The sequence below is a fragment of the Falco cherrug genome, chromosome 14 (assembly GCF_023634085.1).
Source record: "Falco cherrug isolate bFalChe1 chromosome 14, bFalChe1.pri, whole genome shotgun sequence".
Taxonomy (NCBI): Eukaryota; Metazoa; Chordata; class Aves; order Falconiformes; family Falconidae; genus Falco; species Falco cherrug.
The window spans coordinates 7838825-7983003 of NC_073710.1; the positions used below are offsets into that span (position 1 = coordinate 7838825).

The 144179-nt window shown below is 40.2% G+C and overlaps 2 protein-coding genes and 1 long non-coding RNA gene across 3 annotated transcripts; 2 read left to right on the top strand and 1 right to left on the bottom strand.

Annotated features, from left to right (window-relative positions):
- Positions 1–28907: 28907 nt before the first annotated feature.
- CBLN1 (cerebellin 1 precursor) lies at positions 28908–31936 on the top strand. The gene is made up of 3 exons (XM_055726968.1): positions 28908–29543; positions 29752–29871; positions 30988–31936. The coding sequence occupies exons 1-3, from the start codon at positions 29277–29279 to the stop codon at positions 31183–31185; spliced, it is 585 nt and encodes a 194-aa protein (XP_055582943.1). The 5' UTR covers positions 28908–29276; the 3' UTR covers positions 31186–31936.
- Positions 31937–33904: 1968 nt separating this feature from the next.
- LOC129737375 (nascent polypeptide-associated complex subunit alpha, muscle-specific form-like) lies at positions 33905–34792 on the bottom strand. The gene has a single exon (XM_055726942.1). It carries the CDS (start codon positions 34790–34792, stop codon positions 33905–33907), a length of 888 nt encoding a protein of 295 aa, XP_055582917.1.
- Positions 34793–35341: 549 nt separating this feature from the next.
- On the top strand, positions 35342–66396 carry LOC114017387 (uncharacterized). Its single transcript, XR_003562426.2, has 3 exons — positions 35342–35637; positions 58363–58461; positions 64156–66396. It is a non-coding gene; the product is annotated as an uncharacterized LOC114017387 (long non-coding RNA).
- The last annotated feature ends 77783 nt before the right edge of the window (positions 66397–144179 follow it).

Consider the following 144179-nt stretch of genomic DNA (forward strand, 5'->3'; position numbering starts at 1 on the left):
ACATTTGGCTACTTTGTAGACTGATTGGGGTTATAGAATCATTAGACTTTGCTAATTTAGGGAAATTAGGTTCATTTATTTACAAGAGGCCTGTTAAAAAAATGACATGCTGTTCCAGTGTGGTCTTCCCTATAGATTAGCCACAGTAGAGTATGTGTATTGGGGCAGCCAAAATACAAGTAGACAATTAGCTTTTCTACCAGAGACTAGTTTTGTTAACATTCCCTTGATTTGACAGCTGGAATAGATGAATGTCATTACTGACCTTTTCAATTTTACAGCTTCTTCACTTTCATAATTCCGATTCCTGCAGCTGCAGCATGGAAATGAACTTTAATAATGTTCCCCAACTCTTGAAAATGCATTACTTAACAGTTACATTTTACAATACTCTAAACAATATGAATGTTTCATATCACTGCTTTTAAATGCAATTAGCATTAGCAATTATGTGGTGGACATTTCTTGACTGCTTTTGTGGAGCAGATCTGAATAATCAGACATTAGGTATCCACATTTCATTGTGATTTATGACAATGGCAAAAATTATTCTGCCCTGAGTTTTAATTATTGCTGGAAGATATTCTCTAGGTTCTGCTATTAATGCCTTTCATTTAATGTTATAGGGTCACATACTGTTCACTATATTGATGTGAATAAGTCTACTGAAGCTAATGTAAGTAAATGTAAAGAGCAGGAACCAGTTATACAATGTAAATTCCAGAGGTATGATTGTTTAAGCTGTGGTATTCCACTGAAGTCAAAGTAATGACATGATGTTCTAGTGGGGACACTGCTGCTGTTCTTAATTTAGTTAATCACAGTCTACATTTATGGTAATTAAATTCAAGGTAAAAAAAGAAAGGGTTAGAGAGTACACCATCGCTATGGAGAATGTGAGGTTAAGTAACTTGAATTTAAAACTATTATTTATGGTGGGGGTTTTGTCTTATATACAAAGTAGGACTAATCCAGGTCAGGTAAAGCAATAGGATTCAAAATTGGGGACCACGGTGAAATTGCACAGAATAGCAAAGCTAACCTTAGAAATAGGAGGAATCCAAACTGTTAGTGGTGTTACTCCATGAGCCCTAAGGCTGACTGGGGCCCTTTAGCTGCCACAGCTGCAGGGCTTGTGGAGAATCTCACCAGCAGTGACCTCTTGCTCCTCCTCCTGCCAGACAGCCTGGTAAAGTCCACAGTGTATTAACCACTCTTTAATATATTCTTATAGTCCTTTTGAAAGGCTCATTTCGAAGCTCTCATGTAGCTAATGGGTTGAGCCTCTTCTGAGAGTTCAAAAATCCTAATGAGATTAACTTATTAAATAACTGCCCATCACATAGTTGTTGATACTCTGATTCGTTTGTGGCACTAGAAGAGAGAGCTGCCTGTGAAAATGTTAGCTCTGCTTGGAGATGATTTCTCTTTGAATATTTTTAGATTATTACATTTTACACCCTAGATAAGTCAAGTATCATTTCCCCTGTCACACAAATGGATTGGACTGTGCAGTTACAGGCTTTCTCCCTTCAGGTTGGTCAGGCAGAGGTGACATGTTTTGCCACCATGACATTACCTCCTTCCTTAGGAGCGAGACTTAAGCTTCCCTGTGACTAATTAGTTATCTCTCGGGGGATGGATTTGTCGGTGCTCACGCAAGCAGAATGGCACAGGTGCCCTCCAGAGAGCCAAGGAAGGAAAAAGTAAAATAACTTCACCTCAAATTTTACAAATTAACCAAAAATCACAAATAAAATACACATATAAATATTTATGAAAGAGCAAAAACCATGGCAGAAAACACGGGGTAGTGCTAAACCTGCATACTGGAGTCAAGTGAGAGGAGATGTTACCTCCCTTTAACAGAGGTGGGCTGAGCGTCACTTCTGCTGCCTTATTTGTGTTCTGGTGGTCAGGGAAAGCTTAGGAGTCAGTGGCTCTTTGGGGAAAGGCCAGGAAGGAGTTTGTTTTTAGAAAACCTCGTGCAGGGAGCAGTTGAGCCTTGGCATGGAGGTGGGTGGCAGAGGTGCCAGGACAAAGTCCAGCCAGCGCAACCTGGTTTGACTGCTGAGTTATGCTGGTTGCTCCAGTTTCAAGAAACAAATGTTCTGTCCCTGGACAATGGATACAAGTAATGCCAAGCCTGGGAGATTCCTTTGAAGAGCTGGCTGCCCACTTGGGTTGCTGGCATGCTTTATCTTCCAGGGGCCTAGGAGTTTCCAAGCGAGCTTGCTCACAGAAGCACTCAAAAGAAACAAGTAGCTGTTTCTGTGACCTGGCATGCATACATGGGTAGTGGCTTACAGAAGCAACCTTTGGAAAAGAACAAGGAGCCCCATATGCAAAGATCTAATTTGAGAAGTCCCCACATACGCAACCAGCACATAGCCATGTCGCTTTAAGGCACAATTTGAACGGTCTGGACAAGTTGGGATCCTCCTGTTTGGTTAGTGAAGCCACACTTGAAAGTTAGACACACACTGTTACGATGACTGATTAAGACCATGCTGGTATTGTGATGATACTAGTGTATAATCAGCAACTTCATTTATAGCTCTTAAGGATATAAAACAGTATTAGATGTAGTGCTTAAGAGATATGAGATGTTATTTTTCTTATAGGCAATGCTTCTCAAGTGCTTGTCTACACACAGTTTTCTTCTAAAGAGAGCTCTGGTTTCTTTATAGTCAGCTGTCCAAGAAACTTGAAGTGTGCTCTTTAGCACTTCTAAGTGGCATGAGTCTGTCCTGCTTTTCAGTATTTTTTGGTGAGAAAAGCTTAATTTAAATTAAACAAAATTTAAAAATTTTGGTTTAGAAAATGTGCAAGTTTCGACTGTTGGTGGAGAAAAAAATATAAACAGTATCTCCATTACATTTTTTTTCCCTTGCTTTTAAACAATTCCAATATTGGTTAAACTATAACATTTGATTTTTGAATGTTGACTTAGGATAGAAGGTAAGAAAAAAGAGAAAGGCTTTGATTTTGTGTTTTTGGAGCCCTGGTCTCTGATTAACCATCAGCAATAGAGGGACGCAGAAAATTCCTTAATTATCTGCACAAGGACCCAGTACATGTTCATCTCTAAGGTGAGAAACATTCAAACCATTGAACCTACCAAAATAAATCCTTGTTAGGTTTGGGGGTTTGGTGGCTTTTTTGTTGTTGGGTTTGGGTTTTTTCAGTTAGTTGAATATCTAATTTGAAAACAAATAGAGCAATGCATTTTGGGCCTAGCCCTATGGTTTGCTTAGTCAAATTGCTAGGCACGCTGTCTGCTATTCAATGAATTACTGAACAGCCTAGACTGTGACCCTAAGCACCAAATGTTGGAGCCTAAATTACACATATTTTTACTTTTTTTTTGCATTGTAGGCTAATGTGTTGTACTCCAGAACTCTCCTCCACATTCTTAGAATGTAGTGATTGCAATGCAAAAATTGGAAATGTCTCAGTTTCCTAAGGGTGGACCCTGATTGGGCCCATTCAGATGAAACTGCAGTCAATGTGTGTCCAGATGCAGAAGCACTAGTAAATAAAACAAAATAGAGAGCAGCAATATTTCATTGCTCATTTTTGCTGTAGACTTGCTTCAAAGACAGCAGAAGGAAATGAGAAAGGAGGGAAACTGCCAAAGTCACATCTGTACCTAACTGTGTCTAACATTATCTTTTATGTCAAATCATTATCATACCCAGGAAAAACCACTGGTGTTTAGTGCCAGCTGTCTGCTTATTACAGCAAAGGCACTGGGAGAAAACACCAGGAACAATACAATCATTAAAGAGATATGGTACCTCTGTATTATTGACACTTTTTGGTATTAGTAGTGTTGCTCTGGGATAGTGGGTGGGAGGCAGCATGGTGGGGAGCTAGGAAGCACAATGTAACGACTTGGCCACGCAGCAGAATTGTGACAGCAGAACTTGCTGCCAGTCCACTTTTCGGGAAGGAAAGGGCGGCAGCAGGAGCGCTTTGGAAGAGCGTCCAGCACAGTTGCTCAGGACTGGCCCTGACAGTGGGCATCCCAGTACTGCCTTCTGTTTGCTTCAGTGATGAAATTTGTTGACTCAGAGGTTTGATCAATATTTAATGTGAGGGACAGCTTGTTGATGCTGATTTGAAAAAGAAGTGAATGTATGCTGTTATCTCTGTGCTTTGTAAAGGTACAAATGATGGCAGTACATTCAGAGTTACTCTGGGAAAGGATGAGTTCAGCCCAGGATGTGGCCCATGGTGTAAGGTGTGCTCTGGAAATGCAAAATAATAACAGCTTACATTAACAGCATAAACCATTGATTATATGTGCTTTGATATGGAGAACCACACTGCCGATTGAACTTGTAGCTGTAGTCTGGGACTGATTCACCACAAGATCATTTTTAGCCAAACAGCTTCTGAATCATGTGCGTATAATTGCTTCAGATTCCTGTTATTGATCTCTTATGTCAAAATAATTGAACTTTATGGCTGACTTCTGCTGCTTATTGAGAAATGATATTATTACTTCCAACCAGCTGTGAGTCAATAGAGGTTGAGTACATACCACTACTTAGAATGCTTGATATATAAATTTCCTTCCAAATAAACACAAGACCTAAAATATATTAATAAATCTAGGAATCTGGATGCCTGGTCCTAGGTTACATATATAATTACAACACCTCATATTTGTAATACCTGGAATATCTGTTATGCATTTATATATAAAATATACACGCTTCAATCCCAACCCTACAAGCTGTGGAGACTGCTGTGCCTGCAGAGAGCCACAGCAGGGTCTGCACTGATGCAGCAGTCTGACAGCTAGAAAAGGGATCAAGGTCTTGTTGGCCAAGCAAATGCTATGAAGTGCTGGGAGCCAGCATGTTTTATTGTGCTGAGGCTGACTGGGATGTGTCCTATAAAACACCAAAACCTGTTTCCATTTGAAGTTCGCACCAGTCTAGAAAATCCAGTCCTGTATATCACTTTCTTTTTTTAGCTTTGCCTTTATTCTTTTGTTTATACCAGTGAACTGTCTGGAGCCTTACTTACAAAACTCTATCCAGGACACAGACATCCTTGTTCTCCTTCAGAGAGGGTCTTCAGAGTAGACATACACATGTAGCCTCTTCCTAAAAAGCTCATACTTCTGTTGATTCCACAAAACCCTAACTTTTTTGTAGACTACAGGATGGTGACAAACGGTTGCAATCCTTTTGAACAAGCAGGTTAAGAAAGCTCCCTGATAAGCTGAAACTTTTTTCTAGAATGACTTGTCGAGAATTTTCATACCTCACTACTGATGGGGAGTAGACTATACAGCGTATATACAGAAACACACAGCTGGCAAGGTACTTAAGTGATAAAAAGATGTTTATGTGAAGGTAATGAAGACTTTGTGTTGCCTAGTTGAATAGCTTTAGCTATCAATTTCTAGATCAAATCCCATCTGAAAAAGCACATTAGCTTTACTGTGCCTTGTTTCCCCTGTAATCACTGTGCTGCTAGTACTGGCTTTATTCACTCCTGCATTTCTTTAAATATTGTTTTAGTAATTCTGTTTCCTTAAGGGGAAGGAAACATTAATCAGCCAAAGCATTTAGTACATTAATATCTAGACAATGCAATGATTTAGAATTCTTTACACCTTTTTGCAGGTTTTTCATTATTTTTCTTAGTGTCTTGAGGATGCCTTTCCTTGTGACACTTTACAATAAACCTTTGCAAAATGAATAGCTTTCATTATGAAATCGATGATATTCCCTCTAAACTTCAGGGGCAATGTCAAAGAAAAGCTACTATAATTGCTAATGCTGAGCGGTTTTTTATGACCAAACTCTACTTCCCAGATGTCACAGCGATACAGTCATCACCTTCCTCCGCACTTTTGCCCTCCCTTGTCACTGTGGTTCTCTTTCTCAAGAAAGTGATTGTCAGCCATGTCTTTTCCTGTTCTTATGCCTTTACTCTGTTTTCTGTTCAAATTCAACCTTAAAACTACCTGTTTCAGCAGAAATGGTCTAAAGTTTACACTTGTGACTCTGCATAGCAGGAACCCCTGACCACTGCCTCTCCTAAAGCATGATTGTAAGGATGAATTTTAATTCTGATGCACAAAAAGTAGCTATTAAGAACTTGATGTGTAGATTTTAATTCCAATTTTGGTGGGGTTTTTTCAGGAAGATCTACCATGCAGACACAGAATACTGCCTGTGACCAGCCCAGTCTACACTCTAGTCTTCTGAGTACTATCTTAGATATTTTAATTTGAAGTAGGCATTTTTAAGAAGCCAAATCCAGTGTGCTTACTAGGACTAGCCCCTGGGGTGCTTGCTTCTTGCGCTGATTGAGCCCAGATGTGAGTGTACTGCTCAGTTCGATCCTGGCTGACACTGGAGCCCAGAGAGTTACGTACCTCTGGGTTGCAGAGGAAATGGCCGGACAGAGGACTTCCCAGGACTGCTGCGTTGGCTGTGGACATGCAAGTTCCTCAGAGATTAATTAGAGATTAAATTAGGCCCATTCGTTGATTCTGAATGTGGATCTTCGTTCTCAAGTGTCTCAGCAACAGAAGTCAGTGTGGACTAATAGGCTCGGTAAAAGGCTTGTAAACTAACAGGTAGAAGTAGTCAGCAGCTGTTCATTAAATGCAGATAGTGTGGCTGTTCCTGTTTTCAAGGTCTTACCAAGGTGCAAAACTGCATCAGCCTGTCTCTGTCTCGTAGACAGTTTCTTCCACTTCCATTTTTCAAGGTAGTATTTACATTAAGCTCTGGTTCACAGGAAAATGCAAATGAAATCCTAAAAGTTTGTCAGCATCTTGATCTTCTCTTGCTTAAAACCAGTTTAACTTGTTCTTCCCTTTTTTAGTACAGAAATAAGCATCTAAGTCACTAATTTGTTTGCCCTCATTTGAGGTTGTTGAAATGTAAAAGAGATGTTAGCAGCCCCTGGCAGTGGGGGCTATAATGGAGATGCTGACAGACTTATTTATAGTGTGGTCATGCTACCAGGCATTACAATTACATTTCACTCAGGGAAGTTACTTTGACTTCTTTAAGTAATAGCTGTAGTTAAACAGCTCTTTAAAGCTCATCTTAACACCGTACATGTTTAGAGGATTGAATTTTTTTCATAACCAGGGCACCATACCAGTGGTGATCCTGATGCTCTGTTTTACTTCAAAGACATGCAATTGTTTTATCTCATTCCCTGCCTTGATTACTTCAAATGTACTGACAAGCACAACTGACCAATTAATAGTACTTTTTCTCATCTTATCTCATTTGTTATCCATGATGCTCTTCCATGTTGTAATTACTTTTCAATTTTTCATGACTCAGAATAGGAGATGTACATAATGAATACAAATAGCAAATTGATTAAATGTAACATGCATTGTAGCACCAGTGAGATTGTCATTTGTTATTAATGAGAGAGATTTGTCAGGTTCTTGTGAAAAGGCTCGTGACGCACAGCAGTCCAAACCTAATAGCTGTAAGACTGTAGCTGACCTTCAGCTGTTTAATTGTCATGCAACACAAATAGGAAGGTACACATGATTTTCAAGGTAATTTCATTTTCCTCTGCTTTGGTGCCATCTTAACATTTTGAGGCTTATCAGCAAAACATGCAAGTCAGGTTAACTGGCAGTATTCCAATAAATGGTGTGTCATTGTAAGGGACCAAATTTCAAAGCCAAAGTTGTTTTGTAGGAGCCAAAATACTGATTTTTATAAGATTGAAACTAAGCAAGGCCTTTGCCTGCGCCGGTGTGGCCAGCAGCTCAGTAGTGAGGGAGCTCATGCAAGAAATGCAGGAACCTGCTGTTCGGATTTCTCCACCAGATTTAACCTAACACACAAATATATACCTTTTACATCTTTACTAAGTTACCAGCCGTCAGGCAATGGACTACTCCAGAGCCTTGTTCAATTGCTTCTGATCAAACTGGTCCATTTCACATAAATAAAGTATCCATTGAAAGCTGGTGGTCTATGTACTGGAGGGAAGTATTTGCTATCACAGTTGGCGGGTTTGAGAGCTCTATTCTATGCCAATGTCTGACAAGAAGTTTATTTGATATACAAAAACATTTGTGGAATGAGGAAAATCTTATTCATTGTGTTGCAGAGAAACAGCCAGGGAAGGCTTAAAAATGAAAACGACGATGCAGGAAATTATTTCTCAACCTTGAGCCCTGAGCCTAAAAACCCAAACAGATGAATCCTTGTCTCCTACATGCAGCTCCCTCAATTGCAGTGTGGATCAACAAAGAGTTTTCTTCCAGAATCAGAGCCTTGATAATCCTTTAGTCCTTTGTTGATGCACATTGCTTTTGCTGCATTATCTTCAAAAATACTTTGCACCAGGTGAAGGTCTACCTCCTGGTCAGTTTGGTCTAGCCATGGACCATACTCAATTAAAAACTACAAAACTCAGTTTTCCTTTCAAATTACATGTTACAGTGTGAACATCTGTATTATGTACCTGAGTTTAACAAATTAACTGAAGATTAAACTTTGTTGTTTAAATCTTCCAGCTTCTGCCTTCATAAGTGAATGTAGGGATTTTATGGGCATTATTTAAAACAAAAATTTTGATCATGAAGTCTTTGAAGAACTACATAAAAATGTTATACCGTTGTTGCGCATCTCAAGGTGAGGAAAATCTTTGAAATTTACTCTGAAATTAGATACCTTAATCTGCATAATTTATACACTGAGTATTCATAAAAAGGACTACAATTGAAACTCACCTGTCATCAAAAGTAAAAGGATGGAAACAATGGCTAAGACTGAGGCAGGGAAATGGTGTTATGGATGTTATTTCCTAAATATTTTCTGAGGAACACTTTCTACCAGTTACTGAGGAAATTAAGGAAAATGGACAAAGCAACAATCATTTTCAAATAATAGTTCTTTTTTCTTTTCATTATCTGTGCTGTCTGCCCTCAGATCTCCTGCATTGTTCAGATTTCAAAACATTTCCTGCTGTAACAGACAAGCAAGAGACTTTCTGCCCGGGCAAGGAGAAGAGCTTGGCTCCTGCAGTGCAGCTCTCACCTGGAGCAGTGCTGGGTCTGCTGCTACAAGCTGGTACCGAACAGCCAGCTCAGACATGCTCATTAATGATGGGTAATTTTACTAGGCTCAGAACCTGATTTGAATTGGGCTATAATTTCAAATAATAAGCTGGACTTGCCCCATTCTGCTTATTTTCCTGCCTCCTAACCTTCCTGGAGGGTCAGAATAGCTATTTCTCACCTTTGGAAACACTTTTGGCTCATCAGGGTTTTCCCTCTTCGCCCTGCTACTGGCAGAGGTTGTCTCAGGAGTGCCTGTTTTATCTCCAGAAGGGATCTCATTGCCAAACAAGAATCCTGGGCAGCACTTACACCGTCCCTCTGGAAACACAGGAAGCTTGTGTCAGTTCCTGCTCATTCAGACTCATGTCAGCTTGTCAGGGACTGTCATTCATTAAAAATTTAACAGAGGAAACCTGACAGGATTGGTCTCTGGGTGCTACAGTAATATAAATATTTAATAATGACACAATGATACATTTCTATTAACACAGCTGGCATTCTGCACTTAAGCACAACGGGATAATCGTTCTCTTTATGACTATGCATCCAGTAAAATACTTATGTAATAGGTGGATGGACCAAAGCTAGAGTGAACAGTGTAGGAGAGGCAGCGTCTTAGATCAAAGTGGCAGAAATCCCTAGTGATTTTCCCATAAAATATGGCTATTTGTGGACTGAAAGAATTTCAGAATTTTGGAGTCTTGAGCCGGAATTTCTGTCTATATTTGCCCACATCCATTGTGCATGAAAAGGTGCACCACAGACTGGCTGGAACAGTGATGCTGTGTCCACAGACCTTGCAGAGATTTCAGGTGCTTGTTCCAGATGTATTACAAACAGATGAAAGACTGCTGTAGCTATGCTCTTTAATAAATTATCCTTTCATGAAGAATTTGGCCAAGTTTTGAAATGTTATGCTGTTAACACCTAAGTCCGTGAGTTGTTCTACTGACTACTGTGGGAGACTTTGTGGAGCACAGTATAGATTACTTATAATCAAGGAATCATCATCTACTCTAGAAATTACTGGAGAAAGCAAAATATAAAGCTTTATCGCTCTCTCTCTCTGCCATTTATTCACTTTTTCTCATTCGTAAAGTCATGTGGTTGGGGACAGTTTGACCTGAGGGAGGAACAACGCATTTTTTACCTTTTAAAAATGTACCTGTTTGATTTACCTATCAAATCTAGTTTTCTTCAGTCTTCCAAAGTATTTCTTGAGCATAAACATTTGAAACTGCACTTAGTTCATAACTGGAAAATTGTTTAAAGATACTTTTCTTCTCTCAGCCCTTTACTCTGTATTTTAATTCATGTAAATAATGAAAGCAAGCCAACAGTCTGATCAAAAGTACTGCTTCTTTCTTCAGTAACGGCTGACACCACACAGACCATCCAATTGGAGGTAGGTTAGAGCAGAATTACTTATTTGTCCAATTTAAAAACTCCACACCCATGACTAAAGAATCTGTCAATCAGCCCCTCAGTCAGGTGGGGTGACCACTGGGCAGTGTGCAGCAAGGACAGAACTGTTCTTAGTCATGCGCTCGGTGGCACTGGACTGGTTCAACGTGAAAAAGCAGCTGGTACAGTGTATAGGTAGGTTGATACACCTGATACAAGACCTGTTATATACTCCCTCTGAGCTGTTTTCAAATCTGGGGCCCACAGGCTGAGTCTTAATCTAGCAGTGCTTCTAATATATGTGGAAACATAAAAGGAATCTTTCCCTGCCTTTCTTCTCAACTTACAGAAATATTCTAATTATTTATTTCAGGTGGGAAAAGAAGGGGAAGAAATTTGGAGCAGGGGAAACGTGTGACTATTGACTTTGCAGTAGCTCTGTCAAAAAAATGTATTCTGCTTTTAATACACACCATTTGGAAAGCAAAGCCCCTTTTAAAATGCTTCAGAACTCATGTCCTTTTTAATTGCCTGGAATTCATGGTGGCTGTGTGAGAAAGCCATAAACATATACAATCATAAAAACACATTTAGACAACCCAAACAGAATCAGCGCCATATTATTTTAGTTTATTATTCCTAGTGGAGTACAGATTGGTCTTCCTACTTTGATATTTATTTATACCAAGGAACTACAAGAACATAAATGCCACTCTTGGGATAATTCAAATGCTGGGGCCGAACAGAATACACATTGCATCTGTCTCATTTGCAGTAAAATGAAGAAGAGTTTAGGTGTAATCCTGCTAATGAAGGACAAAGTTGAAGGTCAGATGCAGTCTTCAGAATGGACATGTCGCTGTGAAGCTGTGAGAACTGTAATTCTGCATTAAAAAGTTTTCTTAAAATATCAAATAACTAAGATGGGAAAAAGGAAAATGTAGCTCTTTGGTTTTATTACTCCTTTTTCTTTGAAGCCACTCAAGGATTCTGTTGAAGACTTTAGTGCTCATATGAAAAATTAATGATAGGGTTTTGCTAGACAGAAAGCCTTCTTATTTTGCACATGATTAACAAAGAAAACTCAGTGCAGAAGTGAGAAACTCAGCAGGGGATGGTTCTCTCAGAGGCCAGCTCACAGCTTCACACCAGAACATTTATTGACATGGGAAAATACCCACTTTTATCCAAAGACGGTTAAACAGATAGGATGTGTGCAGGGCTGTACGTACTGAATAACAAGGAACAGATTCTGGACAAAGGAAAATGTCAACCAAAATAAACAAACAGCCTAGCAGCAGGCTGACCCTGCACCGTGCCTGTGGCTGTTTGCAGTCTGCTGCATAGCCAAGTGCAATGTTAGTCTTTTGCTAGTTATTGTTGGGAAGTAGATTATCAGCTGAAAGGCTAGAGGGTGACTTCAGACAGTCTGCCTGTAGCAGAAGAAAAGCCAAGGACATGTAGGCAGTATATAATACATACAAGCCAGATCTGCACTCTGCTCACATGCTATTTTGATTTGATGGTCCTCACCTACAAAGATCTCGCTTTTGGGGGCCTGGGTACTTTTTCCCACAGGTAAAATCACAGAGTACGCTCACATGAGTTTGTCCAGCTGAAGGCGTCCTGGTTTAACCCTGTCGTTCCTGAGTACACCCCTCAATCCTGAGTACACCTTCTTGTTTTGTTCTGGTCAGCCAACTCCATGCATTTTCTGGGATTCAGAAGGGCCATCTGCTACTCATAGATGGAAGAGGAAAGCCAGCAAAAAAAGGTATAATTTTTACAAGTTACAATGGAAGTAGAATGAGTTTTACTTATTTTAAGATTAAGAAAAAACAAACATCTGTTTCTAGTGTATATTTCTGGTTTGTCCCCAGGTACAGGAGGCTTTTGTTAAATATCTCTTAAATACAGCACTGCCCTACAAAATGCTGAGGGGGGGTTATAAATCTTGGGTCAGTCTTGGGGTTTCATGTGTCAAATAAGAATGAAACATATCACCCTGGACAAACCGGACCAAAAGACTTTCTTGCCTTGCCTTGTTATACTGGTAAATGGAGAATGATTCCCCCCGCCCCCAACATTGCCATTATGAACTACAAGATCTATTTGCCTGTAGGTTCAAAAAGGAGTTATGTTAGTTTTGAAAGTATTATGCATAAGTATGCATGAAAGGTGCAGAATTAATCTAGTCTCAAATAAATCTTCCATGTAGAAACTTGATTTCCTTAAAACTTCATTCCCATAGACACCAAGGATGAAGGTTTCCCACGCATCTGGAGTGCCTCTTGCTTTTGAGATAAGGAAATCTGGGGAATGTTAAGGTTGATAACAATTGGTCTTTTGCAGGACGCAAGGTAGGGGTTATAAGTTATCATTTCTAAATTATAGGGAATCAGTTGTGCTAGATATAAAAAGACATGAAGCCCCAAACAGAGCACCTGATAAAAGCACTTACGAGCTTTTCTAAAAAGTTTCATATTTTGTCTGATTTGGTTATAGTTTGTTTGCTTGAGCAATTATTTTGAAGTTATCTGCAGTGGTGGCACTGAAATGCAGTGACTAACGTAAAATTATAGAACCAGGTTGGCAGAATGATTGAACTGGCTAACTGCCATTTTCACAGCAATTATTTTTTTTTCTTGTTGATTTTTAGATCAGATCCCTGCAGGAACAGATTGAGTGGAGTTTTTATATTGTTATTATGAATGTTTTGATATTGCAGTAATGATTTTTTGATATTTGATAATAAAGCCTTGAGATGATAGCAGTGGAAGCCTCAGAGTAGCCTTCATAATCTATTGATTTTGTGTTTTTTTCATGGTGAATTTTTTTCTTTGCTGCCATAGGTTGTTTGGCTTTTTAATTATTTTTGTGGGGATTTCTGTCACTGCTTTTGCCTACCACACAGTGCTGCTACATATGAAGTATATACAAAAAAATGTGTTTACATTATCCTGTCAAGTGCTGCTAACCAAATACAAAGGAGCACAGCCCAAGTTTTGTCCTGCATCACTAAACTTAGTGAGAGCTTTGCTTTGGCTACGTTAAAAAAAGGAGCAGGCCCTGTCTGAGAACAGCTGGATGGTTTTGATAGAGTAAGATATCCAGCCTGTAACTCAAAATTTAGACAGACAGTAGGGTTTAGGAATTTATATACCTAAATTGGAATCTCTCTAGAACAAGAATGGTATTGCCATGTGTAATCTGCAAAGCACCCTGACTGTTCTGGCAGGGAAGGCAGAATTTGATGACAGAATTGTAACTACAGCTGTGAAGCACCGAACTACAGACATGCCTGCGAGGGAGAGCTGCGTGTGCCTCTGGGAGCCTCCCACTCAAAGGGGCAGCTGGGTCTCACTGTTGCACCCTCACCAGCCAAGAAGCTGTTTCTACCTTGGCTTGTCCAAACTTAGCCTCGTGCTGATGAGTGGCCAGTCTTGGTGTGCCCATCAGCTGCTGCAAGCAGATGGCACTGGCTGTATTTTCCTCACCTTTGCTCAGTGTGAGCTCTAATTTGTGTTTCCTTCTGCTCCCCAACCAAAAGTGTCCATGAAGTCTTACAGGCATGTATTTACTCTTCGACTTAAACTGCTTTTTTATTTTGGCTGAAATTGATTGACAGGCTCAAAAGTTCCTGTAAGGCAATATGAGAAGAAAAATAAGGATGGACAGACAGATAGCAATGGCGTGACCCTCATTTCCTTAGGAAACTGAGCTAAAAATGAAAACGTAACCTCAGACCCTTTGCTGAGGGGCTTCTTTGAAAGCCAGGATAAGAACAGATATATCCCAGATCAGAAGAGACAAGTGGAGATTACTATGTTCTTGTGGCTATATTAAAGGAGTCATGAAAAGAAACTAATTGTGAATAGCTTGTAAGTCCTCTTAAATCACCATTATTATTATTATTACAATTATTAATAATGATTTTATTGTATTTACTTTCCAAAGGAAAAAACTGTCCCATGGTACAGTTAAAACCAGAGAGGGATACCTGGGGGACAGAATGCAGAGGTGCTGCCCTGCCCCTGCTTTCCACTCGAGGGGCAGACTGAGGAGTGGGCTGCTGTCATGGACTGCACTGGGCTGCAACAATCCAGGCAGGTAAAAATAACTGAGAAGGGAGGCTGGCATCAGCCTGCCTTCCCTAGGTAAGGTATACATACCCCAGAGAGAGCAGAGAGGGTTTTGATTTTTGTCTCATGTAACAGAAGGGAGGTGAGGTGTGTGGAGCAAGCTCACAAGAGGAAAGCCGCATGTCCTCCCCAGGCTGTGCTCACCTATGTGCTGTAGCTGCTCACAGGCAATTTGTAACCGTTTAGGTGGGCGCTCTGTATCTGTGTGACTTGACGTTAAAGCTTTATTGAAGCTCTTCAGTCAATTCACTAGTGACCTTGAGAGATCCTATCACGTGTGCTGGCAGTTGTGTAGTTGATGCATTTTCATACGAGGCACTAAAACCTTACATATTGGAAAAGTAATTTGGTCTGTTAGAATTTGCATGGAAAAATACAAATATTTCATAAGGACAAGTGGGCAGATTGTTCTCAGGATATTGATCCCACATTTTGGTCTGCTGAAAACCCGCTGCTAAATAGACCTCCCTACTGGAGAGACGAAGCAAAATGGCCATTACAGGGAGAGGCTCTGGGGATTTATTGTTTGGACATGAGAACACTAATCATGAAATAGCAAATGTTGAGCATGTTGTTGCAACTACTATTTGCATAAAAAGGTAACAGTGTTGGGAAGCCAGGGGTTTTTTTTTCAGAACATTCACAGGAGCTGTCCCAGATCAAGTCATATCCCTTGCCACATCCACCAGGGAAGCCAGTTCCTTGGGCTTCTCATTTTCCAGCGTCTAGAGAACTGGGACAACAAACAGAATGTGTCTGCAACAAGTAAGTTAGCAAATACATTTACTACACTAGATAGCAGTTTCATTTTCAGTATCTATCTCCAGCAAGCCTACAGAATAACGTTTTCTTCAAAACAGCATCAGTTTGGGATTTTAAAATGGCTAGTTGATCTTCTATTTGATTCTGCTAATCAAGAAGTTAATTCAATTAATTTCAATCAAGTCTTGTCATTAAATTCCTGTAAGCTTTCCTTCTTCCTGACATGCTAGTTTTGTCGACTTCAAGTATTAATTACTCAGAAATGAGGAGGCCCTTAAAATTTTGAGCAAGACTAAACTGTTATGCAGTTTACTCTTTCACAACAGTGTTTGGTTCTTCCCCCCTTTACCTTTCTGGTTTGTGGTTTTTTGTGTTTTTTTAATGTTACTCATCAAAGATAAAGACTAGAAATGTGAGTAGAAACTTCGTATACTTTTTCTAAACGAAAGCTAAATGTTGTACAAATTTATATAGCTCCAAGCTTTTGACTGTAAGAAAATGCATATGAAATTACAACATTAATTATCAGACTAGAAAAAACTTAAGAAGCTGTAAATATTTGCCATAGAATTTATCTTGATGAGATACTTTGCAATTTCCACATAACATCCTTTTCTAGCTTTGCCACTACGCAGGTAGAGTTACTCATGAAAAACACCCACAGGTGCATTCGTTGAGGGTTTCACCTGAAGAACAATGTATACAGCCAGAAACCAAAACATGGTAACAGAGAATCTATGAGCCCCAAACAAAAGCTCACCATATATACAGTATTTAGGTAACCAGCTTCCAGCACCTCTGCACAGCATTCTCTGGCCCTTCGAGTGCTGCCTGGGACTTGCAGTCCAGACTGCCAGTTGTCCTCTTCCCTCACCTTTCCTCAGTCCTGTTTCTTTTGGCTGAGGACAGGGAACTGGTTCAGGGGGGTGGGCCTGGCCTGCAAGCCCCCCAAAATCTGGGGACAATAGTTACTGGGCTCTGAATTGGTCAAAAGCATATAAGGTGTTTGTCAGAGGCAGGGGAAAGTTGGTCAGAGAAAGAAACAGATGGAAGACGATAGTTCCAAATCACGTGTGGTCAGTCTTGGAGAGACTGTGTGTGTCTCCTTAGGCACCTGCTGCTTTGTCAGCATCTCCCGGGCATCTCCACTGGCAACCCTAACCGGAAGGTTGAAGGTGTCTGTAGAGGGCAGGCAGTTACACAGCTCTGAATGGGCTTGGAGGACTGAGGGCCATGCATTTAATCTTCACTGGGGCCTTTCTCCCTCGTTTTGCCACTCTTTGGCCACACCAGCCACCTTATGAATATGGGAGTCTGAGATTTAGAAAATGGGTACCCAGCTTGAAGCCTAGACCCCACAACAAAACATTTTCTACCTTTTCAGAAGCATATAGAAGGCTGAGACAAATAATAATTTAGTTTGTTTGTGCTAAGGGCTAGGCCAAATGAAAGATCTAACCCATGCTTCCACACCTTAAGTGGGTGCAAACTGCACCAATTCAATGCAGAACACAGGATTGCTGGAGTTTCCTGTGCTCCTGTACACTTACCCATATCAGAAGTGACTAGTTCTGCGTGAACGTACGAAGAGACTGCACATTACGTAGCTCCTGAAGTGCAGTATGATTTTGTTTATTAAGGTAGAATTCAGAATGGCCCAGACTGAGCTCTTCTGCCTTAGGTGCAACTCCCTCTGATTACGGGCTGGTGGTAGAGTGTACCTAGTGCCTGCAGTTCTCAGTTCCTCACAAGTGCGATTCAACGAGGTATCTGAAGCACCACTAGCTCCATGAAGTACTTTACCAAATAGGGTCCTGAAAGACATCAGTTCCTTAAATGCCAGTTTGGCCTGCTGAGGGAGCAGTGGTTTCAATCCGCATCTGATGAGAGGATTCAAATTGTCGGTTCAGTGGGAGATTCTTTCTGTTGTAGGGATGCAGAGCTCGGAGGACCTCACTCATGCTCAGTGGTCTTGTAATTCAATGTTACACACTTGATAAGCACTGCTTTGCAAGCCTCAAGGCTAATTTACATGTTACCACCAAGATATCTGATTTTTATTTTGCTCGTAAAAATACTGTACAGGCATCATTGCATGTCATTGCAAATGGTTTGTATCAGTGATGCTTGGGTGACTCTCAACATTACTAAAAGCTGTACATAATTACTGCTAAAAAGCCCCATACAGAACCAATAATACTTCCTCTACAATAGCTATTTTATGACTAAGATGGCTTTCCTGATGTGACTGACAATGCTAGGATCACAAATGAGCAGCCTGCCAGCAAATAAAGAATAGCTTTTTGGGGAAACAAAGTAGTTTGATTCAATTATGGCATTACATGTGTAATTAAAGTGTATGTCACTTTTCCAAGAGCTGCCCGTAATTCAAAAGTGTAAGACAGGGTGGGAGGAAGGAGAGAATAATGAAAGTAGATAGGAGCTCGTTCTAAGAATGGTGATAGGTATGATGCCAATATAAGGTATTTACTTGTGCATTTAAATGCTTTATGTTGTAAAAGTTGCTTTTATTGATTTGGGCCACATAACTCATGTTAGTTTTCATATGATGCATGAGTGAAAAGAGAAGAAACTTCTCAAGGGTCTGGGATCCATTTAGCACATAGACCATTATCAGTTTCTCGTTCTAAGGAGGTCATTCCACAGGTAACATTTCAGTGCAGGCATATCAGATGGACTGAACTGCCTTTTCTTACAATTCACTGTTTCTTTAATACCTATTTGACTGACTTCAAAGCAATGCTAAAGCACTGCACCATTTATTGGAATATATTAATAATAATACATTAGAGTTTCATTCACTAGATTCCAGCTCTTAGAAGAATAAACAACCTTGTGCAGATGCAGAAAAAAGAAATATTAGATGACTTACCCACAGTCTGCAGCAGGTGAGTGGAAGAATTAGAAATAGAACCTCTGGCCTCTGGCCTTTCCTCCAAATCATCTCTTCTGTGTTTGTGCCACAGTAAAATGATTTTGCATATGTCCTGTCTCAGAAATATGAAAAATATATGCAATATGCAAAGCAGCCAATTGGGCTGCCTTTTGGAATATATCATCATTTATGAAAGGTGCATCCTTAAGTCTAAACAGATTGTGTGCAATTAATTGCAAACTGTCAAAGAGACTACAGCACTTTACTGCCAATTTGTAAGTAAAACCTAGTATGCAAAAGGGCTTAGGCAAGTGAGGTGAGTTTCTGTGGATAAAGGAAAGGCAATGCGCAAATGCAGTGCAACATAATTTTTACACTCCAGCCTTTAAGAATTTTGCTGACCCTATAAGAAAGCAGTGTGGTGCAGAGTCATTGAATGCAGCCAGGCTCTTCCATAGGTAATATTTTACATAGCCCAAATGAAGAAATCCCAGCTTACTTGAAAAGCTAAAAGAATAAAGAGAGTCATCAAGTGCAAAAAGAAAAACATATTTTTAATTGAAATCTTGCTAAAACACATTAGCACTTTTGTACCCTAAAGATGTGCCGAATGATGGTGGTAACGTGTGGATTGTTCCAAATACAGGGGACTGCAAACAAAGCAGATTCCCTCTAAGTCCTGATTCTGACCCTCAAATGATCTTTGTTATAAATATGCTCATCCTGGTGGCTGGCCAATACCTGACTCGATTCCTTATCCAGTGCTGTCTAGCTCCCTTTGTATCACTGCTGTTACCAACCTATATCTCATTGTTCCCCTCCATAATATTCAATAAATACAATATGTTTGGTGCCACGGCTGATCTGCTGAAGCACTCAGTGACCGGCCCAGTGACTCAGGCTTAGTCTCAGCTTCAAAAGAAAAATGATGATGCCTGTCTTTCTAGGTTTGAACCCCTCTGGTGAAGAGCATTCTCAAATGTAATACAGACCTTCAGTAATTACTGAAACAGCAGTTTGTCACAAGCTGCTGGCGGCACTGACAGACAATCTGCTTGTGGGTATAGTTAGAGAAAGGAATATGTAAGAAAATATTTGTGACAGGCTTAACTTGGAAAATTTTGTGTGTGTATGTGGAGGCAGCGTAGATGGAGAATTAGGTACCCATATTCATCAACAGTTCGTTCCACCTCTCTGATATTTAATATATATGCAAAAATTACTCCAGTATAAATGGGAATTTGGCCCAAGTAGTAGTCACAACTACATGAAGTGCAATTTGTATCTCCGCTGAAGTTCACGCACAGCAGTTCCCAGAACAAGTAGATTTGGCCCTTGGGAAAGAGTAGAACTGCCTATACATCGCAGTCACCCTCTACACTGGTGCCACTGAGGGGGTCCTTGCGATGCTCAGTAAATAAAAAAATCCCTTCTCCATTCCCCTGAGCCTTGTAGCAGGCACAGAGCTTACTGCAACATACAGGCGCTTCCCTGTGCTCCGTGAACCTGAAAAAAATGGAAATCTGTAAGTCCACTCTTCGTGTGAAGCAGCTCTCTTTATTCTTTTTCTCCCCTTATCTTGTAGTGCAAATGCAAGTCCCAGAAATGGCATAAAACATCTGAATCCCGGGATGGTGAGGGAAATTCAAGGTTGAGAGAAGATGAAAGAAAAAAATGGACTCTCTGCCTGATAGGCTTTGGATGGAGCTTTGCAGGGAATCGGGACTCCAAAGGATGCTGTGGCAGGGGGGGACCTGCCCACACAGGGGGAATGCAGACCCAGCTTGCTGCAAAACCAGAGATCTGGCAGTGAGAGGAGGGAATGTGCTGCTTGACCCAAGCCAAAATAATAATGATGACACTTTGTTTCACAGCTTAGTACTGAAACAATTTTGCTCCAATTAGTAAACTGAAGACATTTTGTTTTCTCTGAGATACATTGTCTTCTCCCCAAACTAAATTATTATACTTCCTTTCAGGATTGTTGTTGAACTAGATTGCACTTGGCTCTAGGTACAGAAGGTTTCCTTCGGAAATCATTACCGAGTTTATGGCACAAACAGCTATGTCCTTCCAGCCTTTATAAATCCATGTGTCCACAGCCCCTCGTTTGTTATTTTGTTTGTTGCAGTGCTGGAGCCTGCTCACATTTCACCAGCAAAGGCTCTCGTCTCCAGCTATCATCCTTTCCCTCTCGTGTCACTCAAGCCCCGTGCCTTGCAGCCTGCCTGCCGCCGAGGTCAGAGCAGAGCCGCTGGCGCTGGCTCCTGCCAGGGGCCCGACACACCAGGCACCCGCTCGGCCCCCCAGGACCTACTGGTGCCAGCACAAACTGGGCTCCCCAGCGCTGCCGGCAGCCAAAGGGGATTTTGCCTGGATGAGTACTGGAGGATGGGGCTCTCATTGAGCCACAAACAACTCTAGATACCGGTAGCATTCAGAAGATGGAAATTAGCTATATTACAATTTCAGTAAGCAGCAGATGAACACCATATGTAGGGACCCCCCCTTTCTGAACAGCTAACCCATACATGGTGAGAATGTGGTGAGCCTCGGAACAGTCCAGCTTTAGCCCTTGATCATGTTCATTAGTTATTTTGATGTGATGAATGCAAGAGATGACTATATATAAAAAGTAGAGTTCAATAAGCTGTATGGAACAGTGCTTGTATGTTGGCTTACAGGTTTATCCTACAGTTACTAGGCTCATCGTTTCTAGCTGTAAGTCATGAGAATTTGGTTGGTACTCAGGGTTTTGCCCTCCCTTTCCCCTCTCTCTGCCACTGAAGTCATCATTTTCAGCTGAAAATTTTTAAGCATTATCTTTACCTGTAGTTGCCAGTGTCTGTAAGAGCTCGACTCCATTCCTCTTACCGCTGCCTCTGCAGGTGCTCCTGGAAGGCGAGGAGGAGACCTCCACCGCCTGTGCCTCTTGCCATGTGACGCTGCAATTCCCTGGCTCTGGTGAGGTACCAGCGTGCCGAGCTGAGCAGCACTGACACTATCCTGTGATACTAACATGTACGTCATGTAATGCTTGTTTGTCACAAATGTTTTGGAGGGCAGAATAGGGAGTGAGAACGGGGAGAGCCTATTGTCTTCTTTGGAGACAGCCTTCCTCCTCTGTCGTCCCTTGACATCTACCCCTCACAACAGGCTTGTGCGCTTCTCTCCCCTGCAAAGGCCCTACTCCTTTTAGAAAAGGCTTCCAGAAGGATACCAACAGCACTGAAATCCCACTCGGTCTGCTTGGTTTTTACCAGCCCTCCTCTATTGCCCTGCAAGAACAGAGAAGAATATTTTCCCTGCTCTCTGGAGTGAAGTCCTCCATTACCTTGTCATGAAAGAAGACAGGCTGTTTGGTAGCTAAGGAAAAATGCTGACTTTAAACCTGAGATAAGGCTCTATCATTTACACTAATGAGCTCACTGGTGGGGAATTTGTAAAATTTTATGATAAAAAGTAGCTGTAGTCAGTGTTTGATGGAATTTAGTATTTTACTTTTTTGCTGAAAATACACATAACTACTAATAATTTTCCCATCTAAACCTAGAGAGAAATAAATACAGCGAGAATTGTCCCAGTAGAAGTTCAAAGATCTTGTAAGTAATCCATTATTTTAAAGATTTATTCTTTAACCACAGGTTGGTCTAAATTCTGCTATAGACACATTTAACTGGTTGAATAACAAATTAGTTACTCAGAAGGAAGAGCCCTTAATGAAATATTAATATCAGGATTTTAATTGCTGGCAACTTATGGTTAAAAGTTAACCCCCTAGATCCGATATTCATCACTGCCCTGTCAGATTTTGATTTCCGATGGAAGCACGCTCTGGGATGCACGCTGGGGTGCCCTGTAATAGTTTCTGTGCCAGGTACCACATATGTCCAATATGTGGAATGAAAAAGGGGAGGTATCTGATAGCCTTTGTTATCATACAGTGTCAGAGCAGTAAATGACAAGTGTTAAGAAAATCTCCCAGGTACTGTAGATTACAAGGACCTAGACCGTTCTCTTCAGAACCAGAATAAATGAGTGTGGCTGGAAAGGGTAACCCTGCTACTATAAAACTAGAAAAAATGGAAAAAAGCAAAGGGGTGAGAGTAAGCAGAGAGGAATAGAGATGTCTCCATCTGAAAAGCTGGAAAACACTCAAGTTTGGCATCCATGCGAGACATGAATGAAATTCCAACTTGTTTTCTCTCCCACTCTGTTATTTTTGCAGCCTACCCACTCCATTTGAGGTGTTTAAACTCCACAGAGTCCCTAGTCCAATGCCTGGAAAAGCTGGCCAGAGATGCAATACAATGCATGGACTTCATTGTGTGTGACCACTCACTGCTGTGTGCAGACAAGAAATAAGCCCTTCCGAGATATTCCATGTGCTGGTCGCACGCCTGCAGCCTTGTTTTCTACCCAGGGGCAGGTGTGTTTCTGCAGGTGCCTCAGCCACCTCATCCTCCTAACAGTCATGGTTTTGACTCATCACTTTGATAGCAATTTGGGAAGGGGTGCTGGGCTGTATGGTAGGCGCAAATCCCAGAGCAGGAATAGCAGAACAGTAAGCAATGAACATGGAGACTGGGATGTGGGTTTACTGCTGCTGAAAAGAAAAGGACAGACAAAAGTAAGAAAGTCTGTAGCAGGTAGGAGAAAAATGTATGGAAGGGATACAAGAGGGACAGCTGGTTTATGGGCTGTTACTGATGTAGTTTCTAACTGCAGGCACTGGGAATACGGGAAAAAAAGACAGACCAACAAAGAGGATCAGTGTGGAAGACTGCAGAGTGGCTGGGAAACTGGTCTTGCATGCGAGTGATCACAATTACTATCATCTTTCAAGAACAAATTATATTTTTCACAAAAAATATTGTCAAATCCATAGCTCTTCTATCTTTGTCTTGATATGGCTCATCACAAGAGCTAATTTTCCTGGTACCTAAAAGTTTGTGTCTGCTCGTCTCCTTCCTGGCTAGCATCCCTCCATTCTATACCCATCGTTTCGTACCTAATACAGAAGTGCTGAAGTGTTGCTACTTCTTTTTGAGAAGAGCAGCCGCTAGAGGGAAGGATGAACACGGAGAAGTTCCCCACAGCACCTCTGGTGCTTCCTCCGTAAGTAAAAAAATTTCAGAATTTTACCTAGCATTTGTAAGGGGCCTGGTTTATCCTTTCAGAGAAAATATATTGAATGACATTATTTTTAGTATTGCAGTTTCACCGTATCTCCTGAAACACAGCCAAAATTACGGGCCAGGAAAAAAAAAATCATTGGCTAAATTACTCAGAGAAGATTGGATTACCTGTTCAAACAGAGCTCTTAATTCTGCACATAAATAGAATCCACAAATACATGAGTACTGCAGTAGAAGATAAAGCCAGCCAACAGCCCCTAATAAGCCCTAATTATTAGGAGTTTCAGTTAACATTTGGACAGCTTTGGTCTTAATTCTTTTAAGTCTGAAGAGGCAGTGTGACCGAGGTGGCCACATTTACAATTACAGCGAGCACACACGCTGTTCCAACCCATGCTGGCTTTAGCTGAGTTCTCTGGCAGCTTGGGTTGGGATTTTGCCCTGTTAAAATATAATTACCTATCTGAATGGTGACTAATTTCCAATTTGAGTTATTTATTTGTAAGAAAGCACTTGTTTTGATAAAAGTCTATAACAAGAAAACCAAATGAGGCTCCTGACCTTGGCATCATCACTCACTTAGAAATTTTTTGTATCTGAAAGAAAACCTGCTAATATCCCATCCAAGTAATGAACTAACTTGCATGTTACCAGTAAATACAACAACAGAGATCTATCTGTAAAGCAGACAGCTTTTAAGATGAGACTGAAATTCAATGTTACTTCAAAAAAAAATGAAAAAGAAAAAGAAAAAAGAAAAGCTTGACAGCACTATACTACATATGGACAATTATGGTTCTGTACACCAGAATGTTTAGTAGTTGTCTTAAGGATGGTTTTCAAATATCCTTAGCAGTGAGCTAATATTCTTTCCCAGTGTAAAAGTTACCTTATTTTATATATATATATATATATGGGAGATTAGAAGTCAAATACTGTATTGCAGGCACTCAATAAAAAGCAGCAGTCGTCATCCACATTATCTTAATAAAATGTGTTGTTCTTCAAAATACACAAACCCCAATTTCTGTGCAGCCCAATGAACCTTCAAGGTAGACAATTTTATATTCATGTACTGCTGCAATCCCCACTTTGGTTAAGATTGTGTAACAGTTTCCCCTTTGATCTTCTGTTTGCAGCTACCCATATCCATCAAAAATGCCCACTTCTAAGACTGAGATTTGCCACGACTGCAAACTGGAAAAGGTGAGGTTTTATTTCAACATTTTATCACAATCTTCTTTTTGAACAATTCAAAACACATGAAGGTACAGAGAAAACCCTAAGCTTATTTTGTTTGATATTCTCTGGCTAGAAGTGAGATTGAAAGTAAAAATCAGAACTATTTTTCTGTAGGAAGGAGTGTGTGATTAATTTTGGGAAGCAATCTGGTTTCGTTTGATCAAATAAAATTACAGAACATTTGGACGTGAACATACACAAATAATCACCTGGCAGTTATTCTCAGGTGCCCACCTTGGAGTGCATATGCACTCTTTGGGTGCCCATGCTCCTGATGAGTTTTACCCTCAGTGATGCCATCTTTCTCCTGCAAGCACAAGTGATCACAAGATCTCTTTGGATCCCTGGTGGTGTCCTCCCCTGGCACCTGAACCAGCCTGCCTGTACCATTCTCTGTCCTTTCTCTGCTGTGTATGACCTGCGCTGACAAGACTGTGGCACGAAAGTCTCTGCGGCCTTTCTTATTCTACAGGGTGTGGAACGTTACAGATAATTTCGGCTGGATGGCACCTTAACAGTTCATCTGCTCCTGCTGTGCACACTCTCACTGAACTCAGTCTGCTCTTTGAGATACCTTAATTGCTTGCTGTGGAAGCTGAAGGTGACACCATAAGCAAATCACCATAAATACATGCAAACCTCTCTTACAACAGCAAATCAGATGGTTGTAGATAGTGCACAGTGTGAATCAGCAAGAGCAGTTTTGCTCTAAATCTCATTCTCGCACATCTTCAGACTTTGTACAGAATCCCAGCAGATGCTTGGGAAGACAAGTATCTTAAGTTTATATGGGCATATATAAATCCCTGAATTGCTTTTTGCTGTTTATACTTTATAAACTAATACAGCAGTGAACAAACTGCATTTTCAGAACTGTGAACAAACTGCATTTCATATAAGTTATCCAGTTAAGGGCCAGACCTTGCATTTCTTACTCAAGAAGGATTAAATCAAAAGGCAAGTAGTCTGTGAAAAGGTGGTTTTATACACAGCTAGCTAACCTCTTGATAAATTATTCTCTCAAAGGAAAAATAAAGGTTTCCAGTAGATTTCTCAGTACTTGTTTTCAGAGCAACTTACACTGGCCCCTCTTAGAGGCTTTCTTCCTAAGTGAAGCTAAAGTTAAATGTCTAGTGAGACTGAGTTTCTAAGGATAATTTTCCTAAAATAGGATTAAGGCTCACCAACAGTGTAATGCAGGGCAGGTAATGTTGCTGCTGCTCGTGATTTAAACTGCTCTGTGGCTAAACTGTATTTTGGTTTCTACAGATAACAGTTCAATACCTCCGAGCTTCAAACTTGCTTCTGTAAGAGGTAAAAACCAGGTTATTTTGGTCTCTCCATATTTTTTTTTCTGGAACAAAATAAACAACCCTCTCATCATCTGAGCAGAATAGTAACCAGTCCTGAAGCAGTTCTTCAGAGACTTGTGAGGATCATTCCATTACATTTTTTCCCTCCAGATTATTTCCAGGTTGTTTGTTATGGTTGGGTTTTGGTTTTTTTTTTTTTTTTTTTGCTTTAAGCATGGGTGAAACATTAGGGGAGTCCTAGAAACTAATAGTCTGTGTGGTTGATCTGTCAACATCAACATCATGGCTAGTTACTGTGCAATGGACATTTTCTCCATATCCACAAAAGTATTTCTTAAAAGCAAATGTCAAACAAATGAAGAGCTCTGCTTGACAAATAACATTAATTTCAGTCTAGTATCTATGACATCTATTGCAGTTTGTTAATACCTTGAAAGCGTTCCCCTTGTATCTGAATAACAATTGCCCTGCTGTATCTCAATGACATTGATTAACAAGGCAGTTTGTAATTAGACCGGGTAATGTAATTCCTGGCCCTCTGTAAACATCTGGATTTGCAAATCTGCACTCCTAGCTTGGGAGCTTTCTGCCACACATCACTAATTATGCTGCGTTCTTATATATCAGTGCCTACATCCTCCTGCTGAGCATCTCTTCTTTGTTCCCAGTACGAGTCAGAGGCTGTTGTCAATACAGAGAAAATCAACATAACTGCCTAACGCTGCATGTGATATTTAATGAAAATGAAGTAATGTCTAATTTGCATGGCTGGTGTTAGTTCATTAAAGCCAGAACTGCTGAAGCTGAGTGCTACAGTGCTAGTCAAGTGCGCAAGACTGATTGTCCATGGCAACGATAGTGTCTGGCACAGAAAACTTTGCATCCCTCCCTGCCTGCCTGCCCGCCTCCTGTGTGAGGAAGAGGGCTTCTGGTAAAAGTGGGAGACTTGTTCGTTTTTTCAGGCCCATCTGTTCTTGTTCTTTCTGTGAGCTCTGTCCATCAGAGCCTGCGAAGCGGTCAAGGCAGCTGGGGGAGGAAGGCCCACCCTGCCTCCTCGCAGGGGGGCCACCACACAGCATCCAGGACAACTTCCAGCTCGGAAAGGAAACCCCTCCTGGATTCAAAGCTACAAATAACAAGCTCCGTAGCACAAGAGGATTGACTCCTTGTCATGCACAAGAAGTGTCTTAAAAGAGAAATATATGAGTAGTTTTTACATAAACAAGAGCCCTGTATGTTGAAGGACTACACAGTCAAGCACAGAACATACAAGGGCAGAGCTGTGCTCCTTCAGCTCCCATCTCCCCATGTCACTTCACCAATGCTGACGAGGATGCAAAATGCTCATTTTTGCCGATTTTTATTTGTTTAGCCTTACGAGCACCCCTTAGAAATACTTAGGAATATTTATTCTATTTTTTAAATAGTTTCTGATTCTGACCTTGGACCCAGTTAAGAAGGCCAGCAGTGATAATACATAATACATCATAAGCGTAAGTCTTAAAAGTAAAACCTAACACGCCTTCTAGTTGTGGCTCCACCCACTCAGTTTATCTTATTTTCTACTTCTCAGAAGTGCTGTTTTTTCTATTTTATTATCACTCCAGCTCCTTTCTGACCACTTTCCTTCCCCTTTACCCAATTTGCCACTGCACTGTTTTCCAGTCTGCTTCACTGCTGAATGTCTAAAATAAAGTGTGTGGGGGGGTGGGTGGTCCTTGCCATGTCCTGTCCCCTCACAACCAGCCAGAGCCAAGCCACTGGCAACCGCCGATCCTTCACCTGCTGCTGCCCCAGCAACTTAACAGACACGCATTTAACTTAGCGGGGCAGTAACAGGAATAAAGTTTTATTTGTAGAAGAGAGCAGTTTGCCAGGTAAAGTCTTACGAATCACACAATCAGAACAGCACAGTAACATAAAGCCTTTACCAAAATTCATAATTATTTGCACCGGAGCCCAGTTTTGGATGGTAGTCAATTTTCCAGAGAAGATGCTACAAACTCCGTATAAGTTTTTCTCTCTGAATATAAGTTTAGTTTTGCAAACAAGAGCTGCCAGTTAGAGAAGTATTTTGCTCCAGTGCTTTGTTTCTAACGGTTTATCGGTAAAGCTCTTCTCTTGCAATCCCGGGTTATGATTTTTTGATAGCACATCCAGAAGGAACACGGGTCCGATGTCCACCAAGAGAAAGCCATCAGCACCCTGGGAAGTGCCAGCGGCCTTAGAATTCTAAGCGCGCTGCGGGCCGCAGCCACCGGGGCAGGGCGCGGAGCACCGGCCGGGCAGACGCCGGGGGCGTGACCGGCCGCACCGGCCGCGGGCCCCGGGGAAGGCTCGCTGCGCTTTGAAAGTTTCCTGCCCCGTGAGCCCGGCCGGAGCCGCAGCGCTCGGTTCCTCCCCCGGGGCGCGAGCGAGGCGGCGGAGGAGACTCGGCCACGCCGGCAAGGGAGCGACCTGCGGCGGGGAGGGCCGGGGCCGGGCCCGCCCCTGCTCGGAGCGCACCCGGTGGCGCCCCTCCCGCCCGCGGCCGGCGGCCGGTCCCCGTCGCGCCGCGCGGCCGCCCGCGCCCTTCCAGCCTTCCCCGCCCAGGCGCGAAGCGGGGCCGCAGCGGCGGGCCGCCCCCCGGGCCCCCGGCCGGGTTTCGCCGCTCCCGGCCGCCCGGCCTGCCGCGGGCCTCGCCGCTCCGCTCCCCGTCCCCGCCGCGCCGTCCCGGCCCCGCGCGGTGCCGCCGCGCCCCGGCGCTCCTACCTGCGCGGTGCGGTGCGGTGCGGGCGGCTGTTCGGCACCTGCTCCCGCGCCCGCGCCCGCGCCGCCTAACAAAAGCGGCGGCGTCAGGTGGCGGCGGGCGGACTGCGCGGCCATTGGCGGCGGCGGCGCGCGGCGGGCGCCGGTTGGGCCGGGCGCGGCGGAGGCGGGCGCGGGGCGCTGACGCCAGCGCGGGGCCGGTGGGGAGGCGGGGCCGCGCCCCGCGCCGTCTTTGTGCTCGCCGGCAGCCCCGGCAGCGCCGCCGCCTCCCGCCGCCTTCGTCAGCCCCGCGCGGCGCGGCGGGCGGCTCCGCACCGCACCGCACCGCACCGCTCCACAGCGCTCCGCTCGGCCCCGCACCGCCCTGCCCCGCCCCGCCGCGCTCCGCGCCGCGCTATGAGTGCCGGCGCTCCCGTGCCTCCTCGCCGCCGCTTCCCACCCGGCGGGGCGCTCTCGGCCCCGCTCTGAAAGCGCGGCCGGGCAGGGAGCGAGCGGAGCGGAGCCCAGACGTGCCGCCCGGCGCGGAGCGGCGCGGAGCGAAGGGAGCGCGGCGCCATGCGGGGCCCGGGGCTGGGGCTGGGGCTGGGGCTGCTGCTGGGCGCGGCGTGGCTGGCGTGCGGGCAGAACGAGACGGAGCCCATCGTGCTGGAGGGGAAGTGCCTCGTGGTGTGCGACTCCAACCCCACCTCCGACCCCACCGGCACGGCGCTCGGCATCTCCGTGCGCTCCGGCAGCGCCAAGGTCGCCTTCTCCGCCATCCGCAGCACCAACCACGAGCCCTCCGAGATGAGCAACCGCACCATGATCATCTACTTCGACCAGGTGGGGCGGGCGCAGCGGGGCTCCGGGCGCGCCGCCGCGGGAGAAGTTGCCGGGGACAGTGGCGGGGCCGGGCCGGGGACGCGCCGCCCCGCGGGGCCCGGCACGGGGGACGGGGGTGGGCGCTGGGGACCGGGGGCGGCCGCGGGGCAGCGGGGCTGGGCGGCGGCGGGGGCCCCGCCGAGGTGCTGACGGTGCCCTTCCCTTCCAGGTACTAGTGAATATCGGCAGCAACTTCGACTCGGAGCGGAGCACTTTCATCTCGCCCAGGAAAGGCATTTACAGTTTCAATTTTCACGTGGTGAAAGTGTACAACAGGCAAACCATCCAGGTCAGCCGCCAGCGCCGCGCTCCGCGGGCACGGCGGGAGGGAGCGGCCCGGGTCCGCGGCCCGGCGGGGGCGGGCGGCGGGGCGGGCACCTGCCCCCCGGCCGCCGCCGGGAGCACCGACCTCCCGGCGCTTCCCCGCCCGAGGGGACGGAGCCCAGAGGGCCGCGCAGCCCCCTGGGCCTCCGCCCGGCCCCGGCCCGCCTAAGCCGTCCCGGGACGGGAGGGCAGGGCCCGCGGGCTGCCCCGAGCCGAGCGGCGCGTCCCTGCGCGGAGCCCTGGGTGCCGCGGCCCCCGTGGGCTGGACGCCCACGCCCGGGTGGCAGAAGCCTTCCGATGGATCTGGGGGACAGGGAGGCGGCCACGGCACGGATACTGTAATGAATATAGCTCCGTGGGTATGCGGCTGCCCTATACGCGCCATTTGTCTGTGGTTCAGTGCATACGCGCCTCCAGGTAGGGACGATAAATTACCGGCCCGAAGCCAGGTAGCACGACCTAGATGGGAAATGTGTCTGCGCAGCGATGCACGTTGCAAAGGTGAATGCACAGCTGTATAGCACCCTTCTGGTGTAAGCGGCTTCACACACCTGGGTTGGGCAGGTAGTGCATTATTAATGTGGGGTATGCAGTCCCGGGATCATTAATGTGAGCCAAGCGGAGCTTATTGACTGTACCGTGGCATATTGTCTTTGCCGCCTAACAAAGGAAAACTACCTCTTGAATACACTTCAAACGCTCTGACTCTGGCGGCTGTGGCTCTGCTCCTCGCTGTCTCTGAGGTTTCGCATAAAGCCATCTTTCAATAAGTACGAGCAGACCTCTTTTCATAGCCTGAAAACACAGGCACCCTATTGAAATCTTCAAAATAGGATCAATGTCCTGTTTTATATGCACCGGGTGTTTTGATGTGTTTGTCTAAAACAGCAGTGAAAGGCTTCTTCCTTTGGAGTACATACCTTAGCTGGGTTCAGATTGATACTTCATTTTTATGGGGCTGGAGTTTCAGCTGTCAAAAGAGGCCTTTTCTTAACTAAGCGTTTCGCCTGCCAGGCGAGCCCCAGCGGTGTCGTTTTCTGACTCTAATTGACGGAGAGCTTTGTTTTATCTTGCTCTTTAGGTGAGTTTGATGCTAAATGGGTGGCCAGTGATTTCTGCCTTTGCAGGGGACCAAGATGTGACCCGAGAAGCTGCTAGCAATGGAGTCCTGATTCAGATGGAAAAAGGAGACAGAGCTTATCTAAAACTGGAGAGAGGAAACTTGATGGGTGGCTGGAAGTATTCAACATTCTCTGGATTTCTAGTGTTCCCGCTTTAAATCACTTCTCGTCCAAGGAAAGGGAGAGATCTCGTACAAATTCCTGAGTCCTAGCTGGGTTTAAAGAGTCGTGGACAGCAGACTTTTTACATTCAAATATTAAAGAAGCTAAATCCTGCTTAGGTTTGTGTACACCTGCTTTGAAGAATTACTACTTATTTTTCTTGTGTTGCAGCCAACAGGCGGGAGACACTATAATTGATCAAATCCCCATTTATATTCTTCTCTCTCCTCCCACAAAATTAGTTCCCATCTCCGTGTCACTGGTGTAATCTGCCATTGTTCCCCCATGGTTTCTGCCACAGACGAGTAGACTTTAGATATTTCCATTGTCCTTTACAGCATATTTTGTAGTTTTGTTTTTAAAACATGTTAATCTTGACTCTTTCTCTGAGTTTAACTTTTAAAAACAACAAAAAACAAAAAGCAAAGTATTTTTGAATACATGGATGCCATGATGGAAGGGAAAATGCAATTCTTGCTGTGTACTGGCTGGCAAAAGGAAAAATTTCTACATGAAGAACTATTCACAGCCAAGGCTGACCAGAGTATTTCAATATTTCTATGTAATTCTGAGTGATTGTGAAATTTAAGGCTGCTAAATGTTTTGATGCTTGTTTTGCTCTTGTACAATGTGGCCCAACTAAACGCCAGGAAGTATATTGAACTTTTACTATTACTCTGTAATATATGTGTGAATATCGAAAATTAATTTTTGCTTTAATTCAATAAAGTTTAAATGGGACTTTTATTTTTCTTAACCGGAAATAAGGTTTCTCAATAGAGGGAGGCAGGGGGAGAAGGCTCGGCGTGGCCCCGGGGCTGCGGCAGTGGGGAAGGACCGTGGCGGGGGGTCCCGGGGGCGGCCGCAGGGCCCCGCGCAGCCCCCGCCTGCCCTGCGCGGGGCCCCGCCGGTCAGCGCGGGCGCGCAACCCCCGCGGGCGGTGCCGGCAGCCCGAGCGGATCGTCGCTAGGAGGTTTCCCGCCGCCTCTTCTATCCGCTTCTTTATAGCATTTATCTGTATTATATTCTATAAACCAGATCGCATTTTATACGGCCGTCTAAAAATACCTGACAATGTATACTTTGATGCTAGTATTATTTATTTGCTAGTATTATTTTGTTTACGGTCTTTTAAAGATGTAAATGCTATAATTTTGCAGTACTCAAAAGAGATTACTACTTTTATTAAAAGGTGCGTACGAGGATTTCGATTGTATCTAAACTTTAATGTCAAACAAACCGGTGAAACGACCCCCCGGGCTGCGCGCGGCCGCCCCGCGCCCTGGCTGCGGCACCGGCCGAGTCGCACGAGCCCCCGGCTCCGGGAGGGATTTAATGAGCCCCGAGGGGGGAGGGGAGGGTTAACACGAGCACAATAAGCAGCGCTCCTCGCTTTATTCACAGGTTGTGCCCTGGGAAGGGGCCGGCAGGGCCGCCTCACGGGCCCGGCCCTCCGCGCCGCGTTGCGCGGGGGCGGCCGGCGGGGAGCGGAGCGGGGCCGGCCCGGGCTCTGCCTACGCCGGGGGCGGCCGCGGCACCGCCGGTCCAGGCGAGAGGCACCAGCCGCGCGTCAGCACCTGCCCCTCAGTCGCCTGCGGGGCCAGAACGCCCTGTCCCCCCCGCGGCTGCCGACTGGCGCACGTCGCGATTCGTGGCCGCGCAGCAGCGGGGAAGGCGCGGGCCGGCCCCGCCAGCCGCCCGCCGGGAGCCCGGCACCTGCGGCCGCGGGCCAGGAGCCGGGCGGGGAAACGGCTGAGATTCACGAAGAAGGGTTTAATAACGGGCTGCCTTCACCTGGAGTTATAACCTGCTCGAGACAGCCCGCACCTCGGGTCCTCCGGGCTGCAGGCTCCCCTCTCAGTACCAGGCACTTTAATGCGACTTTCCCCTGCAGCCTGCCCGGGCTGCCGCCCCCCGCCCGGCCCCGCCGCCCCGGCAGCGCTCCCCACGGGCCGCGGGCATGGGGAAGCCGCTCCCGCCCCCCGTGACCACGGCGAGGGGGCAAAGTGAGCCAAAAAAACCCCAAAAAACAAAACCCACCAACAAACAAACAAACAAACGCAAGGGGAAACAAAAACTACCGGGCTGCAGGAGAAACGACGGCTGCCCTGTGCCCTCAGCCGCCCCGAGCGCCGGGCTGCGGCCCCGGCCGGCCCACCGCGGGGATGCCCCGGCAAGCGCCGCAGGTGCAGGGCTGAGGGTGCTGATGCATGTCCTTGTTTGTTTTTTTCCCCCTCCCTTAACGCGAAGCAAATAAACCCCCCACCTTTCGCTTAAAGTTTTCCCCTGGTTGTGAGTGTCTCATTAATATTGTGCAGCTGGAAATGGTATTATCCTCAGTCGCAGCAAATCGCTGCTCTGCGGCTGTTAAAAAACGCCGCCGCGGCTGCCCGAAGAAACGCCGTCTGTTCCGCGCCCGCGCAGCCAGCCCCTTCAGCCCTGCGCACCGCGCTGCTCTCGGGCGGAGCCGGGCCGCGGCCAGGGGATACCGGCCCCGCGGCCGCCTCGGGGAGGTAAAGCCGCCACAGCGCGCTCGGCCGGGCCCGGGAGTCCCCGCCCCGGCCCCGCAGCTCGCTCCCGCCCCGGCTGCCCGGGGGGGAGGGCGCGTCCCGCTGCCTGCCCGCACCGCCCGGAGCTGGCGTGGCGGCGGGGAGCGCGTCCGGGCTGCCGCCGGGTGACGGGCTTCAGCGACGGGCTGTGACTGACCCAACTCCCTCAGCCCCGTCCCTGCGCCCCGCGGCCAGAGGCGTGGGGCCGGCCCTGGGAGCGGAGGGCCGCGACGCACCCTGGCGTCCGGCGGCGGGGAGCCGTTACCGCGGCGCCTCCCGGGGGTCGGGGGAGCAGCACCGGGCCGTGCCCCCGGGCACAGAGGGAGCGCTGCCCGTGCTCGTAGCCATCTCCACGCGTGGCCGGTGCTTTCGCCCCGTGTTTAAGGTGGGAAACCGTGACACGAGCGTTTCGTTTTGGCGGGCTCGGCGATCGCCGAGGGACGGGGCCGCCCGGCGGCCGGGGCTCACGTGCTGCCGCCAGGCGAGGCGCCGCCATTTTGCTCGGCGGCTGCCGCCGGGCCTCGGGAGCCGTGGGCACCTCGGGGGTTTTGCAGGAGGAGAATGGCCTCCGAGGGGACGGGCACGCCGAAGGAAACGGGACCCGGGTGCAAGCAGCCGCCGGCGTGGTGTGGGTAAGCGTGCCAGGCCGGTTCTGCCAGCCCGCCCGTGGATGCACTCGCTTGGCTGCTGAGGCGGCCCCGCAGGCCGGGCCGCCATTTTGAGTAGGCAAAGCCAGCCACGGCCTCTGGGCCCGCAGCGGCTCTGGGCACTGCCAGCTGGGTGCTGTGGGGGCAGGAGAAGGTGAGGGACCGGCAGGGCCACGGCTGCCCTTGGCTTTGCTTGGCAGTCTCACCGTGACTGGTGAGCTGTGGGCAGTAGCCACTACAGGCGGTGGCGTGGGCCCGGTGGCCTGTCCCGCCTGCAGCACAGCGGCTCCTGCCAGGCTCCCTGCCACCGAGGGGTCCCTCGTGGGGGGACCATGTGCCCTCAGGGCTCTGGCGGCCCCGTACCCAGCCCCCGCAGCTGCGGTACTGCTGAGCCCGCTCCTGGGCATGCGCCCGAGCTTCCCCCAGATGTGAGCAGCTACTGCTCTGTATGCAGCTTTAATGTGTTTTTCAGTTGATGTAGGTAATGTCTGATTGAATTTATTGCTGATTAGCGTTGAGCATCGGTTTACACAACAAGAAATTATGTTTCGTTCAGTTCATTAGCATGACTAGTGTTTGGTTTATGAGCATATCACTAATGGTAATGACCAGAGTTGATTGATTTCTAATGTGAATATAATTACACAATGTAGGGGAATTAGAGGAAAAAAATCCACATTTTTAATTGTTGGGTTTTTAGGGAGTGCGTGTGGGGGTGATGGGGTAGGAAGGGAGAGAAGCAAGCCAACTAACTCGCTTCTGCACAAGCAATGTGAATGTAAAGATTAATAACTCCAGCAGGAGACAGCGAGTTTGGCCCTAAAGAAGGGAAAGTCAAATGCACTTAATTCTGGGAATAGCTAATGCACACTCTGCAGAACATAATTTCCCCTCTTCTAGCCCCCCGGTACGGCTCGAAGCCCAGTAAGTTCGCTTGGAAGAGCCGCTCCCGAGGAGCCAGCAGAGGCAGGGCTTCGTGCATGGCCGGGCAGCCGGCTCCCTCCAGCCCCCGGCTGCGCGGCGGGCTCGGCGCGGCGGCAGAGCCGCTGCCGGGCGGAGGGGAGGGCTGCGCGGCTGCCGGGGTCACAGCGAGCCGCTCGCTCTGCTGCGGGATCTTGGGCGGCAGCGGCTGTGCCGCCCCTGGCGGGGAGCGCCTCGCCTGACCCGCTGCCGCGATCCGTTTTGGGAGGGGGAGATGGACGCCGCAAATGCTGGCCGAGCCTGGCTGGAGCAGGGTGAAGGGCTGCGACAGGTAAGGGGGGCGAAGGGCGCGGCGTGGGCCGGCCACCTGGTGGGGTTTTAGGGGCTGGGAGAGGGGACGGTACTGTGGGGGCTGGAGGAGAGCAAGTCGGAAGCAGTTTGTGTGCATCATCTGTGTTCTGTATCCCTGAGGGCGACCTCTGGAACTGTCCTTTCTGCTTAAATGAAAAGGTGGCCTGAAGGGGAACGATCAGCGTTTTGCTGGAGGCACCTTCAGTGGCTTGTGCAGGGGGAGAGGGGGAAGGCTGAGGTTCTGTGGGAACCCCTGTAGTGCAGAAATCCCAGCAGTGGGGCTGAGCTCACAGAACTGGTTTTCTTGCCTCCCCTTGGGCAGGGTCAGTGGGGTAAGCACAGAGTGTACTCTGGCAGCTAAGGGTTGCCAAAAGGCCTCTCTTGTTGCTTGCCCGGAATAAAAAGAGGCCTTGCATTTTTTGTGGAGAGGGAAATAAGCTGTGTGCCTTGCTGTGGGAGAAGAGGGCTCAGTAAGGCTAGCAATAATCAGTCTCTGTGTCTTAGGGCATTGCTTCTCTCTGTGCTCTCAACACTCTTGCTGGAAACCCAGCATGGACTTGAGGCTGTGTTGCCTGCACCCGGGGTTATCTGAATCAGGTGCGTTTCCCCTGCCTTCCACTATCACCTCCAAGCTTCCTAGGATACAAGGCAACGGGGTCCCTCTGGTCCAGTGGTCCTGGGTCAGTGGCAATGTTCATCCCTGTGTAAACAGCTGTGCGCATCTGGGTGCAGAGCTTGCTCCATCTCCCCCATTGCAACTTTGAGCCTTCAGCTGGACAAGTGAGGAAGATGATGCCGTTTGCCCTTCTGCAGCTTTATACCTGTGTTGGTGGGAAGATGTAGTATGTTTCTCCAGTTGCATTTCGTTTCTTACAGTATGGGATTCCTAAAATGAATCTTGCTGTTCTGAGCTTAGGGCACGTCTGGGATGCTGGGAAGTCCTGTTTGGGGAATTCTCCTTTAGGAGAGAGCTGTGGAGCTATTGGAGAATGGTTCTAGCATTGTATGGGCACCTAGGCTTGTAAAAAAGTTTCCAAGGGTCTCCTGCCTCTTGTGCCTAGATTCACTAACGAAAGTGGGTTCAGTGTCATGAGTTTTCCTTGCAGAATGTTACTTGTAGCACTGTTGTTATTAGTGACCTCTTAATTTTCATTCTGATGTAGTGTAGCAAGTCATACATATTTGTATCTTATCCTCATCCTTCTCTTGTGCCTCCTTGCTGTATTTTGGAGAGTAGTTCTAGTTGGGCGAGACTGAAATTCTGCAAAGCTGTCAGAAGAAAGAAGACCTTGAGGAAGAGATGTTGGCGGAGTCTGAGGAAAATGAAGACAGTTGTGAATAATTGTCATTCATATTAGTAATTTGTTGTGTACAGTATGCTAGGAGAAATACCAGTGCATCAATTTCAGTTATATTTCTAATCGGAAGTGTTGAAGATTTCTTGCCAGATATCCAGCAGCAGTGCCGTTTTAATATTTTTTTTCCTTGTCTGTACAACACTTATTCAAGGACTAGAGGATCACAGGAGGGCTCCTGCTTTGTTTGCAATTAATAGTCATTCAGCTTGTAGTGGCAATTCTCATTTCATTGTTGCACTTCATGCTAATAAATTTTAATGTTCTTTCAATGTTGTGGGCTTCAGGGTCATTCAAGTCAGGGCCATCTTCTATGAGCTGCTTCTGTACTGACAGTGTTTCCCAATTTTGTCAGTACTAAACAACCCTTTTTAAAAGATAAATATTGTAGTGGAAAATAAACATAATTGCAACTTTTTCTGTTACAAAAAACCCCAAGCCACTAATTGCATGATAGTTGTTCTTGTTGGTGCTGTCACAAAAATGCTGAATCTTTAAAAAAAATAAAAATCTGAACATGTTATATTGCTCACCCTAACACATGTAAAACACTGCAGGATATGGGTCACACTGCCTTATCTGCTACCCTGGTAAATACTCTTTCCACTGAAAGAATGGAGAAGCATTTTATTTTTTCCCATGCGTGTGGTATTGTTCCTGATTTCATAATTGTTAAAATCTGGTCTACAGGACTTGAATTGTCAAGGGTCAGTTCTCCTTCCTAGTTTGATTCTCCTCAGATTCTTGGACATACATTGAGTCATCTTTTAAAATTATTGATCGGCATGGATCCATAACTCCATTCTAAATGTTTTTATAATTTCTTTACCTGGTTTTGTATTTCCCAGCTGTCAACACAGCTGAATTTCCCTATGATTCTGTCTGTTGAGGTGTGGGGAAAGAGAAGCTTCTGATGTCTTTTTTTTTTTTTTTTTTTTTTTAAATCTGGTTTTATTTTTCTTTCCCTGTGTCCTTTGAGTGATTAATCTCATTATTTTGGTCTTCGAAGAGCCTTTCCAAAGGCTTGATTGTGCTTACAACCCAGAGGATTGCAGCCTCTAGTTTTGAAATGGCAGGACTGGTTCTATCCAGAATAGTGAGATGAAGCTCAGCAGTTATTGCATACATAACAGAAATACTAATACAGGTAGCCACGCAGTTTATCATGTGGTCAACCTCTTGCAGTGATATGCTGAGCAGAGAGATATTCACTGGGTTTCCTGTAATATTCCCTGGTCCCTAATGTGGCTTGATTAACCTAATTGAGAGCCCTGCTAGGAATTCAGCACCATTAATATACATAAACTTACTAGCTTTGCATTTAGCTTATTGCATACATGAAAAATTGCACAGCTCTGACCAAACTCAGAATTAAATTGTTTTCCCAGACTGAGCTGGGACAGCACTGAGTCTTGAAGCACTGGTTTAACATAACATTTTGACCTGTGAAAGTCATATTTATTTTCCTAATGTACATAGTGGAAAGACTTCATTGGCTAGAAAGGGCTTTAGAACAGATACATTGATAGAAAAATCAGCTTCTCTCTATAATGGGAAGAGGAGGATCTTTCATTATTAAAGTAGAGGTGCCAGGGCTCAGTTTTCAAGATAGGGTTTTAAATTCCAGTGGGTAGTTAAATGAGATTTTTCTGCTGACATAAATTTGCATAGCTGTGTTGCAGTGCAGATTCCTGCAACTTATTTTTCCTGTGGGATCTTACGGCAGAAACCAGGGAACAGTGTTGTTACAGAAATACGTCCCAGTCTTTTACCTCAGTTGTTCCAGGCAGCAGGTAGACTTGCACGAGACAAGGTTTCTTTGGACAACTAGAACTTTGCAAGCAGTGTATCCATATTTTTTCTCCCATTTTATTTTCATTTGCCCTGTGGCCTTACGTAACACAACCAAATTCTTCTGGCTGTGTTTTCAAGATCATGTAAAACTTCTGGATAACTGTGGAGGCATTTAATAGTTTCAGTGGCAAACACATGGTAGAAAGATGCCATTGTCCCAAAGTTAGGATGACTAGGATAGCTTTTTGAAAATAACTGGAATGTCACAGGGCCATAGCTGTCCAGTGTTATCTGGTGATGGCCATGCTAACTTCCATCAGTCTAAGGCTTTGGGTGCATAACCTGTTTTAGTCCTGTGACAAACTTTGCATACTTAAAATATTTATATTTTATTAAAGATGCAGAAGAAGGAGAAAAACAATTGAAAGCATTGGAACTTAAGATACCAAGTAAGGTATTAGCGTGAATAACATCTGTTACTATTTTCTCTTGAAATGTTAGATGGTTTTATAAAGAAGCCATGTCCCCTCTGTCTACCAGGGGTCTTCTAGATGGTACTGTTGATTTGAATACTTGTCTTGTGTGGGAAAGGAAACAGTTGAAATGTTCTGGAGCTGTTTTTAAGACAAAACAAGTGGAGTGCATACAAAACCATGGAGAACACGGTATCAAGGACAGAAGTACAGTTTTTGTTTCAGACACGTTTGTGTCTTGATGGCTGAGATGGTCATAGTATAAAGTTGTGCTGGCTCCTCTCTGAAACCAGGCAAACTGATGCTCGGGTTTGCTAGGCCAACTAGTCAGTACCTGCAGGTTTGGTCATGACTGCTTTATGCTAATAAAGGTGGTAATGCAGCCATGTCCCTTTGGTTACACTTCAGCAGCTGGGAGGATGAATGAGTCCTGTATGACCACAGATCAACTGCAGAATGATGATTTTAGTGTAATGTTTAAGCATGTTTTTAATGGTTGCCCGTTTTGTAATGTGTTTTGGGCAAAGCTGGAAGATGTTGCAAATCCAGTGTTGGGGTGTTGTTTCCAAATTGATGCAATTAGGAGCTGGTCTCATTAATGTTGTTAATGTCAGCATGTTCCAAAGAAGGGAGGGGTGTTTATTCAGGTTGGTTTCACATATATTCACTTAATTTGAAGTTGTGTGAGTGTATTTTATATTTTCTGAATATATCTGTCACATCTTACCTTGATGGTGACAGCATATCATACCGCACTGCGTTTCTCTTAGTGTATCTACAGTAGTGTCTAATGAACACTCCTGCACAAAGGCTGTTGTACATAGTGCAGCTGAGTGAGTTCCTGTCTGACTCTGTTGCTTTTCACTCAGCCCTTTACCTTTGCAGTTTGTGGAAATTTCCCTCCTGTTACACTGTGGCCAGGTTACAGCTAACCCTATGTCTATTCTTGGGACCAGAGGAGGAATGCAAGACACTTCTTTCTGCGTCAGTACAGCAGGAAAGCATTTTTGCAAGCTTGAAGCAAAGAGACTGTTACATGGTGGGAAGCACTAAGCACTTCAGAGCAAGCAAGGTAAGGTCTGGCCGCACATGACCATTTGCAGGAGAGTTTTAAACCCTTTGCCACAGCAATTTACATTTTTGCCTGTGACATTGGTAATGTGCTGTAGAAGTACAGTCCTTTATATCTTGAGATATTTTTTGTACATTCCTTCTGATGCAGTTGCTCATCTGCTGAGTTTCCTCTGTAAGTTGTGCAGCTTTTCAGTTCTAATTGGTTTAGCCATCTTTCTTCTCATAAATCCCAATACTTCGGCCTTGCCAACCAGGAGGCGACCCTCTTGGCTGTGTTAACTCGGTTTGTGCCTGCCTCTTTGTTTATCTACTTCCTGTCGTCTCTGAGATTAACTTAAAATAATTCTTTCCTTTAGTAGCCCTTTCCAGTTTTCTGCACTACCTTTATAGGTTGTTCATGCTGTGCTTTTCCTTTTCTAACTTAATTTTTTTTCTTGTTTAGAAGAACCCTGTTGGTATACGGTATTAGGATCTCTGCTGGAAACCAGTAATATGTTAATTCTGGCTGAAGTATTGGCTCCCTACATCTCTTATTGGTTTCTCAGGAAATGATGGCGATAGATACCCATATATATAGTTACTCTGTTGAGAAACCTACATTTTTGCAAAACACTTAAGAATGTGCTTGATGTGAAAAATATGTTCACCCAGTTGAAAGCAACAAGGTGCTTCATGTTCTTAAAGTTAAAGCACTTAAGCATAAGCTTACCAGCCGTGCGTGCCTTCAGGCTAGATAATAGAAGTATGAGGGTTGTTTTGTATTTAAATCAGCAGATAAAAGTGGCCTTTTAAACATCATTTTAGAAGGAATCACAGGCAAGAGTCGGCTACTTTTAAGGTGGATCTTGACAAGATGGCAAATGTGTGTTTGTGAAGACAAGACAAATGTGGGGCTTGTTCTGTGTTTACATTTAAGCCCAAGTTAGTAAGTTTGTTTCTTTGACTAATAAGTTATTTTATTAAACATTACTTTATCGACCCTGGTTGACATACTGCTATGTTGTGAAGGGCAGTAACAAAACTGATGAAGAGAAGTTTGATCTACGTTGGAAACTTAGGCAAATAGGCGAGGTTTGGTTTCTGTGTCTGTTTTACCAAGGAGGTAAATTGTACCTGTCTTTGGCTGGCATGGTTTACTTTGTTATCTGTACAGGATAGGACAGTAACTCTCCCCATTTATGCATGGCGTAACAGCTCAAAAGAATTACCCAATTGGTAGCTCCTTAAATAAGCATCCATCCAGGTTCATGACTGACCATGAAGTTTCTCATGGTTCAGAGTTTAATGTTACAAGGGAATAAAATACCTTTCACTAAATGATAGTGAAAGCACAGTAGGAGGTATTTTGTTCAGGGAATACAAGCTATTGTCCTACCCTCGTCCAGAAGGCAACATACATCACGCAGAAGATGTCTTCCTTACATTCTAGCTAAATCAATGTTATTTCTTCCAGAATACTGCTGCTTCCGTTCCTAGAGATAAAAAAAACATAGCTCACTGTCAGTAGATAATTCTTCCTCTTGGGCTTTCTGTCCTTGACCAGTAGAAGTGTTTATGTTTCTTAGACAAGGAAGACTTTCTTTATCCCTGGAAGATTAAATTGCCTTGCTGGCAAATCTGGCTCACTAAAGAAACAGAGGAGGAAGAGCAGATAGGGAAGAAATAGAAAAGAAAATAATTTCAGTCTATCTTTACAGTGTGCTATTGTTAGGATATCAATTACTATCATATATCACTTATATCGCAAACTTGTCATAGCTTGGGATATTTCTTTTTTTTTTTTTTTTTTTTCCTCTTCAAGTAGTAGAAAATATATCAATTATCCATAGGAAGGCTTTTTATTGCTGGACTCATCATTAAGGTATAGCCATGATGCACAAAGGGATTTACTTTTTAACATCCAATTCAGAAGGATAAGTATTAAAAGATCATATTTTTTTTTTTAATCCATTTGTGCATTCCATGGGAATAATTGCAGAAAATAGTGCCCTTTTCAACTTTCTCAGTTGGCACTGCTCTGTTTTAAGTGCTGTGACCTTGCACTACAGAATGGCTAAGAGTGGTAGGTTAAGCAGTGTATTTTATAACTGTGGGCTCTGATTTAACACTGTAACACTCCTTCTGATGAGTGCAGAGTGCATTCAGTTACTGTAAACATGAGTTTTCCAGAATGGTGTGTAGAAGTAGAAAGAAGGTTAATGAACTGGGAAAAAAAATACTGCTTCTCTAATTGACAGAAAGGTCTGCAGGGAGTCAGCCGGGCTGCACACAGGTGAGGCAAGCAGGCTGTGGTCTGTGATCCTGGGTGGTGGTTAGTTATTGATGGCTGATTACCAAGAGACAGCTGCAGTGTGTTTAGCTCTTAGCAGTGTTTTTTTTGCTTCCACTGCAATCAGACATCAACTTGCAAACTTTAGATATGGATCTTCCCTTTTCTCAGTGATGCGGGAACAAGAGCTGACTTAACTTATGTTCCTTGGAGCCCAGGTATTCATCCCACCCTTAGAAGGACAATGCAGGTCCATCACTACAGTGCTTGCAGGACCTTCTGAGAGCAGCTCCTGTCCCAGAGGCTTTGCTTTCAAGCTTCAGCATTGACTGTGGCCAAAGCAAGTTTGTCAGAAGGGCTCCCAGCTCTCACTGGGAGCAGAAGACAGAGGGTGGATAATGAATAGAGCTAAAAGGTGAGAGGTGTCTTTTACTTCAGCTCTCCTTTGGTCAAGTTCTCCCTCCTTGATCTACCTAGTTCTTAACCTAGAGTCACTTCCCTATTTCCTTTCAATTAGAGCTCAGTCCTACTTTTCTGTCCCTTCCAGTTTGTGGAGTTTAATCCTCTCAATTCTTTTTCACTTGTATTTCTTCTTTTCTTTCATGACTCAGGATTTTTTTTCCCCCCTTTTCCTTCATGCTATGTCATTTCTTCTGGCTGGAACAGTGTCCTCCTTTTCTGAAAGGAAAAAATCAGTCCAGCAGGAGGATTAAAGGAGATTTTAAAATAAATTCATAGGGAGTCTCAACCCCGTGCAAAAACCGGAAGAAAATGGCAGTGAGTTTCAAATAAAGTGAGCTTTATTTTTGTACAGTGTAATCTAATTCATAATGTTATCAATATGTATAAAAGCGTAAAGAAAAGACGGCAGTAGGGGTTACAAAAAACATAATAAAATCAAAAGCCTTATAAAAGGTATAAAATTAAACTTCAAAATACTGTGGAAAAGGAGAAAGGGCCAGGGCCAGAACCATACATTGCAGGCTATTCCTGAAGAAAAAAACAGCTTTGGAAGGATCTAAAAGTGAAGCCAAAAGATGGAGGCTTGTCAAACTGGCAAAAGAGAAGCCCGTCTAAGCCAGTTCTAGCTGAATAGTTTAGGAACTGAGGAGGAAAGGAATGTTAAGCAATTTTTGTTTATGTTGTATGCGGAAAGAAAATAATCACAAACTTTCTTCTAGGTGAAGGGGATCAGAGAAGTGCTGTCAATTTGACTTTAGTGTTGAGACTTTAAAAAATAAAAAAACCCAACCTCTCGGCTTTCTCTTCAAACTTCCTCTCTGTCTTTAAATAACACCACCCCCACCACCTGCCAAATTAAAGATTTCAATAACGATCAGTCAAAAGGACAGATTCTTCTTTAAGCTTACTGTGTTAGAGGTTAGACCACAGGTTCTCTTCCCCCGTGATGAACATGATTAAAAGCATTGGGATTCCTTTTCATACCAGAGTGGAAAGCAAATAATGCAATGGAGAACCACATCAGTAATGCTCTACTCTTAACACTGCATTTCATACCAGCTGCAGCTGCTATTAGCAGGGTAAAGATCTGGATAACCTCTATCCATTTTCCCCAAAGTGGAACTGGTTCTGCCACCCGTTCAGGCCTACAACTTGTGGCATGGGCACAATGCCTTGAAGGCTTACGACCTTTTGCTTGAAATAAAAGCAGAACTGAATGAGATTTTGATGAGAGAACATCAATAAGATAATGACAAGTTGCATCAAGAGATACACCGTTTATTTTCTCTGTCATAGGCATGGTTACCATTATTTTGCCCTGAAGACTGTTTTCAGGTTATTGGACTCTACGTAAGTTGCTTTGCGAGTGTATTTTATAAAGGCAGATGATGATTTGCATCGGTTCTTGTGTAGGAATCTGCTTCGTTACATAATACAGCTGTTACCTGAACTGTTCTGCCTAGGGCCTGTGCAGCAGTATGGATCATTACATTTGAAATGAGGAATGCTTTTTTCAGTTACACGACTAAGCAAGTGGTGGAGTGGGTGAATCTTTCCTTATGACTTGTAAGGGAAAGGTTGCTGTTCCCAGTTAGCTAAACTGTTCTGACTCCAGAATGGACTCAGTTTGGGAAGTGACGAAGAAACCTTAGACAAAACCAATGGATTTATAATTTTATTAATACCTTGGGTTGTTCCCGAGTCAGAGCTGTTACTTCTACTTGGGCCTAACAATGCTTACTTTTTTCTGATGCTAGAAAAATGTTAGGCACCTAAGACTAACGCATGTTACTAGTATTAGGCTATTCAAGACTTGTCAAATAAGCAAATTCCTAGTTTGGCTTTTCATAACTCAGATGTTTAATTTTACTGTTGTGTTTTCAGAATACCATCTTAGTAAGCTGGTTCGTTTGTGTTTGAGTTACTTCTAAATCTTCTTCTGCTGAAACAAGGGAATGGAGATATCTATCCCAGGCTAGGGAAGTAAAGAACAGAATCTGTGACCATTCCCTGGCAGGCCCTGGTCAGGCCTGTGTGTCAGGCGTGGTTTTCAACCCCCCCAGACCCCCTGATGTAATTTTCAGCTCTTGTGTGATACCACCTGCTAATAGGAACTGCTCTTGCAGAGTTCTTCTAGCCATAATAACATGCACATTGTGTAAGAATAAAAACAGCTCAGCTTTATTACGTGGCTTGCATGCCTGGTAATGAATAGAAGGAAGGTGCACTCCTTCACGAACAGCAAAATTTAATATAGTCTCTTCCTGGAGTTGCACCAGTGGGACTGAAAGTTTATCTCAGCATTCCAAGGGCAATAAAAATCTAAATTTAAACTGAAACCTCTTACTGGGGCAGGAGTACCCAGAGGCTATGTACTGTTCAAACTTTGTTTAGGTCATAACTGCTTATGTAAAGTTAGTTTATACCAGCTAGTTAGGTTTTATGGTTTTGAGCAGTACCTCTGTTACTCGGAGAGACACAGCAAGTGGAGAGGATGCATCTGAAAGTTCAGCTCTGCTTTACTATTGCATTTAATTTAGCGTCTTACTGTTTATGCACAGCTATGTGAAGAAATCCATAGCTCTTAACATTCATTCTGCAGACATCTTTAAATGTACTCTAATTCATTCCCATACTTAAACATCTCAGATAGTTGGGATTTAAGGTCAGTATGAAAGGAGGAGGTGCAGAAGATACCAGGTGAAGGCTGGCTATGGCAGGTAAACTCTTTGTTAGCTATGAACACAGATTGGAAAGACTGAGTATGAAAAGTAACCAGATGCTGGCCAGTGGGCTCTCGGTTCAGAGTTTTTCTGGTCCGCTGGTGGCTTGTTCTCTTTGCATGTAGTTTTAAAGCTGGGGATAGGAAGAGGAGAAACTCAAATTCTATTTCTGTAACATGAATATGAGTAAGACAGGGTAAGGGAATCTGTTGGAGGTTTTCCTGAGGTCACATGAACAATCTGGTGGCAGGGACATCTGTGAAACACCATATGAGATTATAAATTGCCACAGCCAGTATTCCCAAACCCTTACTAGCTCTCTTCCTTCTGGAAAGGGTGTGACTCTTGGATTTAGCCACTGTGAAGGAGAAGTGGGTGTTGGAGTGCCATAGGAGGGGGGGTAGTTTTGGCGAGAAAGCTTGAGGGGAAGCATTATTCTTGCTTAGTGGCATTTTCTAGCCATTTCCCAGCCATTTTCCATCTCTGCATCTCACTTACATACATAGGAATGCAACCATGCTTCTGCAGAGCATGCAGGGAGGAAGGGATGGAGAGCAGGTTTCAGCACAGTTGAGCTTTAGGACACAAATGCTTTCTCCATTGTGGCTTGCAAAATCTGTCAGCCTGACTTAGCAGAATTGAACATTTCAACTTTTCTTGGAGCGGATATTGATGTGAGCAGCCATGGGATGTGAAAAGTGCTGGAGCTCTGACTTCTGCGAGAGAAACTGCAAATTTCCAAGCGTTTAAAATGCAGTTTCTGGGTGACTTGGCTAATGATTAAAGTTAGCAGCACATGTTTATTTACTCTCAGTTTGTTCATTCTTTGAAATAGTTGTGCTATGGGAAGCATGCCCAGTATCTTTAAGGTATTTGATATGATAATGAAGATTAGGAATTACAGTGAATCAGACTAAATTACATAAAAATACCTATTGTTATTCAAGAAAGGTGAAAAAAAAATGTTTCAGCATGTTGGAAGACTAATATGCATGTGATATAATCTCCAAAACTGACAGTCTCTAAACTTATGGATAAGTACACAAAGAAAATAGTTGAAGAGAAGTCCTTGCCTTTTATAAATGTCAAGATATATTTACAAATCACCTTATGTAGTCTCCTGATAAATGTGCCAACTTCTTTTTGTTTCTTCTGCATCTTAACTGCCAGTCCCTCTTTTCCATCAGCTCCTGTTTTATGTACCATTTGTCAGTTTTACCTGCCTTCCCAGATCTACTTAGATTTCCTTTCATCTTTTGATAATCTGCTTCACCATGACTACTGCATCCTTCTGATTTCCTACACTTTTTGCATTCACTGGCTTCCAGCCATTAGCATTGCAAATTTCTTTTCAGTCCCATAAAAGTGTTTTAATACAGTTATAGGGTCTAGTCCTTTGTTGTTTGTGCACTGAAATTCCCACTAGTCAGGTTTCTTTTGGTGGGCAGGCATGCAGGGTTTCCCCTGATGGTCTGTTGTTGTCCAGGCTAACAGAGCCACAGCTGACTCAGCTTTCCTGAAAACTGAGAATTGCAACATACTTTCTTCTTTTCCTTGTCTATCCCACCTTACACATACTACATTCAAAGTTTTCTTGTTAGTTTTATTACAGCATTTTTATAAGATCGTTTGTCCTCACCGAGGCAGCTTTCCAGGCATGAGCAAATGTTAAGCTATTCCTAAGATGCATGCATGCATGTTTCGGCAGTACTTACCACCGTGATCTTAAAAGATAAATATTGTTACTTTTAACCATGGACATGCTAGAGCCTTTTGAACGAAATGTTGCTGGATTGGATTGTGTTAAGATCGGACAAACACCTAGATGTTTCTAATCTTCCCCAAATTTATGGGGGTATTTATAAGAAAAAAGGTTTTTGCTTCTGTTAAGTATCTTCTACATGAGTAACTTTTGCTCTGACCCTAACTTTCTGGGAGCTGTAGAAAATACAAATTTTCAAAGCAAATGAAACGCAAGTTACAGCCTTATAAGCTTCTCTGGGACATGGCTGTTTCTCTTAACTCACTGGAGACATTGCTTCGGGGAAAAAAAATGTATTTGTTCTCTGTGGCACTTGTTTTTTTTGGCTTCCTTGAAACAGCCGGTTAAGGAGCTAGTTGGTTCTGATGGCAATAGCAGTTGCATTTTTGTACTTTGTTGCAACGAAGTATCTGACTGTGGTTTTAAAAAATGTGAGAGAGAAATCACAGCATGGGTAACATTTCTGTTGTATGTTAAACAACTTCTTCACTCCTTTGCTTCACAAAGGCACCTAAACAATTCCATACTGATAATTTAAAGCTGTTGGTATCATAATCAAGTACTCTTCTGTTCTTACTTGCATGGCTTGCAATAACTTTTTGGATTTCTTCATAATTATTCCATAGTCTTCATATTGCATGTTCTTCTCCATAGTCTCATGGACTGATTTTTACTCACAGGACCAACAGTTTCAGCTCCTTATCTTTTTGAAAGATTTATTACGCAAGAGAAAACACAAAGAAGAGAATTTACAAATGGGACTGTGCGCACAGGAATACATAGTGAGATTTGCAAAGGCCTAGTTAAATGTTCTAGTAGCCACATGAACATGTTACAAAGATTTTGTAATGCCTGTTGATTTTATGTGATCATGGTGCAATGTGTGCTACAAATATATTCCTCAGGGAACATGTAGAGAAGGTGCAGTTAGTTACTACTTGCTGTTAAAAATCACAGAGCTACTAGAAAAAGAAAAATAATCAGCTTTAGTATCTTTTATGTTCTCTTAAATGATATTATAGTAATTATATTTTAATACACAAGTTCTTGGTAGGTCATTAGTGGTATAACTGTGCATATATGTGCCTGCTTCAGAAAACAATTCAGTCTATAATCTCATAATGTTGAATTCTACCTAGCAGTTTTGTTTGAACTTAATTTCTTTTTCTTCTAATGCTGTTACCCTGAGAGTTATGAGACAGGCATCAGCTGACAGCACCAGAGGAAGGATAGGTATTGGCAATGGCATAAAAGCAGAAGGGGAGGAAAAAGAATAGCTATTGTAGCATTTATCAGTATTCTATTAATAGTCTGCTCAGACACAACTCTGGAATAAAATAGACATTCATACTGCAATTTCTTTCAAAGGTTGAAGCTATTCATCTGCTTGGTTACAAGACAAAAGCCTAAACCTTCCAGATATTATAGCGGTTTTATTGTATCATTATATTAAGCAGATACACCTTAAAAAAACATTGCCTTAGGTGCATATATTCGACCCCATTCCCTCTGGAGGGAATGCAGATATGGACACCCATCCCTTCTAGAGTGCTTTTTAAAATAGTGTCTTTACATGTGAAAACAAAATGGTCTATAGCCAGATATTCCAAGCAGGTAACAGGGGCAAGAAGCTTTTAGTTTAGGGCTTGTTTGACCACCCGTTGAAGTGTACAGAAGGACTGTTGTTTTTTCCAAGGAGTTTTTATTGTTTTGGTGAAGGAACGTGGTTTTGCTGTGTGTAACCATGTAGGGATATGCTCCACAAGAGCTTACTCTTTTTACTGTACAAGAGACTTGAGCAACAGGGTGGGAAAGGTGTCCAGAGACAGCAGTGAAGCCTGTGAGTTCAGAAACCCACTGGACGTACTGCTGTGTGAATGTACGTAAAATATCCATGGAGGCCTTTGTGATCCTGATTCTGGGTGGCAGCTGTGCTGTTATCCGTGCTCTCTTTCAGTGCCCTTAGTGAACATACACTTTTTAGGCTGAAATAGAAATCCTTATTCACAAAAGTGATGCACTCGGGGTTTCTAGGGGAGGATAGTCTAGATCCTGGTCTGGATTCAGACCATCTGACTTGGGTATCTAAGACATCTGGATTAGGAGCTTGGGAGCACTCTCATGTGGAGACCATCTGACTTGGCCTCTGCAGATGTCTCACTGTTTCACCTTGACATTACATTTCTAGGGCTGCTGCTTTCCTAAATTAGGGACCTCACCAACGTGCTGTCTGTTAGGGGAATGACATTGGGCTTTGTTGTGTAGTGGGTTATACTGGCAAGCTTGTCAACCCCAGGTCAGGGGGGATAAGAGAGGGGAAAAAAACCCCAACCCCCCAAAATGGGTCAGGTACTTGTTGGCTTTGCATTAGCAGACCTGTGACCTATTGCTAGTTTTCTATTGGAAGCATTGCACTTACAAACTTAAAAGTCAACATTTTCTTTGAGGTTGATGGGCTTCGGATTTTGTCCAAGGTCTTACTTAAAATAGCTCATTTCCTCCTTTGGTACAATGTGATTGTTAAGTGGGGAGAAAGGATTTTGGTGAACGATATAGGTTGTCAGAGATGGCGTTTCAGAGTATCCAAAAATGCTCCTCAAAATGTGTTACAGTTACCCAACATTTTCCTCAGGAAAAGCAGGGGATTCATTAAAAACTTAAATGCTTTTCATGTACTCTAATATTTCACTTTTCTGTTAGTGAAGTCAGTCAGTCTGGTTTGTTTCAAGTTTTAAGATGTGTAGGGAAGTTTAAAAATTAAAAAACCCCAACATTTTGGATTGCAAAAACAAGCTATTATTTTAAATTATGGTTGAGAAAATAAGCTAGAATATTTAACTCATTTAGAAAAGCTGTATTTTCTTACAAATATTTAAACTAATAAATTTGCTCTTTTGAGAAATTGTGTATTCTGAAACGAAACTGCCATTTAATTTTCAGTTGGAATAGTTTATTGTTACAGTTGTTGACCAGAGACAGTTAACTGGGATCCTTGATAAAACCTATTTAGTCAAAATATTAGAACACTGAAGTGGGTTCAGATTACATTAGAAAGCACTTGTCATGTTCAAGATTATTGACAGAGAAAGAAAGATGAAAAAATAAGTAATACCATATCAGTATTCCCATTTGTGTAGTCTGCAGTCAGTCATGTGTGTTTAGATTTATGCAAGCTAAGTGAGAACATTTAAAGAAAACACTGCTTTCAGGTGGAGTGATTTTCAACGCTTAAATTTAAGGGTGATAATTGCATTGTTTTTTTTTTAAGGACAAGCAGTATTTAGTGACTGTAATAATTACAGTAAGGTCTTCTAGTTTTTTGCTGTTCTCACTAGCCAGGCCTTGAAGGGAAATATTTTGTGTGCACGTTTCTGTTGTCTGCCTTGTGTCAGAAAATGCATGTAAAATGCTACCGAGTCTGACACCTACTTTGTCTCCAGTGTTTTCCGTGTGTAAATGACTACCCAGCTGCATGGAAATAGAAGAAATGTCTCCCGTTTCAAACAAAACTTCCAGCCTTCTGGGGGTTACTCTCCATTGAAGTTAATGGAAGGGAATGTAACTGGGCTTGTTTTGTATGAGATAAACTGGCATGAGAAAATCTGAGAGATGAACTTGGCTCTCCTTTTTTGGTGTAAGTTTCTTGCAAGTGAAATGCATAGATGCAATTAAATTAACCCCACTGCCAACCGATTCATGTATGAGGGGTTTTGCCATACAATTTTTTGGATCCAGTTTTATGGACAGCATTGAGCTTTGTACTGTCTCAAAGTCCTGAGAGCAAGCTTTTTGTCTTAGATAGCTGAAGTAAAGAGAGACACAGTTCTAACTATGAATGAAGATTTTAAGATTTAACATTAAAAAGGTAAAACAGAAACCCAGTTCCAAGAGAGTAAGCTTTGCTGGATGCACTTTTGTATTGCAATATTGTAGAAAAATCGCTCACTAGAATTTTTTTAACACAGAAGCATAAGAAGATAATTTCCTTTTTTGACATGCTTTACCTTTGGAAAGTTACTGGGCTGTTGACAGGTACAACAAGACATGTGCTATGCTTACATGCTATTAGTGCTTTAGGCTTTGAAAAATGTCTAATGCATTGGCATATCTGACAATTTAGGGTATTAGTTAACAGTAAGACTCTGTAAATAGAGTGAATTTTAGCTACAACTGCTGACTTGAGCATTCAGTCAACATTTGCAATACAGAACTGAACTATATACAACAAATAATGCCATTTTATGCTATAGAGATGGAAGTTGGCGTTACAGTATGTATGGTTCAGTCTGAGAGCAATGGTAATTGCAATATATTGAAGTTTTGCATTGTAATAAAAATAGAGACCATTAGTGGATACCATTTATGTCATTAGTATTTAGTGGCTGTGTGTTGCAGCTTTTTTAGTGCTCATAAAACTGTCTCTGCTTGCAGATATGTGACAGCAGTGGTATAAATTTAAATGTTTAGAAATCCATAAGACATAAAATATAGATAGTAAATAGGGGCATAACATTATAGACAGAACCTTAATAATTTGGCACACAAATGTTTATATATTTGCATGTCTAGTGTGGAGATTAGCATAATGGTGATCATGTTTATACTACGGAAGAACTTGATTACACAGAGAATAACAAATAAGGTAAAAGCAGCAGAGAATTCTTCCAGGTCCCCAGGAGGGAATTGGTGATATTGGAAGGTACATCCTCTACAGACATCTGGTGGGATATTGATTTTTCTCTTTATAGACTTTTTACTAGTTACAACACCTGTTCCACTAACTAGTATTACAGTTGTTCTTAAGAAGTGATTATGTTAATTAACCAATAAAGAAAAGAAAATAAGGTTGTTAGGGAACCCTAAGATAGAGATTCGCCTGCGCTTCTTTAACAGTAACGGAGCCAGCCAGCGTAGGGAAGGTCATGGAAATGTCTAGACCGAAAGAGCTACCTCTTGTCAGGAATGTGGAGGCTGTTGTGAGGTCAGTGAAGGAGCTGGCTGAGGGAAGATGTCTTTGGAGGATGGGGTGGGAAGGAGTCCAGGAATATAGCACAGGAGGATTTCCTGTGTTCCACGTGAGCCAAGCGTGCAAGCCACATTGGGCTTCCCAGTGTAAGATTGTTCAAGAAATTCAAGAAATTGGGAAGCCTATTTGATTTCTGTGTAGAAGATCTCTGGGTAAGCCGTCGTCTTCCTTTGATCTGAGGAATGTCACTTGGATTCTGCTGGCAGTTACTCTAGGATCTTCGAGGTTCCCACCAGGGCTGATTTGTCCTTAGGAAGTTCCCACCAGGGTTGATCTTCCATTAAGAGACTACCCATTGTGCTTTACTGTCCCTGGTTTCTGTGTCAGTGACAGACTTGAAGCAAGAGATTCTGAGACTTGTCTTCTGCACACCCCATCCCCATCTTCTTCAGCTCTGACCTTTACATCCTGGAAACACCCCGGAGGTTTGTCACAGAGCTCTCGGGGGATTTGGAAATCAAATTACACAACACTAAGGGAGAACACAGAAAACTATAAAAACACTTCAGTCATTATGAGTTAAGTGACGGGAAGCAGTGCTAGAGACTGAATGTTTCCAATTAATTTTCCTTTCAGAGCCCCTTTTCTCAACATTTTTAAGTCTCAGTGTGTACAAATGCTTTGGCAACGTTAGTTGTGTCTTTCAGAAGAAAAGAAAACCTTTGATAAACCTTCTGAATCTCTTGACTAAATAATGATAGTGCCCTGACTTTTTTGGATCTTTGTGGTTGGGTGGGAAAGATGATTGTGGGAATGTACATTTGCAGAAAGCTTATGGCTTACATGGGTAGTTTTTCAGGAGCTCAAGTAATAAGCAGAAGTGAAACATAAGCTTTCTGTACAGTGAATATAAATAATTCTTTCTGTGCCTCCTAGTATTTCTTACAATCTTAACGTTGAGAAGTGTTAAACTGGAAATGTTACTGTTCTTTACAAAACATATTTTTGTCTGTTTATCCATTCAAAACAGACTAAAATGTAAATCTGTAAAATGCTTTCCATCTTCAAAGCAGCTATTTATATTCATCTAAATTCTGAAATCTTTTTGAAACTTTCATTTTTATTTCTGATTGTGGGATTCAGTGTCACTTCTTAGCACTCTGAATACTGATGGCTTTGAACATTATGGTATGGCACAAAGCGATAACTTGGCAGTGCGTGCCACCCTGCTGAGAGACAATTCTGAAGAAAAGTGATTTTTATGCTGGGGTTTGGGCTGATTTTAGAATTAGGGGAAATATTAAAAGAGCATTGAAAAAACCTTTTAATTCCTCTGTATGCTAATAAATTGCTTTTGCTACCTCAGTTATCCAAGTAACAGCTACGTGAGAGCAGAAGCTGCTTTCTGAGGCCATTGTCTACATAGAACTGTACTAAAGCCACTAAGGGGTTGAAATCATAATACAGGTGAACAGATGAGTTTTGTGGTAGAGTGTTATGTTTGACTGGGTCTGTGCACACTTATCAAAAGCATATGTAAAGGAAGAAGAGTATTAGAAAGAGAAGTGGGCTTTCTGAAACCTATTGTGTCGTAAGGTAGAGGGCAGAAGACTGGGTCTCTGGCAAAACCTGGGTGAATCTGAAAAAATGCCATACTTCATGGTAGTTGTATTGGAATAATTGTAGTAACTGTAGTTACCGTAAAGCCTGATACTAAATCTGAGTGTAGCATATTCCTTTAAGGAGGACAAGCAGATGTAATGTTTTGAGTTGGAAATGAATATTGAAATTGTGGTACTTTAAAGTACCTGTAAAGCAGATTTTCTTATTCTTGATGATGTGTTTTCTCTTCCTGTATTTTCTTACCTGTGTTTTTTAAGTTCACTTTTTTTTCTGACTGCTAGGTGATACTTGCTATCTAGTCGCGCTCTTGGACTTCCTTATATCTTGCAGGTCAACAGTATATTATCCCAGATTCTTACAGGGCATTCAGCCTTATTAGGTTACCCAAATTACTACAGGTCACAGCTGAGATGCATTAGTGGAATTTAATAGGAAAGCTTGCCCAGTAGAGGCTCTGCTGTTCTTACTGCTTGTTATTGCTTTCATAAGAAGCACAGGAGATTATTGAAAGATATGTTTATAAAATATACAGTGCGGTACAGCTACACACCAGGTTTATGCCAAATTAGGTCTTGAACCTGAATGGATTTGGGTGTTTGCTGCAGTGTAGATTACAGTTCATGGTGTGACCTCACACATGTAGGTTGGCCTCCTCCTGGTTTATTTAATCCGTCTGCAAAATTGAGAAAAACAAGTAAAACAAGTAACTCCATGAAAAAAACAGGTATGCATCTGGGCTCAACTGTCCTGGGTAAATAAATGACAGAGAAGGCAGTTCCTCAACTGAAAGGATAATAAAGAGGAAACATAAGTCCTTCTGTCTCCTACACACATTTATCATTAACTTAGTGGGTACTGTGTTTACATTTATTGGGTATGTTTAGTCTCACTGGACTTCCAGCAGAACAGATGTGGGATCATTGTCTTTTCCTGCAGTTCGGTACATGAGAAGCACTATGTGGTTAGTCTTATTGGAACGAACATAGGCAGCAGGCTTTAGTGACTTGTGAATGAATCAATAAAGCATGTTCCTGTAGGTTTCCGAATTGTCTCTTTCATTAAGAATGGAATTGGACAGCAAAAGATCAATTTTTGTGGCGAATCAGAGGGTTCATTTAGACTGTTGATCTTTGGAGTCATAAGGCTTCATGAAAAATATTATACAGGATTTAAACTGCAACAAGAATCATAAATAGTTTAAATGTCCTTTTTCAGAGCACTTTTGTGAACTCCGAATCATGAGACCTGATCTTTAGCAATCCCTACCGTTGACTAAATCAGTGGAAAGCTGTTAAGCTCCCACAGCTGAGGAACATGGCTCATGGAGTGGCTGACGTGTCTGGTAAGAGACAGTTGGGAAAGGAAGTGTTCACAACATGTTACTGTTGTCTGAGGATGTGACTGAGACTCAGGTCTTTGTATATTGTAATTGCTTACAACAGCTCTTGACGTTTGAGATGTATGATGTAATTAAACTCTGCTTGAAATGCAGTCATGCTTTCGAATCACCTAAAGTAGTGATTACAGGTATGGAACAGGCTTAAGTTTTGGCAGAGAGATGTTTTAAATCTACATATTTTTGCGTTGTCACCATGTGGCTCTGAAGTTCTGAAGAAACTTACCTTCACAGATGTTGTTCATCTGAAAATTCTTTCCCTGCGTGGCATATACAGACTTAATTGAGTGTGGTAGTACACCTTGACAGTATGCTTTTAGGATGGTATAACTTGCTTACGGATAATGCAATGTTCATCTTGGAACCTCTGCTTTTGGGACACACATGTGCCTTTCTAGTGTTTTGAACCAAAGTTAGTCTCATGGGCAGACTCGGGGCAGACAAGGGCAGTGCTGCATTTGCAGTTCTTGTTCAGTAGGAATTTGTATTTCTAAATTCTGAGGGAGCTGGGGAAACATGGATGAGCTGCAGTGCTGAGCCTAGGTAAAAGTCAGCTGAATCAAAATCAAGAGCAGCATCAACAGTAATACTTAGAAGCACAGAGTTTTATTAGGAGTTGGTAAATTGCCAGGCATTACTTTCCACAGTGTTGTAAGACGTTGGCCATTAATAAGTTGCTACATATTCCAAAGCAAGGCTAAACCAAATACATTATCATTATACAGATCACCACCTGTTATGTATACATAGCTTTAGCTTGCATCTGTGTACCTGCAGAAAGTAACAGTGTTCTCCAGGAATTCTCTTGAGAGGCAGTTACATTAATTTTCTAGTAATTACAATGTAAGAATTGATTCATATTGCCTGTGTACAAAGAGTTTATGAATCATTCATTGCTTGGTGGAAACCTGAATCTTGATTCTGCCCTGTTGTTCCCTCCTTGGGGCACCTGTATTGGCACCCTTCTTGGCTGCAGAAGCATGTAGCGTTAGGTTAATCCTTGGAGGATGCTCATAAGTGCAAGACATACAAAATTAAAATGTTACAGCGCTGCTTGTGGTGCAGTAGTAGTTGCTGGTGGTGCAGTGCCTTAGTGGGTGGGTTTCTCGTTCAGTTTTCTGTTAAACAGTCATGATTTGTAATACTTTATTGTTGCATCGCAAGCCTCAGTGGTCAGGAACTTATTAAGGATGGGTGAACTTTGCAGGATCTAGAGGTGTGGCTAAGGTAGCAGAAAGCTGAATAGTTTTTTAGAGTGTAATGAGAGGTGTACTTCTCTCTCTTGTGTTTTCAGGGGTAAATATTTCACTTTTCAGTTTTTGCAGGATACCTTATCATCCAGGAGTTAGGAGGCAGTGAGCCGAAGCTATGTGCTTTCTGCCTAGAACAGAGCATTCCTTAGCTGGGACGAACATCAGCAGATGTTTCTGAGGAGCTTTCCTAAGCAGGGCTTTAATACTGTCTTTGATGTCCAGAGGAGAATGCAGCTTCAGCAGTGTAGAAATCTCTGAAGCAATTAATAATCTAATGGCCATGATTAAGGGTCTGTCACACAGGAGAGTAAGGGAGGAGTAAGAGACTGATCATTATTCATTGTCATGTTTACAGAAGAAGTTATACAGCTCTCACTGGAGACAAACTGATAGCTGTCACTCTGGAGGACAATTTTTGCACTTGGCCAAGGTGAATTGGTGTACATTATTTGTTTTGGTTTTCACAGGTTCCTTTGCAAAGGCGGCCCAGAAACTGAAGACTTTATTCTTTCTCACTCAAGAAAAAATACCTATTCAAGTCAGCAAGTAGTTTCATTGAATGAGGGCAGTGAAGCTAGCCCGTAGTGGAATGTTTTTTTAAAAGAGAGGCGAGTGGTATTTTGATTTCAGAACTTGAGTGTGGTTAAATGAAGGGAAATGGAAAATGTGGTAAGTGGGTTGCCCTAAAATGAAAACCACCCCTCAGAGGTGTGGGCAAGTGCAGTCTGTGCTAAACTAGTCATCATCTCCCTGTGAGAGTGCCCCAGAAAGGACTCTGTTTGCATCTGTTCAGGACAAACATCGGGGATGGCTTTGATTCTGGACTTTGATGAGTCCTTCAGGGTAAAAAGACATGCCAAGGATGGGAGTGAACACATGCAATTGCCCGCGTGTTTCTGAATGGTGGAATTGCTCATCCCTCCGAGTTCAGCTCACCCAGGTTGTGGTGTGCCAGCACCTCCCTGGGACCAAAGCAGGGACTGCCAGAGCACCGTGCCGCAGGGCAGGCAGCTTGGGGAGTGACAGCCTGACAAGCTCAACTGAGAAGGCATTGCTTTTAAGTGTGGGGTAATAAATGCTAGTGTAAACTGATGAGAGGGGATGATGGATTTTCCATTTACAGATTAAGTCTCAAATTATTTGAGGAAGATGTGTTTTAGTCAGATAGGAGTTGTGGGGATTGATGCAGAAGTAACTGAGTAAAAACTGAATAGGAGGTCAGACCAGAATGGCTGATGGCCCCTTTAGGTGTTAACATTTTTTAAACTGTTAAACTGAAACCTCTCTACATTAGGGTTTGGATAGCACATCTCAGTGGACTTGTAAACATCCCAGGTGGCATTACAGTTTCAAATGGGATTGTACTGTTTGCGTGAAGCCATGTTGCATGCCTGAGGACAGTTGGCCTTATAGTCCTTGCTTGTGTAAACACAGATATTCAAACTGGACACGAGCAGTTAAAAAGACAGATGTGTTGTGGATGAATAGAAAAAGTCAGTGAATATTAAAAAATACCAGACTCTCATAGAAGGATAATAATGTTTTTTGGCTTCAGTTCCACAGATGGGCATTTAAAGCTCTGATGTAAATCCTACTGAAGCGAGGGGCTGAGGCAGTTCTGCTGACTTCAGGGGGATCATTTTGAAGAATGGGGGTAAGTGATTCTTAGTGGACTGTGACAGAGAATTGTGCTACTGACAACACAGTCATCTTTTCTATCTAAGGCTCTTTTTCAAGCCCTGGTAAAAATTGAACCATAAATGAAAGTACATGGTAAGAACTTGGTGAAATGAAAAAATCCAGAATGAATGTTTTGACTCTTCTGGTTCCCCTTCCTCCATTAAATCTTGTGCGAGCTTTGTACGAGCCTAGGAAATACACATGGAAGCGGTTCGCCGTTAGTGATGAGCAGTGCTGTGGAGCTGTAGGGTGATTAGGGCCTTGACTGAAATTCGCCAGAGTGAAATGATGCCACTGTCTGGATACAAATGTTTTCTAAAGCTTGTCCTTTGGGTTGATACTTTGGTAAAACAGAACACCCTGCCAGCAATGTTGAACTATGCTGTTTCAATGTTCTTAGGCTGAAGTTCATCAGTTAGAGAGGCGTATTTTAACTTTATGTATAGAAAAATAAAGTGTTTCAATTTAAGAGATCATGTTAAAGTAAAAAAAAAAAAAAAAAACAACCAAAAAAAACCCCCAAAGCATTTACCCAAACTAAAATTCTTTTGCCACTTCATTTCGTGGAACCATGGAGCCCCTCAGGCATTTACAGTGTTTTGAGGTGGCCTTCTTACTTAAACAGAACACTTGGTGACTTCCCAGCTCTGCCTTACAGGTTCATGGGCTGGCGTGCTTCACAGTTACCACAAGAATTAGTTGGAGACCATGGCAATTAAATATGATTATGGATTATTATCATATTCTAAATACTAAATGATTCTGACAAATATTCTCAGAGAGATTTGAAAACTGACCTGCACACTATGCACTGCATTTGCTTACATATTTAGGCTACTGGTATTTCTGGGAAGCTATAGTTTATTAATTCATTATTATTTTATTGATGTTCAATTGATGTCTTATTAAATGTAAATTAGATATTTGGGAATAATAATTTAGTGGGATGAGGCAGGTGAGATTCCCCCAGGATAGGTTGTAATGAAGCTTCAGATTGTTAATAATCCTACACTCATAAATAAATTATTAAGGGTGAAACGAATGCAAGAATACTGAAATAAGCTATGAAAATGTTAAGTGGTGGTGAACAGACACATAATTTGCTGGGAGATCTGTGTGATAATGTACATTTGGCACTAAGTCACGTAAGTCAGTCATGTCAGTGCTCCCCACTCCTTCCAACCATTTAATATTTTGCCATGTCTCTACTCGTCCTACCCCATTATTATGCCATGCCATTCTGTTCACAGGCATTTTGCTTTGCATGGGAACAGTGTTAATTTAATACACTCAGCTGACCTCGGTGGCACTGAAGTGACACAGCAGCAGCAGTCCAGAGTGCTGCAGTATATCCTGCTGTTAGCAGAACTCTTGGGGAGACCATGTACTTTTCTGGACAGTTGTCTGCGAACTCTTTTGGGAAAAGCTGGGGGGAGCTGGCTCTTCGACCACACTGTAAGTGTCAAGAAGGACACATCCTCTCACTTAGCTCTCATCTTTTCCATGGAAGACATATTTTTCTTGAAGAGTTAAGAAAAGACAGAATAGAGAACCTACTGTTACATAAGAAAAGAAGGGATGTATAGAAGGAGAGGATTCTGTTAGTGTAAGTATTGGTTGGTGCTTTGGTTTTTTGGATGCCCAGCATCCTGCAAAAGTCTTAAGAAATCCAAAACCCCCATTTCTTCAGTAAAAACGTCACCGCTATCCCAGCCTTCAAAGACAGAGCTAAATCGCAAGGGAATACTCTGTGTCTGTCTTTTGCACTCGCTGCAGCGGGAACTGCAAAAACTCAGCACTTTGTAAAATGCTGCTGGTAATTTGAAGAGTTAAGTGATGTCGCAGGTTAGTGAATGTAAAGAAGCTTAGTGCCTAAAACTAATTTCCTGGTATTTCTGTCAGTGGAAGTAAGAGATACACAGAATTCTGAAAATCTGGCCCTATGGCTCTAGTGTTACATGTAAGTAGCGGTGACGGAGGAATTCAGATAGGGATTCGGTTGTACCCAATACGGAATTTTGTCCCAAATTCATTTTGGGTAGCTTGATGTCGCTTCTGTAACGTTAAAGCTGAGGGCACTCTTGCTACTCATGGTGGTTTTGATAAAAAGCTCAATTAAATTTTTTTAGAAAATTAACAAAGGGGTGGCTTAGTCACCGGCTTAGACTTTCACCTAAAATTCTGTTCCAGGAATTTGATGGTTATTGAATGGCCTGAAGGGTTGCAAACTAGAATTTTGGCATAATACAAGGTACAGAAAAAAGACAAATATGCTGCTTTTCTGATGAAAGACCTTGGTTGCTAGGAAGAGAGTATTCAAGTGTTTGCTTATGTTTTGCTGGGGTTTTAACAGTCTGGAATAAATAGGTAACACTGTGCCTTTTAAATAATGTTTTCTTGAATAGTCAAGCTATAACCTAATGAAATTAAGTAATCACATTTCCTTAAAAATTGAGAATTACAGTATCTCTGTAATTAAAGTGCTGTATATGTCAAACAGAAATCTGCTGGCTAATACATTTTTATATGCTTTTGTAATTGGAGGTTTTTAAATCATCTTGCATGATTTATTATCTTTTTTATATATATATAAAATCGTTATAACATATATATAACAAATATATGTTAATATAATTAATCATTATATTAACAGCTTGAATGTTGAAAACCAGAAAATTCTGATGCCTCGCCCTAGCAGGGTAAGGACAGAGAGGTTATTTGTGTGATTTTGCAGCATCCATAGCAGAATAATGTTCTTTTTGTGAACGGTTGTTCCTGTGCATCTGCCAGGAGACCCATGGATATGGAAAACAAATCCAGCTTGAATCATTTGCCACTTTTTCCCTGATGTGCCAGTGTGATCTGGTGGCACTGTTGGCAAGTTCCTGTACCTACAGTCACTGTCGCTTTTCTGGGGAGCCGCGTTAAGCAATTGCTTTGGTCACCAGGTGCTTGTCCCTCCTCCACTTGCCTGCACAGGCTGGTCTTGGAAGAAGGTCCTGCCCTGCTCTTGATGTTGTTTGCACAGTCCCCACATTTCTTGTGGCTCGATGTCAGCACGACAAAAAACCCTTCCCAGGCTCTGCTTGCCGCCACGGATGTAGGAGCGCTGTGAGAGATGAATAAATGGTTTGTAAGATCCCTTCCACTTTCTCATTTAGGAATTAGAGAAGTCTTGAGGCTAGTTCCACGCTTGGGGCTGTTTTCTTGTCCTGCAAGAAAATAAGAAATAAATTACTTCAAACACAGCACCACGTTCTGCAGCTTTTATGCAGACAGAGGTGCTGTTGTAATTGCAGTTTATCTGCCTGTGTAAGAACTGCAAGATTAAATAGGCATTAAGTAGGCATTTAAGCTGTTTGGGGCCCGACATCCATCCCTCTGGTGTGTGTACATAAAGCTCGGCTGAGGGAACGCGGCAAACATCCTGCAGCCTCCAGACACACCTAAAAATCGGTGCTTCTGCATTTGCCCTTGTCTCCCTTTAAACTGCTACTGCTGTTGCTGCACATCTTTATTCAGAGTTACATCTAGCGAGGTGGGAGTAGAGGGTAACATTTGTAGTAATTGGTAATCAAAATGAAAGAGGAAACAACGAAAAGGCCTATAATGCAAGATGATCATGAAGTGCCAAATAAAATTTGCGAAAGGTGTTCCTTCTAAATTAGACGGAGGCAGCATTTTGTCAGATTGATATCGCCTCAGTGACTCCAGTACAGCCTTGGTAGCTTTTGGCTAACAAATGAGAAGGGTTGTGGTATGCCCTGTGATTAAAACAATAAGACCAAAGAACACAGGGAATTAGTAACCCTTGACTGTGGTCAGGAATCCCTGTAAAACTAGGATTGGCAATGTCCAAGAGTTGGAGCTGATACAAATCACATATATGGCCTGATGAGCTATGAAGCCAGCCTCATAGATCAGTCACAGCCAGAAGTGCACAGCTTAACAGCAAACTGAGCTCAGCAGTAAATATTACAGCTCAAGGAGTACATGCCCTGGTGCTCGGGGATGGTAATGGAAAAGCATCTATTGACTTCATTTGGAGTTCGAGCTGCCTGTTAGAGGAAGTGCACTAAGTGTCTAACCCAGCTGTTGCCCATCTTTATCTGCACATTTTACCCAGTCAGATTCATTTAATTACCAATATAATAATGTGTTCTCGCTGCAACTTAACACTACAATATATTTTAACTCGATGTTACTGCGGTGCAGCTGTAAGTCAAATACTGTGTTTTATTTCAAAATACAAGGTGGGAATAGAGAAAGCAGGTGTCATACAACAGAGGGGCAACCTCGTAATAGCAAATGGCATTTCAGTTAAATTTTCAGAGGGGGAATGATATTCTAGGTGTTTTCTGTATTAAAATATTGTAGTAGCTTGTTGACAGAAGCAAACAGCTCATGGCTTCTTACCTGCTTTTTGTTAGACTTCACTGTGCAATAGCAGTCCTTGACTCCGGCAGAACGCTTCTTCGTCTGCGGAGATGAAGGCCTCGTAGAGTAAGCAAACCTTAAAAACATACCCCAAGCCCAAAGAAACAGTCTTTGGACTGGGATCCAGGTATCCTGGTTCATAGCCAGAACAACTTACACTCAAGACCAGACTAGATGTGCCTGTAGTAGCTCCTAGAAGGGAAGAGTCATACATATGCATGCGTATGAACCTGTGAGCTGGTAACCTCACACCTTGCTGAAGACAGCTCTGCAGCAGGAAGGTGCATCACGGCTGCATTTTTCATCAGGAGACTATGTTATTTTTTGCTGCAACAACTGTATATAACCCGACAATTTTTCTCTCCAGTCTCTTGGGTTAACTTTTATCAGTGGTTGAGTTTAGAATCCCCAAATGATTATGTAATAGGTACAAAACACCTGATAATATAACAGGCCTCTTCTAATTTTTTTTAAAGCTGCATTAATGTAGCTCCTTAGGTGCCATTGTGTCTTTTTCAGCATCACTCCATTGTGAATCATGCACAGACAGCAGCGAGAGAACAGAACCTACCGCAGCCTGTGAGCAGCAAGGAATTTCAGCTGGATGACTGCATAAGGGTTTTGCAAGGCCGCCAGTAATTTTTTATATTCAGAGTTAAATAGAGCAATAAGATGGAATTTAAGCTTTAGTGCAATGGATTGCGGCTCTTCAGTCAATCAAATTATAGTTCAATCAGTTCATTTTAATCACTTCTCTGGAGAGAAGTAAACCCCTATGTTGAAGAATATGCAGCAATTTTATTGATGGAAAGTTTAATTGTTTCATTTTTCCTTACCGTCTGTAACACACTAGACTTTTAATCAGTGGGAACTGAAGTTATAATGAAGTAAAGTCCACTTTCCACAGTTCACAACTAGCTGAAAATAATTGGGTTGAGACTCCCATCCAGACAGTGTAATGCCTCTGGCATTTTCCTGAAAACTACACTTAATTGCTTTGCTGATGTTGTTAAGTGGTCCTGAGGGGGATGAAGTAGTAAAGCTGCCCACATATGCAGGGAAACAATACACAAAAAATGTCTTACAAGGTCCTTAAAGGAGGACCAACTAGTGACTAAAAGCAATATATGGCTTTTTTTCTTTCCTTTTCTATACTAGAGAGAGCACACAGGAGAGACTGATAAAATAAACTGTGGAAATTCTATGAACACTAACAGTATTTTTATTTAAGGACAGAAGGCTTGGGACTAGAAGTACAGAAGACATCAAGGAAGACCTCTTGCAATCAAACCTGCAACTTAAGGCTAGCCCAGCTCAATTGGCATCTTTATGCTGAACGCCGGTTCGCACTGCCTGCTTGCAGCACTTTGGGCTGAGGAACAGATGTACTCTTGTCCCCGGGGAGGGCGGACAGCTTGCGCTCTGCGCTCTGCAGTGGCAGGATGCGAGCCAGCTAGGAGCTGAAAGCCTTGTCCGGGCATCAGTGGGACCAGCGATCGCACCCCGTTAGGCTCTAAATGTAAGCAGAGAAGGAACAACATTTTGGAATTTCTCTTTAGTGCATTTGTGGGAAACCCTCCTCAGCTGAATGGTGTTGGTTTAAAATTATGAATTAACTGCTAGACTTAAGGATATTCTGATGCAGAAATGTGTTAGTTATTTAATATAGAAAAATATTTATTCAGGACACATGAATTAGGTAGTGACCATGAACTTGAATTCAGGGTTGGAGCTGTTTTGAGGAAGGCAAGGACAATAGGGCTAATTTAGCTTAAAGCGATTGTTGGGGTTTTTTCTCCTTGTTTACTTACATATGCAGATGCAGTAAAGTGTCTCTCAGCAGCCTGACCTTCCTTAGCTGGTATCTGTGTAAACTTCCGTATGGCCTTTGCTTATTTTATTCTTGCTTTCCCAGGCTCTGAGCTGAACAACTTTTTAGAAAGGGAAGTGGGCAAAATTTAGGCATTGAATTCTAAAGCTGAAATCTTAACCCCGTGTCTGTCCCTGGGAGCACCTCAAGAGCCTCCAAGTTGGTACCTTAAATTTTGGCCGACAGAGCTCTCCCACCACCTGAAATGATGCTTTTTCTGCCGAAACATGCTTAAGTCTAGACAGGACTTGAGTGCCTTGGCATGTAGCCCCATGTTAGCCTGACCAATCCCCATAATATTAATGAGCTTTAATGCCTGTTCTCCTGTGGCAGAATAGTCGCCTCCCATGTGCTGGAACTGCCAACCATATGCCAAGGAGATCAAGCCGTCAGTTTTGAGACTAGCGCTGGGAGTAGCCTGCTGTGTCTCATTTACTCTGCTGGCCTGGTGCTGGGAGAGTGGCTCTGCAGCAGCAGTAGCTGCGCTCTACTGTTCCTGGGGTCCCTTTCTGAGAGGTGTAACAGAGTATGGAATGGTTCTAGCAAATGCAGCAACTTAAGAACTGCACTGTGACAACTGGTGGGAGACTGCTTGGGCTTTGTACACTTACTGATGCTGAAGGACTGCAGGAACCAGGGCAGATCTTCACTGCAGAGGGGAAAAAAACCAACCTGATGTGGCCGGCTGAAATTTGCCACTACGCGTGGTCTGGCTGTTTTAGAGGGTATTTTTTCCTGACCCTTCTTTTTGGTCAGGGTCGCTATCCCAGAAGGAGGATAGAAGGTGCTCCCTGGAACTGGATGCCATTTCTCAGCAGAGCTACTTGCTGGGTCTCACATGCCTTTAAAGTCTACTGTGGGCCTGAATGGAAACAAGAGCGAGCGGATGATTTGACACACATTCTCCTGATTGGACATACTGTATGCTTACAACACGGTATGTCCCCCAGAAGTCCAAAATACATGTTCCTGAACAGGCACAAATCTGACTGTTCCCCTGATAAATTGTACGTGTGGAAAGATATAATTTGTGTGGTTGTCATCAAACCCAACGTATGTATTCATTTGTGGAAGCATGTCAGACACCATATGTCAGTAATAGCCTTTGATATGTTGGTGTCTGAATCATTTTTTTAACAGCTGAATGGCTGTAAATGTAAACATCTGTCCTATGTTTGTACTGTCTGTATTTATATTTTTCTCTTGACTAAGACTTCGAATCAAACCGAGGAAAAGTGTGGGATTCATCCTATTTTTAAAGAAATCCAGTATTTGTAGTATTTCAGCATGTGACCAATTTTTTTTTTTTTATATCTAGATGAGAAGGGGATTCAAAAGAAGTTTTTTTCCCTTTTGGTAACTGGAACAAACTCATTTTTCAGGTAAAATAAAAATTTGGTGTTACTAGAAGTTTGTTAAATGAGAAGATTATTGTTTTAGTGTTGGGTAGGTTCTGTAATGTATGGATTTACTGAAAAGCAATCCAGTAAGAGTGGTGCATTAAACCACGATAACAGTAAGTTGGTTTTATCCAGAAACTTTTCTGGTGCAGTCAAAGAACTTGCAGCGTAATAAATTACTTAATAAAGGAATGGAATAATACCCTATGTTTGTTAGGCTATTTATTTTACATGGGTGAAACTGAAAATCAGTGTCACAACAAAGGGATTCAAAAAGCAGTTACTGCAGCTCATCCATCAGGTGAGCCGCTGGAACACCAGTCGGGATGCCGCAGCCAGCCTGGAAGGTGCAGTTTGGTCAAAAGTAAGGAACAATATCTAATTATTATAGCAAAATGACAAGAGACAGTGTGAACCAACTGGGAGTGCCTGGAGAGTTTAGAGATGAGTGGCTAATGCTAAAGTGCAGGAGGCGCTTAGGAAAGTGCAAAGTGAGCAGCCGTGTTGGACTCACCAGCGTGGTGGCTGGAAGGCTCCAGAAGGAAGCGGCTCCAGAAGGAAGCAACCCCAGCGATGAGCTGCACGCCAACAGCGGTGAGTACTGCTGCTGTAAATGCTTCAGCAGAGCAGGCACTTGCTGTCACGAGCCCCACGGCTGCTGGTTTCTACCTTTCGTTAAGGGCTCACCCAACTTAGGGGCGAGTAACAAATGTCAGCTCTTGGTGGTCTCACTGCAGTCTGGTCTTCGTATGCTGTTTGCTTAGCTTGGGCCTTAAAAAAAAAACCAAGACAGCTGTCACATCTAACACAAGAAAATTAAACCTGTCTAAATCCCAGAGCTCCACATCACTGTCACAGCGCCGTAGCATGCCGTAGCCACAGCCGCCAGCCCAGCCCAGCCCAGGCCTGGGAGGCCGAGTGCTGCTGGAGCCGCCAGCCGGGCAGGGCAGGGGGATGCGCCACCGGCGCCCCCCGCGCAGCTGCGGCAGTGGCCGAGCCGGGGCCGGGCCCTGGCAGTCAGTGCCACCTGGTGGCACTTCACGAGATTCAAACGCCCCGAGCTACAGCGGCTGCCGGCGTCCTCAGGGTCGGCCACGGGTCGAAAAAATTGCACGTGGTCAAACGGTACAAAGCGCGGCGAGGGTACGTACGTCTGGCCAGAGCTCGGGCCGTTGTGCGTGGAGCTGCTCGTGGCACCTGAGCAGCTGGCGAGGCGAACGCCCGCTGAGGGCGGCTCCCTGGCGGTGCACGCGGCCTGCATGTAATTATAAAGCCTGAGAACAGATGGAAAATTTTGCAGCGTCGAAAGCCTGCTCCTTACGCGCCGCATCCTGCCCTGTGCGAGAGACGCAGCCAGGTGCTGCGGCTGCCTTGCTCCCTCGCGGTGAGCTGCTGCAGCTGGGGTGGCCGCAGCGCATCCCTGTGGGCCTGTAGGCGCGTGTTAAGGGGGTGCGGGAGCTGACACCCCCTTCCCCATGCCCAGGAGCCGCGGGCAGGTGCTGGCTGCTTTTACGAGAGCAGCGCACCTGGATTTGCTGCGCTGCTAGCCGCAGGCACGGCAGTCAAGGCAGGGTTGTGCTTGAAACGATGACACCCCAAAAGCACCAAGCCACAATGAAGCTCTGAGAGCGGCGTGAGCTTGCTTTTCCGACTGGCTGCTTCTGCGGCACTGGCACAGCGGCACCGAAACTTCCCCTGAAGTGAAGAGCACTGTCGCTCCTTCCTGGCACCAGCCTTAGCCTGGGCCCACGCAGGCAGCTGCTGCTACCGACGCAGTTTTTAAAAAAAAGAACTTCCCTCCACATCCGCCTAAACGGGTGGAAAAACCTGTAACACCTAAGCCTTCATGTTATCATTGGATTTATGTACAAACCATATAAAATAAAAATAAGTAAATAAGTATATTTATCTACTATATAAAACTATATGTCATACAAACATAGAAAGTAAGTCCTATATAAACTATTAATACAAGTAACATACAAGTGCAAGGTAAGTAACGTAAAATATGCATATAAATATATATAAATATATAGCATATATTATATAAATGCATAAGTTACAATTATTTTTTATAAGTATATATATAATGCATGTCTGTGTGTATATATATATATAAATATAAAAGCTGCTTTTTCCTCTTATTGACGGCTGCATTATTGGAAAAAGACATATATTGTTCCTAGCATTGCAACATTTGTTGCATTAAAAGGAAGGAAATAATAGCAACTTGGACAACATTTAAATGAGACCTTTGAGGCCTGTTCACAGTCAGATGGTAGCTGGCTGTACACCGGGGAGGTGTTACTCCTTCACTGCATCAAAGGATGCTGGAGGAAGGTAGCCAGACTCTTGCCTGCTTGTAGGTAACACAACAGCTCACTAACACCTTTAATTCTTCCTTGTTTTTACCTACTTTGAGACTGTTCAAGCAACCCAGACATTTCCCACAAAGGCGTTTTGAGAGTGCTTACAGCGTGGTAACAAAGTTGGTCTTATTTCTACCTTCTGCTGTCTCCACTTCTGTCAAGTATTCAGAGATCTGGTTTTTTTGTTTCTGTGACTCTTAAATTCCTGTATTTTTAATTCTTGAGTTAAAACCAAATGTATATATATTTTTAAGAGAATGCAGTGTTATTTTTAGCAAACTTCTGAAAACAAAATCACTTTCGCGCTACACACATTCCACTCAAAGACTTGAGCCTTTATGTTCATCCAGTATAATTTTAGTACTTAAACAGTGGGCCTTTCTCAGAGACTACTGCTTTGCTGGAAAGTAAAGTTAGATACAATTACCAAGTACAGTTGTGGATTTGCTTTAGGTTTATAGCAGGGCACTGCAATAACTGTTACAACCTCTTTTTTGAGGACAGAAGAAATGCTATTCTGTCAGACAGCCAAAAGTTCTAGTACATACAAGAAGTCAATTAGCAGTAAATTAGAAACTGATTTTTCCATTTTAATGTGAACACACACACAAAAAAATTGTATAAGATTATAATTGCACCTTCCTGAACTATCACTGTGGTTTATTACATGTACGACTGTTAGATTTGCTCCAGTTTGAACAAGGCAATTCCTGAGTTTCATTTTCCAAACTAGGCAAGCCGTGCTTTTATCTTATATTAGGGTAAGCTGCGTTATTAAATGCAAATAACCTTACAAATAGCTTGTAGTGATTATTCAAATTACAAAATAATTGATTGCAATTGCTTCTTTTCCTAAGAAGGATGAAAGCAAATAATACTTCTTGCAAGTGTTTCTAATTTTCAGTACTTTGTATAGACTTCTGTCTGTCTACTGAACTCTCACTGTAAGTCTGTCTTAGCTATTTCCCCTCTTCATGTTGTAAATGAGATTTGGGTTTTTTTTACTAAGATTTATTTTTTTCTCACTCATTTCCTGTCCCAGTAGCAAGGGACAGGACACGTTTGAGGTTTTTTTCCTAAAGGGCTTGATTTTGTTCTATTTTCACATACAAAAAACCCCGCTAAGCCATCTCAGAGGGGATGGTACCTGCCTGGATTCCCACTACCTTTCTCTGGTGGAGGTATGTTTAAGCATTATTTTGTTGCTCATTAGGGAACCATTAGATGTAGCTGCAGTGTGACTGGGAAGGGACCACCTTCTTATGGAGCCATAAGATACCTACAGCCTCTTTCATCACGTAACTGGGGGATTACGTACCCTGCAACAGTCGTGGAAGGAGCAGAAGCAGAAAATACTGCACTGCCGAGGGGTGAAATACAAATCAAGTTTGAGGTTTGAATACCAGATGCACCCAAACACTGGTGTTCTCAGCACGGCCTCGCCATTTTCAGAAATACAATATAGATGAGCAGTCACATTTCATGGGTTCACGTGTTTCTCATTTTAGAGTGTGGTCTCTGGCTTTGGAGAGGCCCTGGTTTTGTAACATCCCAAATCATAAGGCAGTCAAAAATGACACTCCGGCTTCACTCTCCGAATGCAACATTTCCTCCCATTCCTTCACCTTACAAAGCCGGTCACAAAAAGTCCTGTTTTGCCTATAGGATTCATTACTGCGTTATAGCTCCTTATATTAGACTAGGTTTTCAAGTTAGCCCTTAGAGAGATTGCACTTCTACTTTGTAATGATTTTACCATTGGAAAAGTTCATCTGGAAAGATGCCTGGAAAACAATGAAGCCACTAGGGGAATTCTTTTCTTCTTGAAGTATCTATCACTCCATGGTAGAAGAATCAGAGGGATGCGTGAAGCTTGCTACATCCTCTGTCAATCTTTTGTTTGATTATTACATTATCAAGTTGCTTGCACTGTGAGAGATTAAAACAGTTAGGTAAGTGCAAAGCACAGTTACCGAGCACTTTGAATAGAAGAAGTCAGACATCAAACTAGTTTTTGAAGTGCAGAACTACTGAGCTTTCACTTTGTCACACAAGCAGATGTTGCTGGAGGCAAGGAGGAAAGGAGTGATGCATTTTTTTTTACTTGGCTGCTGAACCTTGCACTACCCAAAGAACCAGACACTGCGTGCAGCTGCTGGTTAGATGCCTTTCAAACCTCTCTTCTGCCTAAGGGCTATCAGATGTGCGGCTTGGGCGAAGGGATGGATTTTCCCATTGTGCATCTCTCTAACTTGAGGACATGCTGCTCACTGCAGTGAGTGAGTGGTTGGGCTGCTTTAGATCAGGGGAGAGCTTTGTTAATTTAGGAGACTGACAATATTATTCTTCCCTTTTGCTCTACTTTAAGGAGAGTTCTGCCCAGTGTGGGAACAAGCTACTAATGAGCAGAGATGAAATATCTCATCTAGGGAGGAAGACTTCACCCTGGATACAATTATTCAAAATCACGGTGCAGGTTAATTTAGCTTGGAAGATCCAACCAAAACTGTTTGCCGTACATGTTACTTTTTGATAACTGAGGCCTGCCATATGTACAGGCCACCTTTTAGTTCAGTGGGGATTTGTCCACAGGGAGATCCTTAATTCTGGTGCCTTTCCTATCCCATTACCTGGATGTCTATTTATGCTGCAGAATCCAAGAAACATCTAGTAAGTAACTCTCCAGGCCCAATGAACTGGCCAGGGACCCTGGGTCTCTAGGTAATTACACTTATGCCTCTCACTGTCGAAGTAAAAAAGGTGCTTCGCTCTCTTATTTGTACTGATCTTTAAGTAAAGCTACAAGGAAATATTATGCCATTTTTAACAGATGTGAAATTAATGTACAGGCTTTGTGATACAGGATGCCAGAGGTTTTGACAAGCATCAGTAGAACTGCACCCATCTCCCTCAAACACAATAAGCTGTATGTCATTTCCTACAGATTTTCTTCTGTCCATATATACTTCCACTGCTATGATGTATATCTCCTTGTAATAGTGTCCAAAATACCATGCCGGAAATTTTTTTCTTGTGTACCTTCCAGACCTATGAAGGTTTGAGCTGGTGGCATGCTGGGGGCAGCAATACTCACCCACGTAGCTGCCACAGCCCTGTATTAGCACAGACCCGGTGTGCCACGGGGGGAGCAGGCAGCAAGGCTGGAACTTGCGAAGGAACGCGGGTGTTGGAGGGTGAACTAGTGCGAATGCCATAGTTACAGAAGTGAGAGTTCGTTTAGGAAAGTTCATTTGAGAACAAATCCTGTACAAGACTGTAATGGTACAAAGAGGTGCACCTCAGAGCAGAAACCCTTCTCTGAAGAAATATGGACCATAATATTTTCTACTTAATCCATAGTCTCTTTTCAAGTAGAGAAAGGCTATAGAGTAGGCTATGCCTACTTCCAAAACAATTATACTATATTGTTAAGATTTTTTGTTTACAAATAAATAAATATTAGACATCGGAATTTTATATAAAATTATTTTTTTCCCCCAGATATGTTTACGGCCATGCCTTTTCCTATTACATATTATTATTAGCGTCCTCATGATCGATTATTAACAAAACCTTACTGAAAGCCCTGTTAGATAGGGAGAAACATGAAAATCTCAAGAAACAAGGTACCTGACTTCCAAACAGAATGCCTGCATAAAACCAAACCTCATTAGGGAGAAGTCCTCCAGGCAAATACCCTCTCATTATTTATTGTTATGGTTTACTGAAGCTTCCTCAGTGTAATTCACAATGGTATTTTAAATAAATCTCTATATGGCAAATGTGATATTCCTGCATCTAAGCAGCAGGGTTAGCTGAAAGCTGAACAAGACCAAAATTTCACATTTTCGGGACTCATAAACAGCTTAGAGCCTGACAGTAACACAACAAGAAGCAAATATATGACTGACAACATACGGCTGAGAAGTAAGGTACCACTGACTGTACAACGTAATAATGAAACAGCAAGAGTGCAGATCAAAAGCAAGTAGCAAACACGGGTTGGTAGTGAAGAATTATTTACAGTGAGGAACTTCTCTATAGGAGGAGGATGGTGCTGTTTGGTTAACATTTAAGGCATGAAGGCCTTGGATTTAAGGCTTTGCTTCCCATCCTTTGTCCTGGCTTCTAGAGGGTCAGCTGGGCCTAGGGTCTCAAATGTTTTGAGGCACTCTGATGTCCTCAAGGATCTGGTCTAAGTCTCCTAGAGCTCAGCTGCTTATCTGGAAATTACAGATACTAGAGCTTCTCTTTCTTGTAGGGTTGCTGGTGAAGGAGAGGGTGCTGAAGACTGGGCAGGGTTTATCAAATGGTTTTGCTATGGAGCTTTTCAAGGGGATGAAAGTCTGAGGGATTTTCCTTACCAATCTTATCACATCAAAGGGTTAGCTAATGCTTATGCCTAGGGTGAAACGTGCATGGCCATGATTTCCATTTTGTATTGCACTAAGCTGCTGAGACCTGTTAAAGAAGCCCAAAATACCTCAGAAATTTCCTTCTCTGATTAGAAGAGGGTGAAGTTCTCTTGAAGAGGAAAACCCTCCGGTGCAATCTGTTTTTTCTCCTGCAGTTAAGTATTGGGCTGATTCAGCATCTGGGCCGATGTGCTGGTCCCTGGAAGCACTTGCTGTCGTGGCTTTTGAGGAGGCTGGAGGGGCAGGCAGCACAACAGAAAGTTTCTGTCCTCACCAGAGGGCACGCACGCAGGCCAGTGCTTGCCAGGGCAATGTCTCCTGGATCCCTTGCTTGGCTCAATGCACTGCATTTACTACTACCCATGAAAGAGTAATTCTCTTAAATTTTATATTTATCACTTTTGCATAACAAGGTTTCTTTATTAAGGTAATACTGTAGTCAAACAAATGTAAAACTGGATGAGGATAAAAAGTAAAATGACTGAAAAGGGCTTTTTTTTACTTAGTGTGTGATAGAAGGGGACATTAATACAAACAGATTGCTTTTTTTAGTGTACCTATTATAGAGTCATGCCCACTCTTTGCTGAATGCATACCTATGAGACACTGTGTGTGTGCAATAAAACCCTTAGTTTATTAAGCATTTTTTTTCTATTCTGCTATGTCAGTCTAAATTCACTTTGAAGGCAGGAATGATGGAATTGTTCAATATATTGTGTGCAGAAGGTTACAACCTCTGCAATCGGCCCCTGAAACACCACTCTCGCTCTCCACTTCTGGGCAGCCAAAATGAATTATAAGGTAGCCTCATAAACCCACAACATTTTACTAACACCGAGGCCTCTGAATATGCAGTACTTGAGCATTTTGGTATTCTTTCTCACTTCCAAAGAATTTACAGTCTGTATAAGATTTCAAAGATGAAAATTGACATATTTACGTTTACTGAAGCTATTTTTTAGTGAATCTCGTTTCTAAACCAGGTCTCAATCCTACAACAGTTCAAATGGGTGAATGGCCTTGTACTTCTTAAAAAAAGAAGTGCCGCTGATTTTGTATCCATTTACGTACACGTTTTGCAGGGGACACCTTACAGTTGCCATTACATCATCTAGCAGGAAGACACAGGTACATCTGCCCAAGTGCTGGACCGTGCTGTGGAGGACACACCACTACACTGGGGCACGCTCCTAACCTGAGGGGGTGAAATGATTTTCGTTCGAAAGAGGGACAGAAGGAATACCCTCAACAAAAATCTGGTACAAAAGTAACACTCAAATACCTTCCTCTGCACATGAAGATCCTCTGTTTAGAAGACTGACCCAGCCAAATTGAAACACCTAGTGTAAAGCCATCATCACTCCTCTGCATTTCCACACTAATTAAACCTAGTTTCCTCATTCTCCTAGAACATATGCAACAAATTATATCAACCACCACAAGAATGATCATCTCTTTTTGTCAGCTCTCTCTGGCAGCAGCTCTGCCTCCTGCCTGTGCTGTTAATAGCAGGGTAACTTCAAATAATCAATTATTTCTCTTCTACACACAATAGAGGCCTACACAACATCAGGAGGGCCCAAAAAGCGGTAATGAACAAGCAGAAAGTTAAGTTGCTGGAGTTTATCGCTGCTGGCCCTTGTTCTGTGGCATTTAAACACCAGAAGTTTAATAACGCTGCTGTGAATATGCAGTGCCCATGGGAGAACACGGTTTGCCAGACCCCTCTGTTAACATCACAAATCTAACTTGCTTATGGAACTTGAGAACATTCCCAGCAGGATCCTCTGAACAGATGTAACTTATATAATGTTTTAAAAAATAAAGCCTTATTTATTCATGCCTTGAAGGTACAGGGCCTTGAGGAAAATACGTTAACACGGCAAAAGGCCTAAAAGCCCAAGCTTTGCCTCTCTGTGCTCGGAGAGCACCGTCACCGAGCTGGGAAAAGCCAGGCTGTCCCACTCGCCAAACCTTGTCTCTGTTCTCTACGTGGACCAGTTTGTGCCTGCTGATAATCTGCTTCTTCCCAAGGGTTTCAGGTGTAGGGTTCCCTTTGATGCTAGACTCACTGCTGGGAGCAGCAAACCACTCCAGCTGTGGAGGAGCTACAATTACTCCCTGTAGTCAGCTACTCCATTTTGAACTCTAAAACTCTTTCCTTACATCACCATTTCATTTTGGGTAGTTTTCCCCCTTCATCCTTTCTGATTTAAACCATGCCAGTCACGAAAGTTACAAATCAGATAGCCTGAGAGACATGCAATATTCCAATAGAAAATATACATGAATTCCTCATTCTTTGTAACATTTGCAACTAGAATGATACCAACGACCACACAACGATCTTTTCCTTCCGTCACCTCTCTCTGGCAGCTCTCTGCTTCCCACCTGGGCTGTTACTAGCAGGTAGCAGCCTCCGCCAGAGCCATGAGAGCACAGAAACCACCTGGCCCAGGGCTGAGGGGTGTCCTGGTCCGAGTGCATGTTGGTGCCAACGCTTCTGAAGATTTCAGCCTGTCTGGAGCATTTAAGCGTTACACCAGGCAGCTCAGTCTAGTAATGGTAACCTAAGCTACAAGCAGCAGGGAGGTATTTGTGCTGTGCTTTGCTTAGAGAAGCGTTCAGAGCCTGTGACACTGTCTGACACTGACTGATTAAGATACAGGTACTGTGGTGCTGTCAGGAAAGAAGAAAGAGAACTCGCAGTGCTATTGTTGCTCATGGATCTCCAGCAGAGCAGCAACCAGACACCAGTGTATAGCAGCATCGTGCTCTCCCACCTTTTCTGAGAATTACTGCCTAGCCAACCCTATAGCGATTAGGAACACACCATTTTTTTAAGACAGCCTGTCCCTCCACACAGACTCCAAAGACTGTATATCATAGGTGATTGAATCCTTATGACTGGGGAGGGGACTGTGACAGGAAGAGTTGAGGGAGGTGTGAGAAGGACAAAAACGTGAACTCTGTAATGACTCTTATCAGGAAACCGTTAGGAAGGCTGCTGCTGCAAGCAGGACCAGGACTTAACAGGGAAAGAAACAGAGCTGCCTAGCTATGGTACAGACAGAGACTAATCTTTGTTTTTCTCTGTGGCTTCTACTTGCCATCTTTAAAAAGTGCACATTCACATTTCTCCCCAAACCCCATTTTCTGGGTACCCACAAAGTTCATACCAGACTGTCAGTGTGAGTGGTGAAAAGGACTGCGTCGATAGGCAGAGACAACTACCAGGCAGCCTAGGACCTGGAGCTAGAATTTTAGTTTAATTCCTAGGGCTTTTCCCAGTATAAGATGCAGGGTTTCCCCAGGTACTTTTTCATCCCATCTTTGCAAGGGATGAAATAATCATTTCCCTTTTCTTTGAGGGTGATGTTGAAGCCCTCAGGAAGAATAACGTATGCCTACCTAGGGTGTTAGATTTAGGGAAGCTCTTCAGCTCAGACTTACATTTTTGGCCTTCTGGAGACATCTCTTCTTACAGCCTATGCAGGCAGGAAGACAAGCAGTGGGAAGAGTTTCGGTTGTCCTCAGGAATGTGAGATCTCTGCAGACCTGTGGTTCTCTTACTCATTTGTGTGCCAAACCAGGTGTGCTTCTGTTGTCTGTGTGGTGCCAGAAATGTCCTTCTCCTCCATGAAGCAGAGGCCAGATGAAACCAGATTCTGCTCTTCGTTCCACCAGGGAGAAGGCACTTGGGCTTCCAGGAGCCTCTGTTCTCTGTCACAACTGGGCTATTTTCATCTCAGCTTTCTTAAAAAAATATTCAGTGGGGCAATTCACATTTTCCCTCCTGCTCTATCTAACAGAGCTGATTACTGCTAGGGTCAGGTGGTTACATGAGCTAATTAATATTCACAGGCAGCAGTAGGAAATAAGCACAAACCCCATCTCCTCAGCTTTAATTACAATATCAGTGCTATCAAATGCCATGAGGATACACCTCCCACATCAGCTCCAAACAATTTCAGATGTGTATACTAACAGGATCCACAACATCTTTAACTCATGATCTTCTGTCATTACAATATAATTACTCTAATGCATCTTTACTGTGCAAAGCCCGCCAAAGCTAACAACTGTTGAGTATACCATGTAATTATAGAATAGAGATGTTAATGTAAGCTTTCAGCTTACAGTGACTTGCAGCTTTTCTTTCAGTCCCATTATTCAACATTTGTAGGCAACCTGACTCCTACCTGCTCCCCTTCCTTCTCTATATTTACTTTATGAAACATTCATGTTATTCTAGCACTGAGAAGCCCCAGGTGACACTGACATCTCAGTGCGAATACAGCATAAGAGTCACTAAAGTAACAATAAATTGTCTCACCTTGGTTAGCTCTGTGGATATAGAAGAGAAATAGAGGAAGGTGAGTCAGGGAAGAGCAACTGTAGTTTGCACCTTGCTGAGCTGTAGGTGAGGGTGTGGGCCTTGTGTAGTAGAAGTGGTAAAAGAGGTTAGGCAGAAAATGCTAGCTAATTAAGCTAGTGAATATCCCTTGATTAGGCACTGATGGAGGTCAGATGCAAAAGTCAGCTAGTTAGAGAGGGTGGGGTAAGCTTCAAAGGGTCTTTGTGGTGGAGAGAGATGTTTGTATTTTACAAGAGGTAAAGGATGAGCCAGAGGAATAACTTGTCAAACAATAAGCCATGAAGATGATTTTAGCCTCTCATTTCCACCACTGTAGAAAGTGAGGAGCAAAGTACACTACAAGAGGATTTTCAAGTGAGAACTAGCTGCAGACATAACTCACATCGCGCTATGCAATATATTCCAGTGTCTTTGCAGAGATTTACAAAACCCTCTCAGTACATCAATTTCATCAGTCCTTTACTTTTCTTAAATGGCAATCATTTTAAACTGTATAATAGCATTTATATTTGATATATTTGGCTTTCCATGTGATAACCCAGCAGTCACTATGATTAAAGGCATATATTATCTAGACTTGAAAAAGAGTTAAACAGGAATGGCATTACATTGTCACCTCTCCAAGTTGTAATTGGTGTTTAACTGTAGCTCTGCAAGCAAACACAGAAAGACAAACAACAAAGAAACCTCTGGTTTGACTGAAAGCATCTAAGAGAGGAAAAACCAAGACAGATAATATATGAAGTTTCAGGGAAGAAGCATTCCTTTCCTGAAATGCTAAGGCCCTTCTTGAATGTGTGAGAGGTAAATCATGGCAAAAGTGAAGCTATTTCTTGGAGCAGTACTTCATCTCTGGGAAGTCATCTTTTGAATGGAAATGGAAATTAAGAGCTGCCAGGCTGATTTTTATCTCTGTAAATCACCTGTCAAATTCATACTGTATATGTTTGCTGGTGTTTTGTAATAGCCCAGTTAACTGTTGTTTGCATATCAACTGTTTTGTGTCCCAGTTGTTCGTAAAAGAATCATAAATATTTTGTGAAAGATATAAACATCACTTTCAACAGTAGAAACTATTGTTTTCCCAAACATCTCCCTCTATTCTTGGAGAAGATAAAAAAAAAAAATCCCTACAGAAAGATTTTTTTTTCAGCATCAGCTGACTGGAACATGGAGGAAGAGTTCCTGAGCCCAAGTACTTCCATGATAGTCGCTTTGTGTCTAAACCCAGGTAGTTTACCGTTAGGGGTGGCTCCAAGGCTGATCCCAGCCATGGAGAGATGGGGATAATGCAGTTTCAAGTTGCCTAGAAGCTGTGTTTGAATCCAGGATTTGGCTTTTTACTAGGGGTACAAGGGCAATGCGTATAGTACAGTTTACACATGCAGTGTGTATAGTTCACACATGGAACTAGACAGAGTTTCTTAGAATGGACAGGGTTTTTAGTTTCACAGGGTGTCATCCCTAATTATAAGGAAGGCTCCCTGGGTCTGGAATGTTCAGGACGTTCCAGAATGGGAAAAGAAAATATTGTTCTACTTTAACATCATACTAGCACTGTCAGATGATTCATAGGCTCTGGAGAACACAGACATTACCAGCTCAGCACATCTATATACCAGTCACCATTTGTCATATATGAGTACTTCCCACAGTCCTAAGAAGGGATTTGTTTTGTGTATTATTTGCAGGAAATATAACAAACTTCATACTGAACAGCAAAATAAAAACAGCACTTGATTGTTTTATTGAATATTTGCCTATTTACTTGGGAAAACTTTACTTTAAGATTTTTTTTATACTGTCTAATAAAAGGACCCCCACAGCTGTCGTCTTTGTGGAGAAAAGCTGTCAACATCCAGTATAATTTTCTGCATATTGAGTGAAGTACTTGAAAGTCCCAGTTCCATTTTAATGTAAGATGCTCTCCCATTTGTATGCGGCTGGTGAGAGTAGTTTTATCCTCATTTTAAAAAGCCATATGATGGATTTCTTTCTTTAAACAAATACCGTCTCAAACTTTTCTTTTTTCTCTCTCTTTCCCCCAGCATACACCTTTCCTCTCTTGTTAGGCACCAGTGTGCTCAAATCACTGCACAGTGTTGACATCTTACATGTTTTACATAAAACAATGCCAGCACCACTTCCTTTTTGATGTCCCTGTGCCTGACCTGCTGGAATAATTCCCAGATTAACTGTTTATTAATGTAATTTTTTCAAAACAGTTGGTGGAGAAATTTCATTGTACTGCCTTGAATAAGGCCTTCACTATCCTTTTCTGAATTTTCTGATTCTGGGACTTGACAGCTTCTAACCCTAGGCAAAGCTTTCTCCAGTCCTGATCCTCCAAACACTTTACCATGCAGGAGTAGTCCTACTACAGCCAGAAGGCTAATGTTGGGTATTCAATACTCAGTACTCTTTCCTGTGTGAGTGGCAAGTTCATTTGCATCCTCAGGTGCTGCAGAGCAAGGTGTGCCCTGGTACAAGGATCCCAGGCACATTTTCCTACAAATGACCTGAAATGTAGCTTCTGCATGGCAAGAGCACAGGATTGCCATTGCACCTAGTCTGCATGGAGGGACACAAAGAGGGACAAGGTACCAACCTGCAGCATTGGCCACCCTCGCTTTTATGTATACACATACACTATATATTCCCTTGATTTCTAATGAAATTTGCTCATAACTGATTCCTGGATATTTATTGTGTGTTCTGAGAGCTGTAATTATTCTTATTTACCCACCAAGTACAAGCTGCGTCCTAGTTATATGCATATCAGAGGCTGTTAATCTAAAGTGCTGTTAGGTTTCTTCCACGTTGGCACAGGATGGAAGACCATTCAGTGCAAGCATAGTGACATTTCATAGCACCAGTCAGTTGTGCTCAGTCCTTCCACAACTGTGATGCAATGAAATGTTGTTGTTATGGGTAGCAGGGAGCATCTTTAACATCCACAGTTATTTTTAATGTCTCTGTCAATAGGAAAGAGTATAGCTGTTAAGGCACAGGAAGATTTTATGTAAGAGTCACAAAGTTTTGAACTCTCCACACACCATGACTGAACGCACTGTACATACACTTCAACACATCCTGACACTATAAAAGTCATGGTTAAAAAACAGGATATGTGAAGGTGATAGAACATTTAATGACTGTACTGTAAAGAATATACTACCAAGAATTAAATGCCAAACATTATCAGTCTCCCCCTCTGTATATACCACATCTCGCAGGCTGAGAATGACTAACCCAAACAACCTCAGATGGCAACCCACCAAGCAGACAGGTTTGGACTGATGTTAGAAATTCAGCGTGAAGCACTTGGTCCAAGGAGTGAGCACTGAGTAATTCCCCAGACAGTGCTTGGAGATGCTTTCAATCAAATTCAAGATCTCTGCTCCACATTTCTGTTTTGAATGAGAATAATAAAAAAGGATTCTCAAAATTTCCAATGGAATTAAAATTCTGAAAATTTTACATTGGAAAAATTAGGTATTTTTTTGTGACGATTATTTTGTCTGAAACAAATGGGGCCAACTGTACAAATCTTGGATGAACCTGGGAAACAACCCATTCTGAAAGCAGCAGACTTGGGAGCCTCAGGGCTCCTAGAGTTGTTTGTTCCTCACCTACGAGGAACCAGCTGACTGCTGGGGGTCCAAAAGAATGAGCCACTACTGGGCAAGCTTTCTAGGGATTCCAGGCTTCCACCTCCACAGGACAGGAGCTGGGGCAGTAGTTAAAGTATCCAAATTCTTTGAGGTGAATAGGGGAGTCAAAGCTGAAAAAGCCCTCACTTGGGTCAGAGACCTCAGAAATTCAGGGCTTCCAGCTCTACCAGAGAATCTGGAGGATATGCGAGTGCTGGGTTCAGCCTCTAGTTGAGCTGCAGGAAGCCTGCTAGGTGCCCTGGAGTCAGAGAAAGGCCACACAGAAGGTCTGCTGTGGAGCAATGAATAATAGAGACCTGACTATGTTTTGGCAGGGGGGAAAAAAAGAGAAGACTCCCCCCCCCCGCCCCAGACAATAAAAAACTCCCAAAGACCCACAGAATTTCCTGAGAAATATTTTTGTTTTCAGTAACTCAGCATTTTCTAATGAAGCATTGCTTACTGGAAAGGTTCTGCCTATTTCCAGCTGGTAGGGCATTATTCAGATGGACACAACACATTTTGGATGACATGAGGGAATGTTAAGTTTGGACATCTTGCCAAATTGCATCCTGGCAGTTAATTTCCTACTTATTTAAATCCACCTCACAACGTTAACAGAGTACATTTTTTTAGCTCCTATTCTATCTTTCAGCTCTTGTGCTGTTTAATATTTTCTGCATTTCATCTCCTGTGTAGTTGCATTTCCCTGAGTTCAGCGCTACATTAGAGAGTATGCTATCGGTATATATGTGAAAGAGAGCTTTGGGGTCTGTAAAATCATTTGGGTTACTGCAAGATCGTCAGTGCTACATAAAGAATTATTTTTAGTATCTGAGAAGTTTGTGCATAGCAAGGTGTAAACCTACACATAACATGACTAGTCTGTATGTCAAATTATTTTGTGTCATTATGGTGCATTACTGCATTACAGAGTAGCTGTTGTATTTTTCTGTCTCCCCAGGAACATTTCTTACTACAATGAGGGTACTGCATCAACTCCAACTAAGACCCAGGCCCCTATTGTGCCAGGCACTATAGCAACAGACAGTAAAAGGCAGTCCTTGTTCCTCAAGATGTTTCTGTCTAAACAGACGAGACATTGCCAGATATGTATCTTTTATTTTTCAGTTTATAACAGTTTCAAAATAACTTGGATAAAGAATAGGAATTGCAATGAATAGGTGGTAATAATACCAGCTGTGGGATAAACCCATGTGTAGGTGGGAAACCCCAAGCCAGTAAAAAAATCATGGGTGTAATCCTGAACGAACTGAAGTGACATGAAAACTCCTACTCACTTGAATGGGAGCAAGGATTTCCCCTTTCTGTTCCCATTTAATCAGGTACATGTCTGCATAGCACAATGCAGTGTTATACAGTGATATTTCCAGATTTGCTTGGTATTAAAAGTAGAATTGCAGTATTGACAAATTGCTCCTATCAGAGTAATAAACCCAAACAGAGCACTGTGCTATTGCTGCTAGATGGCTTCTGGTACTCACTTAGCTCTTGCTTGCTGGTATTTCTGTGTGGTATTGCAAGGTGCCACGGCTCTGTTGTAGTTGGGTTTTTTCTATAGAACTCTCTAGGAACAAGTTACAGGCAGTGGGTTCACAAACCGCCTGGATTCACCAGTCTGTCACAAAAATGCCCACCTACCACTAATGGTAAGTTGAAGGATTAATTATGGTCTACAATACTTCACAGCCTCCAGTGCAGGGGCTATTTAGATGACAGTGAATTCCCTTAACATGGTGTATTTCTTGCCACAAATCCTTTCTCTGAGGGGTAGAGACTAAAAATACTCCTCAGGTAGATCTTATAAACAGATGTATCCCCTGTTCTGATCTTGCTGATCTTGCTATGTTCTATGTTATTATTTACTTAAATTGCATAGCTCCCCAGCTCTAACAGGAGGCTCAGGTAACATTTTTTTATATATTTCTTTTGTAACCCATGCAATGCACATTAAAGCAGAGATAATCATGACTTCAGAGGCGCAGGTCTGTTTTTTGAACATTCTGACTAAGAATTTAATATCATAGTTGTTTGACTGACGCTCATTTTGCACCCCTGAGTTTATCATAAGATTAACAGTCTTTATTATTTTGCAGAACAAGCAGTAGCACCTCACCAAGGGTATAATCACCTCAGTCAAAAAACAAATAAGCTTTTACTTAATGCGCTAAAAATATAGTTGAGAAACCTTCGATCTCAAGCCGTGTGATAAAATAGACCATGTTGACTGAGCAGATCAGCAGCTGCTGCTGTTCAGGCTCCTTCACCCTAACAATGCTTGTCTTTCTCTCTCCCCACCAAATTTAGAGATGATGTCAGTGTAGCCAACCCCAGGAGTTCAAAAATCAGAAGGCAAACCAAAATAGAATCACAGGATTGATATCAAAGGCATGGAAGTTATTGAAACTGAAGCGTATGATTTGGGGGGTCAGCTTTTAGATTTTTTAATTCATAGGAGACAGCCTTCTCCCTTCCAGTTGTCTGCTCAGTTCTCCTGGCTGTCTGATATGCCCTATTTCAGAGTGAGAGGCAACACAGGACAATGGGAAGCACAAAGGATTTGGAACCTATTTAAAGTTTATATAAAGCTCAATTCTCTGCCATATGTAAAGCCTTAATCCTGCAAATACCTTATCTGAATGCTCAACTTGATTCATACAAGCAGTCCCATGGAAACCAGTGGGGGTCCTCTTGTACCTGAAGTTTGTCGCTTGTATGAGTTACTATTGCACGTCAGAAATGTTAGCCTGTGTCACAATATTAAGAATTAGCTAAGAATGAAGGAGTCTGTCTCTCAGTTTTCTCTGTGATCTTGAGCAAGTCCTGGATCATTCTATATCCCAGCTTCCTGCTCTTTAAAAAAGGGAGTAAAATTTGTCTCTACAAGGTACTTGGAAGCCTCCAGACAAAAGATAATAAAATTCAGATAATTAATATAATTTCTTCTGATGTAAATTGAATTCTAGCTAACACAACTGGAAAGAATGCATAAAAATCAGTGAAAAGTATTTAATAATTAGATTTCCTAGTAAAACCATACCCATAGAACTGGGCTTAATCCACTATGGATCAAGTTTGGTGCAGCAGCCAAGAAAAAGAGAGGACTTATTTTTCTCAGTGCTGAGATCATACTTCTCCTTTCACAAACTGCATGTTTTGCACTTCAGCAGGATAAGCAGGACCCTCTTCTGAAAACAAGTTCCTGGGAGTTAGAATCTGTCATATAGTTTATCAAGATCTAAACTTTTTTTATCTTTTTCCTACCCAAAATGCTCAATTTCCTCCAAATTTAAATTTAAATTTAATTAATCCTAATTTAATCTATTTTGAATGTTAAGTCCAGTTTTTTGAGGCAACAGGAGTATGTTAAGATGAAATGGTTTGTTAGAAAAGTACTCATTTAAAATAATGGAAGACTTTCATCTTTTATTAAACATTTGAAATTACTAAAAGATACTACCTCAGAGCAGCTTAGTTTAAAGAGGCAAACTGATATATTCTGTTAATTAGACAATTAAAAAACTCATTTAGGTGTAAATAAGTCTAGGTCATTAAATCTTAATGAACAGCACCAAAATGAAACATCAGTCTACACTCTTTCTAGTAATGTTAATTCATGACCCCCAAAATTAATTAAAAATAGAATTAACATCAAAGACCCAAATTCCCCCTCCTGTTTTTAAAGAAAAAAGATGTGTTGTTTAGGAATAAGAAGTGTTATTTCTGCTTAGTCATCCTTTTACACATTCTGTCTACAAGACTTTGTTCAAAGTTGGATGTACATCACCTATATTTTGATAATCAGTGATTTATTTGAATATTTTTAAAGCACAGCAAAAGCTAGCAGTGATGACCAGTGATGTTATCACTAATTCTCATGGTAACAAGAACAGACTATTTAAGTTGAATCACATATTGTGAATTAATGGCATAATAACAAGTCAAAAATGCTATTGGGCACAGCTGAAAACTCAAGGCCAAAAGGTTGTCTCCTGTTTAGGTTTTTAATGATTACCATCCTAAAAGTCATCTTCTCAATTGCTCACAGCTTTACAAGACAGGAAGTATTTAGACTGAAAGTTTCTAGGAAATTTCCAGGATTCTCAGGCTGGTTTTAGAAAGTTTCAGGAAAAAAAAATCTAGACAAATTTCAGAGAAGTTCAGCTATTTCCATGGATGGGGAACAAGCTATCCGATTTGTTTACAGAGGGATAAAAAGTTGTCTAGGAACATAAACTGGGAGAAGTCAATGCAAGGAGACTGAACACAGAATTGAGAGAAACTGGAAGTAGGCGCTAGAGTACAGCGCAGGCAGGGGCTGATGGGTCTTGAAGATGGATGCTGCAAGAGAAGCCTACAGATCCCGGACAGCTGCAAAGAATGAGACTGGACTGAGGACAGAGAAGGGCAGGGGGTGAGCAGTGGGACAGAATCAACATCGAAAAGACTGTAGAGATCTTGAGAGAGGGACCTAAGTCCCAGGCATGGGCAAAACAGCCTGTGCTCACTCCAGCCTTAAGAACAAATCCCAAGGACACCAGAATCCCAACACTAGTGTAAAAGCAAGCAATAATTACCATGTATTTCCATATATATAGGTCACAGACCAAAAATAAAATTGTCTGCAGTATAGTAATTGGTGAAGATTCTTGCTTTTCCTTTGTATACCCTTTTAAAAAAAATTAAAAGTCCTTCCTTTTCCAGGTGTTTAAAATCAAGAGGATGTAGAAATGTCAGTTCTGTGCAGTACTAACCAGGCTGGCAATGCTGACACAACAGATGGGAAGGAAAGAAAGAACAGTGAAAATCGTTTGAAGGCTTTAAGGAAAAGGGATGATTTTAGGGTGGTAGCAGTGATAGGAGGTGAGCTGTGATGAGTGACTCTGGCAGAATGAAGGAAGGTTTATACTAACTCCCATCAGCAGGGATGCTGTCCAGCATCTGCAGGGACCTTCTTTGAGTCCAAAACAAGATTACATTTGCTTCCTGACTGAGCAACTGGTTGACATATGAACACATAAGAAGAAGGGGTTTGAAAATACAAAAATACTTTAATTGTTCTCACAGTTCCTAATTCATTTAAGTACGCTACACTAAAAAACAAAGGACTCCTACCTTTTCCTTATATTCAGCCTGAATGCCTGCTACAGAGATACCAATCTTCCCACAGCAGTGAGAAGAATCTTTTTGCTGAAGGACTGTATTAAACATGGATGTTCCTGCACAGATAAAATGTATGTAAATTGCTCATTATTATATATGAAGATGTATTACAGTTATATAGGAGAAGTGATTGCTCCGACTGTACACATTTTTCAGAATAGTGTGACACATGCACAATCAAGCATGACATAAGAAAATTCATCAAAGAATATTTAAATATACCTTAGGGAGCCACTTAGTTTTCTGATGTTTTTACAGAAGGAAACCTAATTGCATCTACACTATGCAACTGTTTCAGAAGGGTTTATTTCCATTGGAGCTTTTATTTTTTTTAGGTAAACATTTTAAACAGTCTACTTAAAGAAACTGATAATAAAAATCAGAAAAGATTGAATGGTTTAAATATACTCAAGTTTATTCCATTTTAGCTATGCTTACTTGTTCCTACTGCTTTTTTGCTATATCAACAATGCATAGAAATTCTCATCCTGTCAGGGTGGTATCAGAGTGGATAGTAAAGGGCAATTTTTCTCACAAAGAGCTTACACCCTTTTCTAAGACTTAAAATTGAGATCTGACTAGTTATATAAAGTAACAGATTGAAATAGCTAACAACTCTTCTAGCAAACACAGTCAAGTTTGTTATACTAAACTTGGTTTTAACTAAGGCTATGAGGTTTTCATGTGAAATGGTATAGACACCATTTGAATTTAACATCCTAATTAACACCAGAAAACTCTGTAAACTTTCTAGACTGTTGTTGTCTTAGAAATTCTTTTACTTAGTTTTCAGAAATGTGCTGAAAGAACCAAATAAACACTTCTTTCTGTCGTGACTTACCCAACTCTGTGGTGGGGCTATGTGACAGACTGCAGTCCACAGTCTGATATGGTCAAATTTGACATCACTTGATGTTTTCTTATGTGGCTTTTTGAAGATTGTACCAACTGTACAGAAGTCCACGTGGACTCTGCTGGATTATATGATCATATAATTTATCCAAAAGAATATTTTGCGAAGATGATTTACTTCCTTGTTAAATCTGAAACAAGCGGTGATACCACTGATGTGTTTACACACTAAGTTCAAGTTTCTTCTTCTTTAGAACACTGTGGAGCACTTAAATTGGAATTCTTTGTTCCCCTTGGACAGGTGAAGATTGATTCCAGTGGTCTTCCAATCAGACTATAAATCAGGATAGTTGAGATTGACAACATTTCATTGGTATGAGCAAGAGTCAGATTATTCTTTGCCAAGCTATATGACAATGGAGCACCATTCTAATATTTCTAACTCTCTTACCACTTCACTATGGGTATTGTGACAGGATTTGTAATACCATTAAGCTGCGATGCCAAGAGCAATTCTTTTAAAGAGTGTGACACTGAATATAGGCTCTGGCAAATGATGCCTTCAGTTAGAAAGTATTAATGTGACAGAAATCTTCCAGAACCTTTTACAGAGAATATGTCTTGACCAAAAAGTGACAAAAGAGAAAATAGTGCTTGAACCTGTGCAACATATAGCATTGAGACAGAAAAATCTCAACTGAAAATGTCTTTTTGTGCAGTGTGAGAATTGATCTCACCGTCATTTATAGTAATGTAAATCACAAGGAACAACTGAAATTAGTGGAAACTACAGCTGTATAAATCAGGTGTCATATGAATAAAAAAGTTATAAGTTATTATTGGGTCACTTAGCTCTGCTCCATAGTTTTATTTTAGTCCTAACATTTATCAGCTTTGCTTGTCCAAACTAACTCTTAAAATAGAAATATCTTCCGCAGTTTGGCCACAATGGGCATCTGGATTGGGTATGCACAGAGCAAGTAATACAGTATTTGTCATAATGGGTCCATCTACTGTTCTACAGTTCCTCTCATACTTTATGTCTGTACTTTATATAGCCATAAACCATCTAACTGACTATGAAATGACAGTAAGAAAAAGAAAGAAGTGTTCCCTTTTCATCATATTTCTCTGACACATGAGATTTGATCATCTGTATTATCATAGCTACAAACAGTATTAGCACACACACACACACCCATTACATACAGACGCATTATCTGTCTTTTTGCCATTGAAAAATCCATGGGGTAACTGTTTTCTTCATAAAATATTTTCTTTAATTTGCTCTAAATGCACTGGTCCTTAATTTCATGATGCATTTATTTCACTGAGCTGTGCAATGCAGAAAATGCCCCCATCACCATTCTGAATATTGCGTTGTGTTCCCACTGCTTCCTACTCTTCCCAAACAAAACCACACTAGGATGAGAATCTCAGTGGTACAAACTGGTAAATGATCCAAAGGAGAGTCAATTTATACCTTCTGAATCTTTATAGTCTTGGAAGTGCTTTATATGTAAATCTTACTGTACATCTCACTAGTTTTGTTGCCTTTTTCTGAGCTTTCACAGACAGCCCATATTTCAGTTGTCTCAGTGAAAATTTGGAAGAATTCATAGAAGACAGAAACAGCTTTTGGAAAGGCTTGCTGTCATACCGTCATGATGTCATGAAAGAACTAAACTAAATTAGAACTTCGAGACTTCTAGTTCTTACACTGATTTCACTCAAGAAACTCACCTTCTTTTCTGTTGTTTTGTTTTGTTTTTTTTTACTGTTGTTTTGGGTGAGTTGGATTCTGGGGGGGCTTTTTTTGTTAAAGAATACCTCACAAAGACACAGTGTGATTTTCATGGGGTTTCGTTCCTCTGGAAATAATTTTATCTGGTAATAATTTATGGTCTCTAAAAATACATCTCCAGTTGTGATCCAGTTTCTATTGTCATGCTGCAAATTGATGAAATTAACATTAATACTGATGAAACTGATAATTTTTTATGTGATTGTTGCTTCACTAATCACTATGTATTCCACTGCTATCTGTATGTGAGATCACTAATATTGTATGTGTATAAACATTAAGCTTAATGGAGTTAAGTGATGATATGGAAAGGCGGGATGGCTAATAAATGATCAGACAAACAATTAGTACTCTTTCTTACCAATTCACAAGCTGTTCTATGAACTGCAACCTTGCAGAGCAAAATTCAGTGCATCTCTTAATTATAAATAAGCTAGGGACTTGTAAAAGCACAGACTACCTTTTAACCTCCTGTTACTACAGACTATTTTTAAGCTTCTCAGCAAGATTTTTCCTGGTCAAAAGAAAAGGTAATTTAGAGAAAAAGGTTTTCTACTGCCTTTATTGGTCACCTCTAAGTGAATATTTGACTGATGGGACCTAGTCAAGTTTTACATTTAAGAGACACTTAATGAAAAAGTACATCAGTCTTAAATGGTCATTAATTGGTTCGTGTGATACGTCTGTGTTGGTACTTAGCACAGGATTGAATTTCACACTAAAGGCTTATTTCTACTAACCCTTAACTCATGCTGAGTATCCCTCTCTCCCTCGTGCATAGTCTCATTGATTTTGCCCAGAGTAATTGTCTTTCTCTGTTCTACAATTCTAAATCTTTTCCTCTGTAGTTTTTATAAAAGAACAAAACCATTTTTTCTAGATCATTTAAATCTTTGGATTGAGTAAATGAATTCTAACCTTACTTCACTATATGACAAGCTATAAAAAGCTTCTGTATGAATTAAAAACATTATATTCGCTATTTTCATTTTACATAGAGACTTTAAAATAACACCTTGTGCCCTCTCAAATGCTCCCAATATTGAAATCAGCACATGATTTTCGTAAGTCCTTTAATTAATTAGCGTCACTGTCTGTGGATCAAATACCAAACTATTTTATTTGCCTTGAAGTTCTCTTATGACACGAAAGTAATGTTTCTTGATTTTTTAAACATGAGTTCTCTAGATTTTTCCAGTTACTACTGCCTTTATTTGACTACCTACAGCTGTAGTATTATTGGATACAAATTTTTTCAATGGGAGCATTGTCCTACAAAACCTAAAGTCAAGGCATACTTTTTAAGGTATTTCAACAAATATTCACTTGGGTCTTTTCAGACTGCCTAATCTGGTCTTTGATATCTTCTTGCAGGTTAGCAGAGCTCCTCTTTGAATGTAACAACTGGCTTTTGTACATTTTTTTTGGGTTTGTAGTGATAAAGAACAGGATTTCAGTTGATAAATTATAACTTGTATTCCCAAGATCAAGAACATTTTGTAGAGTTTCTGTACTTCCAAGACATAGACTGGGTCTTTACAGGCAAAGATAAACAAGACATAGTATGCAGAAAACTCGTGTTTAGAGTAATTTCAAGAATACTTAATTGAAGGTCTTGTAGACACCTATGTGATATTGGACACCTGATCTGAAGGAAGACGTTATAATGCTATAATTGCTACAATGATCCCACAGGACAGGCATTTTCCATTTGTTTGACAGTATCAAAAGAAGCCTGGACACTGCTTCTTACAGCTTGACCTAATGTGCCATAGTGGATATTTGGCATTAGCAAACAGATGGCCACATAACAGGCATGGCAAAATGAAGCAAAGTCACCCCATCCTGACCAGAAGTCAGGGAGGTGGCAGTGCAGAGCCCGTGTGTCAGTGAAGGACACTTCAAGAGGGGGAAAGAAAATACAATGAGAACAAGGAAAAAAAAGCTCAATACAAGGCAAAAAATTAGAAACCTATACTGGGACATTGAGGAGGAATCTGCTGTTACAAACATACTTAACATATATTCTCTCTAATCTTACTGACATACAGGAGAAATTTATATTTTAAACCCTGTGTGGTTGTGAAATTGGAATGTTTGAAATGGTTCAGTCCTGTTACATCAAGGAAGACTAGTCAGGAGGCACAGAATTGAAAACAGTCACTGCTGCAAAATGATGAATGCATTGAAAGATAATTCCATGGCAAAAGTTACTTTGCAAGGTCTCATTAACTACCACCCCTCTCCTTTTAACACAAGACAATATTGATTATAACAAAAATATTCTTTGAGTGGTCCATCCATTCAACAATTGTCTTGCAAATTGCCTTTAGTAATCAGTACCAAGAACCGAACAAATTAAATTTAAAATATTTGTATAGTTTTGGAGTTTCACATATAACTAACATTTAAATATCCTAATGATCCATCATTCAGTGCTTTTCATTAACTGAAAACGGCTCAATACTTTTTTTTACCTGGAAAAGTTTAATACTATTTTTAGACCTTTCAAAGACAGTGGTGGCTCTTTAAGTAGATATATCAAAAGATGGAAGACTCATATTTCTAATGGCCTATGAGAAACTTACACATCTTCATAATCTATTTGATTTCATTAATGGGGGTGATACTAAAGTAATCCAGACAAGTCATCTCTCTCTAATCCTGGAATACTTTGATGGTATTTCTCTGGGCTGCAGGCATTCCAGTTCTCCACTCAGGAATTTCAGCAGGTTTGGCCAAATAATGATTTCCATGATTAAAAGCAAAACATTTTGATTACAGTATTCAAAATAATTCCATGAAGGTATATTAGGCATATACACAGAACATCTGGAAAGAGCTTGCTTTTCCAGTGCCCCTTGAGCATGAATCCACTGGCATCCAAAATACCAGCGATTTAAAAAATCTTGTTCATAATTTTTAATAATTTATGGATTATTATTGACGCTTTCAAACTGCCTCTCATATATTAAGAGGCACAAATATATTCATGTATGTTTCAAAAAATTTCATGTATACTTTCCAGGGACTCCCTCTGCAGGTGTCCTTGCTGAAGAAGGGTAATCTGGCAAACTAAAAATAGCAACAATTAAATTTTGTTCCACAGTATGTCTCTAAAAGAAAATAATACAAATGTAATGAAGCAAAACCAAATATGAGAAATAGGATCTGGAACTGTCATCATGTTGGAGAACCTGACTGCATCTGTAAATATATAAATAAAGTATGAATGATTGGAGTAAAAACAAGAATTATGTTATGTGCTATTGATTTTCAAGTCAGTAATGATAACAGTGATAACTATGATTTGAAATGCTTTTCATTATTTGAGTAAAGTTTAAACAACTATTCTATGGTCATTCTTTTACTAATACACCAACTGATTTGAACAAACGCCATTCGAATATGAAGCTTGTCACTTGATATATGCCATAAAGAGGAAGAAGACAAAGAGTTGAGGAAATATAAATGCCTCATTTTGGAGAATTATAACTACCTCTTCCAGTGGAACATGTCATGATTAAATAGTAATGATCACTTTGAACCATTACTCTATGTGCTCATCTGCCAGCAGAGATTTAAGCTACTTTCATGTCATGCAATGGTAAATAATTCTGGCAATTCTATTAGTGCTTTATTTTCCACATAACTCTACTATATTCTAGGAAAAATAGTTCTTCTTAAGATGAATTACAATGTTAAATAATCTTGTATGGGTTACTTGATAGAATATGATAGTCTATTATGTCAAAAACCATTGAGGATTTTTAATCGGTTAATCATTAACCCAACAGACTTAAATGCCTTAGAGCTGTTAGGATCTACTAGGTCAATGCAGATGCTCTGCATGTGCTATTATTCCATAAACTAAAAGCCTCTTCAAATCTGCTCAAAACCTGTTATGAAAGCTGGCTGAAGTTCCCTTCTTGGGGAATTCTGAGTTGATATTTTACCTTTAATTTATTTCACTGTGCAAAAAAGGACATCTGAATACTCCCATAAGGGACTTAAATAAAGTGATATGACAGGAGATAGCTGATGGAGTGAGTAACTGACTGTGGAATTTTTCACGTAGTTTAAGCTCATTCTGTGTTGAAATTGGTTGAAGTGTTGATGATATGAAAATAATTGATTGTGAGACGTGAGAGTATGAAAAGCATAGTCACAACCTGCATGTGCATTAGCAGTCTTGATAGAGACGCAACTATCAAACCTCCCAAGCCACAGGTCATGGTGATTACTCATTTTTATGTCATCTATTGAGATTGACTCCGTTATCTTTGCAATTCCTCTTCAAGTAGCTGTAGGCTGCTATTAGCATCTTTGCCAGATTAAGTGCATCTCCCTCAACCTCAGGGTTATTGCTCTAGGTCCCTAATGATCCTGACAACCCTCTGATGGATCCACTGCAGTTTGCCAGCTTCCCTCCTGACCTGGAGAGCCTGAAACTAGAAGCAGTGTTTGAGGTGCAACCTCACCAGAAATGAGCAGACATATATAATGTAGCCCAGTTTGTGATTTGTCTTATTCATGCTAAGAGGTGCTGGCAGCTCACATTCAGTCTTGCATCCCCTGGAACTCCAAGCCCTTTCCAGCAGGGCTATCTGTTTCTTAGCCAGTGGGTTCTTGATCTGTATCAAGGCACAGGGCTTTTCCATTCCAGTACAAAACTTTGTGCTTCACTTTGTTCATCTTTACCAGGTTTATGTTGGCCAAATGTGGAAGTTTTCCCAGGTCCCTCTGTACTGAAGCTCTATATTTTGTCAAGCCCCACTCCAATTTAGCATCATCTGCAATTTATCCAACATGTACTCACTTGCATCACCCAGATCACTGATTAAGACACTTGATATAAACAGCCTCAGTATGTACCCCTGGATACTATGATATCAAAACACTGGTTGGCCCTTTGAGCCTGGCAGTCAGCCAGTTTTCAGCCTCTTTAACACTCCAGTCATCCAGTTCAAATTTCCTTAGTTTCCAAATGAGAATGATGTGGAAGACAGTGCAAAAAACCTTTCTTGAATCAAGGTATATTGCAGTCAGTGCTCTTACCTTCTCCACTATTGCCTATTTTGATGAGTAGTTTCAGAGTGATACAGTGTGATTTATCCTTGTCAAGTCCATGTTAACTGTCCTCAATTATCTTCTTGTAATTCATAGTTTTTGAGAAAGAAAACATCACCTAAAAATAGCTACTTCCTCTTTGTTCAGACACATCCTTATGGTTTTCAGGGCCAGAATCTAATCATTGCTCCAAATGCTCTTGGGTAAATGCCCTAATTATCAGACCACTGACTGTTCTGATCTCTTCGCTTGACTTGGCAAAAATTTTATCCTTTTTGGAAAAGTTCCCTGATGTAACTTTCATGATTTCTTAGACACTTCCATTTGACTAGTCTTTTTTCCTGATGAAAAAACATTTCTGAAAAAAGGATTCTCTTATTGATCAACGTGATATTGTTATCATATTCTATCATACTCATTCAATATTAATAGCATTTGGAAATGCCAGTGAACAAAGGTAACAACATCTCTTGTATGTAAATGTATACCTCCCAATATGCATATACAAATTCTCCTATTCACCATACATCATATTCACATATACACATATAGAATTTCTGGATCCCAAGTTTTCCTAGAGTTATAGTCTATACCACCCAGATCCATCAAGAGTGGGGCAATTCTAGGCATGACAAGATGTGCAGAAGAGGATCCAGGTGAATAATAATGGGGGGGGGTGAGGGGAAAGTGTAGATGCCTCCTGGGTTCGGCAGCAGGCAAGCAGGCATTTTCAGCATTATAATTTTTGGAGATAGGTACCTGAGATCCACCTGCTTCCTGAAGCTTGCCAGACCACTGCAGTTATTTTGCACAATTCTGTCACTTCAGCAAGCCAGCATGCAAATCCTCCCTGTTGTACCTTATGTGGACACACCTGCCTGGTTCAATGTCAAGCACAAAAGCGAACGATGGGAATTTCCTGCAGTTAAAAATAAAAAAGGACTTAAGCTCGATTTGTTTGCCTTTAGAATACCTCCCAAGATCTCTCCCGTGGCCATTTCAAATTCTAATGAAGTTTTTTTTCTTAAGAAAATGATTTTATAAAACATACAGCAGGAAACCAGAAAGGATCTACATTTCTCCTTTACTTAATCCATTTTAGTTACCAGTAAGCATTCATTAATACTAAAATGTCTATTTTGTATTCTTTTCCAATTTTCCATCATTAGCAAAAAATCCCACATATGTTACATGCTGAGAAATGTCAAGTTTCCTCAAAATGAAAGTTTTAGTAGCCAGAGCAAACAGATCTTTCCCACAGCTACACAAACACAACTGTTAAATTAAAACAAATCTTATTTAATACAAAATTGTATTACAAGCATTAAATACAAATTAAAGGAGCATTTAAAGGCTTTTTTTCTGTAAGTGGCAGATGTTATGAATAATAATCCCTAAAATCCTCTGAATTCTGAAAAAGTGTATTCCATAACACTTTCATTTATATTTTTAATAGAGCTCAAACACACTGAATGGTGATAACAGTAAAGAATTACTAGTAGCAAACCATTAGAATTAACTGAAATAAGATTTGATATTTGAAAGATTATTTTAAAGGGTAACACTTCTCCCCTCGGATCTCCTTACAGCACTTTATGTAAGCTAAGCAAATGTAGCTACCTACTGAGTTACTGCAATTTCTGCTCCACAAACTGAAGTGTATGTAAATTTCTCAGAAAAAAAATATGCAATATCTGCCCTTTAATGGGCAAGAGAATTTAATGTGTTCATCTTAAGAAAAAGAGACTCAGTAACAATGACCTTATCCTTTTTAGCACTAGAGTATCTTGGGGGGGGGGGGGCGGGGCGGGGAGGGAATGAAACAACACAAATAAAAAATAGGTTAGTGGAAAACTAAACATCTTTAAAAATGTTGTCCCAATAGATCTTAGTCTACAGTGGATCAGTAGTGCTTAAGGATGAAGACAAGAGCAAGCTATAAACTGCTTCAATAAAAGTCAATTAACCCCCTCATGCTTGCTGCTGTAGCTCCCTCTGCCAACTGCGTAACGTGTATCAGAACAGTGCAACTTCAAGTATTAAGCGGTTAAATGAATATTGCAAGAATTTCATTTCCCACAGAGACAATGACAATCAGTAATGCATATGCAAAACCAAATCTTGTGCTATTTTGTGGCTTTAAAAAACCTGCTGCATAATACAACAGAACCTGTTTTCCAGTCACCTCCCCCTAATACCCCCAGGTCAGGACACCTCTGGAAATAGCTATAAATCAGGTCTTTTTTAGGTTAGGATATTGCATATGAATGATGGATACTTCTTCCTGTAAAGCAATACAACTCGGTGAAAAAACCAAACTTCTGGAGTAAGAGATTACTAGAAAATATTTTCCTTGTTAGTATTTTAATGTGAAGATATCACTTCTCTTCATTAAAGTTATTGAACATGAATGCACTGCAAGAAAGCTAATGGTTTCAGCAAGTGTTTTTGAAATGCTAACTTTTGTTTAAAGATCAGCTAAGTAGGATAAAAATGCTTTGCTGCACAGCAATTAATTTTAGGTGTGTATCACTTTCCAGGGTAATTCTACACTCTGCATTTGCAAAAAGTGCTTTCAGAAAGTCACGGCTCTGCCAAACCTGATGCTGATATAGATTTTACTTCATGAAACTCCCACAAAAATCAGCCATGATGGTACTATATTCTTTCAGTCACAAATAAATTATCCCCTATTCTAGACACAATACTGCAGTGACTTAATTTTTACAGCAGCACTGTACAATAAAAAGTGGAAAAAATCAGTCTACAGGATGAATGAGTTCAGACAGAATTGTATTACATCTACTCGAGGTTTAAGTGCTGATTACTGCAATGGGTTGTCTACACAGAGCACTTAGTTTGGAATATGTTAAAAACTCAAGGAATTCCCTACCTACTGCAACTTTCAGCACCTTAAATTTGCATTTCATCAAATATTCACCACTTTCAGTCATAAAGTACTCTCTTATTTCATCTGGGTATTGATAGAGTGCCGCCTGCCGAGTCACTCATTTTCCCATTCATCAGACTCCTAGATTTTCATCTGTGCCCTCTCCATTGTCTTCTCTGATCATTTCTGGATTTGGTAATATGCTTAAATTATATATTGTCTTGTAAGTTATCTGTAGTCTGAATCTAACCTCTTATCAGTGCCTGGAAGAGTCTATACAGAAACAATAGCTACGAAGCAATTTAAGTATTTGCTTTAATGTTTCGAAGCAGTCAAATTCTTCTTTAAGCATTACTAAAGGCTGTTGAAAATTCATCATTGATGCCTGAAAATGAACTGCACAGTCATTTATTTGTGATCATACTGGGAACACCACAGCACCCAGAGACTGTTCAACTAAATATGTACAGTAGAGCAAACAGACAGGGAGACTGCAATTAAGGGAGGTTAATATTATATTGGCTCTTGCTAATTTATTGCTCACTACAGCAACAAATAAAAGACTCACCTCTGCTCCCTGCTGTTGAAACAGACAAGTCTCAAGTCTCAGCACATACAGGAATAGTTTGTGACTCACTTAGAAAATGTGAATGAACTAATCTAGTGGGTGTTTTGCTCCTATAGAACCAAGATACCATATTCTTCCCTTGGATGCTTCAACCTGACCCCCATTTAGATCAATGGCACTTTATGTGGTTCCTACTTAAATCGATGACACCACATAAACACAACTGAAGGAATCAGTTCTTGGCATTTCTGCACATATTTTACAGAGTTAATGAAATACAACATGAAAGCAAACTACATTCTGAAACAAAGAGGTAACAATCTGGAGCACTTTCACTAAAAATTACAGATTTATCCTTGCCCATACAACACAAAGCAGAGTCTTTTTCTTCTTTTGACTCCTGGTCCATGGAATCCTTTCTTTGCAGGCTATACTTGATTTATTCATTAGTCATTGTTAATGGATAATTACTGTGCCCATCAGTATTTACAACCACTGCTTTTTTTCTGTTTGCAGTTACATCTCTCTGTAATTTCATGTTATACCACAGAATTTGTCACCTGTCACAGAATTAGAAAGCAGTCTGAGAATTCATTATGCTTGGCTTCACATAGGATTAATATGACCTGAAGAATTCTAAAGTACTGGTGAAGATTGTGAAGGTGTTAATAAATCCAGTACAGTAAACCTCTGACATAGAAGATTAGCTTTTGTCTCAGTCTAAACGTAGTGGCTAAAATGTTGCTCTGGGTAGTACTTGCAGAGGCCTCAGTGGGGAATAAGGTTGTAATTAAAAGCAGCACATGACCCCTACAAGAAATAACAGTGAAAGCAACAACATCTGCAGGTTTTCTGTGAATAGCAAGATTCTGATAGGGACACAAAATAAGTGAAAAACATTTTTTAAAAAATCCGGTGAATTCCTTTTTCTACAGAATTGGAGAATTTAATCCTTTTATTCTATTTTGAGAAGAAACAAGGCAGGATATATACCTGGAGGACTGAGTGCTTTGGCCACGCACTTTGTCTTGGGTAGAGGCTTCTGGTGAAAAAATTAAAGATGTTTTCACACAAGTTTTTGCAGCTTGTCAGACCATTAGGAATATAAGGACTGGTATTTCCTCCTTTAAGTTAGCTGCAAATTGTTATATATCTATTTGGCTTTGGGAAATAATATCATTAGGTATCAGGTCAGTAATTAGGTATTAGGTCACTGAGGATTAGCTCAGTAAAGGTATCACTGAAGCAACTTCTAAGTTTTCCGGAGTGATGTGCAGCGTATCTTTATTTTCTGTAGGCTTTTCCCATAAGCCCAGGATTCAAAGCAAACCAATAAAACCTTGCAATGTTCTGGCTCACGCTTGCTACTACCTGACTTGCATACAAGCCATGGCACCCCATGTCACTGCCAAGGCTCTGACTGTTATGCTTCCTCCTGGGGCCATTCTGCACAGTCAGGAGAGGCAACTTTCCGGACTAGTGGGAAGCTACAGCCCCACCGCAGACAGGGCAGGAGTCTGGCTCGAAAAGGCAACCGCCACAAGCTAGAGGAGTGAAGGTAGTTCTGTACAGGTCTGAGCAGAGACAAAACAGTAGGTCAGGCAAAGAAAGCAAGAAAGTTACCTAATGAAAACACTGCGTAAAGAATGCATCACACATTATGGAAATTATAATGACATGGGATTGAAAACTAACAGTCTGATGAAACATATGCACTAAATAAATTTACAGTCTTTGTGTTCTGTTTCTTGCTCTAGTTATCTCTTTACTTGGAAATTTAACGTTCTAGCTAATGCTGACTGTAGAAAGTGCTGCATACTGTCAGCTGTTAACTGTTAAGTTTCAATCAGAAGTCAATAAATTAGAAAAGGTGAGGAAGCAGGGTAAAGAAACAAAATCTTCCCCTTGTTTTTTGTACCAGCCCTTAGGCTAGAAAGTCCTGACTTTCCTACGTGTGCTATATTTGGGGACAACACTCATAATATAAATAACTGAAGAATGAAAACAGGTTTTGGAGGAAAAATAATTTGCTGGAGTATGGAATAAGACTAGACAATTCTTGAAAGACTGAATTATTTTTATAACTGCCAAATGTGTTTATGGACTCAAACTAGATTTCCACTGGAAATTTTTTATGGACTTTAAAGATGGGTGGATGAGGTCTGTGCTTACTGTTCAGGATACCTAAAATCAGGGCAATCAGAAAGTAAGCAAAAGAGTTCAGCTATTGGAATCAGGGCTATCAACCAGCACCATGACATATTCACCCCCAAAGGTATATGAAAAGTAAAAACAAAAAAGATATATTCTCTATAGTACAGCAGGATGACCAAGCAAAATTAACAAAGGGCTTAACTCCATGTAAGGCTTAATAAATCTTATCAGCAAACATATTCTTCTGGTAAGTGTGCCCAAAAGATGCTGCTAGATGCAATTTTCTAAATTCTTTTCCTTAGCTGCCGGTTCTGGAAATAATATGATCTTTAACATTGGGGTTCTACTGTTGAGGTAGTGGTGGTTAGAAAGGAGCAATAGGAGTGCCAAAAGTTTGGTCTCTTGAAGAACAAAAGTCAACAGCAAAGCCATTACTGTTATGTGCACGCACTGAGCTGACCAGAGTACACAGCATTAAACGCTTACATAGTTATGATGAAACAATTAAAAAACCCGCTACCTCTACGCTGGTGCTGTAAATGCAGTGCCCTCTTTCAGCAGCAGCCGATTATAGGCGTTCAGAAGAAGCTGCTAGCAAACGAGTGGGCAAAAGTAAAATGAAGACTTTTTAAGTTTACCTGTATCTGTACTGGCACTACAGTCATTAAGGTTACAATGTCTGCTGAAACTTTACTGAAAGCTTGTACACTGATAAGAACACAATTCGGTGGGCATACAGATAGGCCTGTGGAAATCGTAGGAAATCATCTAGATCAGGTTAAACCCAAGGTAGTCAGCTGAATTAAACAATGGTTTCCCATATGAATAGCCCAAGCATGTCCCATACAACGTAAAGATTAAGTCAGTTTGTTATAATCAAAGAAATCAGAATGTAATAATAAGCTCATACAGGCACCAGTCCATACGTTTCCAAGTGCATTGGAAAAGTGGTAGCAGTAAGGAACGCACTTTCCAGATATCTGGAATACAGATTAATGGTGTCAATTAACTTGCACATATCAATGGCAAATAGAAAACTGTTTCCAGCAGCTAGTAAAGTTAAGAAAATTGATGACAAGGTGGTGGAGGACAAAGTGAACTTGAATCACCCCCAACAGCAGATACGGACATGTTCCACTGAGAGACCCTCATAAGTCTTTTCTGCATCTTTCTCCTTGAGATATGCTATAAGTTAATTGTAGCACATGCTACCATTTGTCAATGGACAGCTATATTTTTGGAGCATAGGAAAATGCTTTTTCTTCCTTTCACCAGTTGTTTTCTCCTATTGATTTTGTCTTTATTCAAGGAGAATGTATTCACAGGATCAAAGCAAATGATTAGTTTTGTAAAATCTCTTGGATTGCTGAATTAAAATCCAATTGGGAGGAGGACTGAGAACAATTGTGTGTCAGCAAATAATTCCGATTCCAATTCTACAAATATTTTCTCTGAATAATGTTTTATCTACCTCATTTTTTTTCCAAGAAAAATGCTCCTTCAAAATTATGAATTTGGGAATCCTTTAAGACAGTCAGGGTAGGTCAAAGCATGTCTACTAGGAATGTCTAGCATGTCTCCTTTTTCAATTTCTACATAATTCAATCCACATGCAGTCTGAGAAAAAAAATAAGGTTAGGTCAAACTTTTTCTGTAGGTTTAACTGTTGCTAGGGTTCTGCCACAGTACACCTGCCATTTTTAGGTTTTTTCTTCCCAAAAGAGCACATTATACCAACCATTTGGTTTTAACTGTACGAGTTTTAGAACTACAAAACCAACAGACCTTACTGGATTCTTTGCAGCAGGAACACTTCCCAGCACGATGGAGAGCTAGAGACAAAACCAGCCAACCTGTTCCTATTTCATAGCTAGTAGAGTGATGAAAGCAGCACTTCTAGAGCACAAAACTTTCTAAACAGATTACTTGCTATCTCCCAATATTAAACTACATCTGATTAATTCTAACACACATGAGAAAGACGCAGGATCAAATCTTAATGTTTAGATAAAACCAGAACATATCAGAGTGGGAATACAAGAAGAAGAAATTGTTTCCCTGATTGATCAGAAAGGAGATAAGCAACAAAATCATGGAGCAAAGATGTTTAATGTATTAACTAGCAAATATCAAATTCAATACTGATGCCTATAAACACTCCTGAAAACAGTAGTGAAAACAGATTCAGAAAGATTTTTCAAAACTATCAAAATGCATAGAAGTAGGAGAGGGAGCCATCATTCTGAGGAGATTTCAGAGTCTCATTACTACATCAGCAATACAGTCTTGGACAAACATCTAATTCTGTACCCTGAGACAAATGTCACTTCCTAGACATGCCTGTATGGAATTACATATGAAAAGGAAATACTAACACCATTTTATTGAACTCATTTGGGGATAAACTCTAAAAGGCCAAAGATAGACTGATAGGTTTGTAAGACAACTTTTCCCTCCGTATATTTTTGTGAACTATGGGACCCATCCATTGTATAAGTGGAGATTAGATTGTGTTCCTCAGTAATGAGAATTCCGTTCAGTGGAAAAACCAATGAATCTTTTTGTGAGGAAGCCCTGTGTGAGCCTGATCTTATGTCTTCCGAGTTCAATAGAAATGATGAAGATACCACACCATGGATCAGCCAGGATCAGGTAGCACAGAAGTATGGTTCTGTGGCATGAGGGAAAGGGAGATCTTTTTACTGAATAACAGTTTTGAAAAAAAATCTGCGAGAATCTATGGCCTCACTGAGTTCTATTTCCTGCCTGTCTTGTCTCTCCTTTCATCATTTATATGCCCCTTTAAAGCAAGACTTACAGGCTCTGTATGAGTAATGCTTATTATGGCCTGATGAAGTTGCTTTGTAAAGTGAGATAAAAAGGAAAGAATAGCAGAGGTTACTGAAATGGCTAGATAGGCAATTATTTTTGTTCATATGACTGATCTTGCACTTGAAGTTATCTTCAAAAAACGCCATTTACCTGAATTATCTGAACCAATTAGCAAAATAAATATTTACCTAAGTTAATACCGACCCTGGAAAAAAAAAAAAAAAGATATTCTGCATATATTGGCCTAAGACATACCCAGTCTTAATGTTTTGTAGCCATTCTCCAGGCAAAATCACATCTTTACTAGCCACCTCAATGAAACTAGCAGTTTTTAACTGTTATCTTTCCCTTAGATCTGTCCCTGGATCCGCATTGGATGCTGCAGCTTCAAAAGCTAAAGAGCAGACAGAATCATCTTTAGCATTATCATCCGCTAGGTCTGTATTCATTAAGAAGTTATATAACTTGCAAATCTGTTTTCACCGATCTGGGATAGTTAGAGGCAGAGAAATAATCTGATAAACTGTAATTTTATTTTCTACTAGTACATAAAATTTTATGGGTAGCCTATAATAACACACCTAATAAAATCTACCATAATAAATGACAAGATCATGCAACATTATCACTGACCAAAGGCAAGAACCAATAACTTGCTTTTCAGTTATTGGATAAGGCTATTTATCAGTGTGGTCATGCTGAGCACTTCAAGAATGCTTTATTCAGACACGCACTAAGAAATTTCTAGTGTTTTTTCCACAAAGATATTATGACCCATTAATTTCACATAGCTATTTATTTCACTGTCTAGGGCAAGTCATGAAGAAAGTTGTTTATCTGATCCCAATGAAATTTTGCACGCATCTTTTACTTGCTATTCTATACTACCACCTACAAGAATATAGAAGATCAAGGAGGTAATCCAACACAAAGACATATTTTTGGAAATGTACTTTATAGGCCTAAGAAAGGTGGACAGATAGAGAAGATGACAGCAGCTTCTTGTGTTCTACCACTTTGTGTGGAGTCTCACTGCCTCTCAGGACTGTCTGGGACAACTTTAACAGCCCCATGGCCTCTTCGTTCTTGGGCACAAGACGTGAAAACCCAAACCCTGCCTCTCTAGCTTTTTAGTTTTCTGAAGCATTTTGTCTGTGAAAATTTCCATTCTAATGCTGATCCCTTGACAAGTAGCCAAAACTAGATTTTTATTTTTTTTTCCCAGGAGTAAAGTTTATTCAGCTCGGCACTGCAGATTTTGTTATTAATATTACAAAACCCAGTATGATCCTCGAAATATTGAGTTCTATACTGAGGGTAAGTTACAGTGATGTAATTTCCTGTCTTGGAATTAATTTACTCTTATTTCTAACGTTAGGATTTGTATTTATACATGTTTTCATTTTGTAGAATTTTTGCAGGAAAAGTACAGAAGCTCTTTTTTAAGTCAAGATCTATATTAAGATCTTTTAATACATCTTTTTTGGTCCTTTCAATATAAGGATATTTGAGATGCTTACTCATGGTCTGATTTCCCATCCCATACTTAAATGGAATCACAATTGCTGCATTAACCCAGAATCGTGTAAGCAGGCTCATAAAAATGGATGGCATGATCATGGCTGGAATTTACACAGGACCCTATTCAATAAAGCATATTCTACCCTTACTGTAATATCATCCTCCAGAGCTTTAAAGTCTTTCAAGTGGAATAAAGATGTTGCTATAATGACAGTGAATGTAATGAGATTAAATGTAGTTGGAAGTCAAGGTAAATGGCCTTACATCAGAAAGAATGTAGTAACACAGATTCTTATAATGAAGACAAAGGATATTACCAGCACATTTTTGCTACATTTCTTTGGCAAAGTAAGGCCACAGCAGGACATGCCATGTAATACAGATTCTGTGTTCCTTTCAGTATTTTACATCTAATAAAACCTGCATGCTTTTAGACATAAAAAGAAATACCTTCAATAAGCATCGAGATCTGTATTAGCAATGCATAACTCCCCTAAAAAACTGACAATCTATTTTTTCAGGAATTAGAAGAATTGAATTTAAGGAATTACATTAGAATTGGGACCGTTTTTTTTTTAAGGAATCAAAACAATCAGTGGAGAATTCAAGGCCCAACCTAAGGTCTGCCCAACAAAGGATATGCATACAGGTTTTCCCTAAGCTTGCACATTATTATGCAGACCTTTATTGCAATAGTAAACCCCAACTGGTTCTAAAATTTACTTTGATTCTGTTACTTTTAACATTTCTGAAGGAATTTATTAATAATTTTGCCCTATTTAACTTTAGATTCTGCCTTTCAATACATGAAGTTAAAAGACATGCTCAGGAGTGTCGTTTATCACAGAGGTCAGCAAGGCCACCGACTGCTATCATGTAACCAGGGTTCTTTGAAATAAGATTATCCCAGTCATTATATTAGCTTTAATGTTATTAATGTCGATCTTAAAGTGCTAACCAACACTGGAAAATAAGCAGTAAAATACATTTATTTGGCTAATACAGAGTTCTGATAGACTATTTCTAGCTACAGCAAATCAAAAAGTAGTGATTTGTCACAGCAATACTGTCCTATTTCTATAGAAAACTTGTTAGTAGATAAAACTTCCGTAAAAAATATTGAGTAGTTGTTTTGCTCTGATTATTTATTTTGGCTATTAAAATCAATAGTTGCTGAAAATGAGCTTTTCCAAAAGATGTAAATTGATATGAATGTGAGTTTGGCATCAAAATCCCCCAATTATGTTTAAAAACATAAACCCTGAAATCTGAAATTATTTCTTAAAGGCCCACATTTCTTAAAGCTTCGGATGCAATACATACCCCTAGAAATGCACCAATGGTTGTACATGAAAAATAGTTTTCTCTGCATGTGAATAGGTAGTTAGCTCTGCAGGTTTCTCTATGTGCAATGGCCAGGAAATTCACACAGTAAAATCACTAGGGATTGTAGGTGGATCAGTGCATACCTTAATCAGTTTTGCAATTTATGCGCCTAAATATCCTTGGCCATCTACCTGATTAGAAAGCAAGTTTTTGGGTAGCCTTCCCTTACTCAGCTGAAATAAAAATGGAAACAGCAGTATCAACATAAGCAAAGTGAACAGTGGAACATGTGCACTGCATGATAGGTATTTATTTAGTAAGTGCTTTTTAAATTAGCAGTATGCTAATGCTAATGATTTTTGCAGAAGACCATAATTACTACATAAAGTCATTTGATTGTGAAAGGAAAAAACAGAGTTTAGTTTTAACAGATTATAGGCTCATAACACTGCTGCAGGTATGGAGGAGCATGAAATGGAAGCATTCCCATTCAGGTAACGCACAGTGTAATATATCAGCAGCACCAGTTAAAGAAACTTCTTTAAAATCCTGCCTTAACTTATGTTGACATCATCTCTGATTAGCAAAGAAAATAAACCAATTCAAAACCCTCTACATTTCTTCCTTTTTGATTTCACCTTCTGCTTTTCTTCTCTGGCAACACTAGCACAACAATTGTGTTAGTCTTCTGCAAGACAGCTGGAAGATTTACTGGTTTTTGAGATGCTGCAAGATACTATGTGAATTTGTTCTGCATATCCAGATGTAGTGTCCATAGGTCATTATGGTCTATGCTGGTAATGGAAAGAAGGACAATTCATGTCAGCATATCACCCAGTAAATCCTTCCTTTGTATTGCAGCAGAGGTTGTCATTCACACAGCTTTATTTGGCCCAGCTACTGAATTTTTGCTAATCCTAACAAAAAACAAGTCTATTCTGTCTTCTTAGAACTGACATCACTTTCTTAAGGTTAACCAACTATTACCCTGTTTACTTTTCAGTGGAGCTGTCTTACAAATATTGTGGTATCAGACAAAACGTGCTTTGCTGCATTGGTTTTCTTACCTATGAAATGAGACCTGTGATGGTAACATGGCATGGCTGGTGTAACCAAAACCAAGGTATTTTGAGAGGAAAAGTGTAATACAGGTGTTGAAGCTCAAGAATGTGGACAGAATCATCAGCACCCCATATGCAGATGAGTAAGAGATCCCGAACAGTGCCCTGTTCAAATAATTTATCCAAGTACCTTACAAATATTGTCAACACCTGCCAACCTCAGCAAAACCAAGTGAGTTTGGCTTGTGTAGCAGCACAGGAGTCCTGAAGTCCCTGTGCACAAAGCATTTTATGTTAAATCAACTGGCAAATCCTAAGTTCTCCATTTTACATGTCTCTTTGTCAAAACTTGCCTTGCTCCTGCAGAGACCCTCCTCTTGTGAAATTCTGTTGTGATCAAATCAAACTAAAAAAGAGATGAGATTACAAAAGCCTGACCCACTTCCAGTCCACGTTCAAGTGACATGTGAAGTACTAGAAAGTCATGAAGAGGATTTTTGCAGCAATGTTTATATATCAGCTTATATGAGGAACAAAGATTTTATCATCTTCTGTAGAGAGCTCTTACTGTTTGCAGTCTTTCATAATAAAATTTATAGTTTGAAGCTGTAAATTAGTGTAGGTAAGTGCTAATAAAGAAGGACCAGCACAATTTAGGAATTCAAAGAGATAATCATACAGGAAGCTCTGTACAAAATATTCAGGTAACAACAGCAAGGGAGCAAAATGCTGCATTTCTTTACACACTCCGGATGAATCAGAGTATGACTGTAGCAATAAAATGTTGCTTTTTAAGAAGTGAGGATCTAAGGGACACACCTCTTGTTGTAAAAATAAAACTTTGTAGGAGCTTTTTGGAGGTGAGAACAACACTTAAGCTCAGAACTAAGTGCAAAACTTCCTCTATAACTTGCCTTTCTCTTGGTGTGGCTCTTGTCACTCCTCCCAGAAAACTCTTCAGAAATTTAATTAAGCAATATAAATGCTGAAAAGGTCAGAAGAGGGGCAGATGCTGGAGTATTCTTATTTTTGATTTTTGGTGGTTTCTCAGATACCATGGCAATAGTGATCAAATAAAAATGAAGATTAAATTAGACAGAATGAGAGGTTGGAAGTGACTTAATCTGTGTCACTAGCATATGCTTCTAAGAAAATTTCAGAAAACAGAGCCTATTATTATCTGTTCCAACTGATTAAATGCTTTAAAATTCTGGCATGTTTTGCTATTTTGTAAGTAGAAAACAGCAGCAATATTTTATTGCATAAAAATTAAGATTCTGAATGCTAAATTTGAGCATGGATTGGGAAACCAGCATGTGGAACAAGAATTGCCAGTAGTCATCAGCTGTGTTTTACAATGACTTTGGGGGGGGGGGGGGGTGGCGCAGAGAAGAGAGAGAGGGCTATTCAATACCTCCTGTGTTACTTGATGTAAGTTCAAAATGAAATGACTCATTTGTGTATTTTCTTTCTTTTGAACTTGATGAATATTTGTTCCCTTCTCTGTTCTGTCATCCCTACTCTCTCCACTTTATTTGAAGATGTACTTTTACAAATTCATAATTTTACCTTTTTTTTTCCTTGATGATGGCAATTATCAGAAAACAAGCAAAGTAAGTGCTAAGTTTCTCTTCTTTCACATACAAAAGAAAATGCCTCCTACAGGAAGATCCCAGATTGACTCTGGCAGAGCTTTGGAAAGCAAATCTCAAGAAAGAGACAAGTTTGGAAGTCACCTGCTGAGTAAAAGATTGTGACAATTTTTAAGAATTTAACAACTTTTAGAAACATATTTTCAAGTTTGCTTATGCGGGTTTTTTTCCTTACCTTTACATAAACCTGAATTATGAACAGCTAGGAGAGAAACTGGCAGCATAATCTACCATGGAAAAGGGTGAATAATATGGTATGGTGGCGTTCCTTCCGGCAGGAAGGTAAGTGTTTAGTAAGATACAACTACAAAACGCCAGTCTAAGACTTACGAAGACTGGTTCTTTTCAGCATGCTCTGTACATCAGAGCAGATGAGATCCACAGTGTGTTCTGCAGTGAAAAATACTCTCAGGAAATACTTCAGTAAGGGTCAAAAAAATCTTCATAATACTTATGAAAATGAAATAGGGATTTGTAGATCTCACTCTGAACATTTCAATTCCTTCAGCTCTGTTGGATTCCATCTCAGGAACAATTTGACTTTCCTAATGGGCAAGTCAGTCACTGACACGCTCTCGCAATCATTTGGAAGAATCATTTTAGACTCACTTATAACTGTATGCCTGATGGGAGCATTTGGCTTTATGATCAGAAGTATTCACTCCAAATAAATGGCAAGAACCACACAAGCAAAAGTCTTGTGCGCTTTGAAGAGATTGCATTGTAGCTTAAAGTTTGTTGCAGTGGCACTGCAAAATGAAATGAGAAATCCCAATGGAATCAATATAACCTCTGTGTGCAGATAATCTGAATCAGTCCATTAGAGATGCAAAGATTCTGAATGGTCCCATAACTTTCTGGTAACATCCTAGGAGTTCTGTAGTGCCTCTGATGGTGGTGGTATTTTATTCTGCTCCCAAATGACTGATTTTCAAGATGATTTAAATTTTGTTAGGTATTCATAGATATGAAAAAAATAAGATGTTAACATTTAAAAAACAATGCAGAATATTCCGTAACAGTGGATTTACCTCTTTTGAAGCAAGAGACAAACTTTTATTTTCTGTTTTTTTCCATTTGATTGGAAAGGAAGCAATGATATTAAGCCAACTGTAACCTTCTGAATAACATCAGGTTCATCTTAGTGAACTCTTAAAACAGACATTATCACAGAGGTTCGTTTAGGCGTGTTAGGCGTAATAATTTCAGTAGCTACTTGTTCCTTGAGTATTCAATCTCATACTGTGCGCTAGAAGGACCAACTGGTAAAATGACTTGTGGCAATGTGTATTTAAGGGTTTTATTGGTTTCCTCTATTTGATGTCAGAAGATCAGGACTATTGCTCTTAAAGTAAGAAATTTGCCTCCAACTTTAGGCATTCAATTAAAAATATTTCAAAGTTGTCTTCTAAAGTTTTCAGCTTAATTTTCCACAGGTTCAGAAATTATTTCTGATTAGCTATGGAAAAGCAACAACATTTTCTAAATCTTCTTTTCAAATGAGATTTTTCTCTGTACAAGGACAAGAGTTATGCCTGTGTTAAAATTTAGGAAATATCAGGTCAATAAAAGTAAGCTTTGATTAAAATATATTATATTCACGCTCTATGCAGGTTTGTGTATCTGACCTTTTCTCTCATTCTAGAAACTTCTGCTGCATTAGAATGAAATTCTGGCAGCATGGAAATCACACTGAGTTTTGCTATGCATTGTAGTGATGCCATATTTCACTCAGCCTTTTTATAGCTTAGCTCTCATAACAACCATTTATATGCTTTCCTCCAGAAGGTATCTGTGTGTTGTGGGCTCTGTATCTGCCCTGCTGTCTCAGCAGTGCTCCTTCGATATGAGAATATGAGTCTGCTCATCCTCAAGCCAATCAGACACTGTTAAGCCAGCTGAAGACGACAGAAAAATATTCAGCCCCACACTTACTAATCTCTGTGTTACTTTAGAACTACAGAAAGAAGCATCAACAATTTCCCAGCCAACTGGAGAAATTTCATATTATTTGATTAGAAAATGAGAAATTCCTTCACAAAAAACAGAAGGAGGTAATGTCCACAAACCCATCATCATGACCAATTAGTTGAGGTTAGTACAACATTGCCAATTATTCCATGTTTTGTATTGAAAACATCCTATGTTTGAATAATGATTTTTCCATAATTGCATTATGTTGAATTTGTTTCCTTAGATATCTCCTTGCCAGTCCCACATTAATTATTCAAGCAAGGTCAAATAAAAAGAGAAAATAGGACACAGGCTGAATTGCAAAATGGGAATTCTAATTTTTCATCAGCTGCAGTTCTTTACAGTTCTGCCTCTTGTTGTGTGATTTGTAGACACACAGTCATTATTGTTCCAGGAGCCATATGCTCCAAAGGGAGTGCAGAAGGGAACGCTGAATGTTTAGTAGTGAGATGCTAAGTTACTGTGTTTTGAACTCTTTTCTTAGAGAATACCCACACATATACATAGAACACACAGAAAAATTGTGTTCCACAGTGAATAGACATCTGCAAGATTACATAATTCTGCATGAGTTTTATGACATGAACAATGAACTAAAGAAATAATATTTTGAAACCTATGACACATTTTAAAATAGAGAATATAATTTCTATTTGCATTGATTCCTTTCATAAAGCAGGACACAAGCAAGCTATTCTCCACAACTGGCAGGTTTGTAGTCTGTCAGCGGTACATTAATCTCTCACCTGATTCATTTCTGTAAATTCCCTGGATAAGGTAGGATGAAGGTGAAGTTCCTGAGCAATGTGAACCAAGAGTCTTGCTTTAAGCAATACACAGGCATCCCCTTGTCTTTGGCACATAAGAGCCAGAATTGTGGCACACACAGGCTACTAATGAGAAAATGATCGAACAAGCTAATGGAAGCTCAGAAAACTGTGTGGTAGAGTTAAGGTACTGCTCAAAAGGAGTAAGATTACAGTATTTCCCTCAGTAATTAAGATGTGCATTTAATGTGGGGCCATCTAAGATTAGAGTCATGTTGGATAAGTATATTTAGTGTGCACGTGCATATGACTAAATTTATCCTTAGTTATGTGGTGAAATAATTACACAGCATCATTTATGGATTACAGCAAGTATTAAACTTAACCTTGCTTTACATTTGGTGAATAATTTGAACATATTTAGCATGTTATATGATCTACTTCAAATGGAAGCTGCACAGAGCTTTAAACGCTTCAGTATATTTTTCACTTGAAAACGTACTTACAATAAACCAGAGTTTATTCCTGTAGGTGACAAAGGAAAACACAACTATGTAATAGTAAAACATTCCTTTTCAGAGTTGATTCCTATGTGTAGCTCTCACTAACGCTGTAATCTTTTGATTCAATAAGTACATTTTTCCTTTTCTGGGCTTCAAGGTAGTGCAAGGCTGCACATTCATCATTGCCATGGCTTCATGCGTGTGTTTGTATATTCATATAGGTACAGTATTTTCAGACCTGTAGCAGACAGTAATATTTAAAGATTTTTTCTATTACCTGGTCTCGAGTAAAAAGTGAAGAACATTGCTATTTATTTCACATTCTTTGTGATAGCAAATAAACCAATTCAAGAGACTTTAAATCCAGTAAGTGTATAAACTCTTTAAGTGTACAGAAGTTATACTCTGTCACTAATTCTTTATGTTATTGAACAAACAATGGGCTATGATTAATGATGAGAAAAACTGACACCTGTTTCTTTCACGTCTTGAGTTGTTAAGTAATCTAATCTTAATTATTGGTTAGTAAACTACCACTGATTTCTTGACCACATATAAGTCCAGGGTCAAAAGACAGGGAACAGAAAATTCTATTCCTCAGCAGTCAAATCCAGTAAATATTGTTTGCATATGTTAATGTAGACTGCCAATTATCTTACCTACTGAATTGTTTGTATTTTTTCCCCACAGTGAATCAACAAAAAATATTACGGTACTGTATACAGCACAAGAATTATGTTGAATACACCTGGAAGAAAGTGGATAACCCTCATCTTCCCAGTGCTACTTTGGTTTAGGAACACAACTAAATTTCTGCCAAAATGAAAGGTCTTGTGGTTCTAAGAGACTGTTTCTCAAGAACAGAAATCTTGTGCAAGGATCCTGCAGTCCCCATCCATGCATGGGATGTGTCTGTGAGATTGGCAGCACTGACAGCTGATTTTACAGGGAAGCCTGAGCAGCCTCTGCCAAAGCAGCAGCGGTGCAGGTTTGCCAGTGCAGTCCCAGTACAGCAGCCGTGCTGCACTGGCTCACTGCGCTGGGCTCACCGATGCCACAATACCCACCCCACTCCCAATAAAGCACTACAGCAGCAGGCGGACGGCTGTGGGTAGAGGGTGAAAAGTGCAAGTGCTGAAGCGCTGTAGTGCTATAACGAGACAACTATTTAAAATTGCTACCTTCATCAAAATCTTCCACATTTTCTTAGTTTCTTCAGTTTATTTTATATAAATAGGAATGTCCCAAATTCCCTTTGACTCTTTTTTTCTCTTTGTCTGAAAGAAAAGGTAGCCCTAGTGCCATATAGTCAGGCGCTACTGTGATCCTCTAAGTACGGACGAGAGAGGGGTGGGGAAGCTACCCGTGAAGATGGCTAAGGTGAGCTCATTTCAAGGTCCAGGAGTCAGGAGCAGAAGCAGTACTATGGGTGGTAGTGGGCAGCTAACAGACGGTTAAACCAAATATATATAATTTTCACAGGCTGTGATACATTTAGCAAGGGCCTGGAAGAGAAATGACTGCTATTTCTTCATACTTCTGATGCTCTCAAACCTCACTTTTCTGCCAAGGCACCTAGGTTTACAGTGACATTGAATTTTCTTTTTAAAAATAAAGCAAACAAATAAATAAATGGCAAAGTAAGTGCAACTGTAATTTTAGCTGGGAAGTGCCAAGATTTCCAGAGTGTGTGAAAGATGTGCATGCTTATTTTAGGAGCTGTTTTCTTGCAGTCACTACAAAATACAAACCCGTCCCTTCAATATTTCTTTTTTCAAACTAAGCAAAAGAACTAGTCTTATCCAAGGAATATCTCAATAACAAGTTTCATTACTATGTTTGTTGCAAACCTTAGAACATGGTACTCTCTAATTCACCTGAAATTATAAGATGACCTTAACTCCCCCTTTTAGTTAATTACAGAAAGTACCTACAGACAGAAAAGAAAATCCCGAACTGTGAACATTTTGACAGTTACAAATATATTGTCACACCTATGCAGCTCTAAGCTACATCAGGTAAACTAGCTATTAATATGAAGTGCTACTATAATATATAATAGCTCTATAATAAAAATTTATTGCTGCACACTCTATATAAAGCAAAGAAAAGGTTTCAAGTTCAATGAAGAGAGGAGAAAACATCAGTGTTCTAGGCTGGTGAGAGAAAGAAGTTTCCTTCATTTTGGTTGCTCTCACCTACATTGGCAACAAAGAGCAGATAAAAAAATGAAGTAAAGAAAAAAAGCACATAAACCTGTCCTTCATTCGGTTCCTCTCTTTTCCCATATTTTCCCTGGGAATAAGTGAATGACAATCATACAACTTAAACCCTTAATGGTATTTATGCCAGGAAGCAGAAATATAAAGCAGTGTATATAGAAATCATAGTGTACGTACATGCTAGAGAGGTAATCCTGTTTTTAAGAGGAATAACACTCATAATTTGTATAACAAGAAGTGCTCAGCTATTCTCTGTGACAAATAACGACTGCTCCAGATGTATATCTCAGTGTACTCTAACTGATACTTAAGAGTCAAAACTGCTATAGGTTGACTTTGCAAACAATGTTTCAGAATTGATGGCAAATGATGAAAAAATCTACTCCAGGTAACAGGTATGCTTGTGTTCCTAAATGCAGGTAGCGCATCTGCTCTTCAGCAACAAATAAGAAGCACTGTCGGGAAGCAGACTTTTTCCCTCAACCTCACTCAGTATTGACGTTTCAGGTTGCTGGCTCTTATAAAGTTTTAAAACCTCTTTTTTTCTTGGAGCAACACAACAGCCCAAATGTTTGTTGGTTGTTTTTTTTTAAATAAGCTGTACCTTTACACACATTTTCTCCATTGCATTGTAGAAGTTTTCCCCTTAAATACTGCTATCAGGAGGGAAAAAAGAACCCCCTCTATAGCCAACAAAGTATCTTAATGCCTTTTCTCCTTGTTATTGTGTCACTGATCAATAGACCTAAATGCCATGCATCAATCAAACTACAAGGCTTGATTGCAAAAGCTGTCTTAGCTCATGGAGCTTACCTCTTGTGTCTTACACTCCTACAAATGTCACAGTGGAGGAAATCCTAACCCTACATAAGTCAGCCTTTGTCAGATGAACAGAGATCCTGAATGAGGGCTGTTTTGGCATTCTTTTGTCTATCACGCATGACTGGAACAACAGGTCACTTCAAGGCAAAAAGAAGCAACAAAGAGTCCTTGTCTCCTTGAACTTCTTTTTCTGTTAATTATGAAATCAGCAATTGGCTTCACTGTTCTGGTCAGCAGCCTCATTCAACTGCAGTCTCCTAATGCTGATTGATAGTTATCAATACCATTCTGTTTTATACTCATTTATCCTATTATATTCTAAAAATAAGACTCCCTGGTTACAGATTTTTGGAGAAGCAGACTGCAGAAAAAAGTTGGGAGGTGGGGGACACCCCCCGCCCCTGCATTTGTTTACCTCAAAGTTTATTTACAGAGAAGTTAAAAAATATAATAGTGTAAAGCCAAAGAACTGCAAGATGTGAGAGAGCTTCCCTATTGATTTGTCTGTTTATCATATGGGAGAAGGTCTCAGAGCTTCTGAAGACTGGCCATTTTCTCACACTCAGCCTGAGGACATAGACAAAAATAATAGAGAGAAATACATGTGTAAATTGAGAAGATTTTTGCAGGTTGTCTCCTCTACTTCATATTATTGTTCAAATTATCACTAAAGCCAAAATCAAAGAACACTAAATTTTTAAGGGCAATGATACGCTTGCAAATGCCTCATTTTATTGTGATATAGTTGATCACATAGGTAAGTGTACACAAAGCCACAGTCTAGCTGATGATATATACTATCTACTTGAATAGAGTTCTCCTTAGGAAAGTCATATAACCCCTGCCTCCCCTCACCGGCAAAATGAGCAAAACATGAATTCATGTGATTCTTAAGAGACAGGAAAAAAGTTGTTTTATTTATTTGCCATTTTGAGTCTCAGTAACATTGCCTATCATAAATAATTTAAAAGCTCATATATATTCCAGAGAAGGATATAAACTGCAGTAGCAGGACAGAGATGATGAACATGTTAAGTCATATTCTAAGCTATTTTTAAAGAGCTAGGTGAGGCTGCTATCAAAAGTAGCAAGTTTCACATGGTTTAAGCAGAAGAATTACGGCACAACAAATTGAGAGCAGCATATTACAGCTGTTTCAGCTGTCGAGAATACCTTTTGTTTCTTTCAGAACATGCTTTATGTGATGGAAAAACTCCTGTCCCAATGGGGCTTACAGTTTTACTTCAAATTGTTACCAATGAATAAAGGTCAAATGTTCTTTACCATTTGTGCAATAGTGAGCACACTGCCAGTGCCGAATTGGCAGCAAGCAGGACATTATAGGAAGACACAAGTTCAGTCAAGCAATTTACAGCAAATCAGAATTCTTCCAAACCTGAAAATATCTATCACACAACCTGAACAGTCCGGGGAAGTTACTCATCAGGCCACGTGTGCCTGCAGTTAAAGGCCTTAATCATCTTTAGTGAGAGATTTTGATTCCTAGAGAAAATGAAGAGTTCCTTAGAATAGTTTGTCTTCATACCTACCAGGTGAGCTATAATACTTGATAGGTTTCCTTTCATGCTATTTTTCAGGCTTGATTCTTAAACAGCAAAGCTCCTTTTGTTGTGAATGGCAGATATGTGGACAAAGCTCAGCAGGTTGGCATCTATTAAATTTTGCATTTTGTGTTTTTCTGTGATACTGTATGGTTGTAAAGATAATATACAAAGCAGACCTGAGCACCAGGCATCATCTTACACTGGTAATGGATATCTACTTTATGCTACATTTCCCTCACTACACTGTTCTATAACTGTTTTGCTGTTCTGCAGCATATGTATGATTTGCATGTGTTTATTCATAGCATCTTCATTTAAACTATTGACTGATAAGAACATTGAATTAGAATTTAAGAGACATTCTCTTATTAATTTGCTTGAAAATAATATTTTATGTAAATGATTCAGAAAAAGGAATATTCTCTAAAATTATATCTTTGAAAAAGAATTATAATCAATTTTCTTTCAAGAATATTAGTTATTGCAAAGTTGTCATCTTAGAAGACAGAGGAACTATTTATCTCTGTTGCTTTCTTGAAGAAATGAATTAATTTAGTTGTTTAGAAAAAGCTTTTCACATGTATTGGGAGTGTACTGAATTCTTTGTTGTTTTTACATTTTGATGATACAAAATAAGCTATTTATTTCCTGCATCCCAATACCTAATTGTATTTCCAGAACCAACTTATCTGAAAGCAATGAAATCAATAGCACAATTCTTTTCAATAGGATGAATGTATAATATGGCTTTTTTCAACAGAGTAGATTAATCTTTTTGATAGTCTCAATGTCCTTTAATTCAGTAAAAGATAATGGTAGTTGCATTTTCTTATTAAATTAGTCCTTGAGCTAATACTTTGTCCGTTTTGAATATTTCAAATGCAAAAAAGGGATAGGATTTTTTTTTTTGTTTATGCAAGAGTAAAATACCCTTATTTGTAGGAGAAACTTCTTAATTAACATAATTACAGTTTTCACCAAAAGTTCTCAATTACTCAAAGCCAAGTAAGCTTTGTTATTTCTTTTTACAGATGAGGGTAAGGCAGTTCAAAGACCGAAGTGACAACCATTTGTTAACAAAGATTAACGTTTCCAAAGTATATTGACACATATATATTATATATACAAAGCATATTGACACAACGAAACTTCAGTTGGTGTTGCATAGGCACTGTCATTACTAAGAAAAACAATCTTCCTTCACCCTTGAAAGGGTGAGGGGGTCTAAAAATGGTAATGACCCACAAAAAGAGGAGAATCAAGAGGTGGAAAAGGTTGTGCAGTCTACTGTTCTTGGAGATTTTGAAGACCCACCTGGATAAAGCCCAGAGAAACCTAGTCTGACTTCACCATAGCTAACACTGCTCTGAGCAGGAGGTTGCATCTGAGATCACCAGAAATCTCTTCTGATCTGAAATACCTTGTGATTCTATAAAACCTCTTCATTTTTATTATTTCCCTTAATATTTGAACAGTATTTCCCACAGAAGAGTTATCTTTAAGGTTGTTAGAAGATCTTGCTCTTTTCCTATGGCTAGTTATAGACAATTTCATCTCTGCGTACAGCACAGCTCTGCAGTAGGTGTTTTTGATCTATAAGGCAGACACCTGTGAGCTCAGGCTGCTTTTTCTTCCCATTACTGTTGCAGTTCCCTTGTAATGAGACTTAGTTAATAACTTTACAATCACTCTTCTAGAGTCAACAACTTCCAAGGATTTTTTTTTAAGGGTCCTAAAACTGCAAAAGGTTGAAAAGCATTGCTCTAGATAACTCTAGAAAGAAACGAGTTGCTTTAGTGAGCAGACCTTTACAAGCAAACTCTTTAAAGTCAGATTCCAGCTGGCTCTGGAGACACGAAGTAAGGACATTGATCTTTCCCCAGACAAGTCATATAGTCTTCTGCAGAAGCCCATTTTCCAGACTGAATCAAGTTTATCAGTATACTCTCAACAAACTTGTCTTGGGAGAGACCAGGAGCAGTTCTGTGGCAATGGGATAACAAATCCATTATTTAACTTTTCAAATTAAGACACTTGTTCTGCAAATATAGTATCTTATTTCCTACAAGAAGCCTCAACTTAAGTCACAGCACATAGAGAGTTAACCTAGAAATGTGTTTATATAGTATTCTGATTGAAGAAACTACAGAATAATGTTAGTTTGGATAATTTTGTCTCATCGTCACTAGCTATACACTGAAACCTTTTCCAAATTTTTGTCAATGAAAATATCAAAGGTCATTTGTAGCAGATTCTCTGTGCTTGTATAGTTCTTTTCTCCCCTGGGAGCTTAAACATTATTTTATAGATTCATAACAGGGCTGGAAGAGACCTTAAGAGATTGTTTCATCCATCTGTCCCAAGGCAAGATCATACATATCATTCTTGACACATGTTTGTCTAGACTGCCTTTTTAAAACCTTCCAATTATGGGGATTCCAAAATCTCTCCAGGCAACCTATTCCAATGCATCACTATCATTACCTCCAAAATTTTTTCCTAGTAACTAATCCAGATTTTTCTTGTTGCAGTATAAATCCAATACTGCTTGCTCAATTGTCATTGATACAGAGAATGGATTGTTTCCTTCCTCCTATAGATCTTTTAAAAAAACATATTTAAAGACATAGTTCAGAGGATAAAGAGAGATTAGAGATCCAGGAAACAAACTACGAGTGGGCTGAGACAACTGAGTTATTCAACTTTAAAGAGAGAACACTAATGAGGTTTGAGACAAATCTTTAAATATGTGAAAATTCTAGCTACCCATACTTTATTATTTAACACACAGGAACCAAAACTAGACAGTGCTGTAGGTGAGGTCTTAACAACAAAAGCACAATAAAAACCGTGACTTCTGAGTCCTGGTTATGCATCTGATGATACATGTCATAGAACACCTGCTGCACTCACGACAACACTTCTGATAACTCACATTAAATTTACAGCCTTCAGATGCAAACTACTACCCAGCCATTTATTCCCATCTTGTAACCCTGCCTAATCATAGTACCTTCAATATATACATGTTGGACTGGATTCTGTTTTTTTTATTCTGGTTTCCAAACAGTATTTGCAAAGATAATTTCGAAATCTTTCCTATGTCTATTCACTGTAGACCTCCTCCAGACAGCAGGCATCTACTCACTGGCTTAATCCCCTGCATTTATTGAGGAAGGCTGAACAAAGATGTCTCAAGGCTTCTCAGAAGGCTCTCCCTAAATTCTCCTAGAAATTTCCTCTCTTTGATTCCCCTTTATTTAATAAGCTGGTAATGTTTGATGACTGTGATATGTTTGTTACCTGATTAGTTGCACAGCAGCTACCCAGAAAGTTATTAGATCCTTGCTGACATGGGCTTACTCCTTTCAAAGTTAATGGCAGTGAATTCAGGGACTTTACTCTTAAATATCCTAAGTAACGTCCCTGAGGTAACGATCTGACGCAAAATTATCTTTTCAGTTCGTTCCATGAATATACATAATCCAGGACAGAACAAGATACATATGGTGATCAATCACATTTAAAGCCCTCAGTTGTGTATATCAATACAGTGGTTCCAGAGATGCACGAGAAGAGTTAAACAGTGAAAGAAAGCTAGAAAGAATTGTTTTGGTTTTGTTCTTTGTTTTTAGAAAGTTTTATAATTAGTGTTGGGGCACACTGGGCACTGAATTCATTTCATAGTATCACACATAAAAGCAAGCTGAATTCCTCTCAGTGCAGAACCAACCTCAAGCTACCTTGACAACAAGATACCAATAACCCTGTAATTTCAATTGTTCACTCTTTTTTTGTGTGTTCTCTATCTCAGTGAAGTCTCATCTTCCCAGCCCAGTGCCATAGGCTAATAATCTGTAACAAAACTCACCCTCAAAAAATGTCAGGTATAATGAAAAACACAACTTCACAGATGAGAAAGTTGGCCTTAGCTAAATCCTAAGGGCCCTAGCGCTCAGATTCTGTAGGCTCTTCTGTTTCATCCTCCAACCCTGAATTAGAAGGGTATGTGAAATTGAACTATTCCTGCTTCTTTTTACTGAATCACTCATTACCCATCAAAGAATAACAGACTTCCAAAGAATGAAAATTCTATTGCCAGCTGAGAAAAAAAATGTCCCTAGCAGCTGAAACCAAAACCTGACCACACGCCTTAATGATCTACTAATAGTACATAGAACTAATAGCAGTAGATGTAGTTGAACACATTCAATCTACCAGCCCAAATGGCTGGCCGCCTTGTATGTCACTCAGTCATTCACAACACTGAAGGGAGTATAATACCCTATGGATCTGGTTCTGCAACATTCTGTTACGGTACAATTTAATTCCAAGGTGGCAGACTTCAATGCAGCAAATACAGATAGCTTGAGGATTAGGAAACCTCATGGACTGAGAAAAAGGGGAAGGATGGCACAACTATCAAGAGATTTAGAAGATAAGGCTTTCTTTCAATCTAAACAGCGTCTATTGTATTTTTTTTATAAGTTTTGTGACAAATTAGAAATATTTAAACAAATCTTAGACTAAACATAGGTGAAATTAGGAAAAACAGGGCTAAGATAACAGAGCCTTACATTCTTTTATTATCACTAGTGATAAATGACAGTATTGCTATTCAGTTAGTTCCCAGCTTCTCTATTGATAGCCAGTGAATAATGTCCAGGTCAGAAATAATTCCACTGACTGTATTTGAGATTTGATGATTTGTCCCATTAAACAGAAAATGAGGTTAACACACTGCGACTAAGCACATTTCAAATACTGGTGACTGTACCTAAATAAGGTTGACCAGATTCAAAAACCCACTGGTTCTGATTTAAGGACTGCCCTGTTTTGGAACAGTGCAGCTTCTGAGAAGGACAAAGGAACTACTAACAGACGTACATACCATATCTTTAAAGTAAGGGTTTTCCAGTTTTCTTTGGCTTTAACAAACAGGTACAAGTCTTTGAAATTTAATCCATGCCATCATACAGATGTATTAGCTTGAAAATACTTCTATGTGAAATGTTCAACCAGTACCTCATTGATTAATGCTATACCATAGCACAGTGTGCCAACTTCATTGAATATCTAATATAGCACTGCTATGAATCTGATGGTTTTCCATGTTGCGTTTTCTATTCAGCAGGTTGCTAAATGTCAAGTGAACACTTTATGCTGACTTCAGACCTCACCCCCCAAAAAAATCTTTCCCAATATGTCACAGAGCTAACTCCACTGATTGTCACTGTAGGGTAGTGACCTTTGGGGTTTTTTTATCGTTACATGCCACAGACCACATAGCCTAGATCAGCTACTTCTACTCTGAATGAGACACCCAGGCATGTATATTTAGGGCATTTAAGAACTTCTTAGAACCTGAAATGAAAGCATATTTTCCCTTTATACTTTTTCTGTTGACTGAGACTGGGATCAACATTTCTATAAAAGGCAATCAATTTTAAAAAGAAATAAAAATCAAGATTCTTAGTCCTTGTATTTAAAAGGATATAGACAAGCTGATGTATATGAAGCTGGGGTGAAAGATTCAGAGCTAAATTAACAGGTAGTCCCAACTGACTTAAGAAAAAATAATGAAATTAATTAAATGACTGAATACTTCTATTCCTGCTCTGTGTTAACAGCTTTACATAATGCTGTAAAGTTTGTGCTATCACAGAGCAAATAAGGAAAAATAATATTTGCAATAAATTTTGATTAAGAGAAGAAAATAAATTTGATACGGTAATTTGGGATTTGTATAGAGGTTGATTCTGAATCAAATATTTTATTAATGAAGATGTAGGTCTTCCATTGCTGCTTACAGAATTTGAGTGGTTATCACTCAACAATGATATAATATTTGCTTCTACTTAGGTGTCTGGAATATGTAGATTTGTGATTAAGCACTGAATCCTAACTCTAGTTGCCTTTTATCCACTACAAACACAGAGAAGTTTCATTTTGATTTGTGTAAAATCAATTATTTTCTGTCTGCAGTCTAAAAAAAACCCACCCCAAAATGCTAGTTTGCTCTTGGCTTTTTCCCTGTCTAGTCTAAACACTGAAAATGTCAAGTTTGCTCACTAATTAAACATGTCTGTCTTAGGCTGCACTTGTATCTTTCATCATAATGGTGCAGAGTCCCAGGGAGACATTATACATTCATGTTTTCAAATATAAGATGCAAAAAACAACAAATATAAATTTAATGCAGCAATCTCTTAATGAGCAAAGCAATTATGGCATGGGAGAAATGAAGGAATTAGCCTTCTAAAAACTTCTCAGTATTTATGGGCCCAGGGCTTCAGAATCTGGTTGAGACATGCTTTAGTGCAGATCCTCTATAAAAACGTAGAATTAAATGCCAGTTATTAGTGGAAGTCAGGGAAAACATGCTTAAAAAGAGAGGGCTGAACCACAAGGTGCATTAAATCTATAACATAAATGATAAAATACTGGATTTTCAAGACTGGGATTTAAATTTTGCAGGAAAAGATCTCTTACAGTTTTTTGGTGCTTCTGCATCTATTTAGAAACAAAATTAAAAAAATAAAACCCAAACCAACAAACACCACCACAACAACTAACATTAAAGATATGCATTAGCAATTCAAAACTGTAGCAAAAGTTTTTAAAGTCCATTTTTTAAAATGGCTGAAGTTTTCTAGTGCTTGTGTAGTAAAGCCATTTCCTAGACTATGGCAGTTGACACATTCACAGCATCAATTTCCATTTTTCTGCTTATTGCAATTTTGTTTTGAGCTCTCTGTGTGGCCACTGATTAGTATGATTAGTAAACTGAATTTAGCAGAAGGTCAGATACAGCCAGGACCAGAGCAACAGAGCATAAAAAATACATGCTGTTAGCATTTTTCATAAAATAAGAAGGAAGAATGTATGAAAGGAATAAAGTGTATTTCAGATGGAAAGGAACTGTAATCATGGAATAAATTCAAAAGGTCATCAAATGTGCAATATGAGCAACTGGGGAAATTAGAGAAGAAACACAAGCAATTTTTAAAATCTACCAAGTAAAAATGATGATACGAAAGTATGCAGAGTCATCAGCGTTCTCCTCTTAACGGGACACTAGCTCTCCGATGCCAGATGGAGGGTTAGACCCATCTATTCTATTAATACAGTGCTGTTTTGCCAAACTGGACTCCCTCCATTTAAATGTGTATCGCCGGGAAAGGCCATCTGTATGTCATAACAAAGCAGGTCCTGCTGAGCGCACACAGTGCAGAAATGAACCTGCACAAGAAAGTTAATGCTCGTGGCTGCAGAGAGTGCTATTCTATAGCTGTCTACCAGGATATGGTTGTGGACAAGACCTCCTGAGATCAGTCAGTAACTTTCCTTCCTTCACCAAATACGAGCTCTGACATGAGCTCTATCTGGTTGCTACCTTGCACAGCTCCACACAGCACACTATCACAGACAGATTCCGCGGTGGAACATATGTTCAGTTACATTTCACAGCAAAACGGAAAGTGCAGGTTTTGGAAAATCTAGAAAAACAAGCGTTGCTGGCCAAACAGGTTGTGCTAAATGTAAACTCAGCACTTTGATCAGAAACATGGCACACAACTTTAAAAAACAGATTTTGGGAAGGTGCCAGATACACAAGTATTATCATCTGGTATGGCTGTAGCCTTGTCTATGGCAGCATCTCAGTGCTGGAACAGTACTCCAACATTCAGTACAGCACTGGTGAACTAGCATACAACGAACTACCAGGTATCACTGTCCTTTGATCTTTTAACCTATTAGAATTTTCTGCAAAAGAGTGCTTAAGAGAAGCTCTTGCACGTAGGAACAGAGCCGCACCACTTAAAGGACTAACACTCTCCTTCCATTCTCTTTTCTACTTAGCAGGTCACAAACAAACAGGGAATGTCAACGGCTTGGGAAGGTCAAGTTCCTGATAAATATAAAATGCTGTAGAGCTGGAATGTAATGTGTGGGTGAAAAGAAAGGGTATGGGGTTGTGACGTTGGGGGAAGAAAAGGAGGGAAAAGATGGACTGAGACTTAGAGCAAGAAATGAGATTAAGTGTTTAGGCAAGGCTAATAAAGGCTTTAAATGAGAAATTAGTAAAGTAGTGCTGAAAAAGAAGCAACTATGCTGATTTTGAATATCTGCAACAAAAGGCTATATTGAAGGAATTATTATTTTACTGATGAGGGTCTTTCAAAGCTTTTGTGAGAGGAGGGACTGAAAAAGATTAATTCAGTTTTCAGTTTTAAAGCAGAATCACTCCAAAATGCTTGTTTTAAAAATACAGGGAAAAAGTTTATTCCAATAAAATAAAAAGTTTTATTCCAATACAGAACAGAAATTCGTTTTCAAAACCTTAAAAGCAGAGGTGTTCATCTTCTGACAGCAAAGTGATGTATAGCTGGTTTATTAATGTTAAGGGAAACCAAATAATTTTGAGAGGAGTGATGAAAGAGACAACATGGGAGAAAAATAAAGGGCAATAATGTCCTATGTTCAAATTAACTCCAGGGATTAGGCTTGATTCTGATCTCATTTATACAATCTGTCTCAGTTTCATAACAGTTTTATTCAATTTAAATGGAATTTAGTGGGGCTTGAATTAAGAGTTTGACCTTACATATATTGTAAACTACAAGAACTGGAGACCCATTTCCTTGCGTGTCAGTTAACATACAGACCTATCAGACGGCATTTTTTGCTTTATTCACTGTATTAAAGGGTCAAGAATATAAATGCTTCATGAGAACTATTTGCAGTGGTAAAGTAATTCCAAAACAATTAGAAGAATATTTAATTTAACCAAATAGATGGATAAAGAATAAATACCTCTTTTGTTATATACCCTGGGGCTTTTTACCAGTTCATTAATGCAAAAGTACAATCTACAAGGAGACATAATACATTCTGGTTTGGTGTCCTACCGTATCAACTGCTTCTGTTTTGGTAAACACAAATGTAACTATTTTTCTAAACATATATCTGAATGTGGAAGTTGCTAAAGTAATCTCTTTAAACACTATGCAAGCTTAAAGTAAATTAATAGAGAAATCTTTCAAAAGCACTGAAATCTCATTTTCAGAAAGAATATGTGCACTTAGACTTGTGTTTCAATGCAAGATAAGGTTACTACAGCTCCTAAAGCATTTAGGTAGTTTTGATGAACAAATCCGAGATGTTCAGGGTTTTTTGCCCCATCAACAATATTAGTTATGGGAACAAAACCCAGATTGTGTTCTTAGACTGGGACAAAAGAGAATTCAGTAGCCCTGAAATGTCTGTCTTCCTTTTATAGCACCATTGCACAAAATGAACTCCTTCCAAAGAAAGCATGCAGTAGAACAGCCTCTTACCCCCGCCATCCACCAACAAAAAATACCTCTGGCATTTTATCCTAAATTGGAATAGATTCCCTGTATACCACTGAGAAACACATCTTCACACTTGCAGAAACTGTGTTCTACAGAGCCAAATAGTAGTCTGTTTGAAACCAACATAGAACTTGTCACTGATTTCATGGGGTCAGCATTTCACCCACCAGATTTCATACTGAACACATTTCCTCTGAACACAAAAAGTGCAATTTTTCCCTCAGCAGCATGCATACTTATATGTCTGTAAGAGTGTGTGTATAGAGACAGACGTATGTAGCTGGCATTTTCAGCTCAAATATGTTCTTAAATCTTCCCTACAATCTGCATCCCTGGCAATGGTTGCACACCAAACACAAAAACATATACAAAGGCAAGTTTTTCTGTGATGAGCACACACTTTTAAAAGTGAAAAACAAACAAAGGGTCATGACAAAGAGTGTAAACCACAAAGTGAGCAGGATGGTGAATAACAGAGCACACAGCTCTCTCTAAACAGAGATACTATATTTGTACAAGCTAAATTAAAATGACAGACATTGGGGTTTTACCATGAATGCATTTTTAACGGCAAACAAGATGAATGTATCTTTTTCATTCACACACAAACTTATTTTGTATTCATTTTGACTCTGTTTAAAGTTTTAGACTATTTTTTATAAATTGCATTTGAAATTATTCTTTTAGTTTCATACTAAAAGAAATCAAAATAAAAATTCAAAAGTAGCAGCAGAAATCTTACCAAATTTAATGATTTTTCAGAGGAAGCTGAGTCCACAGTCTGTCTCTTGAATTTGTCAAAAATTTTCCGCCTTGGAAAATATTAACGCTCTGACCAGTAATGCTGACTGTTTGGCATGAAGCCTTCCCCACTGTATGCCACAATAGTTACTCTACCAAAGTATCATCTAAGTTCTTTGATAATTTTGGAGAAGTTGGATTGTTGCGAAGAATTTATCTAGGAACATCACTCTCATCCTCACCAATGACTCCTTTTCCCCAAAATGTTTACAATATAACCGTAGTAGTCAAGTATATATTTCTACACTAAATATATGTATAGTCTACCTTTGTCTATTTACTGGTAATCTTTTTTTCATTCTTATTTCTCTACAGTCCTCTGCCTTTAGCCACGTTCTTTAAAACTTTCCCTTCACTCTTTTCCACACATCCTTGCCCTCTCTAGACCTTCTTCTCTAGGTCTAGTGAAGGATTGCCTTCCTTAGGCACAGAATTGTAATCTTAAAATATTTTTCAAACCACCACCCATCTATTCAACAATTCACTCAAGCATTACTCCTGCAAATTTATTAATGGCTTCTGATCGTTATAATTAAACTACTCTTGCGACTCTTTTTCTGGTAGAGGCCTCATCTTCACCACCTTCTTCATAAACTCATACTTAATTTTTCCCACCAGAATAAGTATCCTGAGAGCAGCAAGGCAGTTGCCCAAATTCTCACAGTGTTATTAATCATGGTCATATGGTTTGCCATCTACTCATTTAAGAGCCTATCATACTTTACCCTATCTATTCACTTTGTTTTCTTTTAAACTCTTTCCAGAGGCCTCTTAACAAGTTGACATCTAACACTACAGAAACTGCTCTGTAATTTCTACATTCCTTCCAGCCACCTTTCCTTTGCGCTGTCAGTCTCACGCAGTCAGTAGGTCACTGTCCAGTTTTCCTCCCTGCCTAATCCATTTTAAATTATGCTGGCACTTCAGCCACTTTTGAAAGGTGTATTTTTGACCATTTCAGGTGGGAGATGCTACTTCAGATTTTCATGGGTATGGTTTATTTCAACTGCATAATCAATATTATTTAAAAATGTTTTATCTTCTTCAAAGTATTTATACTCCCATCAATCACACACTTTCCTTCTCTCTGGATTTCTCTAGCTGCTGATTTAATAGCCTCCATTGGCAGAGCAAAATCTCCTATCAGTAAGATTCTTACCTGGACATCTCTCCTGAGCTACTACTACCTTTGTTACCCTCTTGTAATTATGACCTGCTCTCTTGATTTTGTATGGCCAGCTACAAATTTATTTATTTTGTTCTTTGGACTTCATTTCTGTCCACAGTAATCATAAACACCTTGTCTGAGAACGATTTTCCTTCTTGATCCAATTCTTCACTGCTAAAATTCTCAGCTATGCTCACGAGAGTTACCTTAGTAACTTCCCACTTAACACTAAGCTCTTGCCCTTCCTTTAGCTTCAACAATGTTAAAAAGTGACTATTGATATCAGTTGTATTTGTTCAAATAGTAATTCAGTGAAACTTCAGTAAGCCAGGACTCTTCATTTTTAACTTAAAATGTAGATACATACATGTTGACACCAACACAGATTCATCTAATTTCTTGAACAGTAGTTTGATCTCTGGGCAGCCTCCTTGTGAAGAAGGAATAGTGGTTTTGATTTGACATGCTACAGCTATAGCGTATTTTATTGATACAATAAACCTGTAACTATTAAACTAATTAAGCAATGAGTACGATGTGCCTGAGCTTTTAGCAAGTGAACGTGGGTTGGCTATTTTATGATGTCTGACTCAGCTGCTTCTGATGAACTGACCAGAGAGAATATCCACATTGCTAGGAGAGCACTTTCAATAGACTCAGCAGAGAAAGCAGACAGATACTGAACTTGCCTTTCCTATTCCCAGTGTCACTAACCTAGTTTAAAGTGATGTGACATCACTAGAGAAAAGCCGAATCCTACCTGGACAAGAATTTTCCCTTGTGTATTACATCTCAGTAAGACTCAGTCCTGCAGGCATATATGCCTAGGTGTAACTGTATTCATGTGACGAATATAAAAAGCATTAGAAATGTAAAATGTTGTTTTAGTGTGTATTTGCACAACTGTGACTACAGCCAGTAAGGTTCAGCGTCCTTTCTGAAGGATAAAGAGTAAAGCCATCCAAAACCCAAAGTGAGGACAGCTAACTGGTAAAACATCAAACTTTTTTGATTTTCAATTATCACCCATGAATTATATCCATTTACAGTAAGTCAGGACTGTTTTTTAAGAAAGTAAGAACAAATTAAAAGACACGTAAGGAAATGTTATCAAAGACCAGAAGACAGCAAAGGAATAGATGGGGGAAATCACAAAAATGTATCACTAGAAATTTAGGAAACACTTCTCAGAATTTATTTTTCATAGAATTCTTCAAGATTATATTTGATTTTGACACAATGAGGTTTTAATTGACTTTGTCCATATTTTCCTTTGCTCTCCTTACTTATTTATGGTGACTGGGCATATAGGGACTAAACAGTGAAACAGATTTTCCAGTAATTACTTTTGAATTTTTTACAGTCCATAATCTACAAAAGCTAAGGTCACAAATATTGCCACTTCCTGCTGATCATAACAGGTCTACCTTTCTCACATCCTAAAATCTGAATCTAAAAAGAAAAGTAAAAATGGAAAAATACCAAGTATTAAAAGAATCAAGAGGATGTAAATGAACTTCTGGATGCTGGGCTTTTTTTGGGGGGGAAAATTGTTTTTAAAAAATCTTTCTTTAAAGGAAAAGGAACAACCTGCGAAAACTATCTTCATTATTTAATCCTGCGGTGTTTATCAGGACACCCGTTCATCTGCTCTGAACTTCAGTGTGCTGATGACCTTACTTGTAGGAGCAGGCTGCAAGCTTCCGCTTGATTTCTTGCCTGCACTGATAAAGGAACAAATTTCTGCACTCGAGATTACATGCTTTGAAGACAGTAAGGTAATTCAGATAGAAATTTCATATTCCATTGATGGCTTGAGCATGGAAAAAAACCACTATGGCAATAAAAGAAAGAAAGGTAAATCAGTTGAATACGTAAAAGGACAACCATTTCAAAGACATTACATCCACCAACTAGGTTTTAAAAAACTACTACCATAAAAATCAGTGAATTTCTATTTGCACGGGTTAAAAGGGCAAATTTAATGAACTTGATTATACCCATTGTTTCATTAATTTCATTTTACAGCTTTCTGAAGATTTTAATAGAAGATTTAAGATGTGGCATGGACTTAATATATTTGTTATTCAGCAACTATGCAAAATAGTAGATTCATTTCATAAGACTTAAAGGAGGAAGAGACTGTAACAGAATTGGCCTCCAGTCCAGATACATACATACACTAGGAAATTCAGAATTTTTATTGAGCAGAAAAAGAATTCAGAATTTTTATATTTCTTCTCAAGCAAAAGAGATTCTTCACACTGACAACTAGAAAGCATTTAATATGCATTACTGAATATTGTAATTTTAAAAATCCTTTTCATCAGCTAGTGAGGGTCAAAGCAACTGTTAGATGCACTATTTCATCTCTGAAGTGATAGAAAGTGTCATAACTCAGATGTGGAAAATTAGATGTAAGAAAACTCCATGAACAAATTGGCATTTATTTGTCAAAATCAAATATAATCATGAAGAATTCTATGAAAAATAAATTCTAAGAAGTGTTTCCTAAAATTACAAATATGTTTTAAATTTAAGTTTCATACCCGTTACCTGATGCGCTTTTAAATGAGTTTTCTAATGAGATTGTGCAGACAAAGTTTCCTCTTAAAAGACCACCATCACAGAGCTCATAACCTTTTGAGAAGTAGGAAATACCAGTATCAAAATGTAAACCTCACTGCTCACAAACCACCAAGACTGTCTTCCTAAGCTCTCTTTTCTATCCCATTGACAGGCAAGGAAATTTCAGATATTGTTTCAAACGCTCAGTGATCCATCATGAGCAAACTAGGAGGACTTTAGGCCAGATTTATTTAGGCATGTATTCCTTCTGGTTCTCTTCACATAATTTTCTTTACAAAGATATTTTCTCATGAACTTAAAATCCCAGGGATCATACTGTGGAGTTTAGAATACTGAAAGCGCCTGCAAAGATTTGATTAAGAGGAAGGTTTATTTTTTGGAACTAAACCCTTTCTTTACGTTGATGCTTGTACAGTATTAAGATACTTTAAAGCTCCAACAAAAGTTCAAGCGTATGTGATCTATGTACCCCATTTATAGTACGTGCAGACCATTTGTCAGCTATACTAGCAAATCTAATTAAATGTTCTGGTTTGTATTTACGTTAAGAAGTAAGTTTTTGTGGTGCTTTTTTTCCTACGGAAGCATAAGAATAATACTGTTTGTGTAACCCAGATTAGAAAGAGTTATAAAAGAAGTACCTAGGATAATTTGAATAAACAGTACCTAAAGATTTATTATTCAGAAGCAAGGGAAAGAAGTTGTTGGATTGGATTATCAAGAAGTTACCTTAAAAAAAATAATTACAAACAATTAAACTATCGAGGGAAAGGATACAAATTATTGCATGGGGATTTAGAGGGATAGCCATGTAATGCACGGTAAATTAAAGTCATTTATAAAGTGCAACTAGAAACCATATATAAGAACAGCTGCTTAGTCAGCTAAGGTGAGACAAATTATTTACCACTGCAAGAACAATTCCATGGGATAGCTCACTGCATGCTTATCAAATGTTTGTTGTCTTCCAAATACTCAAAAATGTTAATATGCCCTGAAGATAGCTATTAAGTTAATTGTCAATGGAACACACTCAGCTGCTTTCTCTGTAAGGATGAAAGAGGACACAGCCAAAAGTTCCACTGCGTGGATGGATATACAAAGTTCCCTTAACATTCCCTCTCTGTCCTCTGACACTATTAAAAAGGTCAATTATATATGGTAATGACGGGAAAGAAGGTGCGTTAGACAGAACAATGATCTAACAGAGATCTGAGAGAGAAAAATAAGGGAGCTAGCGGACAGTTTCAGAAAGGAAAGATCCTCCTTTAACATGAAGGATGTCACATTAGGATGTCTGGTGTGTATCTCCAAGATCTCCATCCAGTCTGCTGCTGTAGAAAAGTTGATCTGAAATCAGGTATAGTTAAACTTGTGAGTATTCATGTGCAATATGCATGGTTTACTTCTTCCTGTTTTCCCAGAGAATCTTATATCTCACCAAAAAGGAAAAAGATGCAATTTTTCTTCCTCCAGTACAATTTAAATTCACCCGGTAACTGGGTACTAAGCCTTTAGGTTGGCCAAAAAAGAGAGATACAGAAATGTAAGTTCTTTTAGGTCACTGAATGAAGTGAGTCTATAGGTTCCCTATAGTCTACAGGGAGGTCTGCAGTCTCCTTCAGGTTTGCTTTGCCCACTTCACTTACGGCTTGGAGCTGGCAGCTTCTCTTCGCTTCTCTAGTGTGGCTGAGCAACCAGGTCAGGTGCTGCTTCAGGAGGGTAAGCTGAGCCAGGAACTCACTGAAAACACGGTAGACAGCCCCAGAGGTTTCACAGAAAAAGGGCAGTCCCACCATACCACAGCAAATCCAGCGGGGGAAACCAGGTTTAGCCAAGAGTCCAGGTCACCAGGCAGGTTCAAGTTCAAGGCATTGATTCAATTCTCTCGGATAGGGTCCAGATCAGCCAGGACACAGGCATGGCTGCAGCATAGATCACACAAGGACCAAGGCCAAAAGCCTCAGCATAAACGCTGCTCCCAGGTGAGGAGGTGGGATCCCCGGTAAGGCTTCGTGGAGCTCAGACAGCTCCTCACAGCCACGCACCAGCACCATTACCTAAAGCTGGCTCCCAAGCCCAGGCAGCTAAGCCCTCGGGTGGGGGGGAATGTGCTCAAAGCCTTGACACCCCAGCTCCACACAAATGTTCCAGACAAGGAGTTGTTATACAAGAACGCGACAGAAACCTTCTCTGACTTGAGGGGCGGTACCAACAGACCAGTAGCTGAAAGGTTTAAGGAATAGAAAAAGACTCCTTTTCGGCTCTGCTATACAAAAGGAAATTTTTGCAGTAGGTCTTTAGGGTGAACCACATAAAGCTTTAAAAGAACACAGGCTTTATCTCATTTTTGTGGTATAACTGTTAAATGCGAGTGTATATAATAATACATATCTCATAATATTGCCCTAAAATGTTATGCATTTATTTTCATTAACAGTCCCATCTCATATTGCTATATCACTTAAATAAATATACTTAAATAAAAATACTATATGGCGTAAGAGTGCTCATAACAGAAAGCACAGCTAAATCCCCAAATCCCAATATTACTTAATTGTAATAGATTAAAGGATTTAATACAAATGATAATGTATTCTTACAATACAGCTGAGAGAAAGAGTAAAAGCAACAAGAAGTCATTCACATAAGCTCTAGATTTGTCGTGCTATGAGAGTCGTTCTCAGATTTTCCCTTGTTATAGTCTCTTCATGTTTTAAAAAGATTCTGAAAAGCTGGAGAACTATTGAGACTATAAACTGTATTATATAGGATTATTTCCCCCCCCTCCCGAAAACTTCGTACAATATAATCAGCACTGTTGAAGACCTGAATACGTGCTTTTCTTTTAATGACATTTCTTGGCTTTGCAAGGGTAAGACAGGTATACTAAATAGCAAGTGATACAATGGTTACCATGGTTAAGACCTGCAGTCTTTTTATATTGAATGGTAAATACTTAAATATTTGTATACAATCCAACAAGTGGACAGAGCAGGAGTAATTCAGCCACGTGAATGTAGGTTTCTTTCTCCTCATTTTAACTTGCTCCTGTAACCAGCTTTCCCTTTCATGAGTGCTGTTATTTTCCTCCCCACTCTTGAAGAGGAAAGTGAGGCTTATTCTTGCCTCTAAAAAGGAAAATGATAAAGTGAAGATTATAGGCTATCTGTAAATCCAAATTTTAGCTGGAGGTGAGAGGTTCTCAGTATTTCTTACACATTTCAGTTCATTACTAAAGGCACACTTATTTCAAACACTCGTTACGATTTACAGTTTTTTTATTTGACCTCCATAAATAATATGCCAAAGCGATAGACAAAAGTGTTTTGAATTAAATCAAAACAGTTCTGCTTATAGGTGCTACAGCATTAAAATACATATTTCAGAAGAAGATATAATCTGTGAATTTTATGATCAACCAAGACAATTTGTCAAGCAAAGTGAAATAATTCAATTATTTGAATAAATAACTCATATGAAGCAGACATTCTGCATTTGACTGTAAAATGCTATTAGTGAATTTCTTGTATTGCTTTTTAGCTGTGCTGACATGCAGGTGATGAACTGGAAATAACATTTACCTCCACACAGGTTATCAGTGCTCAGGAACTCAAGCCACTTATTTAGATACTTATATTTGAATTTAGTTGCCTCTTCAGACACATGAAAGTTGTTTAAAATCATTTAAAGCAGGATATTGCATTTAAATGCTTTAAAATAACTCCACAAGCAAATTCAGTGTAAAGGGAAGTGTCACATTTTCATAACATTTTATCCACAAAATATTTTCTTTAAAAAAACATTTAAAATCCTATGGGATACACAGACTTTTAGAATTTGATAGCATTTTCTGAAGATGAAGAACTAGTGATAGAATACATCAGTCAGCCTAAGCATAGAGACTTCTAATTGCTAGTTAGGGAAAATGAGTTTGGCTTATGCAATTGCAATTCACTGGGTATTTTTTTAAATGTTTATATCATAGAAAACAAATCATTTTTCCTAAGTGCTAAATTTCCTTTACATTAGACAATATTTGTGTTACACATTTTTTTAGAATATCTGCCTTCACTATAGATCTGGAAGTGTTTTTGCAATGCCCTGCCTCTGCAGCCTAGATTGATTTGTGGAGAAGGATGGCTTGGCAAGTAAAAGGAGGGGAAGATACTTTTTAAACCTGTCATGGGCATTTCTGCGTTTTCTGTGGTATTTGAATTGTATGTCCTTTCTGACAAAAAGGCTATTGCCTGCTGTGAAATAGATCAATGGGTGATATTGTGCAGTGATTGCTATTTGTTTAAGAGAAATCTCCCTGACTGACCCACTTCCTGTAATGCATAAAAAATAAATGACAGAAGTATTATTTTTGTTCTTGTTTCACTTTCATTCATCTTATTTGATCAGCACTGAACAAAACTGACATCTCATCAAACCCAAAAGTGTATTTCTGCACTAGGTTCATCAGAGGGTGGCATTTAAAACACAGACATTGCAGGAACAAATGTATTTGCCAGCTCTGTCCATTGATGTAAACCTGACCTTTATCCTGTAGATTTATTGACAGTGTGCTGCTTTGTATCATATTTCATTACAATGTGGAAAGCCTGAGAGGTCCTTCCTGTAAAATCACTTGTGATTCTGATCTGCAGATTTTTGCATCTACAGTAGATTCATCTAAAGACAGAAAAACCTTAACATGTCTTAGTTTTACATAAAACAAGATGGCTTAATTACACTTTTTTAAAAATGGCTCCACAATTGTCCCTCTTTCGGTTGCACCAGTTCTTAGGGACATCACACAAGGAGAGCAGCATCACTGACTGGTGTTTTCCTACAGTCTCTTTCACCTCCCCCCAAACCCAATACATCGATAATCTCATTCTGGGAAAGAAGGATCTAATACATATAGTCTTGTACTCAGGATTTACAAGTTTAAAATAGTCAAATTCCACATACAAAACATGATCTAGGTTCCAATATTACCTTACTGAAACAATAATAGATTTGCCTTGTTGTTATGCAGTATGCTTCCACTTTGTTTCTACAATCACCTAGGAGACATGTAAGCCCTTTAATAAACAGGGTATTCTAAAACTTCTTCAGATTGATACAAAATCATTTTGACTATAGATAAAAGCTCTGCGATGAAATATTTTTTTCTGTGTGGGGAAATTTTGATGAGAACAAATAAAAATTAACAAAGCTAATTCAAATCATGCTGAAAAAAACACATTTCCCCAACTAATTGGCTAAATAATGGTTCACATTTCTTCAGTATGTTCTTTTCCTAAATTCCCTGGAAGCTTTCCAGCAAGCCAGAACACTGAAGCACCATGCTGGCGAGCCCTATGTGAATCACATCTGTGTCGTTGTTTTCAGCCTTCTAGGCTTGAACATATTGAAACAGTCAATGCTTGGCAGTAAAGCAAATAGGCTATTTTCCTTAAAGAAAGAAAAATCTATTACTCTTGTGCTGGATTCTTAAATCCTAATATTTACACTTGTCTAAATAATGCATAATTGAGCACTAACATAAACCAACTCCAGATTTCCCTCAAAACCATTGTTTCCTTTCCTCAAATAGAAGTGGAAAGCAAATGAAAATCGTCCTTTCATTCCTGCATTAATTGAGGATAAAAGATTAGAGCTTAGTCCTTGAAGTCAAGAGAAAGACATAGGAAGGGTAGCAGGAACGGGGGAGGGGGATTTCCACTTGTCTGCTAAGTGTTTCAATCTACACAGACATCTGTATCTAAGGTAGCTGCCTGGAATCACTTTAGAGTCTGTGGAAAGAAATGGGCATTTCTAGAGGATAATTTCTCTGACATATCTAAAACATCTTCCTTTGGGATAGGGTAAACCAATGCATCCCAAATATAAGTACTTCAGGAGTTTGCCCAAGGTCTCATACACTAATTTTAGTAAGGCTCTGAAATCTGCATTTTTTCCCTCTTAAGTGAATTTTGGAGATTTATAACCACTTTTTCAAGTGGCAATTTAATAAAAACCACCACAAAGTCAAAAGCAGGAAGCTGCAGATTTCTGACACACACACAAAGTCAATTCCTCGTTCACTAAGTTCCTCTAAAACTACAAGCATAAATTTCAGTCAATATAATTAAGAAGCCCTGTATTTATTCCTCTTCATTGATATTGCCAGTGTTTTACTTTTGCAGCTATTATGGGAAACAGGAAAAAAAAAGTCACCTTCAGAACTAAGATCAATTAATAACATTTAACCACTTTCATGAAAGAAAAAAAGAATGACAGCTCGAGTAGTTCCTGTAGAGCCCCATCTAGCTGGAATGAAATAGAAGTGTCTCCAGCCTTGAGAAAGCAATATTTATTGGTTAGAGGCTGTTACTTTTGATATGGGTTTGGATTTTCCGGTTTTTCATGAGATTTTTTTTTTGGTACCATAAAAAATTGATTTTATTTTGCTGTAAATGCTGCTTTAGGAAATTCAAAATACATTTTTAAAGCAATCTAGTAGTCATGACAAAGTAAAACTATTTGGGAACATTTTTATTCCTTTCACAACTGCTGTGTGCCTGTCATCTTCAGTATCACTTTACTCACTAGCAAAGATGTAAAGATAGCAAATAACACTCATTTAAAAATACTTTGGCTACTCATTGTCTGCGCATCAAGTTAGATTTTTGTTTCTCAAAAAGAAACTTTCTAAAATGCTGATCCAGAAGAACTATTTATTGTTTTAGACGCTTTTTTTTTTTTTGTCCTAACAGTGGAAAATTCAGTGTTTACAACTAAGACTCCCATAACACTTCATTAAAATTGAAGCACAGTACCTTAGCCTATAAAGCAGCACCTCAACTGATAAACACAAGTCAGTGTAAAGAAGATAAACTAGATGACCTGACTACTTATCTCCAGACTTATTTGAATCTTCCTTTTGGCCTTTTATAGACTAGCAAGGAAGTGCTAGATAGAACTGGAGGCCATAAAATGTGATAACAGATAAAAGATATAGATGAGGAGGAGATGGGAGGAAGGATGCTGACCAACTTTGCTGGCCAATGAGAGGAAAACCAGACACATTTTATGGTTCAGAAACCCCATCAGAAAAAAAGAAAGTTACAGCAGTCATATTCACATAAACAGAGTACAATCTGAAAAATAGATACTACGCTGTACTTACAAAAATAAGTCTTTAAATCCTCTTTAATTTCCTGACTGATTACCATTAAAGGCATACTGTTTGTCACAATTACGTTCTATGAATAACTTCAAGACCATTTTCACATGAAATGCTTAGAGATGTTCAGGCAGACACGCACATGACCAGGATCTCTTCACATAAAAATTTACTAAACAGCAAAGTTAGTGCAAGTCATAATGATACTGCCAGCTGGGATTTGTTGTGGGATCCCTGAAATGAATGATTTAATTGCGTTATGAATACTCTGTCTGGAGATTACTGTCCTTGTGTCTACTGGAGAAAACCCAGCAAGCCTATACAAACAGTTTACATTACAGTCTAAGGATCTAGAAAAATAAGAGCAACTTTTATTCAATATAGTTTTCAAATTATTTGCCTGCACCAATCTTTCCTATGTAGTTATATACACAGCTTCTTTGAATATGTTTGTTAGTAGAAATGCAGACTGTTAGGCAAAAATTGCATTCTGACAAATATTCAGGTTTTAGCATTACAGTATTTCAGGTTGTTGTTTAAAACCATTTTAAAGTTTCAGATATCTGAATGAAATAGAGACTGTACCATGTGTTTTGCCTGCTCAGATCTCTATGGCCCCTTGTAACTATAGAGGAGGGCTTCTAACACTTTGCTGCACTGTCCAGAGGTAGCTGGCAAAGAGCAGTGACTGAATCCCTGGCTGCTGTTGAACAATTAAAAAAATGGGGGTGGTGCTTAGACTCAGGTGAAGACCATCTGAAATAATATTTACTTTTATAAACTTGTGATATTCTTCATGGTACTTTAGCTCTGCTTTATAGTTGTGACTATGAAAATCATGAACAATCCCCATTAATTTTAGCAACATAAAAACCAGTCAGCGTAGAAAAGAGAAGTCTTTTGCAGACAGCCTTGGACAGACACTGATTTTTAATGCCAGGATTACAATGTTTTCTGCAACAGCCACGTACATATGTATTTTACTGAGGATAAAGCTGGATTTGAAAATGATAACATCAATATAGACTTTAATCAGTCAGCCTTATCCTGAGTATTTAAGACTATTGTATTTGGTTGTCTGCTGTACTGCTTTTCTAGACATACTACCCTGGAGGTATGCTTTGCAAGCCTCCTAGCCTAGCAATGATTCCTTGCTTTGGGACCAAGAGTCAAACATTTGCAGATGCTATTTTATGTCCTGGCTCAATTAACAGGGAAGGCTTGTGAGAAGCAGTTTTTACATGGTCCTGATAAATTGCTTGACTAAGCAGACTTTTTGTACTGGCTGCAGATGTTTACCTGACTCATAGATTCATGAAATCTGACAGAGATGACTTTGAGGTCTCCATGTATATACCTGATGTATGCAAATACAATTAATATATTAAATATAAGCCATGCTGGGACAGTAATTACTAAATTGCTTTGTGTTTCCAGATATAATGCCAGTAATATTTATGTGACTCCCTCAGATTATATTTTATGCTGTTATGTTCTTCTCCCTAAAAAGGCAAAGCTTCAGTGGTTTCCTTAACTCTTTCTTGTGATTGCAAGTCACGTTCATATAATCAGAGAACAGTAATAATATCAAAAAGAAGATTAGCTCTTACTGAAGGACAGTAAACTACTCTTTACTGTTATAGGTTGATTTATTTCAGGAGTCAAGAAGTCCCACCAAAACAGTGACAAATCATTTCCTTTCAAATAAGAGAAGCCTTCACTGAAACTTGAAACAGAACTAAACAAAAAATCAGCACCTCTAGTAGCAAGCTTAGGATAGCAGCCATCTACAGATCTCCTCACGTTCACTCTTTGCATCTGCTAAAAGCTATAGATCAGTTTTGTGTCACAGCCTTTCAATCCTCTATTTCCTTCTCTTCCCGTTTTATTATTCACCAGCATTTTGCCATGACCACTTGCTTCTGTCAAGACACTGTTTATTCCAGGGCCAACTCTAATTAAAATACCCTCCTGATATACTCTCAAATTTAGAACTTTGTTATTCCTACCAGCAATATCTGGAAACTGTCTGCTGGGCCATATTATCCAGAATTCTCTTTAACAATCTGTTGCATCTTCTTTCTGTAGATGTATATGCTTCAGAAGATAGCCCCCTAAGCATGTCTCAGCCTCTTCTGCTATGCCATACAAATGGCACTAGTCGTACTACAGTAAAAGCATTGCAACTTCTCTCTAGTTCCTCAAGTCTCCCTGCTAGGTTTAGAGAACTGAAAGACAGCCACACCACTAAGCTAGAAGCACAACTAGTAGGGACAAAGAGGTGGAAAGTTCTTGAGGCCCTGGCACCATTTGGCCCTTTCCTTTGGCAGAAACCGATTTTAGCAAGTTCACAGCAGCAAAGCCTATTTATGAGCCAGTATTGGTCTGAACGAGGACTGAACCCACTAAAGCTAATGAATACAGTTTCAGATTTAATGGTGGGTACCACATGTTCAGTATACGTAACTACACAGATAGAGAACACATGCAAAAGAAAGCACCACTGATGATCAGATAGACATTCAGAAACAGAAACTAATCAGCTAATCACCAACGGGATGTTATTTTTAAGCCTTATTCAAATCACTTCTTTATTACTAGTCTGTACTTTGACAATATGATGATGTTCAATTTCATGGTGTAAGAGAGTGTTTCAGGAATAGAACGGGAGTATTCAGAATTAGAACTGAAGGAGCTATGGGAAAAGAGTAAGATGTATCTTTAACAGAGTTTATACATGAAATCAACAGTGTTCAGCTTTTGTGCTAGTTATAACATTATCTAACATTGTTTCAGAAGGCTGTACAGATTACCTCTACCTGAATGTTTAGTTTGTGAGATCTTGGACAAATATTTGTTGACAGCTCTGATATGTTTCCCTTATGAAGCAAGTTTTATGGGCAACCAGCATTGTTTGCTGTCTTGTTTACACTTTAGGTTAATAACTCCTCAGGTATAGGTGTTTACCATGGAGCATACACACACAAGCAGACAACAGCACCACAAAGCTGTCAAAGATAAAAGCAGCCTTCTTAACACAAGAATGTTTGCAATCTAATATGGTTTTGTTCACTTACCTTGATAAAACCAGGCTTTCCTTCATGGCAAATCTGCAGTTCCAAGACAAAGAGCAACATCGGTGACTAGAACAAGAGAAAAAGAAAAATCACTGATGGTGGGAAACAATTATACCCTCAACAAAGCAGTGTATGTGTGCTGGAAATAACTGCAGCACCTCTTGTACAAAACCATTTCAGTATCTGCTGCTTGGAAATGAGTGGGACCTGGTCCCCCGGTGACACTGGATCAAGCAGAAATAAGCAGAGCAGTTAAGAGGGCATTTAACCTCCCCACACAGGACAAGTTTTACATTTCAGATGAGTCTGATTCAACCATTGTCACAAAAGTTAATTGAAAAGATCAAATAAATTAAAAAAAAAAATCCATTTTAACTCAAGAATTAAGGGAAAAAATAACACGTGTTTTAATTCCTCTCATATATTTTGCAAAAACATTGCAGTGCAGTTCAAGAAAACTATGTCCAGCAGTTAAAAAATACTGTATCCCGTGCATCTTGTACTACTGAAGCAGTTTTTTCACTTCTTAACTATTTCTAAGCTGAGAGATCAATGATAAACATCCTTAAGCATCTGAAGGACATACACATCAATAGGAAAAAAACTATTTAATGTGGCCCAAGGGGTAGGAATAATAGGATGAAACATGACAACGACTGAAATTGGAAAGGAAATGCTAACAGATGTATCTGAAAACAGAATAATTTTTTAAGGGACTTTGTGAAATCCTGTCATCTAAGTTACTTTAAAACAGACTACACACTTGGAAACTTGCTGAAAAGAACTATTCTTATTGACACAGGGGCAGACAAAATAATGGTGTAAGTAAATCTTGTTTGTTTAGAACTTTTTAAATCTATGAATTCTAGTTTTTATTTGCTGGGAAATGTTGGCTTCTTCTACATTTACTTGTCCTTGCACTGTTTTCCAACCACTTTATTCCTCTCTTCAATTTCATTCTGACACGTTTCACTTCATTGGAAGGCACCAGAGTTAGACAGTTTTCAAGAGGAACAGTTAAAAAATGTGTATACAAATGCAAACTTAGCCTGTTTGGAAATTCGTTCAGCGCAACTGAGCAGAATGAGTTGCTTATGTGTAATATTTATTTACTTCACTAAATATCCCATTCACCTTGCCTTAGCTAATTGGTATTGTCCTGCTAGACTGCATGGATTTAAACTGAAGGAGGCTGCCACAGGGAAAAGAATCTGTAAATGAAACCTGTGACAAAGGTGAATATATTTCTAAGAGGAAACAAGATGGAAGCTGCTCATCTGGAAATATCTGCTTTTGCCTCCAAACATTTCCTCTTCTTTCCATGTCTTGCCCCAGAGACTCATACATACCATTACTAACGTTGTACTAAAATACTCTAAAGAAACAAAAAATCATTGCTACCAGCATTGCTTGTAAACAGCTAGCAGTGTCTCAACAAATAAAAAGCCGGTCACTATTTTGCACAAGTGTCTCTTACACCACGATTAAACCCAATACTTCTATTGTATTATTGAACTTTTTGAATATTGAACTGTATTGAACTGTAAACTACTTCACAGCCAGGAAGAGAGAAAATGAGTATCAGTATTAAGTGTTCTGATAGTAATAACAAAATTAGCTTCAATTTAAAGAAAAGAATGTTTTTCAGAGGAAAACATAAGGAATCATGAAGAACACACATTCTTGTGATCTGAAATTTCTTCCTTAGCCAAAGAGAAGAGGTTTTCCACATTTTATCCAGACCTTCTGAGTTTTTCACTTTGGGATACATATCCTTGTTTATATTTACATAACTTGCATACTTGGGTATACCTAAGCTGTACTTTACCATTCTGTAAGTTCAATTTACAGTGCCCCCTTCTAAAAATACACATAAAATATGCAAATATATGCATATGCAATTTTTTTGTCCAAGAGAAAAAAAGAAAACCTAATTAAAAATCAAAGTTCTGCATGACCAAATTTTAAAATGAAGTCTTACATGCAGGTGCATTCATACCATAAACCTAAATTGTTGGCACTAAACTGCACAGCCACATGTGCAAAGTGCATATTTCTAAGTGGAAATGGCTGTGCACAAATTTATAAGTATTATTTAGGCACAGTTGTAATAGCTCTGTGTCTTTTTTAATTGCCCAATACAGGCCCCTATGCCCAAATAGTTCTGGAAGAGACAACAGATTCACAGCTACGGGGAGCAGCATAAATTCACCAGGCTGCTGGTTAAACCTAGCAAGGAACTAAGTTAAGTCTAGTATTTAGTTGGAAAGATACAGATCCTCTAGATGAAGATGTTTATTGAAATTAAATGGTAAAATACTGCAAGCTAGAACTATTGTGCATGTTTTTGTATCTGAACTGACCGATTCTTACCTAAGCAAGGGCAAATCATGGAGCATAGAACACATGCTGGAATCTTTTTTTGCAATGGTCAGTGACAAAAATGGTAAAATGTATTAGGAAAGATTTGCTTTTTCAATGTGAAAGGTTGAAATCTTACAGATTGAATATAAAAGGTAGAATAAAGATATACAGGAAGAACAAAAGCACAGAGAGATTCAGTGACTTATTTACTCAAGGTCATCAGCGACAAAGAAAACATGAAAGTACCTCTATCCAGCCACGTGCAGGCAGTTTTACATGTTTCTCTGTATTACAAACCAGTTTCACATCCAAAAATTCCAATCCAAAAGCTATAGAGCTAAGTCAAGCTAATATGTCACATGTCTCTGTGACGCATTAGCAAGGTGGCCGCCGTCCTGCCCTGAAGGGGTTACTGACCAAGGGCCAGACACTCTCCAGCTCACAAGAAAACCATGCTGACCCAGGACTCTGCTCAGTAAAAGTCAATCGTGATTGCTGTCCAGCACAGTGGAAAGTCCAGTATATTAGCAAAGGTGATGAGAAAAGAAAAGCTTACACGTAGATACAGAAATCACTAATTACAGACAGGGATTTTTAAACTGAACTGTTTCAGAAAAAGGTGTAATTTTCCACTAGAAGAGTGAAATGTAGTCATAATTACAAAGTTACAGCAGGTACCCCTGGCCTGTCATGAATAAACTAAGCTGTATAAGCACCATTTAATCTGTATTTGGGGGCTGGTGTAGAACACGTGTTTCTCTTTCTAAAGCACACCATTTAATAAAACAGTATAGAAAAACCTCATGGAAAAGAACGTGGTATGTGCTGCTGAATCAGAATGGGGGATTATCTGTTGCCATGATAATTGATTAAGCATCAACAAAGAAAAGTAGCTTTTTAGTGCCCAGTGATACAGATTGACACAAATAGAAGCAACTGTAAAGGAGCAAAAATCCCACGAACACTTTACTGACCAATTTCAGTCACGTGGTTTATCCCATATGGTGTAGGGGAGAAAACAGTAAAAAAAACCTGAGAGCTGGATTACATCAAAAGCATTTAGGCAAGCCGAATTCCTACAATCTTACATGTTATATTAGTATTATACTACAGATAAATAGGTACTGGACTTTAAAGAACTTAACAAAAAAAATCAAAGTTAGTGATATGTAGAAAAGATTTCCAGGAACTCTCTACTGTTAGACACAACAAAAATAAATAAAGTGAATAAAATGATCACAATCCAATCTTTGAAGTCCCTTGACAAATGTACAATTCAGTGAATACAATTCATTAAAACCTAATTACAAAAAAATCAATAGTGCAATTTACCCCAACCCAAAACTTATTGTAATGCAGTGAACATTTGAAAACTCGGGTCTTTATGAACAGGGCTTAAGTGACATTGTATATTACATCGTAGAGTGTCTCTGTACAGCAATTAGCACAGGCGGCCTGACTTTACTCAAGAAGGATATTACAGTAAGTAGCTCTAGTAATAGTGCATCTGTAAACACTCACTCTCAGGGATGCAATGAAAAAGGAAACAATACTACTAACAATAGTCCATAAACCCAATTTAAAAGAAAAATCAACTACTCACACTCCAAATACATACACTCCAGAGTTTTCTTGCTGCTTGTGGAATTAAATGGATACATTTTGCTTTAAGTTATATACCAGGAAATCCACTGACATATCTGAGAATGATGGAAAAAGTATAGTCTGAACTATAGTCACTAGTTTTCAGGAAAATCAGACAGAATTGATCCAGTGATAGTAATTAGCTTTTATTGGATATACTCTAAAATGTTATAATATTTCAAAAACATTTTAACCGTCCTAAAACATAAATAAAACTACCACTATAGCATTTTTAAAAACCT

Coding starts and splice junctions, on each gene's coding strand:
- CBLN1 (XM_055726968.1), top strand. CDS start 29,277: ATGCGGGGCCCGGGGCTGGGGCTGGGGCTGGGGCTGCTGCTGGGCGCG. Junction 29,544..29,751: donor TGATCATCTACTTCGACCAG/GTGGGGCGGGCG, acceptor CTTCCCTTCCAG/GTACTAGTGAATATCGGCAG. Junction 29,872..30,987: donor ACAACAGGCAAACCATCCAG/GTCAGCCGCCAG, acceptor CTTGCTCTTTAG/GTGAGTTTGATGCTAAATGG.
- LOC129737375 (XM_055726942.1), bottom strand. CDS start 34,792: ATGCCCAGGAGCGGGCTCAGCAGTACCGCAGCTGCGGGGGCTGGGTAC.